Source organism: Pleurodeles waltl, chromosome 2_1 (genome assembly GCF_031143425.1).
Source record: "Pleurodeles waltl isolate 20211129_DDA chromosome 2_1, aPleWal1.hap1.20221129, whole genome shotgun sequence".
Taxonomy (NCBI): Eukaryota; Metazoa; Chordata; class Amphibia; order Caudata; family Salamandridae; genus Pleurodeles; species Pleurodeles waltl.
Genome location: NC_090438.1, coordinates 124568196 through 124712374, shown reverse-complemented (window position 1 = coordinate 124712374; position 144179 = coordinate 124568196).

Here is a 144179-nt window from a genome sequence, read left to right as displayed (position 1 = left end):
CATTCTTTTCCCTTTGTATTTGATTGGTCAGGCCAAGCGTGAAACCAGAGCCAGTGCTCGTGCCTGAGAAGAGGTTGCAAATGCCTCAGTTATCTCAGTTAGTCTAGTGACTAACCAGCTGGTCTCTCAACAAACTGTAATTGCAAAAAAGAATAGCCCTAGATTTAATCCTCCCTGCCAAGGGGGGGTTTGTGCTATAGTGGGTAAGAATGTTGTATTTAGTACTTACTTATATAACATTTCACTCAGCATTCATGAAAAATTAAGCCACACCAAGAGTAGTGTTTGGGAACTACATGAGATTCAACGTGCCTTTGAAATGAACTGTAGTACCATCAGGTCTGGGCTATCAGAGATATTCAGAAATTGGGGAATGAAGATTTGTTTTTAAATAATACAAGCAATAATTATTGTTGTGATAATAATATATGTCTTTGTTCAACTGTACCTATGCAAATTCAACACATTGTTAGAAATGACAGTTTTCCTTACATATCTACTTGCTATAGCATATGAAGTTGTGTAGAGAAAAAAGCAATGATGTTGATTTTCAAATGTTCATGTTGAAATGATTAGCCTGGACACTGGTGATTTTTTTGTCGGTTTTCCCCTCATGGTGAAAAAGAAGTGAATTGTGAAATCATTTTCATACCTTCTTACAGTACTACCAAATCTTTTGTATTACTTTACATTAACATACATTTGCCATCTTGTATTTCAAAGTTGTACATTACAAATGTTCAAGTAAAGATACCCTTGTTTTGAGGTTGGAAAAACAAGTGAGGTGAGGACTACGGATTTAGGGCCATATGTACGAACACATTTTCTCATTGACAGAGAATGGGAAAAACCCTTTGCTACATCTGGCCCTTAGACCCTTATCTGAAGTTTAGTGGGATACTCCAGTACAAATGGCTGTTCTGTCCTCCAGGTGTATTATAGCTTATGGCACTTGTGATGGGATATCTGTCATGTTTTGACAGAATAACCCATCCACTAAATTCTAAATAAAGTCCTTCATAAAGTCAGCAATCTACCATACCCTACTGTATCAAGTATTCAAGGTCTTTTCACATTTTTCCCACAAGAAGAGCTAAGCACCTGCTCCTTAGGTGCTTTCTGGAGTTTCGTACATAATCACATGTCCTATCCTCCACTTGCTACATTATAGAAAATACATAAAAGAAATGAAGTGAATTTAGAATTGCATGCTCCGATTGCTCAGACATGAAGGTCTGGTCCATTTCTTTGCATATTCACACTTGGAATATTTTTGCTGCATGCTGAAATTTTCCCATTAACTATATATTAGAATTCAGTGGATCTCTCAGGGTGCATTATAGCCCACAGCACTTGTAATATTGTTGATGGGATGTCTGCCACATCTGTCTGTCAAACTCTAATTAAGGCCCCTAGTCTTTATTATTTAGTTAAAGGGAGGTCAGATGCCAAGGATAAAACTCTAAGTAGATGCCAACGTTTTGTCTAACACACTTGACATAAAAGAAAGAAAAGAATGCATGGAAAAGAGCAGGAATAATGCCAGTGTGAATTTGACAAAAAGATTGGGTATTAAAGTGTGAATGATGATGATAAATGACAGCGGGAGAGGGCATTTCCGAATTTTCAAAACCCATGAACGTTGTGAAAGTGGGTAACCGCAAAGGATGGTTCAACATACAACATTTGCAAGTTCAGGAAAGCAGTTTAAACTTGGCTATTTGACTAAATATTGAAAAATTAAGCCTTTATGAATGGACACCATTGTGTCTGTCATTATACCTATAATAAAGCTGTGAACCCTTTAGGCATGTTTTGCACATCGTAAACACCCAGAAATAGGAATAGAACCAAGCAATAGTTGTGGTGAATGAGAATTCAGGTATTTAAGAAAGGCATTATGGAGAAAAAGAAAAGAGGTTTTGATTTGTTTAAAGACAAGAGACAACTGACTACATTTATGAAAAATTGCTAACTCAGAAATGGAAATCTTTAGGAGTTTGTTTTAAGTTCCTTTAATTGCTCCAGGAATTTCGCAAATATAGTCTGTAGCTTCCTTCTAAAAAGAGATCTGTAGGTATTGTTTAATTTGAAACCAAGTTTGGAAATTCTCTGCCAGGTGTCCGTTATTCAACCAAAAAGGTACAGCATGGTATTAAACCCAGAGTTCAGGATTGCAAATGTACCATTGAAAATGTATTTTATGTGTGCAGAAGTTAAACCCAGATGCATTACATGCTTTAAAAGTTGGACACTAGCGGCCTCCTTATGAATGCCCCATAACTTCTCCGGGTAACACTGTCTCAACCCTTTGAGTTAGCGATACTGGGGACATTGGTAACTCGGGGGCAGAGTTATTGTGCAGGGCACAAGTCGGGGGTACACATGGGTGGACGGGGTTCACCCACTTTTTTCACAGGGTGGACGCAGTCCACTCTACCAAAAAATTGGGCCACATTATAAAATATTTTGAACTCGTCTCGGGACACATTCAGCAGCACTTATTGCACATTGTTTCCTGGTTAGGAGCTGTCTGGAGCCTCACACCTAGATGCAATTGCAATAAAGGGGAAACAAAGGCACACAGCCTGTTAGCACTTTACATGTACTTAAGAGGCATATTTTGACATTGTGCAGTCCCTATATGATACATGCCCACATTTTAGAAGATGGAAGTGGGAGATTTTTTAAAAAGTAATTAGGAGAATGTATTTCCCCTATTGACTTCTATTGAAGCAAAGGCAAATTCAGGTGGGAGACTGCCAAATTAAAACATGTCTCCCGCCTGAATCTGGTCTACTGGCATGGATGCTGTGTATAAGAGATATGGGTGCCCTTTAAGGATGTCAAATGTGGTGGCCTGTCCCACTATTTAGAAAAAATACCAATTTCAATACCTCTATTTTATATTTATATTACAGCACTAAGCGTCCCAATGCAGGGTGTCAGGACGATTTACTTCACACACACACACACATTACATTGACAATAAATCATACAAGTTTGTAAATCAATGTACAAGATATGCTTCATAAGACAGTGAGGGTTACAAGACATTGGAGTCACATATCATCCTTCATAACTCACTCTGTTATATTAGAAGGATTACAATGCAACTGCAGGTGACAAAAGGATCTGTGTTAAAAGCTTTAACCCACTTACCTATCTACATAAAATGAAAACCTGTCACCTGCATTTTACATGATGTGCTTTACAGGAGACACATTCACCCTCTGCACAAGCTACTTTGACTCAAAACTAAGGCCAGACCAAACACACATCTTTCCAGCAAATGCGTTAACCACCAGAGCAGCTGGCTTCTTCCATTGGTTCTGGAGGGGACATTGTGCCCTGTGATGCAGCACTTTGGGAGTGCAAGGTCACAGTCTCTCACCTGGGTGTCACACCTACAGGATTTGCAGGCTCCAGGACACACTACAGCCCATGGAGGCAGGACTACACACTGCCCGCCAGCGGTGAAGGCTGCTCAGTGGTGGCAGTGGTGGTCCTGGTGTCGGGCCAGGCAGTGGTGGGAGGAGGCTCCAGCCCTTCCCCCGTAGCCTCAGACGGCTGCCCACTAGGGCTGCTGCTGCTGGCAGTGGTGCTAGTGGCGGTGCTGCCAGTGGTGGGGGGAGACTCCAGCCCTTCCCCAGCAGCCTCTGAGGGCTGCCCACTGGGGCTGCTGCTGCTGGCAGTGGTGCTGGTAGCGGTGCTGCCAGTGGTGGGGGGAGGCTCCAGCCCTTCCCCTGCTGCCAGTGGTGGGGGGAGGCTCCAGCCCTTCCACTGCAGCCTCGGATGGCTGCCCACTGGGGCTGCTGCTGCTGGCAGTGGAGCTGGTGTCTGTGCTAGCAGTGGTGGGGGGAGACTCCAGCCCATCCCCTGCAGCCTCAGACGGCTGAACCGCCTTGGTTGGTGGTGGGGGCTTAGAATCAGTCCCAGCACCAGGCCTCCTGTCCTTCCTGCCTGCAGGTGCAGGCTGTTTGCCCTTCCCCTTGGCAGCGGGTGGTGCCTCCTGGCCCTTCCCCTTGGCAGCTGTTGGTGCCTCGTTGCCTTTCCCCTTTGCAGCTGGTGGTGCCCCCTTGCCCTTCCCCTTGGCAGCTGGTGCAGGCACACTATCAGTGCTGATGGTTGGTTCCCTGGAGCCTCTCCCACCTGCAGTAGCTGCCAACACTACTGTGGCTGTGGACTGGGTGGCTGAGGTGCTAGCCTGGGTTCTGACCACCCTGGCCCAACGTGAAGGATGGGGGGAGGGGTAGGGAAGAGGTCAATGGCGGAGACAAATAGCTTCTTAGGGACACTGGGGCGGGAAGAGGGTGAAGGTTTGGGAGTGGAGGAAGAGGGAGTGGTTGTTAGAGGTGTCTGTCTGCTTTGTTTGAGTGCAGATGCATGGGCTGGATGCTGTTGTGAGGTGGATGGCTGTTGGGTGTCTGTGTGCTTGCGTTTGTGTACTTTTACTAGGAGGGGGCACAGACACAGTGGGAGAGGAGACAGGACGTGTGCATGGATGTGGGGGTGGTGACTGCCAGTGAGGGGTGTGTAGTGATAGGTGTGATGGTGATGGGGGTAGTGGATGAGGATGTAGTACATGCAGGTGTGAGTGGAGACGCTACTGCGAGGGTGGTGGACGAGGAGGAGGAGGGGGACACAGTGGAGGCAGTGGATGTTGTTAAGTGTGCATCTGGATGGTGTTTGTGTGAGTGCCTGGTGGATGATGTGTGGTGCTTGTGTTTGCCTGAGCCACTCCTGTGTGTTGTCTTGGGTGCATGCTGGTCTGAATGTGTGCTTGGGATAGGTTGGGGTTGAGGGGAATGGGACTGGGTAGAGGAATTTGGAGGGGGTAGGCTAGAGACACGGACAATGGCTGCCATCAGGGAGAAGGCCAGAGCCTGGATTGATCTCTGTTGGGCTTCCATGCAGAGTGAATGCCCCCCAGTAATGCATGTGTTTGTTGCAAATGGCCTGCCAGCCCCTGGATGGCATTCACTATGGTTGACTGCCCAACAGAGATCGATCGCAGGAGGTGAATAGCCTCCTCACTCAGGGCTGCAGGGCTAACTGTGGGCAGGGCCTGAGGTGCCTGAGGTGGAGCTTCCATCAGAGGAGGTATCACTGTCAGAACTGTCCCCTCCTGTCTCTGCTGTGGTGCTACCCTCGCCCTCCGTCCCACTGGTGCCCTCACCGTCAGTGGATTCGGCCTCATGGGCCCCTTGGGATGCAGCTCCCTCCATCATTGGTGCCTCTGCTCCTCCACCAGATGATGCTAATGCACATAAGGACATGGTGACAAAACAAAAAAGGGGGGAAGAGACAAAGGATACACTAAGTCAGTGACAGCAACAACACCACCGCTGGTGTACACGACACACACACACGGAACAACCCTACGCACTAGGCAATGCACTACCAGTCACAATGCTATTCACCAGCCCATGGACAGGAATACCTAACGCCAATAGCAGCATGCCTGACACTCACAGACCCCTGCCCAGTAGTGGATGCCTACTAGCTTGTTAGGAGGTGGTGTTCATCAGCCCCTGCCCAACATGGAACCTACCCTGCAATTAGGGCCACCCACAGGCCCACATCCCCCACCGGAGACCACCCCACCACACGCAAGTAATATATATTGAAATTATACTCACACCCTTGTGGCTGCTGTGATGCCCTAGGGGGTCATGGTTCGAGGAGCACCCCTTCCTCATTGGGAGGCCATTCCCAGCTGGGCCTCCGCCGTCTTCCTTGCCCAGCGTCTCAGGCCCTCCCACCGTTAGCGACAGTGGGCGCTCCGCCTGCCCTAGATCCCCAGGGTCAATCAATCAATCAATAAATCAGTCATTTGTAGAGCGCGCTACTCACCCGCTAGGGTGTCAAGGTGCTGAGGAGGGGGGCGGGGGAGGTGCTACTGCTCGAACAACCAGGTCTTGAGGCATTTCCTGAAGGTCAGCAGGTCCTGGGTCTGTCGTAGGTGGACGGGGAGGGAGTTCCAGGTCTTGGCAGTGAGGTGGGAGAACAATCTGCCGCCGGCTGTAGTTCGGTGGAGGCGAGTAACGGTAACGAGGGCGAGGTTGGCAGAGCGGAGTTGACGGTTGGGAGTGTAGAAGGTGAGTTGCTCGTTGAGGTAAGCAGGGCCGGTGTTGTGGAGGGCTTTGTTAGCGTGGGTGGGGAGCTTGAAGATGATCCTCTTGTTAACGGGGAACAAGTGTAGATCTCTCAGGTGGGCTGAGATGTGGTTGCAGCGTGGGATGTTGAGGATGAGGCGTGTGGAGGCGTTCTGTATGCGTTGCAGTTTTTTCTGGAGCTTGGCCGTAATTCCCGCTAAGAGAACGTTGCCGTTGTCCAGTCTGCTGCTGACGAGTGCCTGGGTGACCATGTTTCTGGTTTCGGTGGGAGACCACCTGAAGATCTTGTGGAGCATGCAGAGGGTGTTGAAGCAGGAAGATGAGACGCCATGACTTGCTGGGTCATGGTGAGCGATGAGTCTAGGATGAATCCTAAGTTGCGTGCGTGGTTGGTGGGTGTTGGTGCGGTTCCTAGGGTGGCTGGCCACCTGGAGTTGTCCCATGCGGAGAGGTTGGAGCCGAGGATGAGGATCTTTGTCTTCTCTGAGTTCAGTTTCAGGCGGCTGCTCTCCATCCAGTTGGCGATGGCCTTTATTCCGTCGTGCAGATTGGTTTTGGTGGTGGCAGGGTCCTTGGTGAGTGAGAGAGGATCAGCTGGGTGTCATCGGCGTAGGAGATGATGTTGAGGTTGTGGGATCGGACGATGTTGGCGAGCAGTGCCATGTAGATGTTAAAAAGGGTCGGGCTGAGTGAGGATCCTTGGGGAATGCCGCAGATGGTCTTGGTGGCTTCAGAAAGGAAGGGAGGGAGGTGGACTCTTTGGGTTCTGCCTGAGAGGAAGGATGTGATCCAGTCCAGGGCTTTGTGGCGGATCCCTTCGTCGTGGATGCGTGTGCGAAGGGTGTGGTGGCAGATGGTGTCGAAGGCAGCCAAGAGGTCTAGGAAGATAAGGGCTGCAGTTTCGCCTTTGTCGAGCATGGTCCTGATGTCGTCATTTGCGGTGATGAGGGCTGGATCGGTGCTGTGGTTCCTACGGAAACCAGATTGAGAAGTGTCCAGCATGTTGTTGTCTTCAAGGAAGCGGGTCAGTTGCCCGTTGACGATCTTCTCAATGACCTTCGCCGGTAAGGGGAGGAGGGAGATGGGCTGGTAGTTGTTGAGGTCTCTTGGGTCTGCTTTGGGTTTCTTTAGCAGGGCGTTGACATCGGCGTGCTTCCAGCTTTCCGGGAAGGTGGCGGTCTTGAAGGAGCTGTTGATGATCATACAGAGCTGGGGGCGATGATGGTGCTTGCTTTGTTGAAGAGATGGTGGGGGTAGGGGTTGGAGGGTGAGCCGGAGTGGATGGTGCTCATGGTTTTGATGGTATCCTCGTCGTTGATGTGGGTCCAGGAGAGTAAGAGGTTGGTGTGGCTGGGGTCCGGTGCGTCAGGGTTTGTGGTGACAGTTGTGGTCGTGGGGGTTGAGGTTTTGAAGCTGTTGTGAATGTCCGTGATCTTGCAGTGAAAGAAGGTGGAGAGGGAGTCGCAGGGGTCTTGTGAAGGTGGGGTGTCATTGGAGCAGGACCTGGGGTTGGTGAGTTCCTTAACGATGTTGAAGAGCTCTTTGCTGTTGTGAGAGTTGTTGTCGATGCGTTCCTTGTAGAAGGATCTCTTGGTGGTCCGGATGAGCTGGTGGTGCTTGCGGATGGCGGTCTTGAGGGCGATGTGGTTGCTCTCTATTTGTTCGTGGCGCCACTTCTTCTCGATTTTTCGGCACTCCCCCTTGGAGGCCTGACGGTCGGCGGTGAACCTGATGGCCTTAGTGTTGGTGCGGCTGTTGGAGGGTTTCCTGATCGGGGCGATGGTGTTGGCGCAGTAGTCTATCCATTGTCTGAGGTTGAGGGCGGCTATGTTGGGGTCGGTGGCGATGGGTGGCGGGGCTTGGGCGAGGGTGGATATCAGTTTGTCTTCAGAGATCTTGTTCCAGCTGCAACGGGGGATCTGTTGTGGGTGGTGGTGCACGGCGGGCTTCTGGAAGGTGATTTGGATGCAACGGTGGTCGGTCCAGTGGATTTCGGTGGTGTGGCTGAAGGTGACGTGGCTGCTGGCGGAGAACACGGGGTCAAGCATGAGGCCGGCGGAGTGGGTGGGCCTCGTGACAATTTGTTTGAGACCGAGGTTGGTGAGGTTGTCGACCAGGGCGGTGGAGTTGCTGTCGCTGGCGTTCTTGAGGTGAAAGTTCAGGTGGCTGAGGAGGATGTAGTCTGTAGAGGCAAAGGCGTGGGTGCTGATGTAAGTGTTCAGCGGCATCAAGGCGTCCTCGGTGTTGGTCCAGATTCTGATGGTGTTCTTGTGGACTATGGCGATCCCTCCTCCTGGTCTGTTGGTGCGGTCTCTGAGGGTGATCTTATAGCCTTCTGGGATGGCTATGGCGATGTCGGGTTCCGAGGAGGGGTTCATCCAGGTCAAGGAGAGGAAGGCAACATCTGGGGATGATGAGGTGAGTAGGTCCCAGAGTTCGACGGCGTGCTTGTGGACGGAGCAGGTGTTGAGGAGGATGCAGTGGAGGTGGTTGTGTTTGGTTCTTGCAGGATGCTTGGCGGCTTGGGGACAGGTGAAGCTGCAGTTCCGGCAGAAGAAGGGTCTCTGGGTGAGCTTCGGGGTGGCTTGGAAGCATGTTGCAGAGCGGCCTGTGTTGAGAGCTTGGAGGTCGTTGGCACTGTAGCAGCGTTGGGCGGCATGGGGAACGCAGGGGCCAGGGGGTCTGATGCTAGGCACGGTCCAGACGCAGACGGGCTTGCACACACGTCCTTGGCGACAGCACACATATACCCTTTTTCTGATGGGCGCTGACCTGCAGAAAAAGGTACATAGTAAAAGGTATCAGTCATACCGTCCGGCCTGTTGCACTCATGGTCCACCATAGCCCTCACATCCCCTTACGCACAGACATTGCCCACCATAGATGCAGCACGCTGCCCAGAACCGTTCCACCCCCCCCCACATGAGGCCCTCACACACAGCACTCTATGCATCCATGCCCCTTGCATCGTGCTCACAGTGTACTCACCTGTTGGTCTGGAGGCCCATACAGCATTCGGTACTGGGGTAGGACCTCATCCACCAGCCTCTCCAACTCCACAGTGGTGAAGGCAGGGGCCCTTTCCCCAGTGACATGAGCCATGGTCGATTCCAGACACAGGTCACAGCAGCACTTGCAGTGTAGGTCCTCTCCTGTTGAAGGTCAGGTAGCAAGTGAGTTACCAGATAGGCAATGGCGGTCACATCCGTGGCGGTGCGTACCGTCACTGCCGGCATACATCACCAATGCCCACTGTAACCCATAGGGCCCAATGATAACCAATGAGGGGTTGCACGGCAGTACTGGACCGCCTCCTGCAACGGCGCACAACAGCGCACTACGTCAGCAGAATTACCTCATTTCCACCTGTCCCTCCAAACAGGACAGGCAGATGCCATTTCGGGGGGAGGGGGGGCAGGCCATGGCTCCTAACTGCATCACAGTATGCATATGCAACATTTGGGCCTATCCAACAACATACTGTTACAGTCACAACATGCAATGCAGTGTAGTGTTTGGAAATGTGAAATACTGACCAGGTGCTCCCCGTTTTGTCCCCTAGATTACAACCGCTGCAGATGAATAGGAGATGGAGACATCCCCCCCGTGTACAGACCGCTTGTGGACTTGGCAACAATGGAGGACAGGCACATTATCATCACCTATAGACTTGACAGGGCCACAATCACAGAGCTGTGTGCTCAATTGGAGCCTGACCTGATATCTGCTATCCGCTACACCACCCGGATCCCCCCTCTTGTGCAAGTCCTATCTGTGCTCCATTTCTTGGCAACTGGCTCCTTCCAAGTGACAGTGGGCTTGGCAGCAGGAATGTCACAGCCAATGTTCTCAATAGTGCTGACCAGAGTGTTGTCTGCACTGATAAAACACATGCACAGCTACATTGTTTTCCCCCAGGTAGAGGATTTGGCCACAGTGAAAACTGAATTCCATGCAATGGGACATATCCCCAACATAATTGGGGCTATTGATGGTACACATATTGCACTCCCCCCCTGGAGAAATGACTAGGTGTTCAGAAATCGATAGAGCTTTCACTCCATGAATGTACAGATAGTGTGCCTGGTGGACCAGTACATCTCCTATGTCGATGGAAAGTATCCTGGCTCTGTGCATGATCCCTATATCCTGAGGAATAGCAGCATCACATATGTGATGGCTCAACTCCAGAAGCACCAGGTGTGGCTAATAGGTGAGCCCTGGTTCCCACCCACTGGATGTTGGTGTATGGGTATGGTGTGGGCCCTAAGGGTTAGTGTGTGTGTCTAACAGTTGTCCCTCTACATTTGCAGGTGAGTGTGGTTACCCCAACCTCTCATGGCTACTGAACCCTGTGAGGAATCCCAGGACAAGGGCAGAGGAACGTTACAATGTGGCACATGGGCTGACAAGGAGAATAATAGAGGGGACATTTGGCCTCCTGAAAGCCAGGTTTCGGTGCCTCCATCTAACAGGTGGATCCCTGTGCTACTCACCCAAGAAGATGTGCCAGATAATCGTGGCATGCTGCATGTTGCATAACCTTGCCTTGAGACGCTAGTGGCCTTTTCTGCAGGAGGATGAGGCTGGAGATAGGCGTGCGGCAGTAGTGGACAGTGAAGATGAGTAGGCAGAGGATGAGGATGAGGACAACAGAACAGGAATAATACGACAGTACTTCCAGTGACACACAAGTAAGACACTGTAACTTCACTTTGCATTGACAGTTTTGTATTTGACATTGTACATGGCAGGCAGATTCTCCCAATTCTATGGCCACTTACTGCACCCTTTGGCATCTCTATTTCCAGATATCTGTGCCCCACTCTGGCACCTGGGTTGGCTGCAGCTAACTACTGGTCATTCCCATGTATACATTACTGTACAGTTGTATTGCAGTGTTTAAACCTTGTTAAACAAATACATAGTTAAATCATTTGACATACTTCATACTTGTATTTTTTCAAAGGGTGTTTATTTAAATGCTAAGAGGTAGAAGGGGATGAGCAATGGGCCACGGGAATGAAGGAGGAAAGTCCAGGATAGAGTCCAGTCTATTTATCTCACAGGTGCATTGTCCAGTGGGGCATAGGAAGGGGAGCAAATGGCAGTTCAAGGTGGACAGGGTGACAGAGTGGAACACAAGGGTGACAATCAGGAGAGTCTTATTTACTGGAAGAGGTCTTGACAATGTTCTCTGGCTTCTGCCTGGATCGCAGGGACCGTTTGCAGGGTGGTTCTCCTTCTGCAGGGGGAGGGGTGCTGGTGGCCTGTTGTTCCTGTGGCGGGGCCTCCTGTCCACTAGCGGCAGTAGAAGTGGAGGGCTGTTCATTGGTGTGGCTAATGTCAGGGGTCCAGTGGTGTGCCACTGACACCCTCATGGTGTTGGCCATGTCTGCCAGCATCCCCTGCAATGGTGACTAGGTTGGTGTGGATGTCCTTCAGGTCCTCCCTGATCCCCAGGTATTGTCCCTCCTGCAGCCGCTGGGTCTCCTGCAACTTTTACATTATCTGGCCCATCGTTTCCTGGGAATGGTGGTATGCTCCCAGGATGTTGGTGAGTGCCTTGTGGAGAGTCGGTTCCCTGGGCCTGTCCTTCCCCTGTCACACAGCAATCCTCCCGGCTTCCATGTTGTCCTGTGCCTCTGTCCCCTGAACCGTGTGCCCACTGCCACTGACCGCAGGTCCCTGATTGTCCTGTGTTTGTGGGGTTGCCTAGGGTCCCTGAAGTGGTGGACACACTGCTGATTGACGTGACCTGGTCCCGCTGGGTGGTGTTTACTGAGGGGGAGGCTCTGTGGTAGTATGGGACTGTGCCTGGGTAACCGACTGTCCGGAGATCCCTGATGGGCCAGGTTGGTCATCCAGATCCAGGCGACCAGAGGTGCTGTCATCACTGTGGGCCTCCTCTGTGGGGGGACTGGATGTTGCTGGCACCTCCTCTCCGGTGACGTTGGGTTGGGGACCTGTGGGAATATAAATGCAGTGTTATTGTTTCTGCGTGAGACATCTTGTGCATGGGTGTGTTGCCCTGTATGGTTGTGATTGCCCTGTCAGCTTTGCCTGTGTGAGTAGTGATTTTGTGGGCTAGGTAATTCTCTGTAATATGCATGCTTTTGTGATGGGTGTCCATGCAGGTCTGTGATGGGGGTCCATGCATTGGTGGTGCATGCAGGGCTTGGTATTGGGATGGGTGGGGTATGATGGTGGGGTGTATGTGAGGTGGTGGGGTGATGGGGTGAGGGTAGGGGTGGGGTTATGTGATGGCATGCAGGTGGGGGTGATAGTAATAGAGATTTGACTTAACAGAGTCCAGTCCTCCTGCTACTCCTGCCAGGCCCTCTGGATGCAATATTGCCAAGACTTGCTCCTCCCATGTTGTTAGTTGTTGGGGAGGAGGTGGGGGTCTACCGCCAGTCCTCTGTACAGCTATCTGGTGTCTTGCAACCACGGAAAGTACCTTCCCCGTAGGTCGTTCCACCTCTGCCTGATGTCATCCCTTGTTCTGGGGTGCTGTCCCACGGCGTTGACCCTGTCCACGATTCTCCACCAAAGCTCCATCTTCCTTGCAATGGATGTCAGCTGCACCTGTGACCTGAATAGCTGTGGCTCTACCCGGATGATTTCCTCCACCATAACCCTAAGCTCCTCCTCTGAGAACCTGGGGTGTCTTTGTGGTGCCACGGGTGTAGTGTATGTGTTGTGTGTGAGGGTGTGTGGGGGGATGTGTTGGGGTGTGTGCTGTAAGGTGCGTGGATGGTGTATTTGTGATGGTGTTATGTGGCTCTAGTTCTGTGGGTGCTCTTGGTGTCTCTCTCTCTCTCTGTTGTCAAATTTCTTTGATTCGTAAAGGGTTGTGGGTAGTGTGTGTGTTTTATAGTGGTGTGGGTGTGTGGGTGTGGTGTGTGTATGGGTGTCAGGTATGTGTAGTTTGAATTGTGCAATGTGGTGTTGTTTTGTACGTGTGTGTGTATTTTGAGCGCAGCGGTATGTACCGCCAATGGTTTACTGCGGTTGAATGTCTGCTGTGGTTATTCGTGGGTCATAATGCTGTGGGCGTAGTTCTGTTGGCGTAACGGTGTGGGTTTGGATACTGCCCGTTTATCGCTGACCTTTGGGCTGGCGGACTTGTGTGTGTGTCTGTATTGTGACGGATTGCTGTGTGTGGGTCATAATATGGGTAGCGGTTAACCGATGTATCGGCTGTAAGTAGGCGGCAGTCGGCATGGTGGTAAGCGGGACTTACTGCCAATGTCAAAACGAGGGCCATAGTCTTCTTAAGGCGGGCACACTAGCTTTCCCTGGGTCAGCTCGCAAGTCTCACTTCCCTGACAAAGGATTGTCGTTATTCCCCGTTTACGTGAGGCACCATTCCAGCTAAGACCCGGTAGTGAGTTCAGGTCTTAGAAGTTCCACAATGGCTTTGAGAAAGTTAAAGTGCCTCTACACCCTACTGTGTCAGTCAGCGCAAGAGCCCCTCTAGGCGAGGTGGCCCAGTATTCAGTCTTATCAGCTCTTGCTGGAGTGGAGGTTCAGAGAGCCCGGGCATGAGTCTGTGACCCGACAGTGAACTAAGGTAGAGATGCGAGGCGTCCACACTCCCCTCTGCCTACACATTAAGCCTCCATGAATCCGGTGGCAGGTTAGGTCCTCATGGATTGTTGGGTATTTGATTTTTTGCTCTTCCTCTGCGGGTATTGGCTTGCTTCTTCATCATAGTTGCACACTGCTCCAGGACAACAGCTGTCATCCTAGAATACAGGGTTCATAATAGCGCACACAGGAAGATGGCCCCTTCAGGTCACAGCATTGCACAGGGTGACAGCCCTCTTCTCGATAGAGCAATGCACAGGGCGACAGCCCTCAATCATTGCTATGGCCCCCACCTATCATACAGAGATCGTGGGCAGCAAACAGGTTTTCTGCACTCACTTTGTGCAATGCAGCCACTAAATGGACATATCTTTATTTCTCCAGTTTCACATCAAAGATTTATGTTTTGTCTTTCATTCTTGATGTATGATGTTAGAGTGGGGCTGGCAGGCAGACGGCACATAAAAGTCAAGTGTCAAGTGCATCCTATATGAGGCCTAGATTCTTATTATACATTGTGCCGACTTACAGCTTATTAAACCAAACACAAAATAGAGATTTGCCTAGGATCACACAATGTGATCAAGCTGGGATTGATCCAGGTTTTCTGTTTTTCCATTGTTAATTTCAGCAATTAGATGGACATTTCTTTATTTCTTCAACGGCTCCTGTTTTACATCAAAGGTTAATGCTTTGTCTTTAATTCTTGGAACATGCGATTTGATCATGGGTGGCGGACAGATGCCGCAACGGTGCATATTTTACTCCAAATAAGAACTACCTTGCATAATCCTGCTTGCTCCTCCATGACCCAGATGTTTTATTTTTGTGCAGAATTATCTACATTTATCACACCACAGCAAAAAATGATTTCCAAACATTTGAAATTATGTGCTTTTTACCTGTTCCAATCACTAAATGTTAAGGAGCTGTTTTCCTTCAAAGGAAGACAAGCTGCTTTTTTGGTAGCTCTTGAAATTTGAGAGCTCTGTATTTTACTGTGTTATAATTTGCTCAATTGTCATTCTGCTATAGTATGGGTGGTCTTGTTTTTTGCCCTTGTCACTCCTACCTACTGCAGCGATGCTTCAAAGTTTGTGATGTACTATATCAGCTATGCTATGTAAGAAATGAAAGATCATCTGTGCTTACCTACGGCTGGCTCCTTAGGATTAGGTTACAGTGAAAAGGCAAGCCCACAGGTCAATATTACTGTAAAAAATAGGTCAAGTAGGCTATCACCAGTGCACCATGTTCACAGTGTAACATGTCTACGATATGCAAAGTTCTTATTAGCGAGCATAGTCTAGTGTAGATTCTCATTACTGGCCATAGTTTGTGGTTTTTCTCGCTGTTCTGACATTTCCCAACTTGGGTAGTTTTTCTATGCAAACTAGCAAGATTTCCTTCTGAAAGCCCATATTTTCTTGAAAGTGCTAGTTGTGACTGGTATTGCATGTGCTTTTTTTCTTGTAGGTACCTTTCTCAACATTTCCTTCTCACCCCTGGAATATGGATTGATTACACTTATTTTTATGTGGAGCTGATACCTCTTACTTTGAAACTCATGGTTCATTCTTTGTGTGGGTATTCTGGTGGCATTGATTGCAGGGTGAGCAGTCAGGTTGTGCTTGTGCATGTGAGGGTGGTTCCCATATAGTTAAGCCAACAAAAAGGACATGAGAGATGCCTGCTGCTAAATGTGGAGGTGACATTTTGAGGGGCAGTGTGTGATTTGTAAACGCAGAGCCCCAAACTTTTTCTTACAGTCCTATTGAATGCCAGGGTTGCCATAACTGTTTTCTTTCACTACTCTACACTTGCTTATTCCTGTAGGTTCTTTTCTGCCCTCATCATTGTTTTCCTATCTTTCTTTCTTCCCTTTCTGTCTTTCTATCTTATTTTGGGTCATGGTTTTTGGTGACAAATGAGCCCTAATTTTCTAAAATCAGTGCAGATACCCAGAGACAACTTTAGCACTGGTCACACCCTATGCGACAGTCTTTTTTGGCACCCCACCCCATGACCACCTCCTTGGATTCACTCACTACCACCCGGCAAATGTGCCCCTCATCTCTCCATAGCCCCTCTCTCACATACATTCATTTGTTTTAAAGCACTTGTAAAGGCCTGCTTTACTAATCCACTCGGCTATCCACATAAAATAAAGTACAGTTCTTTGCAGCAGGCATATTAACCCTCTACGCTACTTTATGGCAAGTCAAAACTGCTGCTACTCAAAACTCACGTCTCTCTCCCTAGCAGGAACCTTAATTATGCGAGGTATCTTGACATTTTAATTGCTTCCTGAAGACTGGACGGACGTACAAGGAATTTTTCAGCAGGTGCATAGTGCCCCCCTGAGGTCAGCGCCCCCAATCCAGGTCAGCAACCGCTGCGAAAGCACCGCTCGCTCCACCCTAAAGCCGGCTCTGCAGGTACCCATCACAGACACATTAAGTGGTGGGTTGGGCTAAGTAAGCATACTTTGCATAGGAAAGTGCCTCACCTCTAGAGAGCGCAGGAAGCTAAAGCAATCACATTTACATGGAAATGTGCTGTATATGGAATATGATGCCTCTTGGAGTAGGCTAGCAGTGCAGTTAGTTTTTCAATCATTGGGTAAAGGAAGCTTTACTCTGACAAAAGTCACATTATTTTATATGTAACTTACAAAAGCATGCATCTTGTGCCTTAATCAGGAGTGTTTGTATGTCTACTCGTAATACACTCAAATGTACGCATAATAGCCTTGCTAACCATAGTGTGAGGTCTTACGATCTGATGCCACTTTTTGTGATGTAATTTCCTTTAAATATATGGATTGTGATGCCACTTTCTGTGATTTAATATCTTGCAATGCCACGTGCAATGTCAGGTACCGCAATGTTGTGTGCCATGATAGTCCCTACCCCTCCACTTCTTTTTTTAGGACTTGTGCTGTGTTACTGGGTGTTACATGTGGCAACCATGAGGGTCCCTTGAGAGGTTATAAATAGCCAGGGGAATGAGTAATGATGGTTCAGATTCTGAATCTCCTTGTTATTCCTGAGTTCACCCCCTTTATTTCACCCTAAGATTCCACCTGATATTAGGTGAAAGATAATAAAGTGCAGAGTTACTTCATGATTTGTAACAAGTGTTACCAAGTCCCACTGTTATTAGAAAAGCACTCATTTTGAAGGCCTATGCCCGTTAATGTTCTGTTCCTAATTTTAATTCTGATGACTACCATCTGTTCATAATTTTAAAAGGTTTAGTTTCTCCATATTGATTTGATGAAAGAGCATGCCATCTTGTACACGGAGGTTATTGAAACAATTGCCCCTCCTATCCAAAATCTTGTGTAGCTGCCCAGAAAGATGTTGGGTCACAAAATGGTAACACATCCTGGTCTTTAGGAAACAGGGGTTTGGGAGATGATCCTTTTGCTATCTTAGTTAATTGCAATGGTTTCAAACCTATCTCATAAAATCATATTTTGCTGTTTATGAGGATAATTTAGAGCTTAGCAGAAAGGGGAAGGAGTACAAAAGTGAAGAGGTACCCTCTCTGCCAAACTGAAGGTCCACTTGCCTGATTTACAGATGGACAGAACTTAATTATGTCAGTTACAGGGACCATTCCTTCTCAGCCGCTGACATATTTCTTACTTTGTTGGGCCATCAGAGGTTTGGCAATTCAACTGCCCGCCTGGTTTAAAGTCTGCAAAAGTCAGCAGCTGAATGGCCCGTTTTCATTGTCCATCACACCCAGGTAAAACCTGGTGGAAGGTACAGTGAAAACTACAAAATAACCCCCACAGCATAGGAGGCCATTAGTTTTATATATTTCCAAAAACAAAATTCCACTTTGGGATTTTGTTTTTGAAAATACAAAAATATGTTAAATGTTTGACAGATGGTACTGTCATGTTAAGCAATCCGTCAAACTTTAAATACATTGTCAGGAATCTCTGTGATGGCAATTCCTCTCACTGCTAAGAGATGTCCACTGGGCTAGTGGAAATCTCTAAATCTGGCAGGCAAGATTAAAGTATTCCACCATACCACCGGATTTACCGCTGTCCTCCAAATTAGGCCCTTAGATCATTGAAAGGTTTCAAACTCTTATCAAGACAGAGGGCCTAATTTAGAGGTTGGCAGACGGGTTACTCCCTCACAAATGTGACAGATATCTCGTCCGCCGTATTACGATCTCCGTAGGCTATTATAGGATTGTACTATGATGGACAGAATATCTGTCACATTAGTGACAGAGTAACCCCCTCCGCCAAACTCTAAATCAGACCCATAGATTGCTTAAAGATTAGAAAACACTGAAACATAGTTTTCTGCACATTTACTGCAATAAATATTTAGGTAACAATTTCAAAGTCCCATGATTTTCAGAAAAATAATTCTTAGATAAAAGAGAGGACTCAGTCCTCACTCCAGAAATCTTTCTTTAACCTTCATTGTGTCCACCTCAGAAGGACAAACGCCTGAGTCACTCCCACTTGAATTTTAATCTGTGGCTGAAAGTTCCTCACATATGTCTGCAGGAAGCATAAAGAATATGGGAGCAACACTCAACATATGCAATTGTCCATTTTTAATCAGTATATGCACTGCAGCTCCTCATCTGTTTCAGACAAAGTCGTGGGACAAAACTTGTCAATATAGAAAGACTGTAAAAATAATAATAAACTTATGGTCCAAGGCATGAATATCTGCAAAACCATTGTGTCCTTGTTTTCCATAATTAGTAGATTAAAAAGTGATTTAATACTGCATACAACACTGTTTTTTTTCTAAATATAGCTGACACTTGTTCACCTTCCCCAATATGAACTCTTAACGAACAGCCAAACATTTTTTTAAATGAGTAGAAGGAAAGTGAGTTTTTTTTTTTCTCCTATTTTTTGGAGTTTTACTTAACATCCACGTGTCACCTTTGGCTACATCTCAGCAGTCCACCATTAACTTCCAATCAGCTCATCATTGATTTCATTTGAAAGCTGACCTAAACTGCAGTTTATGGCATTTATTGTTCTTTGCTTATGGGATTATGGCTTTACCTGCTTTGCACAAATTCACCGATGTTCTTGTTGAAAAGAAGGGAAGATCTACCAATCATGCAAATTCTGTCAGAGCTGTTTAATGGAGAAGTTATTCTGGCTTAAGGTGTATGGATTTACTGAAGCAGGCTGAAGAAGCGGGGTAGAGAAGGGTTCATCATGTAAATTCTATTTCCAAAATACTAATCTCATCCGTGTTCTACATGCTAACTTCAGTTGCAGCTCATAAGGTGACAAATTGGGAGGGTTGCACAAAATAACTGCACATAAAAAATAAATTTAAAAAAATCGTATTTGCATCACCTCATTGCCGTATCCACTGCAGGCACAGGCTCCCAGTCTGCCATGTGGCCAATCCTAGCAATGCTCTCATGCTGCTGGCAGCATGACAGCCGCGTTAGGATTGGCCGAAGCGCCCTGACTTTGCGCTCACAGGCAGACTGGGAGCCTGTGCCTGCGGTATTCAACCTGGCAACACAGCTAAGGTTGGAGAGAGTTCAGTGTGTATGTGTGTTCTGCTGTCCTGAGACAGCCGACTAAACACACATGCACACTAAGGGGATGGCACACCACTCCCCCTCCATGGCTGTCATTCCTCATGGCCCCACCCTCTTGAAAAATAAAACAATAATAAACAGTTTATTATCATTTTATTTTTCAAGTTTTGCAGCTGCTGCTGGCGGGGAGGAGATGCTCCTCTGCCATAGCTGTGGGTCCGCCGCTGGCTAACAAGTGCCAACTCTTAAGAACAGAGGCTGGGCTGGAGTAAGAGCTGCTAGAAACAGAGGCCATCATGTAGTGCTTATCGGGTGGTGGTAAGCCCTCAAGGTCAGCAATGCTCTGCTTTCAGTTTACTTGGTGGAGGATTGCCTGCCACATTCAGAGATTCTACCTGACAGGGATCCTTATGACAAAAGTGAAAGCCAGGGCCAGCTTCAGTGCTGGTGGCTTCAAGTGCCACAATCATTTTTTTGCCCCACCATGACCTTCTCCTCAGTTTCCCTCAGTACCACCAGGAACAATTGTCCATTATCTCTCCATAGCCCCCCTGTCACATACATTTCATTTGTTTAAAGGAGTGGTAAAGTCTGGCTTTACTAATATGAATGTATATCTATCCAAGAGAACCTTATTTTTAGCAACATTAGGAATAGATAATGAAAGACTAAGGGAAAGAAAAATAGGCCCTCATTATGACATTGGCGGAAAATCCCACTTACCGCCATGCTGACGTCCGCCACCTTACCACCGTGGTGGCGGATATCTGTTCACCATATTATGACACACACACACCAGTCCGTCAGTATTCAGCCACATACACAAATCCGCCAGATTAAAGGTCAGTGATAAACTGGCGTTCCCAAAATCCAAATCGTTACGCCAATAGAATTACGCCCACCACATTATGACCCATGAATCACCACAGCAGACATTCACCAGCGGTAAACCATTGGCGGTACATGCCGCTGTGCTCACAATGGACACCCACATACAAAACAACACCACATTGGACAATTCAAACAGCACACACCTAACAACCATACACACACCACACTCATGCCACTATAAAACACACACCTACAGTACCCACAACCTTTTATGAATACAATCCATTGCAGCAGAGAGATACCAGGACCACTGACACAACTAGAGCCACACACTACTCACACCTATACACTACTCATACACTCCACATCACACACCCCAACACATTACCCAACACACCCTCACCAACACACATCACTCAACACCCAAGGCACCACAAAGACACCCCCGTTTCACAGAGGAGGAGCTAAGGGTCATGGTGGAGGAAATTGTCAGGGTAGAGCCACAGCTATTTGGAGCACAGGTGCAGCAGATATCTATAGCTAGGAAGATGGAGCTATAGCGGAGAATCGTGGACAGGGTCAACGCCCTGGGACAGCACCCAAGAACTAGAGATGACATCAGGAAGAGGTGGAACGACCTACGGGGAAAGGTATGTTCCATTGCAGCAGTACACCAGCTAACTATCCAGAGGACTGGCGGTGGACCCCCACCTCCTCCCCCACAACTCACAGCATGGGAGGAGCAAGTCTTGGCAATACTGCATCCTGAGGGGCTGGCAGGAGTCAGAGGAGGACTGGACTCTGGGAAGTCAACTCTCTAGCACTATCACTCCCATACCTGCATGCCATCACATACCCTCACCCTCACTCTCACTCCCATCACTCCACCACTTCCCACACACCCCACCATCACATCCCACTCATCCCAATGCCAAGCACTGCATGCTCTACCAATGCATGGATACCACTCACAGCCCTGCATGGGCACTCATCACTAACGCATGCACACTATAGAGAATTAACTATTCCATCATAGTAACATACACAAGTGAAAGCCGGCAGGGAAAATTTAACCAAAGAAGGGAAGCCACTGATGTACAATATGTCAGACACAGAAACCATAACACATCATTTACATCCCCACAGGCACCCCAGCCAATGTCAGTGGAGAGGAGGTGCCAGCACTATCCAGTCATCCAACTGAAGAGGTCCACAGTGATGACAGCAACTCTGGTCTTCAGGATCTGGATGACCCACCTGGCCCATGAAGGACCACTGGACACCGGGTACCCAGGCCCAGTCACACACCACCACAGAGCTTCCCCCATCAGGAAACACCACCAAAGTACCCACCCAGAGTACCCATACCTCTGTCCCCAGGACACGTCAGTCAGCAGGGTGTCCACCTCTACAGGGACCCCAGGGTACACCTCGCCCCCAAGACAATCAGGGGCCTGGGGTCAGTGGCAGTGGGCACACGGTTCAGGGGACAGAGGCACAGGCCATAAGGGACACTGGGAGGACTGCTGTGCGCCAGGGGGAGACAAGCCCAGGGAACCGACTCTCCAGGAGGCTCTCCCTGAGATCCTTGGAGCATATAAACATTCCCAGGACACGGTGGGCCAGATCCTGGATAATGTGCAGGAGAACAGGCGGCTGCAGGAGGGACAGTACCAGGGGATCAGGGAGGACTTGCAGGCCATTACCAACATCCTGATCTCCATTGCAGGGGTGCTGGCAGACATGGTCAACATTATGAGGGAGGCAGTTTCACACCAGCGGGCCCCTGCCACTAGCCAGACATCTGAACAGCCTTCCACCTCTGCTGCCGCTAGTGTCCAGGAGGCCCCACCACAGGACTCACAGGCCACCAGTATCCCTCCCCCTGCAGAAGGTGAAACACCTCACAAACGTTCCCTGCAATCAAGACAGAAGCCAGAGATGCTTGCCAAGACCCCCACCATGAAATAAGACTCTCCTGATTGTCACCCTTGTGTCCCACTCTGTCACCCAGTCCACCTTGAACTGCCATTGCTCCGGTTCCTATGTCCCCTTGGACAATGCACCTGTGCTATAAACAGACTGGAACAATATCCTGGACTTTCCTCCATCATCACCCCATCCCATTGCACTTACCCCTCCATATTTTAGCACTTAAATAAACACCCTTGGAAAAAACATTTTGGAGTATGTCATGTATATCAAATATGTATTCATTGTAACAGTACACACATTGCAAATCAACTGTACAGAGAATGAGCATAGATTAATTACCTGTAGCTGGCTGTGGTAATCACACCAGGAGTATATGTCAGGTCACCAACATCTGCAAAATGAAACAGTAAGTGGGCCTAGAAGTTGAAAATGTCAGCATGCCATTGCCACACAAATTAAAACAAAAGTCATTGAAATGTGAAGTAACACTGTCCTACCTGTGTGTCATTGGAAGTATTGTCGGATCACATATGTTCTGTTGTCCTCATCCTCATCCTCTGCCTCCTCATCCTCACTGTCCACAGGGTCTACTGCTGCCACATGGGCATCTACAGCCTCTTCCTCCTGCAGGAATGGGACATGGCATCTGTGGGCCAGATTATGCAACATGCAGCATCCCACCACCATCTGTCAGACCTTCTTTGGTGAGTATCACAGGGATCCACCTGTTAGATGGTGGCACCGGAACCTTTCAATGATCCTTCTGGTTCACCCATGTGCCTCATTATAACATTCTTCTGCCCTTTTCCTGGCATTCCTCACAGGGGTCAGCAGCCATTATAGGTTTGGGTAACCAGAGTCACCTGCGCATATTGCGGGACAACATTTAGCCACACACTATCCTACATGGCCCACATCATACCCATACACCAACATATACTGGGTGGGAACCAGGGCTCACCTATTAGCCACACCCTGTGCCTCTGTAGTTGGCCCATCACATTTCGGATGCTGCTATTCCTTCAGACAAAAGCATCATGCACCGACCCTGGATACTTAGCTTTGACGTGGCAGATGTACTGGTCCACTAAGCACACCATCTTAACATTCATGGAGTGAAAACTCTTACGATTCCTGAACACCTGTTCATTCTGCCGTGGGGAAACAAATGCAATATGTGTTCATCAATCGCCCCAATTATGTTGGGGATATGTCCCATTGCATAAAACTCTGCCTTCACTGTAGCCAAATCTTCAACCTGGGGGAAAGCAATGTAACTGCACATGTGTTTTATCAGGGCAGGTCAGACAACACTCTTGTCAGCACTATTGAGAACATTGGCTGTGACATTCCTGCTGCCAAGCCCACTGTCACTTGGAGAGAACCAGTTGCCAGGAAATGTAGTACAGATAGCACTTGCACAAGAATGGGGATCCCAGTGGGGTGACAGACAGCAGATATCAGGTCAGGCTCCAACTGGGCACACAGCTCTGTGATTGTGGCCCTTTCAAGTCTATAGGTGAGGATAATGTGCCTGTACTCCAGTGTTGCCAAGTCCACCAGGGATCTGTACACGGGGGTATATCTCCACCTCCTATTCATCCGCATCGGTAGGAATTGAAAGGGACAAAAGGGTGAGGAGCCGGTCACAAACTGAACAATGGAGCTACAACAGTACTTTGCAGCCTGTAAACATGTAATGGGTAATTGTGATTTGTCCAGTATGTCCAATATCTCCTGTGATGCAGCATTATTCCAGGGCCTGCCCCCCATCCCCCTGAATTGGCGTCTGCCTGTCTTGTGTGGAGGGACAGGTGGAAGTGAGGTAAATACATCGATGTGCGTCATTGCGGGAGGCGGTCGGGAACAGCCGTGAAACTCCTCATTGGCTAACATTGGGCCCTATGGGGTACAGTGGCCAATGGTGATCTACGCCGGCGGTGACAGTATGCACCGCCACCGACGTGACCGCCATTTTCTATCTGATTCCTCACTTGCTACGTGACCTTCCATAGGGGAGGACCTACAGTGTATGTGCTGCTGTGACCTGTGTCTGGAACCTACCATGGTCCAGCCTTCACTTCGGAGGAGTTGGAGAGACTGGTGGATGGGGTCCTACCCCAGTACAGACTGCTGTATGGGCCTCCAGACCAACAGGTGAGTACACTGTGAGCACGATGCATGTGGCATGAATGCATGGAGTTGTGTGTGTGAAGGGCTCGTGTGAGGGGGGAGGGTGGATGTCCTCTTGGCAGCATACAGGTTGTGTGCTGGGCCATGTGTGTGTAAATGGTGATGGGAAGGGGTATGGTGGGCCATATGTGTAACAGGCAGGACTGTTTGTCTAATTCTTTTTTCCTGTGTGTATTGCCTCTGCAGGTCAGCGCCCATCAAAAGAATGATATATGGTGTGCCATCGCCAAGGAGGTGCGGACCCTGGGGGTCTATGGCAGGTGGAGCACCCACTGTCACAAACGGTGGGAGGACCTGAGACACTGAAGACGGCAGAGGCCCAGCTTGGGATGGCCTCCCAACGTGGAAGGGGTGCCCATCGAACCCTGACCCCCCTGATGGCCTGCATGCTGGCAGTGGCCTATCCAGAGCTGGATGGGTGCTTGAGGGCATCAGCAGCACAAGGTGGTGAGTACAGTGCCAATCATTACAACTTACGCATGGTAGGGTGGTAAACAAGTGGGGGATGTGTGTCATTGGGTGCCCCTAGGCCAAGCCTGACATTGCAGCTAGGTGGCTAGGATTCTGAAGGGATAATCTCATAGGCATCAACTACTGGTCAGGGCTGCGTGGGTCCCAGGTGTGCTACATTTGACAGTGTGTGTCCCTCCCCATGCCTTGGTGGCAAGGTATTTCTGTGATAGTGCAATGCATATTGCGTAGGCCTGTTCCCTGTGTGTGAGGGTGCTGTGTACACCAACGGTTGTGTTGGTGCAGCCATCAACCCAGTGTATCCTTTGGCTCTTCCCCCTTTTTTGTTTTGTCAACCTGTCCTTATGTGCATTAGCATCATCTGGTGAAAGAGCAGAGGTACCGGCATCGGAGGGAGCTGCAACCCACAGGACCCAGGAGGCAGAGTCCACCGACGGTGAGGGCACCAGTAGGATGGAGGACAAGGGGAGCACCACGGCAGGGACTGGAAGGGACAGTTCAGACACAGATACCTCCTCCGATGGAAGCTCCCTGGTGGTGGTGGACACTTCTGTGACCACACTAGCTACAGGTACAGCTGCAAATCCCCGTACCAGCTATACCCTCGCAGCAGCCCCTCATCGAGTTGCCCGTGCCCGCTCACCCAGAAGAGTGAGCATCTTCTTCACCCCAGGCACCTCAAGCCCTGCCCTAGTGAGCCCTGCTGCCCTGAGTGAGGAGGCTATTGACCTCCTGTGATCCATCTCTTCAGGGCAGTCAACCATTGTGAATGCTATCCAGGGACTGGCAGCCCCGATGCAACAATCTAATGCATTCCTGGAGGGCATTCACACTGGATTGGCGGCCCAACAGAGATCGATTCAGGCTCTGGCCTCCTCTCTGATGGCAGCCATTGCCCCTGTTTCTACCGTTCCCCCCTCCAACTTCCACCGCCCAGTCCCATTCCCCTCAACCCCAACTTATCCCAGGCACACATACAGATGAGCATGCACACAAGAAAACACCCAAAAGTGTCACAGGCAAACACAAGCACTACACTTCATCCCACAGGCACTCACAAACACCATCCAGTAGCAGACACAAAAACATCCACTATTTCCACTGTCTCACCCTCATCCCCCTCCACCACCTCCCTCCCAGCCATCTACACTCACACCTGAATGCACTACATCATCATCCACTACCTGCATCATCACCACACCAAGCAGAACACACACCTCACTGGCAAACACCCCCACAACAGCCATGCACACGTCTCCTGTGTCCTCTCCCACGGTGTCTGTACTCCCCTCCTAAAGTACACAAACGCAAGCACTCAGACACCCAACAGTCATCAACCTCACAACAGCACACAACCCATGCACCTGCACCCAAAAGCAGCAGACAGACACCTCCAACAACCACTCCCTCATCCGCCACTCCCATTCCTTCTCCCTCTTCCCGCCCCAATGTCCCTAAAAAAGTGTTCCTATCAACCATTGACCTCTTCCCTACCCACCGCCGTCCTGCACATATAGCCAGGGTATCACGAACCCAGCCAAGCACCTCAGCCGCACAGTTCACAGGCCCAGTCCTAACTGCACCCACTCGTGGTGGAAAGACCCAGGTATTACCACACTTTATCATCGACTGCCAGGGTCATAATGAGGGCCATAATGTCCTAACCCATTTTATGCAGTTTGCATTCAGCTCTTTGATGACAGTTCATAGCAGTGACTGTTTTATAAAAGGGTTGTATCATATGAAATGCAGTAATAAAGGGATCTCTGTGACAAAAGCAGCAATCCACTCAGCTTTCCATATAAAATACAGATCTGTGATCTTCCCTTGGGCGTTCTTTGCAGCAGGCATATTAACCCTCTGCGCTACATTATAACAAGTCAAAACTGCCACTAGACAAAACTCCGATCTCTTTCTAGCAGGAATATTTATCACAAGAGTTAGCTTGATATTTTTATTGCTGCCTGAAAGCTAAACACAAGGAACTCTGCAGCAGGTGTTTTAAATCATGTTATTGCTAAACACAGCGCCTCCCCCCTTCCCGAGGTCAGTGTCCCCATCCTGAGGTCAACTCCCAGTGTGGCCACACCACTCACACTGCCCTAAAGCCGGCCCTGGTGCATCCACTAAAAAGGTGGATGCTCTTTCATCACCGCTAATGCCAAATGGGCCACATTGCTTTTTTCACCCCACCTGGTATTTGATTTTCTTTTCCAGAAACAAAACCTAAAGTGGGAGTATTAAATCCTATTATATTTTGGAATGTATGATGTAATTCCCCAGAGCTTAGATGTCTCCTAGCAACTCGACTCGGCTTGTGGATGCGATGAGCGGGGACAGAGTTGGGTCGGTTGGAGAGGACGTTTGGACCAGGGGTCGTTGCATATGACCAATAAACTACTTTCCAAGATATAAGTGTCATGTTATAAAAGTGGTTACGAGCGGGAGCAACATTATGTACAAAGAAATGACACGGTAAGAAGGAACAAGAAGTGAAGAAAATGAAGTGGCCCCTGGTTCAAATCAAAAAGTTGTATTGGGCGCGGCATATTTTTGAATTAACTGTGAGTATCACGAGTATTCAGCTGCACAGGACACAACAGTGATAAATATAATCTATTAGACATACGGTGTGGTATTCATTTAAACTGTTGCTGCGCGCACACCAAGGCCATTGATTCTGACACTGATGGAGACCCACATGTGTGCGTGCATTGTCACGTTCACGAGCGACAGCAACATGGGACTGTGGACAACGCTGATGCGCACAGCTTTAAAGAAAATTAAGAGCGCTCAGTGTCATCGCAACACGATCACTGACATGCCCAGCTATTAAAGTAAAGCGCATAGCAAGTTAGCAGTACGCTGATGTGCACAGCCACCAGCAGTAAAGGAGCATTTTGGCAAAGGAGCATTTCTGCAAATGTTTTAAAATTTTAAAGGGAATAAATAAACATATATTCAAAACAACAAAATATGTATGTAACAACACATTTTTGAACATTCATTTCAACGTGCACAGCCAAAGAACTTAATTGTTAATAAAATAAAGTACAGTACACATATAGGCCCTCATTACAACCCTGGCGGTCGGTGTTACTGCGGCGGTAATACTGCCAACAGGCTGGCGGTAAAAAGAATGGGATCACAACCACGGCGGAAACCACCAACACATACAGCCACTTTAACACTCCAACCGCGAAGTCAGCGTACTGCCCACCCCATCACAACCCGCCCATCCTCCAGCTTTTCTGGGGCAGTACCAACACCATCAAAAGCACGGCGGAAACAGTACCCAGAAGGGGAACCTCTCACCTCTCGACACTCAACGAAGAACCAGGATACCATGCAGCCCGAGCTACACGTGCTGGTCTACCTCCTCATCTGCCAGGAGTACGAACGGAGGTGGCGACGACCACGGTGAGTACTGCACCTAGTACACGGGGGTGGGGAGGAATAAGAGAGTGACACACACACGCAACACGCAACATCCCCACCCTCACTCACAACACCATATACACAAACACATGCATCAACATTACATTTACACCCCGTAGCCCCCTGGAAGAACGCAAGGACAAAAGGAATAGAGTCAAATCAGTGATATTTTAGAAATAGTCAGATATAGGTAATAGTTTTAAAAACAGTATTTACAAAAATATACAATATGTACATGAGGCGGTACATTGTCCACTCAAAATGTTCGTGGGCCACTGGGCCAAAACTCATTGGGCAAGCCCACACTTGACTCCTGCCTCAATATGGAGAGACCACTGCAGGGGTATCAGGTCGAAAACACACAGGCACCTCAAGGGGACAGGGAAAGGGGGGGCACCTCAGGCGGAAGATGGAATAAACCACTGCTCCTGGAGGGGGCTCCATGCCCACAGAGATGTCCTGGGGAGTGCAAAGCCACAGTCTCTCAAGCGGGTGGTTTGCCCACTGCTTGGTCCTGGGGAGTGCAAGGCCACAGTCTCTCAAGTGGGTGGTTTGCCCACTGCTTGGTCCTGGGGAGTGCAAGGCCACAGTCTCTCAAGTGGATGGCTTCTTCCACTGGTCCTGGAGGGGGCTTTGTGCCCAGTGTGCTTCATCCTGCCAAGGTTAGGGTGAGTGGATGCATATCTCCACTGGTTCTGGAGGGGGCTTTGTGTCCAGTGTGCTTCATCCTGCCAAGGATAGAGTGCGTGGATGCCTTTCTCTACTGTATCTAGAGGGGGCTTTGTGCTCAGTGTGCTTCATCCTGGCAAGGATAGGGTGAGTGGATGCATATCTCCACTGGTTCTGGAAGGGGCTTTGTGCCCAGTGATGCAACACTTGGGGTGTGGCAGTTCACAGTACCTCTCCTGGGTGTCTGACGCCCGAGATTTGCAAGGACCAGGTTGCATGATAGTCCGTGGAGGCAGGGCTAGACTCCATCCGGTGGCGGCTATGGCTGCAAACTGGTGGTAGTGCTGGTGCTGGTGGGGGTGCTGCCAGTGGTAAAGGGAGGCTCCAGCCATTCTCCTGCAACCTCGGACGGCTGCCCACTGGGGCTGATGCTGCTGGTAGTAGTGCTACTGTCAGCGGTGCAGGTGGTGGTGCTTGCAGCTGTGCCTGTGGCAGTACTAGCGGTGGTGCAGGTAGCGGTGCTGGTCGTGGTGCTGGTGCCGGTGCTGCCAGTGGTGGAGGGAGGCTCTAGCCCTTCTCCTGCAACCTCGGACGGCTGCCTACCGGGGCTGATGCTGCTGGTAGTCGTGCTACTGTCAGCGGTGCAGGTGGCAGTGCTTGCGGCGGTGCTAGCGGCAGTGCAGGTGGTGGTGTTGGCCGTGGTGCAGGTGCCGGTGCTGCCAGTGGTGGAGGGAGGCTCCAGCCCTTCTCCTGCAGCCTCGGATGGCTGCCCACTGGGGCTGCTGCTCCTGACAGTAGTGGTGCTTGCAGCGGTGCAGGTGGCAGTGCTTGCAGTGGTGCTAGCGGCGGGGCTGATGGCGGTGCTGGCCGCAGTGCAGGTGGCAGTGCTGGCGGTTGTGCTGGTAACCACCAGGCCTTCACCTGCAGCCTCGGATGGCTGAAGTGCCTTGCCTGGTGTTTTCTGCCCCTTCCTCACCTTGGCAGATGGTGGTGTGACCTTGGGTCTGGCAGCTGGAGTCTTTGAGGTGGCCTTGCTGGGTGGTTGTGGCTCCTTCCCCTTGCTGGATGCTGTTCCCCACTTCACCTTGCCAGGTGGCGGAATGGCTTTGGCCTTGGCAGGGGTTGGTGGGACACTGGCTGGGCTGACGGGTGCCCCCTTTGAGCCTTTGATAGCTGCAGGAACCACAGCGGACGTCGATTTGGTGGCTGAGGTGCTGGCCTGGGTTCTGGGCACCTTGGCTCGAGGGGAGGGACTGGGGGGGAGGGGTAGGGAAGAGGTCAATGTTTGCCAGGAAAATCCTCTTAGGTATACACGGACGGAAAGAGGGAGAGGGTTTGGTAGTGGAGGAAGAGGGAGTGGTTGTAGGAGGTGTCTGCTGAATTTGGGTGCAGGTGCATGGTCTACATGCCGTTGTGAGGTGGATGGCTGTTGGTGGGTGGGTGCTTGTGTTTGTGTACTTTGGGAGGAGGGGTCACAGGCACACAGGGAGAGGACACAGGGGACGTGTGCATGGATGTGGGGGTGGTGACTGCCAGTGAGGGGTGTGTTGTGATGGGCGTGCTGGTGATGGAGGTAGTGGATGAGGATGTAGTGCATGCAGGTGTGAGTGGAGACGCTACTGGGAGGGAGGTGGATGACGAGGAGGAGGGGGACACAGTGGAGGCAGTGGATGTTGGTGTGTCTGCATGGGGATGGTGCTTGTGTGAGTGCCTGTGAGATGAAGTGTGGTGCTTGTGTTTGCCTGAGCCACTTTTGTGTGTTGATTTGGGTGAGTGCTTGTCTGAAGGTGTGCTTGGGATAGGCTGGGGTTGAGGGGATTGGGACTGGGTAGAGGAAGTTGGAGGGGGGAGGCTGGACACAGGGACAATGGCTGCCATCAGTGTGGAGGCAAGAGCCTGAAATGCTCTCTGTTGGGCCACCACACCAAAGTGAATGCCCTCCAGGTATGCATTTGTTTGTTGCAAATGCCTCTCGACACCCTAGATGGCATTCAGAATGGCTGACTGCCCAACAGTGAGGGATCCCAAGAGGTCAATAGCCTCCTCACTGAGGGCAGCAGGGCTGACTGGGGCAGGGCCTGAAGTCCCTGGGGTGAAGGAGATGCCCACCCTCCTGGGTGAGCGGGCACAGGAAACATGCTGAGGGGCTGCTGGGGGGGGCGGTGCTGGTAGGGGGGGTGGCGGCTGTACCTGTTGTTGGGGTGGGCACAGAAGGGAGCTTCCATCGGTGGAGGAGTTGCTGTCAGTGGATTCGGCCTTCAGGCCCATGTGGGATGCAGCTCCCTCCGTTGCCGGTGCTTCTGCTCCTCTGCCAGATGATGCTAATGCACACAAGGAAAGGGTGACAAAAGAAAAAGGGGGGAGAGACAGAGGATGCACTTGGTCAATGCCAGCAACACCACTACTGTTGGCGTACACAACACACAGGGAGCAGCTCTATGCACTAGGCCATGCACTACAAGTTACTAAGATAGCCACCAGCCCGTGGGGTACAATGCCTAATGCCATTAGCTGCACACCTGAAACCCACAGGACCCTGCCCAGTAGTAGATGCCCACTAACACTATTGGGGTTCGAGTGCTTCAGAGCCTTCCCAACAAGGGACCTACCCTGCTATGTTCGCCCTGTCCTAGGGGCACCCACAGCCCACATCCCCCAACCAGGTAAACCTTAACATGCGCACAGTCATGATTCAGAATCTGTACTCACCCCCTTGTGGCTGCTGTGATGCCTTCAAGTGCCCATCCAACTCCGGATAGGCCACCGCCAGGATGTGGAACATCAGGGGGATCAGGGTACGACAGGCACCCCTTCCTCATTGGGAGGTCAGCCCCAGCTGGACCGCCGCCGTCTTCCTTGCCCAGCGGTGCAGGTCCTCCCACCGTTTGCGGCAGTGGGTGCTCTGCCTGTCAAAGACCCTCAGGGTCCACACCTCCTTGGCGATGGCATGCCAAATACCCTTTTTTTGATGGGTGCTGACCTGCATGGAAAAGACAGCAGAAAAGGGAATTAGTTAACCGTCCAGACCGTCACACTCATGGCCCACCAAATCCCTCCATCCCCTGATGCACATACATGACCACCATACATGCAGCACTCTGGCCAGGACGCCTCAGTCCCCCCCTACATGTGGCTTACACACACAGCAATCCATACATTCATGGCCCACGCATCATCCTCACAGTGTACTCACCTGTTTGTCTGGAGGATCGTAGAGTAACGTGTGCTGGGGTAGGACCCCAACCACCAGTTTCTCCAACTCCTCTGCAGTGAAGGCAGGGGCCCTTTCCCCAGACACATGAGCCATTGTTGCTTCCAGACACAGGTCACAGCAGCACTTGCAGTGTAGGTCCTCTCCTGTTGAAAGTCAGGTAGCACGTGAGTGAATAGATAGAAAATGGCGATCACGTCCTCTGCGGTGCGTACCGTCATTGCCAGCGTACATCGCCATTGGCTCCTGGAACCCATAGGGCTCAATGATAACCAATGCGAAGTTGTGCGGCAGTCGTCGCCCGCTACCGCAACTGCACACAACGCCAGCGGAATTACCTCATTTGCACTTGTCCCTCCTCACAGGTCAGGCAGCCGCCATTTCAGGGGGGGACAGGCCATTGCACCTAACTGCGTCACAGCAGACATTGGCACAGCAACTGACTCTCGGAATGATATACAGGTTCTGTAAAGGAAAATACCAGAGTCCAGTCCTCCTGCTACTCTGGCAAGGCCCTCAGGATGCATTATTGCCAAGACTTGCTCCTCCCATATTGTTAGTTATGGGGGAGGAGGTGGGGGTCCACTGCCAGTCCTTTGTACAGCTACCTGGTGTCTTGCAACTACGGAATGCACCTTCCCCCGTAGGTCGTTCCACCTCTTCCTGATGTCATCCCTTGTTCTTGGATGCTGTCCCACGGCGTTGACCCTGTCCACGACTCTCCGCCATTACTCCATCTTCCTATTAATGGACGTCTGCTGCACCTGTGATCCAAATAGCTGTGGCTCTACCCAGATGATTTCCTCCACCATGACCCTTAGCTCCTCCTCTGAAAACCTGGGGTGTCTTTGGGGTGCCATGGATGTGGTGTGAGTGATATGTGTGAGGATGTGTGGGGTTATGTGTGGGGTGATGTGTTGTGGTGTGTGCTGTGAGGTGCGTGGATGGTGTGTGGGTGATGGTATTCTCTGGCTCAGATTGAGTGGGTGCTCCTGGCTTGTGTGTCTCTCTGTTGGCAATCTTTTTTTTGTTAAAAGGGTTGTGGGTAATGTGGGTGAGTGTCTTATAGTGGTGTGAGTGTGTGGGTGTGGTGTGTGTATGTGTGTCAGGCGGTGTAGTTTTGTAAGCGTGTGTGTATTTTGAGCGCTTCGGTGTGTACCGCCAATGGTTTACCGCGGTTGAAAGATCGCTACGGTGATTTGTGGGTCCTGATACTGTGGGCGAATTCCTGTTGACGTAACGGTGTGGGTTTTGGTACCGCCAATTTATCTCTGACCTTTGGTCTGGTGGACTTGTGTGGGTTTTGGTACCGCCAATTTATCTCTGACTTTTGGTCTGGTGGACTTGTGTGGGTGTCTGTATTGTGGCGGATTTCCCATTGTGGGTCATAATACCCGTAGCAGAATACCGCTGCGGTCACGGTATGTTGGCGGCCGTCAGCACAACGGTAGGTGGCATTTACCGCCAAGGTTGTAATGAGGGCTATAATTTGTATAGAAAACACTACAATATTTATAAAAAATGGCTTCACAAATGATACCACCTCCTCCGATTTTTTTTCAAAGATCCAGGACAGCCATGTATGGTTTGGGAAGATTGGAAGGATGCTTTTGCAACTTATTTGGCTGCCATAGGAGGAGAAACGCATGTGGAAAAAAGGAAATTGGCCATACTCAAGAATTGCCTTAGTGTGAAAGGAAGAAAAGTTTTGAAAAGCCTACCAACTCATAATAGAAGGGAAGAGGGAGGAGATTCTGATCAAGAAGAGGAAGAAGTATATGAAGGTACTATAAGAGCTTTAGAGGAACACTATGGAAAAAAAATCAATATTGTGGTGGAGCGACATAAAGGTGGTCATTACAACCCTGGCCGACGGTGATAAAGCGGTGGTAAGACCGCCAAGAGGCCGGTGGAAAAAAATTTGCTATTACGACCGTGGCGGAAACCGCAAACAAAGACAGCCACTTTAACACTCCGGCCGCCACGGCAGTACAAACAAACAGCATGGTGGTCACCGCCAACAGACAGGCGGAGGACAATGTACCGCCCACACTATTATGACAGGCCAATCCGCCACCTTTTCCGGGGTGGATTCACCACGGATAAAAAAACAGTGGAAACAGGAATTCCGAAGGGAGAACGCTCACCTCTACACACCCCACGAGGAACGAGGACACCATGGAGCCGGAACTCCAAATTCTACCTGCAATAGTCTTCCTGCTCCTCTACCAGGAGCACGAACGCCGGCGGCGAAGACCACGGTGAGTGCTGCACCTACGACACAGGGGGGGGGAGGGAAAAGAGAGTGACACTCATACGCTGCACGCAACACCCCCACCTCCACCCACTACAACACACACACTAATGCATATCAATACATCACAGTTACACCCACCAAACCCCCCAGAAGAATGCAAAGACAATAGAAAATGTCTGTAACCATTGTAATATATTAAAAGCAAGTAGGCAGCAATATATATATACACCATATACAAAATATATACCAAGCAAGTAGTCCAGGTAGTGCTCCAATTAAGACCGTGGAACACCGGGACCACACGGAATGGGCGAGGCCCACACAAGATCCTCGACCATGACGGAGAGAACACTGCAGGGGCATCAGAGAGCAAGAAAACAGGCACCTCAGGGGGATGCAAAGGGGGGGCACCTCAGCCGGTTGAGTGCACGACACCAAATCCACGATGGGGCCACATGCCAACTGTTCCATCCTGGGGAGTGCAAAGCCACAGTCTCTCAAGTCTATACAGTGGGTGGTTTGCCCACTGTTCCATTCTGGGGAGTGCAAAGCCACAGTCTCTCAAGTCTCTACAGTGGGTGGTTTGCCCACTGCTTTATCCTGGGGAGTGCAAAGCCACAGTCTCTCAAGTCTAAACAGAGGGTGGTTTGCCCACTGTTCCATCCTGGGGAGTGCAAAGCCACAGTCTCTCAAGTCTATACAGTGGGTGGTTTGCCCACTGTTCCATCCTGGGGAGTGCAAAGCCACAGTCTCTCAAGTCTATACAATGGGTGGTTTGCCCACTGTTCAATCATGGGGAGTGCAAAGCCACAGTCTCTCAAGTCTATACAGTGGGTGGTTTGCCCACTGCTCCATCCTGGGGAGTGCAAAGCCACAGTCTCTCAAGTCTATACAGTGGGTGGTTTGCCCACTGTTCCATCCTGGGGAGTGCAAAGCCACAGTCTCTCAAGTCTATACAGTGGGTGGTTTTCCCACTGTTCAATCATGGGGAGTGCAAAGCCACAGTCTCTCAAGTCTATACAGTGGGTGGGTGGCCCACTGTTCCATCCTGGGGAGTGCAAAGCCACAGTCTCCCAAGTGGATGACAGTCTCCACTGGTTCTGGAGGGGGCACGGTGCCCAGAGTGCTTCATCCTGCTAAGGACAGAGGTAGTGGATGGATCTCTCCACTGGTTCTGGAGGGGGCATGGTGCCCGGAGTTGCTTCCGGAGTGCTTCATCCTGCTAAGGACAGAGGTAGTGGATGGATCTCTCCACTGGTTCTGGAGGGGGCAGGGTGCCCAGAGTGCTTCATTCACCCCGTGACGGACTCAGCTGCGTCAGTGCTCTTGCCGCTCATGGGCCAGAGGTGCTTGAGACGGCGGTGCCCTGTTAAGCGGTGCTTGAGACGGCGGTGCCTTTTTCAGAGGTGCTTGAGACGGTGGTCCCTGTTCAGCGGTGCTTGAGACGGCGGTGCCCTGTTCAGCGGTGCTTGAGGTAGCGGTCTCCATTGCAGGGACTCAGCTGCTGGCGGTCCTTCACGGCCCAGCTGGGCTTTTGCTGGCGGTCCTTCATGGCCCAGCGGGGCTTTTGCTGGTGGTCCTGTCCTGGGCAGCTGGGCTGGTGCTGGAGGTGGCCTCCTGGGCAGCGGGGATGATGGCGGTCTTCTCCGCCGTGCTGATCTTCCCAGACTTGCCGGGTTTCTTGTGGCCCTTGGAAGGTGTCACAGCTGACTCCACACTCCAACCGGGACCCCTGGGAGCGGCTTTGGTGGCTGGAGTCTTCCCCCTCTCCCGCCGGGCACTGGCCAACTTCTGATGCTTCACAGGTGGGGGACTGTCTGTGCTGTGGCTCTGTGCCACACTGGCTGCCCTGGTGGCCGGTGCACTCCAGATTCCGGTGACTACAGGCACCACTGGTCCCAGAAATGTTGTGGCTGAGGTGCTAGTTCGGGACCTAGGAGACGGACGAGGTGGGGGAGGTGTGGGAAAGAGGTCAAGGTTGGACAGGAAAAGTTTTTTGGACACACTGGGATGGGTAGCTGGAGGGGGTTTGGAAGTGGAGGAAGAGGTCGTGGTTGTAGGAGGTGTTAGTTTGCTGACTTTGGGTGAAGGTACATGCGCTGGCTGTCGTGAGGTGGATGGCTGTTGGGTGGGTGTGTGCCTGCGTTTGTGTATCTTCGGAGGGGGCGTCACAGACACACTGGGAGAGGACACAGGGGACGTGTGAATGGTAGTGGGGGTGGTGACTGCACGTGAGCGGGGTGTGGTGGTGGGTGTGCTGGAGAGGGACGTAGTGGCTGTAGAGGTAGTGCATGCAGGTGTGAGTGTAGACGAGACAGGGAGGGAGGAGGGGGACACAGTGGAGGCAGTGGATGTTGGTGTGTCTGCATGTGTGTGATGCTTGCGTGAGTGCCTGTGGGATGTGTGGTGCTTATGTTTGCCTGAGTTTCCCTTGTGTGTTGACGTGCGTGTATGCTGGTCTGTAGGTGGGCTTGGGATAAGCTGAGGTAGAGGGGATGTGGTCTGGGTGGAGGAAGTTGGAGGGGGTAGGCTAGACACAGGGACAATGGCTACCATCAGTGCTGAGGCCAGAGTCTAAAAAGCTTGCTGAAGGGCCGCCTGACCAGAATGAATGCCCTCCAGGAATGCATTGGTTTGTTGCAACTGCCTTTCTACACCCTGGATGGCATTCAAAATGGAAGACTGCCCAACAGTGAGGGACCTGAGGAGGTCAATGGCCTCCTCACTGAGGGAAGCAGGGGGGACTGGGGCAGGGCCTGAGGTTCCTGGGGTGAAGGTGATGCCCACTCTCCCGAGTGAGCGGGCACGGGGCGAAGGCTGAGGGGCTGCTGGGAGGGCGGTGCTGGAAGGGGGTGTGGCAGCTGTACCTGTAGATGGGGAGGGCACAGATGTTGCTGCCACCACAAGGGAGCTACAATCAGAGGACAAGTCCGTGTCACTGGTCTCAGCTCCTGTCCCCGCCGTGGAGCTCCCCTCACCCTCTGTCCCACTGGCGAAGTCCGATTCCGTAGTGTGGCCCTCCATGGCCATGTGGGATGCTGCCCCCTGGTGCTCCGGTGCCACTGCTCCTCCGCCTGATGATGCTAATGCACACAAGAACAGGGAGACCACAAAAAGGGGGGGGACGACAGAAGAAAGACATGTTGAGTGCATGCATTACAGCTACCGTTGGCGGACACAGAACCCCCCTGCACTATGCCGCGCTCTTGGGCTCCACTGTTCAATTCCTGGGAAATGGCTTACAAGGCAATGGACGACATCTTCACAAATAGATGACACAGGGGCATGACTAGGTGCACTTGGCACTCTACAGAGGTGGGGTGGGGTGCCACATGGCCTGCCTTATGGAGGGACCTTGCCTACGGAACTCGCCCTGGCCTAGGGAAACCCACAGCCCACCTCCCCCACCCAGACCCCTCCACTGCGCGCAAAGTCAGCAGAATGAGAGTGTACTCTAACCCCTTGTTGCTGCTGTGATGCCCTCAAGCGCCCATCCAACTCTGGGTAGGCCACTGCCAGGATCCTGAACATCAGGGGGGTCATGGTGCGACAGGCACCCCTCCCACATTGGGAAGCCATCCCCAGCTGAGCCTCCGCCGTCTTCTTGGTCCAGCGGCGAATGTCCTCCCATATTTTCCGGCAGTGGGTGCTCCGTCTGTGGTAGACCCCCAGGGTCCGGATGTCCTTGGCGATGGCACGCCAAATATCTTTTTTCTGGTGGTCGCTGTCCTACAAGAATTGTACAGGGGGACGAGAAAGTTATTACCAACTGCACCGTCAAAGTGATTGGCCCCCATCCCTACCCTTGCCATGTTGCACATGCATTCACTGTCTTTTCATGCACGCTGCACTCTCCCCCCTTCCTTCTTACATCCAGCCCTCTCCACACAGGCATAGCCCATACATCATGCTCCCAGTGTACTTACCTGTTTGTCTGGAGGACCGTAGAGTAGCGTGTACTGGGAGAGGACCCCATCCACGAGTTTCTCCAACTCCTCCGATGTGAAGGCAGGGGCCCTTTCCCCAGACACTCGAGCCATTGTCTCTTCCAGACCGAGGTCACAGCAACACTTGCAGTGTAGGTCCTCTCCTGTCGCAGATCAGGTATCGAGTGATTGAACAGATAGAAAATGGCGGTCACGTCCGCGGCGGTGCGTACCGTCACCGCCAGCGTACATCGTCATTGGCTCATGGGACCCATAGGGTCCAATGTTAACCAATGCAGCATTGCGCCGCGGTCTTCGACCGCCTACGGTGACGGTGTACAACGCCAGCGCAGTTACCTCACATCCCATTGTCCCACTTTAGAGGACAGGCAGCCACCATTTCAGGGGCCCACATGGCTTCATTTTCAACTGCATCACACATACCGAGGCCTAGACTCAACACACATACAGGACACTTTTTGTGTATGAATGGTGTTCTGTGTAAACTGTGGGTACGTACCTCTGAGTTGTTTGACTCTGTGCTCGCTGTTGTCCTTCATAGGCACCGTCCGCTGGGACATGTGAGGAGATGGCGGCATCCTCCGGTGTACCGACCGTTGGTGGACCTGTCGACAATGGAGGAAAGACATGCGATTATCATATATAGGCTTGACCGTGCCACAATCCAGGAACTCTGTACCCAGTTGGAGCCAGACCTGATGTCAGCTATCCGCCATCCCACAGGAATCCCCCCTCAAGTGCAGGTGCTGTCAGTGCTCCATTTCCTTGCAAGTGGGTCATTTCAAACTACAGTGGCCATAGCATCAGGGATGTCCCAGCCTATGTTTTCCAACGTGTTGTCCAGAGTGTTGTCTGCTCTTCTGAAACACATGCGGAGCTCCATCGTTTTCCCTCAGGTGGAGGATTTGCCTACAGTGAAAGGTGATTTCTATGCCCTGGGATATATTCCCAACATCATAGGTGCCATTGATGGGACCCATGTGGCTTTGGTCCCCCCCACAGGAGTGAACAGGTGTACAGAAACCGGAAGAGTTATCATTCGATGAATGTACAGATGGTATGTTTGGCAGACCAGTACATCTCCCATGTGAATGCCATGTTCCCTGGCTCAGTGCATGACGCCTACATTCTGCGGAATAGCAGCATCCCTTATGTGATGGGTCAACTTCAGAGGCACCGTGTGTGGCTATTAGGTGAGCACCTGGAAGCTAATCAGTGGGAATGGTTGTCTGGGTCTGGGGATATCCCTAAAGGTTAGTGCGTGTCGAACAGTTGTCCCTCGCCATTTGCAGGTGACTCTGGTTACCCCAACCTGTCATGGCTACTGACCCCAGTGAGGAATCCCAGGTCAGAGGAACACTACAATGAGGCCCATGGGCGAACTAGGAGGGTGATAGAGCGGACCTTTGGCCTCCTGAAGGCCAGGTTCCGGTGCCTCCATATGACAGGTGGATCCCTATTCTACTCACCAAAGAAAGTGTGCCAGATCATCGTGGCCTGCTGTATGCTTCACAACTTGGCTTTGCGACAACAGGTGCCTTTTCTGCAGGAGGATGGTCCAGATGGTGGTGTTGTTGCAGCTGTGGAGCCTGTGGACAGTGAAGACGAGGAAGCAGAGGAAGAAGACATGAACAACAGGGACTCAGTGATCCAGCAATATTTCCAGTGAGACACAGGTAAGAGTACAGACCTGCCTACTACATGTACTTAAACACTACTGCCTCTCTACTGTCTGTCGTTTTCACCCAGTGTATGGTCACTGAGTTGTCACTTTCTCTTACGATTTCACAGATGTGGGCCCACTGTGTGACATCTGCTTTGATTCCTCATGGACTAGAGCTGTGTGACATAGGTATGTTGACATTACATTTAAATGAACATTTTGCCACTGTAATTGCTAGCACACTATTTCGAAAGCACAGACAGACTCCAGATTGTTTTGTGCTTTAAGTGTGTTTATTTAAGTGCTCAATATTGGAGGGGGTAGTAAAATGGTGAGGGGTGATGGTGGAGGAATGTCTATGGCAGAGTCCAGTCTATTAATCTCACAGGTGCATTGTCCAAAGGGGCATAGGAAGTGGAGCTGGGGCAGTTTAAGTATGGACAGGGTGACAAAGTGGGACAGTAGGATGACAATCAGGGTGGTCTAATTTCTTGGCGGGGTTCTTACCATCGTGCTCTGTCTTGTTCCTGGATCTCAGGGACCGTTTGCGAGGTGGTTCTCTCTCTGCAGGGGGTGGGGTGCTGGTATGGTGGTCCTGTGGTGGGGGGGCGTCCTGTCCACTAGCGCCGGCGGAGGTGGTGGGCAGTTCATCGTCCATGCTAGTGTCAGGGGCCCTTTGTAGTGCCATAGTGTCCCTCCTGGTGTTGAGTACTTCCTTCAGCACCCCTACGATGGTGCCCAGGGTGGAGTTGATGGTTCTGAGTTCCTCCCTGAAGCCCATATACTGTTCCTCCTGCAGGCGCTGGGTCTCCTGAAACTTGGCCAGTACCGTTGCCATCATCTCCTGGGAGTGGTGGTAGGCTCCCATGATGGAGGAGAGGGCCTCGTGGAGAGTGGGTTCCCTTGGCCTGTCCGCCCCCTGTCGCACAGCAGCCCTCCCAGTTCCCCTGTGTTCCTGGGCCTCCGTCCCCTGGACCGTGTGCTCACTGCCACTGCCCCCAGCTCCCTGTTGTTGTTGGGGTGGTGGGTTAGCCTGGGTTCCCTATAGTGGTGGACACACAGCTGATTGACATGTCCTGGGGACGGAGGTATGGGCCCGCTGGGTGGGTGCTGTGCTGGTGTATCCAGAGGGGGGAAGCTCTGTAGTGGCCTGTGACTGTGTCAGGGGAACCGACTGTCCAGAGGTCCCCGATGGGCCGGGCTGGTCATCTAGATCCAGTTGGACAGAGGTGCTGTCATCACTGTGGGCCTCTTCTGTTGATGGTGTGGACATGTGTGGACCCTCCTGTCCGGTAACGTTGGGTAGGGGTCCTGCAGGGGTATAAAAGGATGTTTATTACATCTGTGTGTGTAATGGTGTGCAATGGGTGGGTGACAGTGTACCCCAGTGCTTGCATTCCTGTGTGGGACATTGTGTGATGATGGTTTAGGGGGTGTATGGGTATGTGTAGTGGGCATGCTTTAGTGATGGGTGTCCATGCTTTGTTGTTGCATGCAGGGTTTAGTGTTGGGATGTATGGTTTGTGATGTTGGGACATTTGTGAGGAGTTGGAGTGCTGGGGGTGAGGGTGAGGTTGGGGTATGTGCTGGCATGCAGGTAGGGTGGGGGATGTAATAGTTAAGATTTGTCTTACCAGAGTCCATTCCTCCACCTACTCCTGAGAGGCCCTCAGGATGCAGAATCGCCAAGACCTGCTCCTCCCATGTTGTTAGTTGTGGGGGAGGAGGTAGGGGTCCGCCGCCAGTCCGCTGAACCGCCAGGTGGTGTCTTGAGACCACGGAACGCACCTTCCCCCGTAGGTCGTTCCACCTCTTCCTGATGTCCTCCCGATTTCTTGGGTGCTGTCCCACTGCGTTGACCCTATCCACTATTCTTCACCATAGCTCCATCTTCCTTGCAATGGAGGTGTGCTGTACCTGTGATCCGAATAGCTGTGGCTCTACCCGGACGATTTCCTCCACCATGACCCTGAGCTCCTCCTCCGAGAACCTGGGGTGTCTTTGCCGTGCCATGGGGTGGTGCAGGTGATGTGTGGGGTGGAGTGTGGGGTGATAAGTGTTCTGATATGTAGTGGGGTGTTGTGTGAGGTGCGTGGAAGTTCTGTGGGTGATGGTGTTGTGTGCCTGTGGATGCTGTTGTTCTTGCTGGTGGTGTCTCTCTCTGGCTTTCGTTCGTGAATTGGTGTCGTAAGGGTTTATGGGTGATCTGGGTGTGTGTTTTATATTGTATTGGGTGTGTGGGAGTGGTGTGTGTATGTGTATCAGGTGTGTGTATTTTGAATAGTTGTAGGAAGTTGGCTCTGTATGCACTATTTCAAAGTAAGGAATAGTATGCACAGAGTCCAAGGGTTCCCCTTAGAGGTAAGATAGTGGCAAAAAGAGATAATACTAATGCTCTATTTTGTGGTAGTGTGGTCGAGCAGTAGGCTTATCAAAGCAGTAGTGTTAAGCATTTGTTGTACATACACACAGGCAATAAATGAGGAATACACACTCAGAGACAATTCCAGGCCAATAGGTTTTTGGATAGAAAAATATATTTTCTTAGTTTATTTTAATAACCATAGGTTCAAATTCTACATGTAATACTTTGCATGAAAGGTATTGCAGGTAAGTACTTTAGGAACTTTGAATAATCACAATAGCATATATACTTTTCAAATAAAACACATATAGCTATTTTAAAACTTGACAGTGCAATTTTTACAGTTCCTAGGGGAGGTAAGTAATTGTTAGTTCTTGCAGGTAAGTAAACCACCTACGGGGTTCAAGTTTGGGTCCAAGGTAGCCCACCGTTGGGGGTTCAGAGCAACCCCAAAGTTACCACACCAGCAGCTCAGGGCCGGTCAGGTGCAGAGTTCAAAGTGGTGCCCAAAACACATAGGCTTCAATGGAGAAGGGGGTGCCCCGGTTCCAGTCTGCCAGCAGGTAAGTACCCGCGTCTTCGGAGGGCAGACCAGGGGGGTTTTGTAGGGCACCAGGGGGACACAAGTTAGCACAGAAAGTACACCCTCAGCAGCACGGGGCGGCCGGGTGCAGTGTGCCAACACACGTCGGGTTTGTCGTTGAAATCAATGGGAGACCAAGGGGTCTCTTCAGCGATGCAGGCAGGCAAGGGGGGGGGGGCTCCTCGGGGTAGCCACCACCTGGGCAAGGGAGAGGGCCTCCTGGGGGTCACTCCTGCACTGGAGTTCCAATCTTTCAGGTCCTGGGGACTGCGGGTGCAGGGTCTTTGCCAGGCGTCGGGATCTGGGAATCAGGCAGTCACGGTCAGGGGGAGCCTCGGGATTCCCTCTGCAGGCGTCGCTCTGGGGGCTCAGGGGGGACAACTTTGGTTACTCACAGTCTCGGAGTTGCCGGGGAGTCCTCCCTGAAGTGTTGTTTCTCCACAAGTCGAGCCGGGGCGTCGGGTGCAGAGTTGCAAGTTTCACGCTTCTTGCGGGAAATGCAGTTGTCTTTAAGTTGCTTCTTTGGAAACAAAGTTACAGTCTTGGGTGAACAGGGCCGCTGTTCTCGGGAGTTTCTTGGTCCTTTAAAGCAGGGCAGTCCTCTGAGGATTCAGAGGTCGCTGGTCCTGGGGAAAGCGTCGCTGGAGCAGTTTCTTCAGAAGGGGGGGAGACAGGCCGGTAGAGCTGGGGCCAAAGCAGTTGGTGTCTCCGTCTTCTCTGCAGGGTTTTTCAGCTCAGCAGTCCTCTTCTTCTTAGGTTGCAGGAATCTGAGTTCCTAGGTTCAGGGGAGCCCCTAAATACAGAATGTAGGGGTGTGTTTAGGTCAGGGAGGGCAGTAGCCAATGGCTACTAGCCCTGAGGGTGGCTACACCCTCTTTGTGCCTCCTCCCAACGGGAGGGGGTCACATTCCTATCCCTATTGGGGGGATTCTCCATCTGCAAGATGGAGGATTCATAAAAGTCAGAGTCACTTCAGCTCAGGTTGCCTTAGGGGCTGTCCTGACTGGTCAGTGACTCCTCCTTGTTTTTCTCATTATCTCCTCCGGCCTTGCCGCCAAAAGTGGGGCCGTGGCCAGAGGGGGCGGGCAACTCCACTAGCTGGAATGCACTGTGGTGTTGGAACAAAGGGGGTGAGCCTTTGAGGCTCACCGCCAGGTGTTACAGCTCCTGCCTGGGGGAGGTGATAGCATCTCCACCCAGTGCAGGCTTTGTTACTAGCCACAGAGTGACAAAGGCACTCTCCCCATGTGGCCAGCAACATGTCTCGAGTGTGGCAGGCTGCTAAAACCAGTCAGCCTACACGGGTAGTTGGTTAAGGTTTCAGGGGGCACCTCTAAGATGCCCTCTGGGGTGTATTTTACAATAAAATGTACACTGGCATCAGTGTGCATTTATTGTGCTGAGAAGTTTGATACCAAACTTCCCAGTTTTCAGTGTAGCCACTATGGTGCTGTGGAGTTCGTGTTTGACAGACTCCCAGACCATATACTCTTATGGCTACCCTGCACTTACAATGTCTAAGGTTTGGCTTAGACACTGTAGAGGCACAGTGCTCATGCACTGGTGCCCTCACCTATGGTATAGTGCACCCTGCCTTAGGGCTGTAAGGCCTGCTAGAGGGGTGACTTATCTATACTGCATAGGCAGTGTGAGGTTGGCATGGCACCCTGAGGGGAGTGCCATGTCGACTTACTCGTTTTGTCCTCACCAACACACACAAGCTGGCAAACAGTGTGTCTGTGCTGAGTTAGGGGTCCCCAGGGTGGCATAAGGAGACCTTTCCTGGCATCAGGGCCCTTGGTACCAGGGGTACCAGTTACAAGGGACTTACCTGGATGCCAGGGTGTGCCAATTGTGAAAACAAAATCACAGGTTAGGGAAAGAACACTGGTGCTGGGGCCTGGTTAGCAGGCCTCAGCACACTTTCAAATCAAAACATAGCATCAGCAAACGCAAAAAGTCAGGGGGTAACCATGCCAAGGAGGCATTTCCTTACAATAGTCCAATGTGGTTGTGTTTTGTAAATGTGTGTGTATTTTGAGCGCTGCGGTGTGTACCGCCAATGGAATACCGCAGTTGGAAGACCGCCGCGTGGATTCGTGGGTTGTGATAGTGTGGGCGTGTTTCTGTTGGCGTGACGGTGGAGGTTTGGTTTTTGCCATTTTATCACTGACCTTTGGTGTGGCGGACTTGTGTGGGTGTCTATATTTTGGCGGATTCAGAACTGTGGGTCATAATTGCTGTGGTGGAATTCCTCTGCCGCGGCGGTGTGTTGGCGGTCTTCTGCACGGCGGTAAGCGGGATTTACCGCCAATGTTGTAATGAGGGCCAAAGTTTTTTTGTGTACAGAGAAGCAAGGTGAGACAATAGACCAAATCATTTCTGTGTTAAGACTTTTGGCCATAGCATGTAAATTCAGAGATCTGAATGATGAGATTATTAGAGATCAATTTATAAACAGAGTAAGAGATACGAAAATACATGAAGAATTGTTAAGCTTAAGAAACCCCACCTTGGACAAGACCATAGATGTAGCCAGGCACGTGGAGAATACAAGAGGCATGTGGGAATAAATCTCAGAATGTCAAAGAATTGAATAGCATGGAAATGGGAGGTAAGGAATGTGAAATTGTGAACAATGTGAAAGTTGCTAGAAGAAGTACAAACACATTTGGAGAAGAATATAAAAGAAAAACAGAGCTGAGAGAAGTTGGGGGGAAAAGAAAAGAATGTTTCAGATGTGGCAGTAATAGACGTTTAGCTGAAGAGAAGAATTGCCCTGTTGTGACTAGCAAATGTTTTAAATGTGATGTGGAAAAGTAGGACATTTTGCAAGGATTTTGTAGGATGTCAACTGGGAACATGTTCAGGAGGTACGTGAATGCCGTGGAAAGTTATGGCACCAAAGGTAAGGCAGGTGATGTAAGCACCAGTGAAGAGGATGAATTGGAAGTTTTACTGGTTGAAGCAGAAGAGACACTGGTATGCGCCCAACATGAAGTGGAAGGTGATGAGTACAAACAACTGAAGTGTGTCAATGATGTGAATGGAAGGCAAGTACCAATGTGGGCTGACTCATGTCCATGTTGATAAACAAGCAAGTGTGGGAGAATTGACTGAACCACACACTTATTCAAACAATTGTAGAGCTGAAAGGATTTTGTGGTGGTAAGCTTCCAATATTAGGATATTTTAAAGCAGACATTGAATTTAAAAACAGAAAAGCATGTGGAAAAATATATATTGTGCAACAAGGGAGGTCATTACTTGGTTGGAAAGAACAGCGTGCGTTGGGGATTGTGTTAAACCCAAATCATTCCAAACAAGTTTTATGATGCAATCGGGAACGAAAATGAGCGGGCCACCAGATTTCCGGAACTTTTCAGTGGGAAATTAGGCTGTCTTAAGGGTTGTGAACACCCTATTCTTTTAAAAGAAAATGTAATACCTGGGGTACACAAGGTACATAATGTGCCATTGGCCCTGAAGAGCAAGGTGAAGGAAGAACTACAAAGGTTATGTAAGAAAGGGGTTATTGAACCTATTGAAGCACCTGATTGGTTAAGCCCACTATTAATAGCAAGAAACCTGATGGAAAAAGTTGGATGTGCATAGATTTAAGAGATCTGAGTGGAAGTATTTCAGTTGATTGCCACCATTTACCACGGATTAATGAAATGCTTGCCAGCATTAGAGGAGGGACATGTTTCACCACATTGGATCCATTGAATGCCTATCACCAAATTCATTTGGCAAAAAACTCCTGTCATTTAACATCTTTCATCACAACTGAAGGTGCATTCCAATTTGTAAGAATGCCTTTTGGACTAGCTTCAGCAGCTGCTGTATTACAAAGAATGTTGCAAAAAGTGTTGGGTGACATGAGTAATACACTACTGTTTCAGGATAATGTATTATTATGGCAAGAAAACAAACAAATACATGATGAAGTGTTAAACTAAGTATCGAAGAAAATGGAAAAAGCGGGACTTACTGTAAGTAAAAGTAAATGTAACTTTTGTATAAAAGAAGTTGAGTATTTAGGGCATATGTTGAACCAGGAGGGAATAAGACCAAAGTTAAAGTTAATGGATGCAATAGAAAATGCTCCTTCTCCACAAAATAAGGAACAGTTGGGATTGTTTCTTGGTTTAGCTGAGTATTACACAAAATTCGTAGATCATTTTGCAGAAAAGGTGCATGTCCTAAGGGAGTTAATGAAAAAGGGTAACAAATTTGATTGGTCTGAGAATTGTCAAGAGGCGTTTAATTCAGTTAAACATGCTATAGTAAAAGCAATAACGCTGAAACTGTATGATCCATCAGATAAAACCATATTAGTTGCAGATGCAAGTAATTTTGGTTTGGGTGCAGCATTATTGCAGCATCATGAAGGCAGGGAAAGAGTCGTAGCTTTTGCTTCACAAACATTGAAGGGAGCTGAAAAGGAAGCGTTGGCATGTTGGTGGGGGGGGTGCAAAACTTTTGGATATTTGTTTGGGGAATCGAATTTGAGCTTCGTACAGATCATAAACCATTGATAGATATATTCACTACCAATGGGGCTAGCAAGGCTACACCGCGAATTGCCAAATGGCAGACTTCAGGAATATTCTTTTAAAATGAAATATGTGCCTGGGATAAAGAACATAAATGCGGATTGTATGTCTAGACTTCCATTAGATGAGGAGGATGTAGTTGAAGAGGAGGATTGGTTGGTTGCAGAAGTGTCTGATATGTGTGGAGCCATAAAGGAGGATGAGTGGAAAAGTGCAGTACAATCTGATCCATTGCTTGGAAATTTTATAAAGTTAATAATGGCATTACCAGAAGTGATAAAGCGAAATTTGGATGCTGAGCTAGAAGTTTTCAAAAATGTTTGGGTGGAATTATCGGTTGAGAATGGAGTGCGGAGAAGAGGTGACAGATTGATCGTACCATTGAGTCTAAGGGAAAGATTGTTGAATCTTTTACATGAAGGACATGGTGGCATGTCTGAAATGAATAGGAAGACTTGTGAGAATATTTGGTGGCCAAGCATGGACAAACATATAGAAAGAAATGTAAGGGAATGTGTTATATGCATGTGTAATGATAAGTCACATGTACTGCAAGAATCACTAATCAAACCATTGGTATTACCCAGAAAAGCATGAGAGAGTAGCCATTGATATTTCTGGTCCATTTGAATGTTTAGGTTTGATGGACAGATTTGCTATTGTCATGATGGACTATTATTCGAAATGGCCAAAAATAGCTTTTGTTAAAGAGGTGAAAGTGAGTAATGTGATAACATTCTGTGAGAATATTTTTAGAAGAGAGAGTTGTCCTGAGGTGATTTTGAGTAACAATGGTCCACAGTTTGTGTTGGTGTTTGAGGAATTTCTCAAAAAGTGGGGAATAAAACATTGTAACACACCTGTGTATCATCCAAGGGGTAATGGAATGATTGAATGCTTTAACTGTGTTTTAGGTGAAAGTATTCAATTAACTATATTCAATAATATTTCTTGGAGGGATCAAGTCAGAGACATGTTGTGGAGTTACAGAACAACTCCACATAGTGTGACTGGAGAAACACCATTTTTGCTTTTGAGAGGGAGAGTACCATATACTATAGCTGTGCCAGCTTGGATGTATAAAGAGGAAGACCATATCATAAAGGAAATAAAATGAATGAGGGTGTTAGAGTATCAGAAACTGTATGAATTTAGGTACAACAGTAGAATCAACAGGGAACATATATTGTATTAAAAAGGCAGGTGGGTGAGAGTGAGACTGGGAATTTGTATTAGAAAAGTAGAGTCTAAGCTGTCGGAACCTAGAAGAGTGACAGAGGTGCGAGGGAATAATGTAAAGTTATCTTATGGAAATTTGTGGAATGTGAGAAGGGTGACAAGGTGTACAGAGGTAGAGAAGGCAGAGAAGGCAGAGTGGATGAGGAGAATGGCAGGGAGTTGAGATCAGGCTGTTGAAGGAAGATTGAGTGGTAAGTAGTTGGATAATAAGCTTGGAAAAAGGGAACCTAGCATGCGTTTGAAGGAACGAACTAAGGCCTTCATTATGACAATGGCGTTAAATTCCACTTACCGCCATGCCGACTGCCGCCAACATACCGCGGCGGCGGCTGATATCCGCTAACCATATTATGACACACACACCCCAATCCGTCACTATTCAGACACACACACAAATCCGCCAGCCCAAAGCCCAGTGATAAAGTGGCGGCAGCAAAACCCACACCGTTACGCCAACAGAACAACGCCCATCACATTATGATCCGTGAATCACCACAGCAGACATTCAATAGCGGTAAACCATTGGCAGTACATACCGCCGCACTCAAAATACACAGACACTAAAAAACCGCACCACATTGGACAATTCAAACTACACACATCTGGCACCCATACACACACCACACCGACACACACACACACACACCACTATAAAACACACACCCACAGTACCCACAAACCTTTACGACTACAAGCCATTGCCAACAGACTGACATCACAACTACTGACAAGACCAGACCCTCACACCATCATCATCTATACACCACCCATGCACCTTACAACACACATCCAAACACATCACCCTACACACTCTCACACACACCAATCACACTACACTCATGGGACCACAACAACACCACAGATTCTCTGAGGAGGAGCTGAGGGTCATGGTGGAGGAAATCATCCAGGTAGAGCCACAGCTATTTGGATCACAAGTGCAGCAGATATCCATTGCTAGGAAGATGGAGCTATCGTGGAGAATCGTGGACAGGGTCAATGCCGTGGGACAGCACCCCAGAACAAGGGATGATATCAGGAAGAAGTGGAACCACCTTTGGGGTAAGGTACGTTCCATTGCAGCAAGACACCAACTCGCTGTACAGAGGACTGGCGGTGGACCCCCTCCTCCTCCCCCACAACTAACAACATGGGAGGAGCAAACCTTGACAATCATGCATCCTGAGGGCCTGGCAGGAGTAGCAGGAGGACTGGAATCTGGTAAGTCAACTCTATACTACTTCTACCCCCACCCTCACCCTCACTCCCATCACTCCACCACATCCCACACACCCCACCATCACATATCACTCATTCCAATGCCAAGCCCTGAGTGCTCTACCAATGCATGGACACCACTCACAGATCTGCATGAACACCTATCACCAAAGCATGAACTAGAGAGAATCAGCTAGCCCACCACATACCAACTTACACAAGGGAAATCTGCCTGGGCAAATACAACCAAAGAGGCCAACCCAGCGATGCACATTGTAATTCAACTGTACAGTAACATACACATACGAAAGACCTGTAGTTGGCTGCAGTGATCACACCAGGAGCGATAGTGGGGCACCAACATCTGCAAAATGAGTTGTAAAAGGGTACAGTGAGTGGGCATAGACGTGGGAAATAACAGCATGCCAGTGACAAAGATAAACCATAAAATGACAATGATATATGAAGTAACACTGTCTTACCTGTGTTTTATTGGAAGTATTGTCGAATGAGCCAGTTGCCAGGAAATGGAGCACTGATAGAGCTTGCACAAGAGGGGGGATCCCAGTGGGGTGACGGGTTGCAGATATTTGGTTAGGCTCCAATTGGTGGAGGTGGAATAGGTGAGGATAATGTGCCTGTCCTCCACTATTGCCAAGTCCACCCGGGGTCTGTACGCGGGGCTATGTCTCCATCTCCTATTCATCTGCAACGGTAGCAATCTATGGGGCAAAAGGGTGAGGAGCCGGTCACAAACTGTACATCATAGCCAAAACAGTACAATGCATGAAGTTATTTTATAATGTATAAGTGGCATTTGTCCTGTATGTCCAAGTTTGAACTGTGATGCAGTTATTATTCAGGGCCTGCCCCCCCCCTGAAATGGCATCCGCCTGTCCTGTGTGGCGGGACAGGTGGAAGTGAGGTAATTCCGCTGACATTGTGCGCAGTTGCTGTAGGTGCTGGGGAACCGCTGTGCAAATCCTCATCGGTTATTATTGGGCTCAATGGGTTACAGTGGCCAATAGTAATGTACGCAGGTGGACGTAACCACCATTTTCTATCTGATTTCTCACTTGTTACCTGACCTTCCACAGGAGAGGACCTACACTACATGTGCTGCTGTGACCTGTGTCTGGATCCTACCATGGCTTGTGTGACTGGGAAAAGGGCCCCTGCCTTCACCTCAGGGGAGTTGAAGCGACTGGTGGGTGGGGTACTGCTGTATGGGCCTCCAGACCAACAGGTGAGTACACTGTGAGCACGATGCATGGGGCATGAATGCATGGAGTGGTGTGTGTGAAGGCCTCGTGTAGGGGGGGTTGGTGAATGTCCCCTGGGCGGTGTGCAGCTTGTGTGCTGGGCCCTGTGTGTGGAAGTGGCAATGAGACGGGGTATGGTGGGCCATAAGTGTAACAGGCAGGACGGTCTGACTGATACCTTTTCCTGTGTGTATTTCTCTGCAGGTCAACGTCCATCAAAAGAAGGGTATATGGCGTGCCATCACCAAGGACGTGTGGACCCTGGGGGTCTACGGCAGGTTGAGCACCTACTGTCGGAAACGGTAGGAGGACCTGATATGCTGGGCACACAAGATGGCGGAGGCCCAGCTGGGGATGGCCTCCCAACGAGGAAGAGGTGCCCGTCGAACCCTGACCCCCGTGATGGCCCACATACTGGGGTGGCTTATCCGGAGCTGGATGGGCACTTGAGGGCATCACAGCAGTCACAAAGGAGTGAGTACAGTTCCCATCATTACAACTTATGCATGGTAGGGGGGTACTCGGGTGGGGGATGTGTGTCAGTGGGTGCCCCTAGGCCAGGCCTGACATTGCAGAGTAGGTCCCATATTGGGCAGGGTTCTGAAATGATCATCCTGCCACCTAGCTTGTAGGCATCCACTACTGGTCAGGACTGTGTGGGTCCCAGGTGTGCTGCAGTTGGTGGTATGTGCCCCTCCCCATGCCCTAGTGGCTAGCATTATTACTGGTAGTGCATTGCATAGTGCGTAGGGCTGTTTCCTGTGTATGACTGTGGTGTGTACGCCAACGGTGGTGTTGGTGCAGCCATTGATCCAGTGTATCCTTTGTCTCTCCCCCCCCCTTTTTGTTTTGTCATCCTGTCCTTATGTGCATTAGCATCACCTGGTGGAGGAGCAGAGGCACCGGCGACAGAGGGAGCTGCATCCCACAGGACCCAGAAGGCAGAGTTCACCAACAATTAGGGCACCAGTGGAATGGAGAGGAGCATCATGGCGGAGACTGGAGGGGACAGTTCTGACACAGATACATCCTCTGGTGGAAGCTCCCTGCTGGTGGCGGACACTTCAGTGACCACCCCAGCTACAGGTACAGCCGCCACCCCCGTACCAGCACTGCCTTCCCAGCAGCCCTTCAGCAAGTTGCCCGTTCCCACTCAACCAGGAGGGTGGGCAACTCCTTTGCTCCAGGCACCTCAGGCCATGCTCACCCAGGAGGGTGGGAATCACCTTCGCCCCAGGCATCTCAGACCCTGCTCCAGTTAGCCCTGCTGCCCTGAGTGAGGAGGTTATTATCTTCCTATGATCCATCTCTGTACGGCAGTCAACCATTGTGAATGCCATTGAGGGGCTGGCAGCCCAAATGCAACAGACAAATGCATTCATGGAGGGCATTCACACTGGCTTGGCGTCCCAACAGAGATCAATCCAGGCTCTGGCCTCCTCTCTGATGGCAGCCATTGTCCCTGTTTCCACCCTCACCCCTCCAACTTCCTCTTCTCAATCCCATTCCCCTCAACCCCAACCTATCCCAAGCACACAGGCAGACCAGCATGCACACAAGACAACACACAAGAGTGGCACAGGCAAACACAAGCACCACACATCATCCCACAGGCACTCACACAAACACTAACCAGATGCAGACATACCAACATCCACTGCCTCCACTGTGTCGCCCTCCTCTTCCCCCTCCACCTCCCTCCCAGTTGCGTCTACACTCATACCTGCATGCAGTATATCCTCATCCACTACCGCCATTACCACCACACCTAGCAGAACACACACCTCACTGGCAGACACCACCACAACAGCCATGCACCCGTCCCCTGTGTCCTCTCCCACTGTGTCTGTCCCCCCCATCCCAAGGTACACAAACGCAAGCACTCAAACACCCAACAGCCATCCACCTCACAACAGCTGTAGGAAGTTGGCTCTGTATGTGCTATTTCAAAGTAAGAAATAGCATGCACAGAGTCCAAGGGTTCCCCTTAGAGGTAAAATAGTGGTAAAAATAGATAATACTAATGCTCTATTTTGTGGTAGTGTGGTCGAGCAGTAGGCTTATCCAAGGAGTAGTGTTAAGCATTTGTTGTACATACACATAGACAATAAATGAGGTACACACACTCAGAGACAAATCCAGCCAATAGGTTTTTGTATAGAAAAATATCTTTTCTTAGTTTATTTTAAGAACCACAGGTTCAAATTCTACATGTAATATCTCATTCGAAAGGTATTGCAGGTAAGTACTTTAGGAACTTCAAATCATCAAAATTGCATGTATACTTTTCAAGTTATTCACAAATAGCTGTTTTAAAAGTGGACACAGTGCAATTTTCACAGTTCCTAGGGGAGGTAAGTATTTGTTAGGTTAACCAGGTAAGTAAGACACTTACAGGGCTTAGTTCTTGGTCCAAGGTAGCCCACCGTTGGGGGTTCAGAGCAACCCCAAAGTTACCACACCAGCAGCTCAGGGCCGGTCAGGTGCAGAGTTCAAAGTGGTGCCCAAAACACATAGGCTAGAATGGAGAGAAGGGGGTGCCCCGGTTCCGGTCTGCTTGCAGGTAAGTACCCGCGTCTTCGGAGGGCAGACCAGGGGGGTTTTGTAGGGCACCGGGGGGGACACAAGCCCACACAGAAATTTCACCCTCAGCAGCGCGGCGGCGGCCGGGTGCAGTGTAGAAACAAGCGTCGGGTTTGTAATGGAAGTCAATGGGAGATCTAGGGATCTCTTCAGCGCTGCAGGCAGGCAAGGGGGGGGTTCCTCAGGGAAACCTCCACTTGGGCAAGGGAGAGGGACTCCTGGGGGTCACTCCTCCAGTGAAAGTCCGGTCCTTCAGGTCCTGGGGGCTGCGGGTGCAGGGTCTCTCCCAGGTGTCGGGACTTAGGATTCAAAGAGTCGCGGTCAGGGGAAGCCTCGGGATTCCCTCTGCAGGCAGCGCTGTGGGGGCTCAGGGGGGACAGGTTTTTGTACTCACAGTCTTAGAGTAGTCCTGGGGTCCCTCCTGAGGTGTTGGATCGCCACCAGCCGAGTCGGGGTCGCCGGGTGCAGTGTTGCAAGTCTCACGCTTCTTGCGGGGAGCTTGCAGGGTTCTTTAAAGCTGCTGGAAACAAAGTTGCAGCTTTTCTTGGAGCAGGTCCGCTGTCCTCGGGAGTTTCTTGTCTTTTCGAAGCAGGGGCAGTCCTCAGAGGATGTCGAGGTCGCTGGTCCCTTTGGAAGGCGTCGCTGGAGCAGGATCTTTGGAAGGCAGGAGACAGGCCGGTGAGTTTCTGGAGCCAAGGCAGTTGTCGTCTTCTGGTCTTCCTCTGCAGGGGTTTTCAGCTAGGCAGTCCTTCTTCTTGTAGTTGCAGGAATCTAATTTTCTAGGGTTCAGGGTAGCCCTTAAATACTAAATTTAAGGGCGTGTTTGGGTCTGGGGGGTTAGTAGCCAATGGCTACTAGCCCTGAGGGTGGGTACACCCTCTTTGTGCCTCCTCCCAAGGGGAGGGGGTCACAATCCTAACCCTATTGGGGGAATCCTCCATCTGCAAGATGGAGGATTTCTAAAAGTTAGAGTCACTTCAGCTCAGGACACCTTAGGGGCCGTCCTGACTGGCCAGTGACTCCTCCTTGTTGCTTTCTTTGTTCCCTCCAGCCTTGCCGCCAAAAGTGGGGGCCGTGGCCGGAGGGGGCGGGCAACTCCACTAAGCTGGAGTGCCCTGCTGGGCTGTGACAAAGGGGTGAGCCTTTGAGGCTCACCGCCAGGTGTCACAGCTCCTGCCTGGGGGAGGTGTTAGCATCTCCACCCAGTGCAGGCTTTGTTACTGGCCTCAGAGTGACAAAGGCACTCTCCCCATGGGGCCAGCAACATGTCTCTGGTGTGGCAGGCTGCTGGAACTAGTCAGCCTACACAGACAGTCGGTTAAGTTACAGGGGGCACCTCTAAGGTGCCCTCTGTGGTGTATTTTACAATAAAAGGTACACTGGCATCAGTGTGCATTTATTGTGCTGAGAAGTTTGATACCAAACTTCCCAGTTTTCAGTGTAGCCATTATGGTGCTGTGGAGTTCGTGTTTGACAGACTCCCAGACCATATACTCTTATGGCTACCCTGCACTTACAATGTCTAAGGTTTTGTTTAGACACTGTAGGGGTGCCATGCTCATGCACTGGTACCCTCACCTATGGTATAGTGCACCCTGCCTTAGGGCTGTAAGGCCTGCTAGAGGGGTGTCTTACCTATACTGCATAGGCAGTGAGAGGCTGGCATGGCACCCTGAGGGGAGTGCCATGTCGACTTACTCGTTTTGTCCTCACTAGCACACACAAGCTGGCAAGCAGTGTGTCTGTGCTGAGTGAGAGGTCTCCAGGGTGGCATAAGACATGCTGCAGCCCTTAGAGACCTTCCTTGGCATCAGGGCCCTTGGTACTAGAAGTACCAGTTACAAGGGACTTATCTGGATGCCAGGGTCTGCCAATTGTGGATACAAAAGTACAGGTTAGGGAAAGAACACTGGTGCTGGGGCCTGGTTAGCAGGCCTCAGCACACTTTCAATTGTAAACATAGCATCAGCAAAGGCAAAAAGTCAGGGGGCAACCATGCCAAGGAGGCATTTCCTTACACAACCCCCCCCAAACGAAAGAGGATGAGACTAACCTTTCCCAAGAGAGTCTTCATTTTCTAAGTGGAAGAACCTGGAAAGGCCATCTGCATTGGCATGGGCAGTCCCAGGTCTGTGTTCCACTATAAAGTCCATTCCCTGTAGGGAGATGGACCACCTCAACAGTTTAGGATTTTCACCTTTCATTTGCATCAGCCATTTGAGAGGTCTGTGGTCAGTTTGAACTAGGAAGTGAGTCCCAAAGAGGTATGGTCTCAGCTTCTTCAGGGACCAAACCACAGCAAAGGCCTCCCTCTCAATGGCACTCCAACGCTGCTCCCTGGGGAGTAACCTCCTGCTAATGAAAGCAACAGGCTGGTCAAGGCCATCATCATTTGTTTGGGACAAAACTGCCCCTATCCCATGTTCAGAGGCATCAGTCTGCACAATGAACTGCTTAGAATAATCTGGAGCTTTTAGAACTGGTGCTGAGCACATTGCTTGTTTCAGGGTGTCAAAGGCCTGTTGGCATTCCACAGTCCAGTTCACTTTCTTGGGCATTTTCTTGGAGGTGAGTTCAGTGAGGGCTGTCACAATGGACCCATATCCCTTCACAAACCTCCTGTAATACCCAGTCAAGCCAAGGAATGCCCTGACTTGAGTCTGGGTTTTTGGAGCTACCCAGTCCAGAATAGTCTGGATCTTGGGTTGGAGTGGCTGAACTTGGCCTCCACCTACAAGGTGGCCCAAGTAAACCACAGTTCCCTGCCCTATCTGGCATTTGGATGCCTTGATAGAGAGGCCTGCAGATTGCAGAGCCTTCAAAACCTTCTTCAGGTGGACCAGGTGATCCTGCCAGGTGGAGCTAAAGACAGCAATATCATCAAGATAAGCTGTGCTAAAGGACTCCAAGCCAGCAAGGACTTGATTCACCAACCTTTGGAAGGTGGCAGGGGCATTCTTTAAACCAAAGGGCATAACAGTAAACTGATAATGCCCATCAGGTGTGGAGAATGCTGTTTTCTCTTTTGCTCCAGGTGCCATTTTTATTTGCCAGTACCCTGCTGTCAAGTCAAAGGTACTTAAGAATTTGGCAGCACCTAATTTGTCTATGAGCTCATCAGCTCTTGGAATTGGATGAGCATCTGTCTTGGTGACAGAATTGAGCCCTCTGTAGTCCACACAAAACCTCATCTCTTTCTTTCCATCTTTGGTGTGAGGTTTGGGGACTAAGACCACTGGGCTAGCCCAGGGGCTGTCAGAGCGCTCAATTACTCCCAATTCCAGCATCTTGTGGACTTCCACCTTGATGCTTTCCTTAACATGGTCAGACTGTCTAAAGATTTTGTTTTTGACAGGCATGCTGTCTCCTGTGTCCACATCATGGGTACACAGGTGTGTCTGACCAGGGGTTAAGGAGAAGAGTTCAGGAAACTGTTGTAGGACTCTCCTACAATCAGCTTGCTGTTGGCCAGAGAGGGTGTCTGAGTAGATCACTCCATCTACTGTGCCATCTTTTGGGTCTGATGACAGAAGATCAGGGAGAGGTTCACTCTCTGCCTCCTGATCCTCATCTGTTACCATCAACAGATTCACATCAGCCCTGTCATGGAAGAGCTTAAGGCGGTTCACATGGATCACCCTCTTGGGGCTCCTGCTTGTGCCCAGGTCCACCAGGTAGGTGACCTGACTCTTCCTTTCTAGCACTGGGTAAGGGCCACTCCATTTGTCCTGGAGTGCCCTGGGAGCCACAGGCTCCAGAACCCAGACTTTCTGCCCTGGTTGGAACTCAACCAGTGCAGCCTTTTGGTCATACCAAAACTTCTGGAGCTGTTGGCTGGCCTCAAGGTTTTTGGTTGCCTTTTCCATGTACTCTGCCATTCTAGAGCGAAGGCCAAGTACATAGTCCACTATGTCCTGTTTAGGCTCATGGAGAGGTCTCTCCCAGCCTTCTTTAACAAGGGCAAGTGGTCCCCTTACAGGATGACCAAACAGAAGTTCAAAGGGTGAGAATCCTACTCCCTTCTGTGGCACCTCTCTGTAAGCGAAAAGCAGACATGGCAAGAGGACATCCCATCTCCTTTTGAGTTTTTCTGGGAGCCCCATGATCATGCCTTTTAATGTCTTGTTGAATCTCTCAACCAAGCCATTAGTTTGTGGATGGTATGGTGTAGTGAATTTATAAGTCACTCCACACTCATTCCACATGTGCTTTAGGTATGCTGACATGAAGTTGGTACCTCTGTCAGACACCACCTCCTTAGGGAAACCCACTCTGGTAAAGATACCAATGAGGGCCTTGGCTACTCCAGGGGCAGTAGTCGACCTAAGGGGAATAGCTTCAGGATACCTGGTAGCATGATCCACTACTACCAGGATATACATATTTCCTGAGGCTGTGGGAGGTTCCAGTGGACCAACTATGTCCACACCCACTCTTTCAAAGGGGACCCCCACCACTGGAAGTGGAATGAGGGGGGCCTTTGGGTGCCCACCTGTCTTACCACTGGCTTGACAGGTGGGGCAGGAGAGGCAAAACTCCTTAACCATGTTGGACATATTGGGCCAGTAGAAGTGGTTGACTAACCTCTCCCACGTCTTGGTTTGTCCCAAATGTCCAGCAAGGGGAATGTCATGGGCCAATGTTAGGATGAACTCTCTGAACAGCTGAGGCACTACCACTCTCCTAGTGGCACCAGGTTTGGGGTCTCTGGCCTCAGTGTACAGGAGTCCATCTTCCCAATAGACCCTATGTGTTCCATTTTTCTTGCCTTTGGACTCTTCAGCAGCTTGCTGCCTAAGGCCTTCAAGAGAGGGACAGGTTTCTTGTCCCTTACACAGCTCCTCCCTTGAGGGTCCCCCTGGGCCTAAGAGCTCAACCTGATAAGGTTCAAGCTCCAAAGGCTCAGTTCCCTCAGAGGGCAGAACTTCTTCCTGAGAAGAGAGGTTCCCTTTCTTTTGCTGTGTTGCAGTTGGTTTCCCAACTGACTTTCCTGTTCTCTTGGTAGGCTGGGCCATTTTTCCAGACTCCAGCTCTACTTTTTCACCCTGTGCCTTGCATTGTGCTCTTGTTTTCACACACACCAGTTCAGGGATACCCAGCATTGCTGCATGGGTTTTTAGTTCTACCTCAGCCCATGCTGAGGACTCCAGGTCATTTCCAAGCAGACAGTCCACTGGGATATTTGAGGAGACCACCACCTGTTTCAGGCCATTGACCCCTCCCCATTCTAAAGTAACCATTGCCATGGGATGTACTTTTCTCTGATTGTCAGCGTTGGTGACTGTGTAAGTTTTTCCAGTCAGGTATTGGCCAGGGGAAACCAGTTTCTCTGTCACCATGGTGACACTGGCACCTGTATCCCTCAGGCCCTCTATTCTAGTCCCATTAATTAAGAGTTGCTGTCTGTATTTTTGCATGTTAGGCGGCCAGACAGCTAGTGTGGCTAAATCCACCCCACCCTCAGAAACTAGAGTAGCTTCAGTGTGGACCCTGATTTGCTCTGGGCACACTGTTGATCCCACTTGGAGACTAGCCATACCAGTGTTACCTGGATGGGAGTTTGGAGTGGAACCTTTCTTGGGACAGGCCTTGTCTCCAGTTTGGTGTCCATGCTGTTTACAGCTATGACACCAGGCCTTTTTGGGATCAAAGTTTTTACCCTTGTACCCATTGTTTTGTGAAGAGGCTCTGGGCCCACCCTCCTGTGCAGGTTTTTGGGGGCCTGTAGAAGACTCTTTACTATTTTTAGTTTTGGTTGTCTCATCACCCTTCCCCTGGGGAGTCTTTGTGACCCCTTTCTTTTGGTCACCCCCTGTTGAAGTCTTGGACACCCTTGTCTTGACCCAATGGTCCGCCTTCTTTCCCAATTCTTGGGGAGAAATTGGTCCTAGGTCTACCAGATGCTGATGCAGTTTATCATTGAAACAATTACTTAACAGGTGTTCTTTCACAAATAAATTGTACAGCCCATCATAATTACTTACACCACTGCCTTGAATCCAACCATCTAGTGTTTTCACTGAGTAGTCTACAAAGTCAACCCAGGTCTGGCTCGAGGATTTTTGAGCCCCCCTGAATCTAATCCTATACTCCTCAGTGGAGAATCCAAAGCCCTCAATCAGGGTACCCTTCATGAGGTCATAAGATTCTGCATCTTGTCCAGAGAGTGTGAGGAGTCTATCCCTACACTTTCCTGTGAACATTTCCCAAAGGAGAGCACCCCAGTGAGATCTGTTCACTTTTCTGGTTACACAAGCCCTCTCAAAAGCTGTGAACCATTTGGTGATGTCATCACCATCTTCATATTTAGTTACAATCCCTTTAGGGATTTTCAACATGTCAGGAGAATCTCTGACCCTATTTATGTTGCTGCCACCATTGATGGGTCCTAGGCCCATCTCTTGTCTTTCCCTTTCTATGGCTAGGAGCTGTCTCTCTAAAGCCAATCTTTTGGCCATCCTGGCTAACAGGAGGTCATCTTCACTGAGAGCATCCTCAGTGATTTCAGAAATGTGGGACCCTCCTGTGAGGGACTCACTATTTCTGACTAACACAGTTGGAGACAGGACTTGAGGGGTCCTGTTCTCCCTATTTAGGACTGGAGGAGGGACATTGGCCTCCAAGTCACTAATTTCTTCCTCTGTGATGTCATCATCAGAGGGGTTGGCTTTTTCAAACTCTGCCAACAGCTCCTGGAGCTGAATTTTGGTAGGTCTGGAGCCAATGGTTATTTTTTTGATATTACAGAGAGACCTTAGCTCCCTCATCTTAAGATGGAGGTAAGGTGTGGTGTCGAGTTCCACCACATTCATCTCTGTATCAGACATTATTTTGCTAAAAGTTGGAAGACTTTTTAAAGAATCTAAACTGTTTCTAGAATCTAATTTCAAACTTTTAACAAACTTTTTAAACTCTAAAAGACAATGCTAAACAGGGACTTAACACACAAGGCCCTAGCAGGACTTTTAAGAATTTAGAAAAATTTCAAATTGCAAAAATGAATTTCTAATGACAATTTTGGAATTTGTCGTGTGATCAGGTATTGGCTGAGTAGTCCAGCAAATGCAAAGTCTTGTATCCCACCGCTGCCACCAATGTAGGAAGTTGGCTCTGTATGTGCTATTTCAAAGTAAGAAATAGCATGCACAGAGTCCAAGGGTTCCCCTTAGAGGTAAAATAGTGGTAAAAATAGATAATACTAATGCTCTATTTTGTGGTAGTGTGGTCGAGCAGTAGGCTTATCCAAGGAGTAGTGTTAAGCATTTGTTGTACATACACATAGACAATAAATGAGGTACACACACTCAGAGACAAATCCAGCCAATAGGTTTTTGTATAGAAAAATATTTTTTCTTAGTTTATTTTAAGAACCACAGGTTCAAATTCTACATGTAATATCTCATTCGAAAGGTATTGCAGGTAAGTACTTTAGGAACTTCAAATCATCAAAATTGCATGTATACTTTTCAAGTTATTCACAAATAGCTGTTTTAAAAGTGGACACAGTGCAATCTTCACAGTTCCTAGGGGAGGTAAGTATTTGTTAGGTTAACCAGGTAAGTAAGACACTTACAGGGCTTAGTTCTTGGTCCAAGGTAGCCCACCGTTGGGGGTTCAGAGCAACCCCAAAGTTACCACACCAGCAGCTCAGGGCCGGTCAGGTGCAGAGTTCAAAGTGGTGCCCAAAACACATAGGCTAGAATGGAGAGAAGGGGGTGCCCCGGTTCCGGTCTGCTTGCAGGTAAGTACCCGCGTCTTCGGAGGGCAGACCAGGGGGGTTTTGTAGGGCACCGGGGGGGACACAAGCCCACACAGAAATTTCACCCTCAGCAGCGCGGGGGCGGCCGGGTGCAGTGTAGAAACAAGCGTCGGGTTTGTAATGGAAGTCAATGGGAGATCTAGGGATCTCTTCAGCGCTGCAGGCAGGCAAGGGGGGGGTTCCTCGGGGAAACCTCCACTTGGGCAAGGGAGAGGGACTCCTGGGGGTCACTCCTCCAGTGAAAGTCCGGTCCTTCAGGTCCTGGGGGCTGCGGGTGCAGGGTCTCTCCCAGGTGTCGGGACTTAGGATTCAAAGAGTCGCGGTCAGGGGAAGCCTCGGGATTCCCTCTGCAGGCGGCGCTGTGGGGGCTCAGGGGGGACAGGTTTTTGTACTCACAGTCTTAGAGTAGTCCTGGGGTCCCTCCTGAGGTGTTGGATCGCCACCAGCCGAGTCGGGGTCGCCGGGTGCAGTGTTGCAAGTCTCACGCTTCTTGCGGGGAGCTTGCAGGGTTCTTTAAAGCTGCTGGAAACAAAGTTGCAGCTTTTCTTGGAGCAGGTCCGCTGTCCTCGGGAGTTTCTTGTCTTTTCGAAGCAGGGGCAGTCCTCAGAGGATGTCGAGGTCGCTGGTCCCTTTGGAAGGCGTCGCTGGAGCAGGATCTTTGGAAGGCAGGAGACAGGCCGGTGAGTTTCTGGAGCCAAGGCAGTTGTCGTCTTCTGGTCTTCCTCTGCAGGGGTTTTCAGCTAGGCAGTCCTTCTTCTTGTAGTTGCAGGAATCTAATTTTCTAGGGTTCAGGGTAGCCCTTAAATACTAAATTTAAGGCCGTGTTTAGGTCTGGGGGGTTAGTAGCCAATGGCTACTAGCCCTGAGGGTGGGTACACCCTCTTTGTGCCTCCTCCCAAGGGGAGGGGGTCACAATCCTAACCCTATTGGGGGAATCCTCCATCTGCAAGATGGAGGATTTCTAAAAGTTAGAGTCACTTCAGCTCAGGACACCTTAGGGGCTGTCCTGACTGGCCAGTGACTCCTCCTTGTTGCTTTCTTTGTTCCCTCCAGCCTTGCCGCCAAAAGTGGGGGCCGTGGCCGGAGGGGGCGGGCAACTCCACTAAGCTGGAGTGCCCTGCTGGGCTGTGACAAAGGGGTGAGCCTTTGAGGCTCACCGCCAGGTGTCACAGCTCCTGCCTGGGGGAGGTGTTAGCATCTCCACCCAGTGCAGGCTTTGTTACTGGCCTCAGAGTGACAAAGGCACTCTCCCCATGGGGCCAGCAACATGTCTCTGGTGTGGCAGGCTGCTGGAACTAGTCAGCCTACACAGACAGTCGGTTAAGTTACAGGGGGCACCTCTAAGGTGCCCTCTGTGGTGTATTTTACAATAAAAGGTACACTGGCATCAGTGTGCATTTATTGTGCTGAGAAGTTTGATACCAAACTTCCCAGTTTTCAGTGTAGCCATTATGGTGCTGTGGAGTTCGTGTTTGACAGACTCCCAGACCATATACTCTTATGGCTACCCTGCACTTACAATGTCTAAGGTTTTGTTTAGACACTGTAGGGGTGCCATGCTCATGCACTGGTACCCTCACCTATGGTATAGTGCACCCTGCCTTAGGGCTGTAAGGCCTGCTAGAGGGATGTCTTACCTATACTGCATAGGCAGTGAGAGGCTGGCATGGCACCCTGAGGGGAGTGCCATGTCGACTTACTCGTTTTGTCCTCACTAGCACACACAAGCTGGCAAGCAGTGTGTCTGTGCTGAGTGAGAGGTCTCCAGGGTGGCATAAGACATGCTGCAGCCCTTAGAGACCTTCCTTGGCATCAGGGCCCTTGGTACTAGAAGTACCAGTTACAAGGGACTTATCTGGATGCCAGGGTCTGCCAATTGTGGATACAAAAGTACAGGTTAGGGAAAGAACACTGGTGCTGGGGCCTGGTTAGCAGGCCTCAGCACACTTTCAATTGTAAACATAGCATCAGCAAAGGCAAAAAGTCAGGGGGCAACCATGCCAAGGAGGCATTTCCTTACAACAGCCCATGCACCTGCACCCATACACAGCAGTCAGACACCTCCCACAACCACTCTCTCTTCCTCCACTCCCAAACCTTCTCCCTCTTCCTGCCCAAATGTCCCTAAGAAACTTTTCCTCTCAACCATTGACCTCTTCTCTACCCCTCCCCCCGTCCTTCACGTCTGGCCAGGGTGGCACAAATCCAGGCAAGCACCTCAGCCATCCAGGCCACGGCCCAGTAGTCTCCACACACACTTGTGGTGGGAAAGGATCCAGGGCACCAGGCAGCTTTAAGGAAAGGGTGCCTGCCCCAAGTGCTGCCCGAAGGTCAAGGAGCCATCCCCAGCTGCTGCCAGGAAGGGCAAGGAGCCATCCCTAGCTGCTGCCCGGAATGGCAAGGAGCCTGCCCCAAGTGCTACCAGAAAGGGCAAGGAGCCATCCCCAGCTGCTGCCAGGAAGGGCAAGGGGCCTGCACAAGCTGCTGCCAGGAGGTGTATTGAGCCAGCACTAGCAGGCAGGAAGGACAAGGGGCCTGGTGCAGGGACTCAGTTGGAGCCCCCAGCACCAACCATGGTTATGCAGCCGTTTGAGGCTGCAGGGGATGGGCTGGAGCCTCCCCCCCCCCCCCACCACCAGCAGCCGCACCACCACCACCAGCAGTGGGCAGCCATCCGAGGCTGCAGAGGATGGGCTGCAGCCTCCCACCACCACCAGCAGCAGCAGCACCACCACCACCAGTGGTGGGCAGCTCTCCGAGGCTGCAGGGGATGGTCTGGAGCCTCCCCCCCCACCACCACCACCAGCAACAGCACCACCACCACCAGCAGTGGGCAACTGTCCGAGGCTGCAGGGAATGGGCTGGAGCCTGCCCCCACCACCAGCAGCAGCACCACCACCACCAGCAGTGGGCAGCCGTCCTAGGCTTCAGGGGATGGACTGGAGCCTTTCCGCACCACCAGTAGCAGCAGCATCACCACCACCACTGAGCAGCCATCACCGCCGGCAGATGGTCTGTAGTCCTGCTCCATGGCCTGCCCCCTGCAAATCCTGTGGGAATGACACCCAGCTGAGAGACTGTGACCTTGCACTCCCCAGGATCAGAAGCACAGGGCACGATGCCCCCTCCAGAACCAGTGGGTATGACAACCACTCACCACATCCTCCCCAGGATCAGAAGCCCAGGGCACGATGCCCCCTCCAGAACCAGTGGGTATGACACCCACTCACCCCATCCTCCCCAGGATCTGAAGCACAGGGCACAATGACCCCTCCAGAACCAGTGGGCAAGTCACCCACTTGAGAGACTGTGGCCTTGCACTCCCCAGGACCAAACACAGGGCATTTTGCCCCCTCCAGAGTAAGTGGGCAAGTCACCCACTTGAGAGACTGTGGCCTTGCACTCCCCAGGACCAAGCACAGGGTATGCTGCCCCCTCCAGGACCAATGGTGTTGTTCCATCTGCCAGCTGAGGTGCCCCCCGTTCCCCATCCCCTTGAGGTGCCTGCCTATTTTCCAGCTGATGCCCCTGCTGTGTTCTCTCTGTGTTGCTACAGGTGACAAGTGGGGCCTTGGACTTTGACCTGTAGCCCACGCGCATTGAGGACTGGGCAGTGTCCCTTGAACTGTACATATGTGTATACCATTAGATTGAATTTTCATATTTCTACTGTATTTATATTATTACACTCACTTTCATCAATTCCTGTTGTCCTTGCATTATTCCTGAGGGGTACGGGGTCAATATATTTTATTACTGCATCTGATTGTGTGTATGGTGTTGGGGTGGAGGGGTTGTGCGTTTGTGTGTCACTCTCTTTTTCCTCCCTCCCTCCCCTGTGTGCTAGGCGGCTGTACTCACAGTCGTCGTCTTCACCGTTGTTGGTGTTCGTGGTGGAGCAGGACGTAGAAAATCATTGGGAAGATCTGAAGTTCAGGCTCCATAGCAGCGTGGTTGTTCCCTGTGTCTCGAAAAGTGAGTCCTTTCCATTCTGTGTTCTGTTTCTGCCAGGCTTTTGATGTAGTTGGTACCACCCCGGAAAAGGTGGCAGATTTGTGTCTCTTAATATGGTGGGCGGTATATTGACATTCACCTGGCTGTAGGCGGCTACCGACATTGTGCCTGTTGTTTGCACCCTGGCGGTCGGTGTGGTAAAGTCGCTGTCGATCTGAGTTCGCACTGCCATGGTCATAATTTGGCGGTAGTTACTGCCAGCCTGTTGGCAGTATTACCGCCACTTTATCACCGACTGCCAGGGTTGTAATGAGAGCCTATGTATGCTATTAGTACATTAAATTGAAACTGATAGATAAGCAAGTATTTGTATTAATATAGAGTGAGTAATGATAGTCAATATACAAGTGTGGGTGTTATATAATAGAACATTTAGCAGATGCTAAGTTTAGCCATGACAAATTGTGTTTTATATTGTAATGAAAGGGGATGTGTGAAATTCTAGTATCTTTTGGAATGTATTATGTAATTCCCCGGAACATAGACGTCTCCTAGCAACTAGACTCGCCTTATGGATGCGATGAGGGGGGACAGAGTCGGGTCGGTTGGAGAGGACGTCTGTACCAGGGGTCGTTGCATATGACCAATAAACTACTTTCCAAGATATAAGCGTCATGTTCTAAAAGGGAGTTTGTTTCCATTAAAGAAAGTAACATTAGCCCCGACACGCAGGAAGTCAAGTGCACATGGCGACCACCATCAACTGTTTTCCCTTCCATGCAGTGTAGGGAAAGCCAGCGACCCTTCTTTCAATGAGGCAGAAAGGTCATCGCTGTGACCTAGCATCCCAGTGGTCGACGCGCTATCGGTCAAGGGTTTCCATCACAAGTCTGGCGGGCAGGTTATCTGAGGGTTTTGGCAAGTGACCCACATCCACCAAACTCTAAACACCTCTTAGACGCCTTCCTCTTATAGACTGGAGAGATATGATATTCTTGATAGTAGATCTTCAGGCAGAGCATCTGCCAAGTATACTTAGAAGTGGATGTCACAACAGGGAGCCGCTTAATCATGATATCAGTTTCAGGGTGAAATAATGTAACAGAGACAAGGACAGAGCTCTTGAGGGACATAGAACAGAGATCTGCAGCATAGTACTTCCAGCTCTGCATTTTTGGTGGCAATGGTCACAGGAGAAGATCCCTTCACAGGATATTCACACCTATAGTGAGTACATTAGCACAAGTGTCAAAGTATCCAGACTCCTTCAGCCTGCCCTTATCCTTTAGACAACAGAACATTGGATGCTGGCACTTTTGAGTCCTACGTGAGAAGGGAATATTACAAGTCTCAGGATATAGCTTGCTGTTGGCTAAAAAACACAGGAAAAGCTGAAACAGAAAACATTTAAAGGGGGTAAGTTTGCAACCTACAAAACTAATATTTCATCAGAGCACTCACATTATCTCTGGTTTTAGCCTAACATCACCTTTGTGCTTTGTCACTTGTAGTTTTGAATTTATAATGTATGCATAAACTATAAGCAGCGCCAGGCAAAATAATGTGGATGAGTAAACATGACTGAAAAAACATTGCTTGACAGGTCAGCAAGCGGCAGTAACTTGTTTAATCTGCTAGCATCGCTGTATTTAGACACAATTCTCTGATTCACCATATACCAGGGACTGTGTCGAGCCAGGTTTCCTTGTGCTGGTAGTTATGGTGGGGTTTCAGGTGTCTGAGTGACAGAAAGGTCAGTTCCAGTACTAATCAGCGCTCAAGGGACGCAGTCTACAAAAAATGTTTTTGTGATTTGTTAATGATGTTGTCCTAAAGGTTCATGTACTGCAATAATGATTCGTAATCGTAAAATACAGAATCGCAATTAACAAACAGTGAAAAGTTGCAATTTGGAAAGGTCGACCTGGCAGTTGCGGGCGGGGGGCGGGGGCGGCAATTAGAATTAGAATTCTAAAGTGAACGTTAATCGATGCCAAGTTAGACATTGTGGTCAAGGAGTGTGCTGAGGAACACGATAAACTTAGTAGCAAATCCTCCTTGAATGCTCCTGAAGCATGAAAAAACGAATTTGGGAGTAACCAACTGTACCAACGAAGAAATTCTGAAGTGGTGGTCAGTTCTGTGGTCAAGAACGAAGGAAAAGTTGGCTGTGTGAAGAGAAGAGGTTAGTGGGCCAGGAGCTGCCCCCAAGACAGGTAATGTGTGACACCACTTTACAACCCGATGCAGTCACTGCTGTTAGTAATATCAAAACCTCAGTCCAAGTGGCCTCTTTTACAGGTAGGGGTAAAATCTTGTTTTTAACTTTAAAAAGAAGTGCATGGAAATTAATAATACAGTATAAATACAACCCCTCGTGCATTTCTCTTACAACAAATATAAATATAAAAGTTCGTGCGTGTCCATAATGCAATCGATTTATGTCACATCACACAAAAACAATGTATTACGGAAGTAGTAGTTTTAATATGTAAAATATGTGAAAAATATGTGAATAAAAAAACTAAAGGATTAGGTAATATACCCTAAGCTCTTAAGTATACCATGTTGAACAACATCCGCGAATGGTACCAAGAGCCAATTTCCTCATTACAAAATTGGTGCTCTCAAGGGGGAGGAATCAACACAAGAATATTATTTGCAAACGTAAAGCTATTGAAACCACTGCCCCTAGATAAATGTACGGTTCTATGAATGTGAAGTTCTAACAGTCACAAAGTTTTAATGTTCATGAGAGTTAATGATTGAAAATATCATAAGATAGGTAAATAAACTTACGAGAAGAAAAGCGTCAACGACAATGACGATCGGATACAGTAGCTAAACTTTGCTAATGTCTATTCTTCAGAAGCTCTACTGATATGGGTACAGTTACCCAAAATGAAGGCCTGTTAAACTTTCCCAGCAAAACATGAACACACAAGGAACTGATAAGAGAATCCTAAAGAATCATATAGAGAATCATAAAGAGTAGATTTGAGGCCCTGGGTTAACCTTTTGATGCACATATCATTGTGGCTGACATGCAGGTGTGAACTTCGGGTCACTCCTGTGGCCTGTGTTGTAAGGCTATCAGATTTGGAGTACTCCTGCTGTGACAGACTGCTTTTTGGAGGAAGGGCAGGGCAGAGGCGAGGGCACTTCAAAAGGAAGCAGACCCACAATACAAACTTCAAAAACTTAGACCCTAAATCACATTTGGTGCCTGGAAAAAGACTATAAGAGGGGGGGCTCGAGCCCCCTAAGTGGTTAACCATCAAGCAGCCAGTCTGGTTGTGCAAGTAGGAGAAGCTCTGGAAGAACTCTGCCTTTGACCAGGACTGGTGATTACACCTATTAGTCTCCCAGTTGGGTGAGAGGATATCACCCATAAAAATTCAAGTCAACCTGCCCCTGGAGCACCAGTGTCCGCCTCCTTGCCAAGACCAGCGTGCACTTTGAGGAAGAGGAGAACACTGGAGACAACGAGGTCAAGTGGGGGAATTCTGGCCAGTGGATTCCTGTAGTGACATGTGAGGAGACGGCTGCTGCACTGAAAAGGCCGTTGGATGTATAGGTTCAAGTCAGTGACTTCGTAGGCCAGATGAGGCCTCAGTGAAGTTTCAGTGTGCTGATCGGGTCATAGCTCATGTGTGGAGCAAGGTTGGTGACCCTGTATGCCAGGTGGGGCACTGGAAAGGACAGGGATCTTAGCCTGGTTGCTGCTGTCACCATTAGGAAAGGCCACCATGATGACCCCTGGGGTTCTGACTCCTGACTGAGAATCAGAATCAGAAGCTGTTGAATTCCCCCCCCCCCACCTGTGGGAAGGAATCAAAGGGAACTTACTAATGCACCAGAGGAGCGCTGACAAAACCTAGCCACTGCCCCTGCAGAGATACGAGTGATACGAGTGATACTCACCAAAGGCAGCCACTGTATCCACACCTGTCTCTCATAGACTCTGGTTGAATAATCTCTACCGGTGTGGGTACAACTGATCAGAGGGCCAGAAAGCCCTGGGGGTTTTGTCTTCCACATAGCACTTTGGTGCTGGAACACTTTTGGATTTTCTAAAATAATGAGAGTGGGACTACTGGGGCTCGGACTGCTAGTAGGGCCTAACCTGAATGTCGCCTATAGTGAATGGGGAATAACCAGTGTGGTAAAGCAAAACAGGGCCCGCTTGTACCTCCATTTTAAATGCACATTGTAAGTTAGTATTTCTTCTTGATGGTGACTTTTAACATTACTTTTCACTCACACAATAATATACTGAGAAATCACTGTACATGCAGCTTGTTTCTTGCAAGCATTGCAGCATCCTGTTTGTAGACTCCGTCCAAGGTTAGGAACACAGAATGCACTTCCCTAGGTTTGTGATTGTCCATCAGTACACTTCATTTTCAGACATATCAGTGCATCTGGTTTGCACCTCTGGCACAGAGCAACACAAATGGTGCTTATACTATGAAACTGCCTCTGTGCCATATTTAGCAGAGGAGCACTTCCATGAGGAATATCCTGGAAGGTGGTGTGCTATGCCAGAGATGCAGCTCTGCTGACTACACTGCAAGGGTTGATAGCCTGCACTACACCAGACCAGCTTCCTGGCTTCCCTGTACATCTTACTCTTTAGGTATGGGAGGTCAGGTTATCCCAATTGATCTGGCAGTGGTTACTCCCACTATGCTCTCGATAGTGTAGGTAGTAACAGATAGAAGTGTACGAACACATTAACATTATCATGGTTGAACTGTTTATCTTTTTCACCATTTTCGTAATGCTGATTACCATATTTTCCCTCATGTGTTTTGTTTGTATATGCCACACTTCACTTCCTGTACTTATATAAATATTAATTTGTCATAAAAGACAGTGTTTGACTGGACAAACATTTATTGATGCTATTGAACGTAGTTTGAGTTGTGAGCTTGTGTGCACCCCTCTGTATCTACCTTCCTCCCAAGAAGCCTTGGAGTGCTCGACTTGCACCAATACTGAGAGTCATGTGCTGAAGAGATACTTGGCCCAGTTGTTCAGAATCCCTAGTAGGTTTGCTCCAGGCCATCAGGAGTAAAAGGTCTTAACCCCGCACTTGGGCCCAATAGCTGCTCCTTGCCTCATGGCCCTCTGAAAGGGGATCTTACATTTGTGAATTAAAATGTCTGAAATATGGGGTTTAAAAAAAATAAAGTTGCAGTAGCAGCAAACTAAACATGAACTGGTCTAAATAGAAAAGGTAAATGAAAGCACTCACTGTGTCTATCTTAAGAAACATGCAGCATTTCAGCAGGTTGCACATGAAAAGAGCAAGGATCCAGCAGCAGTGGGAAGACTTAAGACAACTCCCTCCTGTGTTCCGACCAGTCTGGAATAACACTTCAATACTGAATGCCTACTGGCCATGTATACCCATGTTTGGGGTTGTCTGGAGCCTGGAAGGCCCTAATGGTGTGATTCAAGGTGACTCCTGGGCTGATCAGGCCACACTGTTGTATGTTGCAAAGTTACAGTCTCAGCCGACCACTGCCACAAGCAGCTGCTGTTTTCTACTCTCCAGGAGCATTTTGCACAGCTATTTGTCCTTTTTCATATATGCCAGCTTCTACTTACGATCATCTGACGCTAAGGCTTTCAAAGGCAGTGTAAGCTGGCCACTACAGCACTTGCTACGCCTGGTGACCTCCAAATTACATCCATGCTTACATGTTCTTTGGGGCTAATCAGAAATTTTGGTGCGGCCTCAATCAGTTCAGAATCCAAGAAGCAACTTATAATATGGAAGATGTTCATTAGGGCAACGTTTTTCCAAAGTATTAAGAACCACAACCCAGTTTTCAGAATGTCAAACTTTGGCAACCCACCTAGCTTTAACAGACACGAGGTGGAACCACTTTTTAATGTAATAGTAGACGTGCTTTCAAATTGCTGTGAATTCCCAAAATAGCATACTCTTTACAAATTGTGTGCTTCTCTCTAACTGTAATGTTTTGTAAATGTCACAACCTTGACCATGTCATTCAATTTTCTTTATTGGACTGTGGCCCAGATATTGATCTGCCATAAAAGTGGCATTTATACTTGTGATTTTAGCAGATTTGAAAACCCCCTACTGCAGCAATAGGGAGGGGTCAGGGCCATGCAAATGGACAAAAGACAGCAGAGGTCAAAGAGGCAAAGGCAGCAAGCTGGCCATACCTGACTGAGAGGAGGGACAGTTGCAGGACCATGAAGGGCAGGAGGGAAGGGGCAGTGGCAGCACATCGGACCATGCAAGGCAGGAAGGAGGGGGCTGGTGCATGGACTCAGGCAGCAGAGAGTAGGGAGGAAGTGGATGGGGCAGCAACCTATCTGCTCAGGTCTGGTTGGAAGGGCAACGGCCATGCAGGGTTGCACTGAGGGAGCACTGGCATGAACCTGGACAATGATGGCAGGGAGGAGGGGGGCAGGAGCAGAAAGCTTAACTATAACTCGTGACCTTGCCATGCACTGCTAATTACCTAAATTATTACATCACTCATGACATCTTTGACAATGTCTTTGTAACATTTGCAGTAGAATTATTGATGAGAAAACTGTGGGTGGCGAGGGCGCGAGTTATAGTTACCTTAGAGCATGAGTTATTGTCATTGTCAATTGATTGATCAGTTAATTAAAACCATTACAAATACAGGTGAGAAAAACTCTTTGATTCAAATTCATATTAAAACAAATACAATTAAACAGTAAAAATAGTCTCATTTACAGCAAGGGGATGCTTACACGTGGTAAGAACCCTCGTATGCTCTGCTGTCTATTCGGCTGCCTGGGCTAGCAGCCTCCTGAGAGCTGTCACATACTTTGCACATCTTGCCAGAGCCCAGGGCACAGATTGTGAAAAGCAAAGGTTAGATACCTCCATACAGGACCGTGCTCCCTGAGCCAGGCCAGTGGTTTTATTAGTTGTCTTCTTTCAGCTACTAGTTTGGGACAGCAGCACAGAAGGTGTAGCCAGGATTCTTGGTGGTAAGAGCAGAGCCTACAGGCGCTTATTTGCTTATGTGTGATCCAAGAAGGATTGAAGTCTTTAATTGGGAGAACTAAGGTTCGCATGTAAAGGATTTGATGCTGATTGCCTGTGTTTATTGCTGCTAGGAGGTATGGTTGAGGGGCTTCGACCAAATAAGAATCATTTAGCGCAGGCACTGTTGTGGGCGATTTGGTTAGCGATAAATCGGACTCATGTGAGAGTTCCTTTGCTTTTTTGTTAATCAATGTTTTACAAACACTGTAAGACACTGTGGGCCTCATTCTAAGTCTGGCGGGCGGCGGAGGCCGCCCGCCAGACTTCCTCCCTCCAGAATACCGCACCGCGGTCGGAAGACCGCTGCGGCTATTCTTTGTTTTACACTGGGCTGGCGGGCGACCGCCAAAAGGCCGCCCGCCAGCCCAGTGTAAAACTCCCTTCCCACGAGGACGCCGGCTCAGAATTGAGCCGGCGGAGTGGAAAGGTGCAACGGGTGCAGTTGCACCCGTCGCGAATTTCACTGTCTGCAATGCAGACAGTGAAATTATTTGTGGGGCCCTCTTACGGGGGCCCCTGCAGTGCCCATGCTATTGGCATGGGCACTGCAGGGGCCCCAAGGGGCCCCACGACAACCCATACCGCCATCCTGTTCCTGGCGGGAGAACCGCCAGGAACAGGATGGCGGCATGGGCTGTCAGAATCCCCATGGCGGCGCAGCGAGCTGCGCCGCCATGGAGGGTTCTAATGGGCAGCGGAAAACCGGCGGGAGACCGCCGGTTTTCCACTTCTGACCGCGGCAAAACCGCCGCGGTCAGAATGCCCTGCGGGGCACCGCCAGCCTGTTGGCGGTGCTCCCGCCGACCCTGGCCCCGGTGGTTCCTTACCGCCGGGGTCAGAATCAGGCCCTGTGTCTGATGGCTGGATGGAATCGCCCATTTCAAAAGCCTTCAGCGCCTTACTTAATTGCGTGTGCCACAGATTGCCAGGGTTCTCGAATATCGTTTTCAGGTGATGTTTTAACGGAAGCGAGTTGGCCTTCCAGAGACTGATGTAATATTTCCAGATTGCAGCTTGGCAATCTATCTGTTGTGACTTTAGTCCCATTTCCAATCTGAGCCTGGTGTGATGTGTATACTTTGGTTGTTGTAGAATTTTTAAATATGCTCTGCAGTGGGCCCGTTCTATAGTGGATTCCAAGGACCCCGGAATGCCAGGTAACCATATTGCAGAGCAGGGAGTAATGACGCCTTTGTTACTCTCAGTATTGGTGCAGCCGAGGCGCTTCTGAGTTGGTTGTCCAGTTTGGCAAGCTTGTATACGATAACAGCAGCCTTGTGTCTAATTGCATTTTTCTGTGCCCCTACTGTGTTGTTTTCTGTGAACCCCCCCCCCCAAATATTTGTATCTCCTCGTTGTGTGGATGATCTGAGTTCCCAATTGGCAGGTTGTGATTTTTTTGTTCTTGATCTTTCCAAATATGAGGACTTTTGTCTTTTCTTGATTGACCTGTAAATGATTGGCCTTGTTAAAAATATTCAGGGCATTTAAAGCACTCTGTAGTCCAGTTTTCGTACAGTCCATTATCACAATATAATTCGCGTACTGAATAATTTGGAGTCTTGTGGGGCCCAACTTCGTTAAAACCAAACTACTAGCTTTCAAGTATTTCTCTGAATCTGCAGTGTAGAAGTTAAACAGTAGCGGGGCCAAAACACATCCCTGCTTTAGGCCTCTGTTTGTTTCAATTTTCCATGTTAGCGACCCAGGCCCGGTGCTGACCTGAACCTAGGTACTGGAGTAGAGTGAAACAATGGCTTTTAAGAGGTGTGTAGGAATGCCTCATAATGAGAGCTTCTTCCACAGGGTTTCACGATCAACCCTGTCGAAGGCCGCTCTATAGTCAACACAAAACAGCAAAATAGTGTCTGGCGACTGAAGTTAACTGCCTGGTGCTGCAAGTATGCTAGTGCCACAATATTATCCACTGAAGAGGCCCCCGCTCTGAAGCCAGATTGAAAGAATGGCTGGATTTGGCACTCTTCTACCCATGCTTCCAGTTGATCCAACAGCAGTCGGGCATACATTTTTGCCTCCACATCCAGGAGGGCGAATAATCAACAGTTTGCAGCTAGTGAGCGGTCCCCCTTTTTGGAAATTGGGCACAGTATGGAACCTCTCCAGGACTCTGCAACTGTGGTCAGGTGGTACACGTCATTAGAAAGGTGTGTCAGCATCTCTGCCCAGTCTGATGGGGCACATTTGAACAGTGTAGCTGGTAGACCGTTGGGTCCTGGCGCTCTGTCCTTTCTAGTCCTTTTTATGACGTTCTCTGTCATACTCATAGAAAAGGTCATCAAAACCATGGAAGAGAGATTATCACTTTGAGGGGTCAAAAGGCGCTGAACGATATCCCGGCTGTTGCAGGCAAAACTTGATGCTGGGTTGTTGATTGTATACAAAGTTACTACATGCAAGACCCATGCAGACTCTGGTGCACAATTCTCTCTTGACTTATGGCCATTCTTTAGCTTATTTACATAGTCCCAGAAGCGGGCATGATTTGGATCTCTTAGGAGCTGGAATAAGATGGCCATTCCTTCCTATCTTGTTCCCCCTTGAGCTCCCATATCAGTTTCTTAAGGGATCACCTGCTATTTGATACATGCGCCGCTGTATCCAGTGTGGGGTTTTGGCTGTGTCTATGTAGGGCTCTGCGGAGTGCCCGCCTTGTTTTGAGCACATTTTTGTCCAGGTGTGTTGTTATGCTTCTGTGGGCTGAGTGAGTTACATGTGCATGACAAGAGTTACCCAGCAACATAGTGTGTACATCACCCACCGACTTCGTCCACCATTCTAGGATCGCGTTTGGTACCCGGGACAAGGCTCTTAGCCATCAGATTATTTTAGAAGAATCTTCTGATCTCCATTTGATTCTTCTTACCGGGTGTATTTGCTCTGTGCCCGTTGAAGCCCCTACCACTACCTGCTACTTGGCTGCTTGAACTTGTAGCTCGATTATGTATTTCAGGGGATTGTGATCACTCACCACCCTGTCAGTGATTTCAAAGTGGTTAAGACTGTGCTTAAGCTTTCCGATAGGTACATGTAAGCAATGGTTGAGCCTCCCTTAAATGACGGAGGAAGGAGGCTCCCATTCCGATTCTCCCATTGCTCCTGTCGGGCTGACAATAGGCTAAAAGTTGGAAAGAAGTTTTGGAATAGTTGACAGCCTCTCTCCGAGGAGAGGTCTTCTGTGTTTACATCAAGCCTGTGTATGTTGAAATAACCCATCATAATTATTTTGTGGCCGGGATGACTGGAGATGACTGTTTCCAAGTTTTTCAGGAGTTCAAGGATTGATACTACTTTGGATTTCCTTAGGGCATTTATGTAGCAGTTGATTAGTATGAGATCCACATTTTGTTGGTCAATTTTTACACCGCTAATTGTTATTACTTGGGCCATTTTACTATTAATGGTAAGCTCAGTGGTTACCAGACGAACCAAATGTTTAATGAAGATGGATAATCCACCAGACGGCCGACCAAAAATGCTGGGACGCGTGGCTGTCTGGAAGATTTCATAATAGCCTGGCAGTAGAGAAGGGACACATTGCCAGGTTTCTTGCATGCAAATGATGCCACTGGCGTTTAGATAGGACGTGGCCTCACCGGATCTGCTGACAGTCCTGGGCCTGCCACATTCCATGACAAAAAATTACAGAGTTTGCCGTGGTTGTGAAAGGTGGTGCTCTGTGGACCCCTTAGTGCTAGGGCCGATACCTTGGATCTTCCTTATTCCTCCGCTTGCTTTGCGGGTGTGCTTGTGTGACTGTATGGACCTCTCTTTTAGTTTGTACTCAGACTATGGTTATGGTCTGCGGAGCCACAGTTGTATTGATCCCATGATTCTGCCCGCCACCTGAGCCTCTTAGAACAGATTTCCGCTTTCGAGAGGGAGCAGTGTTTAAGAGGATGGACGGATATTTATCGAGCAGTGGGATTTATTGTTTGATGCCCCAGTCTGCGAACGACTCCCTTGCATCCCGGACTGCGGCCCTCTGCGCTACAGTTTTCCAGGATGTTTTTGTGATCTTGTTTGTTGCATTCCAGGCAGGGGGCTCAAACCTTACCCATTACATGTCTTCCGAGGTGATGTGCCTAAGAGAAGGAATTTGAGTAAATAGACACATAAGTTCCCTCTGTTTAGAATATATATGTGCCCTTTTGAGGTATAGCGAGGGATGCACATCAGCTCCAGAGAATCCTGCTCTACTGGATCAGGTGTAGCTTCGCCCACTGGCGGTTCTTCCGTACTAGCCCAGTGAGTGGGATCTCTGCCAGAGGAAACGTGATGAATTGCCTTTACCACTGAACAGAGGGCCTGCTCTCTGTCGTCCACAAAGGCAGTGGTATAAGCTGACCCTCTGAGCTGGATTGGTGGGGCCCTCCTTGGGGCCATTTGCCAATCTTGGTAGTTATTCTGTGTGCTGTGTGGCGTAAGATTATTCCCTTGCCCCTTCCGTTTGGGTGTGATCTATTGAGTGCCTTGCATGTTGAATCCTAAGGTCCTTGGCGGGGTACTGAGCCCCTGGGCTAATTGATGAAGCGATAGGGTAGTTTTTCCTACTAGCTGAAGTCACGCATGGCCCGATGGTTTCTCCTGCATCGTGGTCCCTAGAGGTCAGCGTTATTGGTACTACTATTTGATCTTGTGAAATGCAGCCCGGACCAGCTGGCCCACGATGAGTGAAGTGGGCCGTGGAGGGGCACAAGCATGCCACCTGGAGACAAGGCGGGTAGGTAGCGGGGAGCTGCAGAGCTACTCCTTGCCGCCCTGCTCCCTACCTCACCACCTCTGACACCTCGGGCGCCTCCCCCCTACTGCCCGACCCCGGGCTGCTCCCAATTTCGCTATTGGCTGGGCTGGGCTGTGTCAGGGGGCCAGGGGGCAAGGAGCACTGCTTACCGGTGTGCTGTGTGCAGGCCGAGCTCTGGTCCTCCCAGCTTCCAGCAGTGGCGTAGGCGTGGGCAGGAATGCCCGGAGGGGAGGCTGGTTCTTCCCAGCCAGACATTAGTGGCAATAGTCTATTCACACGACGATAAGATAACAGGGGCTGGGTCACCCTCGCCCCCCCCCCCATAAGCTGCACCTGGTCGGGCCCCTTCCCCAGGGGTCCATGGGAGGAGCCGTGGGAGGAGCCGCACTCTGGCAGATGGAATGTGCCGGAGAGCTCAGGAGCCGCTGCTGCTGCTGCTGTGAGGCGCTCCGGCTGGAGGAGTGCGCCAGTTGGGTCGCTTTTCAGCCGGGTTTCAGATGGCTCCGGAACCCCCAGTGAGTACAGTGCCGCACACAGTTAGGCTCCTCTGACTCTCCTGGCGCGCTGCGTGATGTGTTTTTTTCGGTAGCCCGGACACATTGGCAAAGTAGGGCACGAGTTATTGTTACTTGAAATAACTCTAACTATAACAGCTGAATTTCTATGGTTTTGTACATGTAAAATCTGAACCTAACCATAACGTCCGTGTAACCTTAGCTTTTTTAGTGCACACACACATACATATATATGTATGATGAAGTCCTTTACAAATGGTGATTTACGTATAATGAACTCCTTTACAATCCAAAAGAATGACAGGCACTCAGGGCACTTCCACAAGAATCACTTTACTGCAGCAGTGTCATACAGAAGTTGTTTTTTCAGTTTTTCGAATGTACGAAAAAATATCCATGAATAATGTCTTTAGTATCAGATTCCGAGGGGCCTGTCACTTCCCCATTGCCCACATTGTTTGACTTTGAGTCAAAAATCTCCACTGCTCACTGTTGCCTTGCAGAGTAAACCGCTGTTGCTAAATCTGCTGTATCCTTTTAGCAATGCTTTGGTACTACGTGCCCCCGCCGCATAACAAACTTTATGTCCGTTAGAATGTGGAGTCTGACTCCAATTATCAGCTTGTCTGAGACAAGTAGGGCTCACATCTGGGTACTCTTCTCCCACTGGCCGGGGTCGTCGAACTCCAACCATTGGTACTTCTCACCACAAGAGGTTCCGCTCCTCAGTGGTTGGACTATATTACAAATTGGCAGTCGCCAGTAGGTAATTATATTAAGAACCTAGTTTCCATAGGAAAGTATTTTTTGTTTTGCTAATAACTTTTGCGTTGTTTGACGACTCTTCATGAAATTTTCAAAACTAGTGTGCCAGTCAATTCAGCTGCTGTCAGAAAAGTTTCGGGGTGATTCCTCAAGCGGGGGCAGAGAAAAAGGGGGGTCCCAAAACACGTTTTCTCATTTTAGATACAACTGCAGCCCAAACTACTGAATTAAATTACACCAAATTTGGCAGAAAGCGCGATCTTGGCCCATAAAGATCTCTTTTTGTAATTTAGTGTAAGTCCACTTAGTAATTTTTAAGTAATTCAAAAAAACATTTGATGTATATCTAGCAACCCAAAGGGTTCACGGATCTGACAAATCTCATACTGAGATCTGATTCACAGCCACCAATTCAACCAGGAATTGGTGGCAGCCATCATGGAAGTCAGACGAGTCTGAGTCCCAAGAAAAAATGCATACAAAAACACAAGGGGGCAGGGTAGAAAACCCTGACAACCTAGGCCTGGTAGTGGGGCCCCACAGGGACCCCCCTGGGGCCAAGAACATTTAAAAAAACATTTTTAGTCTCCTGCACTTGTTTTTTATCTATGCTGCCTGATGGGCCAGGTCCCAGGGGGACCAATATACATATTTAAAGGGAAAGAGTTGCATAACCACCCTCACCAGGCTGATCTCAGCCTCAGGGCCCCATCCCTGGGTCCCGTCGTTTGAAATTTAGAGGGAGGGGTGCACACGGCCCTCCCCGGGTGGTTTCGACCCCTGGGACCCCATCCCCCCGGGCCGGCTGGATTTTTCAAAGGTAGGGGGGGTACACAGTCCCATTCTCAAGCCATTAAAAACTCTTGGGACCCCGTCGACCCAAGGTCATCTAAATTATAAATAAATATATATATATATATATATATATATACATATATATATATAATATATATATATATTTACACATATATATATACACAAAACCACAAACAAAGAATGAACTCGAGCACTCCTCCGATGTCATCAAATAAACCAGAGTTTGATCCCAGGGGAGTGCTCAAGTTCATTGTTTGTTTGTGGAGATTATTACAGGCTCCACAGCCCATTATGATGCACCAATCAATCAATCAATCACAACATTTGTAGAGCGCACTACGTACCCGTTAGGGTTTCAAGGCGCTGAAAGGGGGGGGGTGGTGCTGCTACTGGTCGAAGAGCCAGGTCTTAAGAAGTCTCCTGAAGGTGAGAAGGTCCTGGGTCTGCCGCAGGGAGGTCGGGAGGGTGTTCCAGGTCTTGTGGCAAGGTAGGAGAAGGATCTGCCACCGGAGGTCTTGCGCTGGATGCGGGGAACGATGGCGAGAGCGAGGTTGGCGGAGCGGAGTTGGCGGGAGGGGACGTAGAAGTTTAGTCTGTTGTTCATGTAGGCTGGTCCGGCGTTGTGGAGTGCTTTGTGGGCGTGGGTGAGGAGCTTGAAGGTGATCCTCTTGTCCACGGGGAGCCAGTGGAGGTCTTTCAGGTGGCGGGAGATGTGGCAGCGGTGGGGGACGTCGAGGACCAGTCGGGTGGAGGCGTTTTGGATGCGTTGGAGGCGTTGGATGTCTTTTGCTGGGATGAAGGTGTAGAGTGCGTTGCCGAGTCTAGTCTACTGCTGACGAGGGCCTGGGTCACTATTCTTCTGGTTTCCGTCGGGATCCATTTGTAGATTCTACGGAGCATGCAGAGGGTGTTGTAGCAGGAGGAGGAGACTGCGTTGACCTGCTTGGACATGGTGAGGGCAGAGTCAAGGACGAAACCCAGGTCGCGTGCATGGTTGGCTGGCGTTGGCGGGGGTCCCAGCGTGGTGGGCCACCAGGAGTCGGCCCAGGATGAGGGGGTGCGTTCGAGGATGAGGACCTCCGTCTTGTCAGAGTTCAACTTCAGGCGGCTATTTCTCATCCACTCGGCGATGGACTTCAATCCCTCGTGGAGGTTGGCTTTGGCGGTGTGTGGGTCTTTGGTGAGGGAGAGGATGAGCTGGGTGTCGTTGGCGTAAGAGAGAATGTTGAGGTTGTGCTGACGGGCCAGTTGTGCGAGGGGGGCCATGTAGATGTTGAACAGCGTTGGCTTAGTGAGGAGACTTGGGGTACGCCGCAGATGATGTTGGTGGCTTCGGAGCGGAAGGGTGGGAGTCAGACTCTGGGTTCTGCCGGAGAGGAATGAGGAGATCCAGTTGAGGGTTTTTTCTTGTATTCCGGCTTCGTGGAGGCATGTTAATAGGGTGCGGTGGCAAACCGTGTCGAAGGCTGTGGATAGGTCCAGGAGGATGAGGGATGATTTTTCGCTGTTGTCCCTTTGCTGTCTGATGTCATCTGTGGCGGCGAGGAGAGCATTCTCGGTGCTGTGGTTACGTCTGAAACCGGACTGGGAGGGGTCCAGGATGGAGTTGTCCTCGAGGTGGTGGGTAAGCTGAGCGTTGACGATCTTCTCGGTGACCTTCGCCGGGAAGGGGAGGAGGGAGATCGGACGGAAGTTTTTGAGGTCGTTGGGGTCTGCCTTGGGTTTCTTGAGGAGGGCGTGGATTTCGGCGTGCTTCCAGCTTTCCGGGAAAGTTGCAGTTTCGAAGGATAGGTTGATGATCTTTCGAAGTTGGGGGGCGATGGTGGAGTCGGCTTTGTTGTAAACGTGGTGGGGGCATGGGTCTGAAGGGGATCCTGAGTGGATGGAGTTCATGATCTTGCAAGTTTCAGTGTCGTCTACGTGGGTCCAGGCGGTCAGGTGGTTGGTGCAGGTGGAGTTGTCGGGGTTGGGGTCTGGCGTAGGCGTGGTGTTAAGGCTGTCATGGATGTCGGCGATCTTCTGATAGAAGAAGGTGGACAGGGCGTCGCAGAGTTCTTGGGATGGTGGGATGTCGTTGACGTTGGCGCTGGGGTTGGAGAGCTCTTTCACGATGCAGAAGAGCTCTTTGCTGTCGTGTGCGTTGTTGTTCAGGCATTCTGTGAAGTGGGATCGTTTGGAGAGTCTGATTAACTGGTGGTGCTTGCGGGTGGCCTCCTTGTGGGCTGCAAGGCTGTCGGGTGTGTGTTCGAGGAGCCATTTCTTCTTTAGTTTCTGGCAGACGCATTTGGAGGTGAGGAGTTCGTCAGTGAACCAGGCGGCTTTTTTCTTTTCTTGGTTGACGGTGGACCTCTTGAGTGGTGCGAGGGTGTTGGCGCAGTCGTTGAGCCACTGTTGTAGATTGAGTGTGGCGGTGTCTGGGTCGGTGGAGTCGGTGGGTGGGTTCTGGGCGAGGGTGCTGGTCAGCTGGTCTTCGGTGACTTTGCTCCAGCGGCGGTGTGTGGTAGTTGGGTGCCGTGGTGTTCGATGTGCTTTTTGAACGAGAAGTGGATGCAGTGGTGGTCGGTCCAGTGAAGTTCGGTGGTGTGGTTAAAGGTGACGTGGTTGCTTGCGGAGAAGATCGGATCAAGCGTGTGGCCGGCGATGTGGGTGGGTGTGTTAACCAGTTGTCTGAGGCCGAGGTTGGAGAGGTTGTCGATCAGAGATGTGGTGTTGGCGTCGTTGTTGTTCTCCAAGTGGAAATTGAGGTCTCCAAGGGGGATGTAGTCCATAGAGGTGAGCGCGTGGGTGCTCGTGAGGTCGGCAATGGAGTCGCTGAAGGGTGCTCGTGGTCCTGGGGGTCGGTAGATGAGCGTTCCCCTGAGGGTGGTGTTGGGGTCAGTGTGGATCCGGAAGTGTAGGTGTTCGGCGGTCTTGAGGGTGTCGTCCATGTGGGTGTGGATTTTGAGGGTGGATTTGTGGGCGATGGCTATTCCTCCTCCGATTCCGTTGGGGCGATCCCTTCTGGTGATCTTGTAGTCGTCCGGGATGGCTATGGCGATGTCAGGTGCTGAGGAGTCGTTCCACCAGGTTTCGTTCAGGAGGGCTACGTCTGGGGCGGTGGTGTCGAGCAGGTCCCAGAGCTCGATGGTGTGCTTGCGTGCGGAGCGTGTGTTGAGGAGTATGCAGTGGATGTGGTTTGTTGCGGTTGTAGCAGGTTTCCTTGTTCTGTCGCAGGTGAAGTTGCAGGCGAGGCAGGAGAATGGTCCCTTGGTGTTCTTTGGAGATGACTGGAAGCATGTTGTGGAGTGGCCGGGGTTGAGGGCGATGAGCTGGTTGGCCGAGTAGCGGTGTTTGGTGGTGCGGGGGTCATGGTGACCAGGTGGGGGGCGCTGGGCGCGGTCCAGGCGCAGACTTGCGCAGACGGGCTTGCCTCTGGCGCGCCAGCAGCGCGGACGCGCAACGCCAGCCATTAAGAAGGGAGGGGGGAGCAGCTGGGAGGCGGGAGGGAGCGGCAAATGGGGGCGTGAGGGGGGCGGGGCCGCAGGGAGGCAGCGGCAGGGAAAAGCGGCAAGGGGGAGCGCACAAGGGGCGAAAAGCGGATTACAACAGTCTAAAAAGGCACAAATGGAAGCAAAAAAGCACAAAAAAGCAAGGCACAGAATACAGAATACAGTCACAAATACGGTGAAAACCGCACAATGCACACGAGTCTAGCGACGCTTACCAGAAGCCCACTAGACACCAGGGATGAGGCGCAGGGGATGTCTGCGGGTGGAGGAGGGCCTCGAACACGCTAGCAGCAGCGTGGGCGGGAGTCAGGGACACGGGCACAGCAAGGTGGTGCTGCGGATGTGGGGGTGCGAGCTCTTGACCGAAATCAGGTCAGAGGCCGCTCACCCTCGACGCGCAGCGCCAGCCATTAATAAGGGAGGGGGGAGCAGCTGGGAGGCGGGAGGGAGCGGCGAATTGGGGCGTGAGCCGCAGGGAGGCAGCGGCAGGGAAAAGCGGCAAGGGGGAGCGCACAAGGGGCGAAAAGCGGATTACAACAGTCTAAAAAGGCACAAATGGAAGCAAAAAAGCAAAAAAAGCAAGGCACAGAATACAGAATACAGTCACAAATACGGTGAAAATGGCACAATGCACACAAGTCTAGCGACGCTTACCAGAAGCCCACTAGCCCACCAGGGATGAGGCGCAGGGGATGCCTGCGGGTGGAGGAGGGCCTCGAACACGCTAGCAGCAGCGTGGGTGGGGTTCAGGGATACGGGCACAGCAAGGTGGTGCTGCGGACGTGGGGGTGCGAGCTCTTGACCGAAATCACCAGCGCCAGTGGATGTGGCCGGTACCTGGTGGAACGTGTCTGCGTGCAATTATACATATATATATATATATATATATAGATATATCCATGCACCTATGCACCTGTGATGGGCGTATTTACATGTAATTACACAGTGGTGCTGGTCCTTGGAGGGCCAAGCCGTTGCACATCCCAAATCTCACAATCCCAGTGTCCAGGAAAGAAAAGGACTGCACTCAAAGCTGCTGATGGTAACAAATGTATTCCAAAAATAAAAAGTCAATACAAACGCCCAACCAGGACCTTGATCACGGACTAACAATACATAGTCCATCTTTTGTATTTATATACCCAACCTCCTTGAACTGATAACAAAACAGAAATTAATTCAACGCCTTCCATGCTACACATCATTTGTGCATTACTCCACATGAATGTCCCTCACAGATTAACCAATGCGATATTTACGACACGAACCCTTAATATTGTGAAAGCGCTGTGAACAATAAACATACCTTTACAATGTATGATGGTACTTGCAGTCTGTAAAAAACCCGTTCCTAAACGAAAACTGCTATTAGCAATTCATAAATGATAATTAGGCTTCAGTGCCCTTTAACCATGTATCCTTTGTATCTACTGCAGGATCGTCTGTAATCACCAAGTACTCCAAAGCCAGTTGTGCTTTATATTACTCCAATTCTTTATACCCTTTATTCCAGCAGAGAACCGAGCCAAGCAAGGGGCGCGAAGAGCGCCGTCTGCCATCCACATTCGTGTCTTGAGGCAGAGCCCAGTTTTCCATCCTGGATAGGGCGGGTCGGGATCGGGACAGGGAAGGAGTAAGAGGTAAGGTGAGGGGGCTGAGGGGTGATGCGAGGCGCTGGCACGGAGAAGAGGAGGTCGCAGCGACGTGCAGTGTGAGGCGCTGTGCTAGGGGGATGGTGAGGTGTCAGGGTCGGGCTGGTTTGAACCCGGCGGAGTGGTGCCTGAGGTCTGTGGTTGCAGGGCGTGCAGGACCGGCAAGGCGGAGGCTTCATCCACTCGCCTAATTCCCTGGCTTGCTGTCCTGCTGTAATCGGCATCTGCACAATCTCTCCCTCCTCTCCCCATCCTGCTCCCCCCCTCTCCTGCCCCCCGGTTCCTCCCACTCGGTTCTGACCCCCCCTATCTCCTTGTCCTTGCTCTCCCGCCCTCCTTTGTCCCTGCCTTGTTGGGGCCTCACTCTCGCCCCTGCCTTGCTTCTTGCCCTCTGTGCCCCCCCCGGGCTCCCCAGACTAGCTCCTGAGCACCTGATCCTCCTGATCCCCCTGAGTCCCCCCTGCCTGGTGGTGCCGACGAGCAGGCTGGGGCAGGAAGAGGGGAGAGGGCGGCTAGAGGGGTCGGTGCTGGTCGGACTGCTCGGCCTTGCCCTTGAACATCCCTTCATTTGTCCTGCCCCCCTAGGGCTCTCGCAGCCAAACAGTCCAAACAGGCCTCCTGGTCCCCTGCATTTGGACCCTTTGACCCCCGGCTAGATGCCGCAATCCCGAAGCAAACCCAAACCAACTAGCCTGGGGGACAACACCTGGATCAACTAGACCTACATTTCAGTGTGCAGGCATCAGGCGACAGGCGAGTGCGGTGACTGTACTTAGTCACCCCAAAGGGAGTGCCCCAGTATCCGCGGAAGTGGGTGCGACGGGCGGATGGCTGGTGAGCCCCACATGCCAAGCCAGCAGCATCAGTAGCACCAGCTCCCTACATATACTCATCATCTGGCATTTGACTATCTCAGCGGAGCCCAGTATCCTCACGAGCGGCAGTTCAACTCCTCCACGCAACCTCTTCCTCTACCACTATTACCTCATCAGATGAAAACCCATGGGTACTGCAGGAGGCAAAGAAAGGGAAGGAAGAGAAGGAAAGGGGACCTTATGACCATGTGGTCAGGCAAAACAAAAAAGACGCCCCCTAACAAAACCGCAATGGGAAAAAGGAAGAGAAGACCTCAAGCTCCGGATAGCCAGCATGAGGCACAGAATGCCCTTCCCCTCATTGAGATCGAGTCAGAGCCAGACCAGGAAGGAGAAGGAGAGCAACCCATCTCCAGACCTTATGTTGGGCACAGTCTGTAACCACAAAACAGCCTGGAACAATCCAAAAATTGCCTCATCATTAACTGGCAACCGAAAATCTGCACCAAGTTCTCTTTTCTAAAAAACGGCGGACCTGTTCTCCTTTCCAATAGCAATGACACACAGGGGTTACAGCCACCATTAATCCCGCTGATCCTTACAAACGCAGCAGAAAGCTCTCCATCACAAAATGTCTCTTCCACAACGGGGGCTTCATCAAGCCCAAGCTCTGCTCAGCCTCCCACAACTAGCACAACCTTGATGCCCCTGGGGCAACCTGCAAAATTCTTCAGAGCCGAGGTGCATGAGGAGCCAAGGGGGACTCCAGAGAATTCATGGTGGACTTCCCCCCAATGGAGCGCTGTGCACCAAATCCATCTAGCGTTCCGTGGACTGAAAGCGGCACAACTCGGCTTTATCAACAAGGTGCCCACAGATGCCCTGGCCATACCCTTGATGGCTCCAGATGTTGCTCGCCAGGGAACCGCAACAAATGAAGGATCGCAGGCCACCTCTCCCCTATCTCTTCCAGCAAATACAAAAACAGAGGGCCTCAGCTCAGAGGCAGACGGAGAAACTCTCTCCTACTTAAACACTCAAGAGTGGGAAGATATGCTCGTTGCCTACTCCCAAGACTCCCCTTCTGCCACTCAACTTGCTTTAGAACCCAGCCAGCAGCCTCCAGATGACGAAGCAAGGACCAACGTGACAATTCCACCACTTAGTCAACTGTCTCCCAATGTCGGCGCAATGACTAGAGTAAGCATAGACACAAGCACTGCATCAACAACTGCTCAGGACCCTGCTACAAACCACCACAATCCGCAGAAGGATGATGCCTCGCCCTCCCTGCTTAACACCATGCAGCTTCTAGTTGAAGCACTCCACTATCAATCGGACAAAATGGACGCCCAGTTAACCCTGCTCAACACCTTGGCAGTATTCGTAGCAGGCATTGATGAGAAATTAGGCGTCCTCAAATCCCTCTTAACCCATTCACAAAATAACCCCTGAGCTCTTCCACGAGCTGCTCATGTGGGCCAATAATAGACAAACTAGCCCATTACCTATGATGCTAACCAACCTCTGTGCATCTCTAAAAATGGGAGCCTCCAGTCAGCACCCACACTCGCATCCATCTTTCATCTGACCTTTCCACACGTGTCCTGGGAAAAATTCACTTGGATCCACTCAAGACTGCAACCATCGGCCTGGGACCAAAAAGCGATGACAGGGCAAACAGTCTCATCCAGGAGACTCCTGCAACAGCAACCTCTTGCAACTTGATCCCAACAGTAATCGCACCCGAAACTTCAAGGGATAGACTCTCAATTGGCAGTCCCGTGGGTGGCAATGCTATGGTGAAACCCGATGCCATGCAGAGACATACTCAGCGGAGGAAAGGCCGCAAGAAGGGAACCGCAGGGAACGGAGCGATCCCAGAAGCCACCCCAAAACTAACAATATCTGATATCGGGGCCTCCAAAAAAGCTATGTCTCCCAGGCCATCTGCTCCAGCAACAACATCTGAGGTTCCACCCTTGAATTCTGCAATCATGCAGAAGAACGCAGCCAATAGTGAGTAACCCTGGCCTGCAGAAGGTGGGGGGAGTATCGCCGGGGAACTCCAATGCCAGCTGCCCCAGCATCCTGCTGTGGATTCATCCTCTAGAAGTTGCAGTCAACTTACACAAGCAACTTCCCCCATTTCCTCCCCAGTCCAGCCAATGGCCTCTCCTCCACGGCACCTGGGAGCAACTATTATACCTTCTAGCCCCCTACATCATGCACAAGTGGGGAACACCACCACAAACAGGTTAAACAACTGCTGGAATCTAGGAGAAACTCCCCAGCAGGGAACCCTCTGCATCTGCCTCAGAAACTCAAAACTCGACCAGATCCCTTAACCATCAACTAATTAATTTTTCATTCTTACTACAAATCTAAGGGAACTGGCAATATCTTGAACAGGGGAAATATTCTTTGGCTACTTTCACACATTCCTTCCACAAGCGGCCTCATTTTAACTGATCTCCTAGTAGTTGAATTTCTCCACCCAACTAACTGTACTGCGCCTGAATCCACCAAGGCCACATGGAAGACAAGCCTAATCACCCAAACAACCTTGGGAGAAAGTTTAACCTTCGAATGCTGGGGTATCAGTATTATCACACACCGTGAAATTGGCTACCCAACTCCTCTGCTAACAATGTGTCCTGTCCTTGAATCAGGCCCCCAGTGCCGGGAGACACGATCCATATCTAGGAGCGCCCGGGGCTGCCCTCCTGTGTCCTCAAGTAGCTCCACTACTGCTAGGGGTGTCTCTCAGCCCCAAAACTCCTCACCTGAGTAAATTCCTCTCTAAAAAATAATGATCTAAGGTGGTTTTCAAAAACAATTAACAACTGCAATAGGCGAGGGTGACAAACCTCATACAAAAAGCTGGTCTCTACATCTTCAAAGGAGATCCTCTCCATGTGTTCTTGGAAGGTAAACGGCCTCCTTTCTAAAAATTTGGACCCTGACTTCATCCAATACATCAGCACTTTTGACATTATATTAATGTAGGAAACTTGGCTGGATGAACCATTCTACTTGCAGGGCTACATGTGCTTCATCTCCCCAGCAACTAGGAAAGCGAAGTATGGATACCCACAAGGTGGCCTGGCCACTTATGTCTCTTTAGCACTATCGGTCAGTCCCACCCCATTTCACTCCACCTGCTCCTCTACCAATATTGTGTCAATTGCCGCCACGAAGAGTGTTCCCACAGCAGAGATAATTCTCGTAAATACCTATCTTCATCCCAAACTTAAACTCAGTGACGCTAACAACCTAATGGCTCTGCTCGAGAACTATATAAGTAGCGGTGTCATAGCTGACACGGTTGACATCATCGTCTCAGGCGATTTCAATTTGCACCTACTAAGATCCTCAACAGATGAAACCTCAATAGCCCTTTCCAGCGCTTGGGACCTTCCTACACAAGGGGCCACAAATACGGCCATCCCACAAATACGAGCAGGAACTTGCTGAATGGCTTAGAATTGTTACAGCTAAGAGCCCTGAATGGCACATTTACTGAGGACTCGCCTCCAGCAGCATCATATTTTTCTACCGCAATTGACTACACGTTTTTCACCCTTCCACTATTCAAACAAGCAGCCTCCTACCATCTAGGCAACAGGAGGGAGAGCGACCATTGCCCACAGGAATTATCCATCATCTTGGGGATAACCAAAATGGAGAAAATTAATATTGCACATATCACCACTTTCACCACAAACTGCAAACGTGTCAAATGTGGGCAATCAAACCTTGATCATGTCACCAAAGCAGCAATGGATCCCACACTTGAACTAGAAACAAATAACGACAGCAAAGTGCAGAAATGGAAAAAACTTACAACAAGACTTAGTGCAACTTTTGCGGAGTCACTAACAGGCGACTCTTACCTCCTTAAGCCGTAACTCATTTGTCACAGGCCCCTAGGACAGCACAACGAGACCCAAAGAGAAAAATAAACTCCAGTATAAGGCGTCTCCGTGGCAGCCCGGGCAATCCAGATCTTCAGACAATCCTAAGGCACCATAAACAGTCACTGAATAAGCTAAAATAGGCAATCAATAGTAATGGCAGTGAAGACTTGTGGGCCAGGCTACACTCGGATGCATGGAGCAACGACAGCGCATGCTTCTGCAGTACAATATGCAACCTCATACGTCCATACCATGGTGACACTACATCGCATATACCAGAAGCTGTCTGGGCCGAACATCTTGGAGTCCATTTCAACGCTTGACATCACTTAGCATGGCCACACAAAGCATGACTTCACCAGGAACTCTTCTTCCACAGAAGCCCTTATTAAAGAACCCGCTCACGTTACTCACTGACTCGGTTACTATGAGAAATCATATAGCCAAGGGCAGGAGAGAAGGCTCCCCGGGATGGAATGGACTTCCACCTGCAGTCTTTAAGCACACCAGCCCCTTCTGGGAAAACCTCCCTTGTGACCCACAGCATGGGCAGACTTCGATCCATCACCACAACATCGACATCCATAGCCCAAGCACCTGTGGCCTCAACTGATACCATACCTGACACCCGACTGGAAGGTCCCACCCCATTAGCATCACAGTTGGATAAATTGGACCTAGTGCCTGCAGCCATAGAGCACTCCAGAGTCTCAATGGAGATGCGCTTGAGCGCTGTGGCTACAGATATAAGTTTTCTCAGAGATGACCACCGTAAACTCACTAATAAAGTGGTTGAAGGTGAACAACAGATGTCAAACCTCCAGTCCATAGTAAAAGTCTATCAGTGCACCATACAGGAGCTTCAGGATTGGGTCAGTCTCCTGGAGGATAGGGCTGATGACATCGAGGGCTGTTTCTGCAGGAGTAACATCCACATATTTGGCTTACTGAAGGAGGCCGAAGGCTTAAATCCCCTCCAATATCTTGAGAACTGGTTTAAATCCTTCACCCCAGCCTTTGAACTCATACCTTTCTTCACATTTGAGAGAGTACAACATGTACCTACCCACTGACCCTTGCCCGGGGCCCCTTCCTGACCCATGCTGGCAAAAGTCTTCACTTTAAGGATCAAGACACAATCCTTCGGGCTGCTTACCAGTCAGACCCCCTTAGAGTTGAAGACAAAACTGTTATGCTCCTCCCTGACTACATTAAAACAGTGCAACAATGAATATCCTCTTTTCTAGAGGATAAGGGCTGACTACGTGAACACGGAAACCAATATTTGCTTTTATTCCCATCAATGATAATTGCCAATGATACCACCCTGTTTTTCAACTATACTAAGGAATCCTGGCACTGGACAGAGCAATGCTATGGGGCGACGCCACCAGACTGTGACAGACCTCGCCAGCCCAAGCCAAAACCCAAAAGTAAGAAGCGGAGCCGCTCCCAAACAGGAAGAACACAATGGACGACTGCAGTCGTGTCCCCAAACCTAGAACAAATCATAGAGGACAGGCGACACTCCCTGCAGGCGGCAGCAGACCTCACTCCCCATAATAACAACACCGATGACGACAAGGATCCTCATCTTTTCAACTGAGGCAAAGTCACAATCATGTTGGAACTCCCAACGAGGATCCCAATCCTGCCCTGATACCCCGCTGCTGAAAACAGACACTCTGATATGATCGTAATGTATCACTGTCAGTTATGTTATGTTACCTGTTGGAGCTCCCCTCTGTGCCCATCCCCACAACACTGTTTTATTTGTCCTTTTTTCACCTCTCGGTGCCACCCATGGACCCCATACGTCTTTACATTATTATCAGTAGGGCGTTCCTAATGTTTTTTCAAACACCACCACGAGCTAGTGCCCACCCCCAAAGTTATTTAAAGTTTTGAGCAGAATGGATCTCTTTGGTTGTATTGCTGTTGCAGTAGGCCCTCCCTGTTTCACCTACCCAATTTTTCTCCACATTATCCCTCCAAAATTGCAGCAAACCTACGACACCGGACATATACCCATGGGCTGGGCCAGGCCGGGCTCCTACACAGTGAATTTGAGCCACCCGCATCTCCATAGTCCTTAATACCAAACACTCCACATGCAGACATCTCATAATTCATTACGTCTCCTCACTCTAAATGTCTGAGGTATGCACACTGCCCACAAACTGTATGCCGTAGACTCCTAGGTCAAAAGGCAAAAAACACGTTGTTCTCCTGCAGGAGACACATATCACAACCACTGAGATAGACCGACTGAGCAGGCGCTGGAGAGGACAAATATATGCAACTATCTACTCTGCCTATGCCCGGGAAGCCCTGATTTGGTTCCACCCAGGTGTCCCCTATGTGGTGTTAAATACTACCATAGACACTGAAGGCCAATATGTACTCCTAGAGGGCCACCTTGATGGTCGTCCTGTACTGATTGGCAGTATATACTCTCCCAACGCTAATCAAGGGAACTTTTGGGACTCCGTCTCCTCTTCTCTTGCCCACAAAACCGCTAACCCCTTGATTCTAGGAGGTGATTACAAATGAACACTGGATCTCGAATTAGAAAGGTCTCATCGGCCCCTCCCAGACTCCCCTCCACATACCCAGTAGGGCCACGTGGCATCTCCCGGTGCCCCAAATTAAGTCACCTAGCAGCGAATCTAGTTTTTCGAAGAAGGAACAGGGGCATATGTGGAGGATAGTAAAGTAGTGAAGTAGATGGGGCAATATGATCATTTTTGCAAGTGCTATCTTGCCTATAACGGCCAGGGGGAGTGAGTGCTGGAAGTGCATTTGTGCTTTGATGCACTCTAGCGCGAGCCACAAGTTACTTTCAAACATGTCTGCCAGGGTATGATCTACCCGGACACCCAGGTAGCGGGTAGCCAGTCCCTGCCATCGGAGAGGAACGGCGTCTAGGTGCACAAAGAGGGGCAGTTGATTATAGTGTAGTGGATAGATTGTGGATTTATCCCAGTTCACCAGGAGCCCAGTATCCCTGGTAAAGTCATCCATGGTCTTGCGGATCAGAGCAAGATCTAGGGTTAAGTCTAGCACGTAGATGAGAAGATCATCCGCATATTAGAACACCTCATGGGTCCTATCCTCTAGAGGTATCCCCCAGACCGCGCCCTTGTGCCGAAGATGGAGTACCAATGGCTCCATTGTGAGCACAGAGTAGGGGGGGAGAGAAGGCATGCCTGTCGGGTCCCTCTACTCACCGGTAATCAGGCTGAGATACAATTTCCCAAGCAAACTCGGGATGTGGGATTAGTATAAAGCATGTCATGTATATGTGAGTAAGCACTGCCCTATTCTGAACCTAGACAGGACCTGAAAGAGATAATGCCATAATAAAGAATAAAAAGCTTTCTTTAGAATCAGGCAGGTTGCATGTGGGAGGCGTCCCTGGACTTGGTCTTGGATATGAACTAACCATTGAATATTTTGAGATGTACTACGGCCAGGTATGAAGCCATTTTGGCCACTGTGGCTGGAGTATTCTCAAGTAGTGGTCCGCTAGTGTCTTACCCAGAATTTTATAGTCCGATTCTAGGATAGCAGTTGGTCGGTACGAGGACTGTCGAGTCAGGTTTTTGCCTGGTTTGAGGATTGATACTAAAAGAGGATCCTAGAGTGATGAAGGCAGTTCACATAGATCTAAGGCTGCTTTGTACATGGTGCACAGTCTAGGAGCAAGTTTGGTGCGAAAAATGTCATAAGATTCAAGCAGGAGCCCACCAAGGCCAGGGGTCTTATTGCGGGCCAAGTCTTAGATTGCTTGTACAACATCTTCTGTGGTTATCTGAGTGTCAAGAACATGTTGCGTAGCTGTCATAATAAGGTATTGTGAGTTCCGTGAGAAACGCCTGGGAGTGGACAGACGTCAGGCATGGTGGGGAGACCTGCAGCACCAATGGCATAAAGTCCTCCTCCATGATCAATCACTTACTATTTCCGAAATTACAAGCCCCCCTCACCGCCCATACAGGTGACTGTGGCGCACGCATGCATATCTAGAATCCACCGTATTGCTCCAGATGCACTTGTGTACTTGCCTGCACTCCCACTCGAAGGTCTCCCTCGGTTTCCAGGCTACTATACCCACCGTGAATTGATTACTTGGGTGACCCAACTGATCACCACGGTTGGTAACCTTTTCCAAAACAGTCAACTCCTCTCCTTATCCACGCTGACATTAGAATATAATATTCCCCCAGACAATTTATCATCCACTGGCAACTCATTCAAACATTCCAAACTCTTTGGAATGTGACAACAACGGAGACCACGCCTCATTCCATGCTACAGACAATTCTAATGATGGGCCCTGGCTTCCACCTTATCACCCAGCTTCATAAAGCCATCCACACACTAGCAGCGCCATTCTTGGACCCGCTTTGGAGGATGAATTTGGGCATCCATTACATGATAAAGAGTGGGCCATTTCCCTAGAATTACCGCAACAGGTGTCACGCAACTCCTGCTTCAAAAACCTTCAATTTTACAGGCTACACCGAGCATACCCCACGCCAGCCCAGATCAATCGCATCGTCCCTCTAGCGGGAGCACAGTGTCAGCGCTGCCGACTCCCTAAGCACAGATTTTCAGCACATGATCTGGTCCTGCCCAGATTTCCACACTTACTGGCAGGTGGTCTACAAAACACTACAACATGTCACAGAACTCCTGGACTTACACACATGGAAGGCGCGCTCACTGGTCATCTTCAAACATTGCCAGCACTACAAAATACACACTCGGTTTGCCTCCCTTGCACTTCTTGCAAAACGGGCACTCAGTATGCACTGGCGCTCCTCATCACCCCCCTCACTGCCTGCCTAGCGTTCATCCGTTGGGAAGTGGGGAGCAGTGGAGGAAGACACCCTACGCTTTGAGAAAGTATGAGGCTTTTGTAAAGGCCCCATCTCCCCGCAGTGGGCCACACTCCTGCCACAGTTCCTATAACACGCCAACGGCGCACCCTCCCCTGGCATAGAACACACTCAACCCCATGGGCTCATGTACAGTACATTCAATTTGTCCCCCCCTTTCTTTACCTGGTTCCTCAATCATGGCATACTCGATCCACCTGTGCATTCATTGCACCCATTAAACCAATGCATAGGACGTGCTGTACCGAGCCGCAAGCCCACACCCAAGTTCTTCCCACAGTATCCTCCCTTGTTTCCTATCCCAGCTCATGACAAGATATCTGACTGCCTATCTGCACTGCCTCTATCTCCTCTGAGCAGGCAAGACACACAAGCGGTCACCCTGTAAATGTATTACTCCATAACTCCATACGTATGCATCTCTCTACTATATTATATACTCTGTCTTAATGTTCGTGAGTACATCTTTTGCAAAAATCTTGTTGTAACTGCTTTAACTCTGTTAAGTAAACCCAATAAAAAAGATTTTAAAAAATCTAATAGAGAATAAGAAGAATGCATGACTGTGTTCCTTGAAATGTAAAGTACTTAAAACATAACTGCTAACCACCTCAATTTGCTAACATTGATCTTGTTATCTTTTTTTGTTGTGCACACCTGCCACTAAAGAGTCATGTTTGAAATGGCAGAGAATGGTCTACTTTTCCTGACCGTGGGCAAATAAAGAAGAGAATATACCAAAAGAAAAACTGGTTGCACATTAATAATGGGAACTTCAACAATTCAGAAGCATCCTTGTGGGCCTGTACCCAACCAATCTCAGAGCAAACATATAAAACACCATGCAGGTAGTCATATGAACATGTTAACAGCCCCAGTTAACAGTGCCTTCTCAACGTCCAATGATCCAACTAATATTTTGAGAGGACTAAAACATGCTTAATATGTCCACTAATGTCTGTATACCAGTAAATCATGACCTGCTCATTTACAAATTACAGGTGGACATGCAATTCTTCATCCAAGTTCAAGCCTCTGGGGGCAACAGAATGTAATTCTATAATATGTCTGGGCTCTCTTTGGCGGATAATTTTTCCCTGTTGCCACCTCGCTCCAATTTGGGTACATGGTCTATGGTGTAATACTTCAGTTTCTGCCAATCACTGTTGTGTGCCACTTGCATGTGTTTTGCCACTGCACAACTCCTGTCATTATTAACAGTGTGTTCCAATATCCTTTTCTTTGTCTCACACACCATACTGACAACATATTTCGTGCCACGAGGGCATTCAATTATATAAATAGTGAAGCAACTCCTGCATTTAATGTGTTGGTTGATCTCTTTATATTGGCCATTGCCCTAGTTGATATTCCAGTTTATTGATCCAAATGTTACAGGTCTTAAAACTTGCACACTTCCAAAACTCTGTTTTTTGTCACCAAGCTTCCTTTTGATTGTTATAGTGACTTCTCATCAGTCTGTCTCATAAACTGGGTGCTCTCCTAAACATTACTTATTGGATCCCTTTTCAATACTATCCAATGTTTTGTCAATATTCTGAAAATCTGTGCAGATTCCCTTGATTATTGTAAGGAAATGGTTCCTTGTTGCAATTACCCCCCACTTTTTGCCTGATACTGATGCTGACTTTACTGAGAAGTGTGCTGGGACCCTGCTAACCAGGCCCCAGCACCAGTGTTCTTTCACCTAAAATGTACCATTGTCTCCACAATTGGCACAACCCTGGCATCCAGGTAAGTCCCTTGTAACTGGTACCCCTGGTACCAAGGGCCCTGATGCCAGGGAAGGTCTCTAAGGGCTGCAGCATGTCTTATGCCACCCTAGGGACCCCTCACTCAGCACATTGTTTACAATGAGCATACCTGCTTGTTAAATACAAAATATTGAATTTCAGAGATAACACTGAAAGCGGAAATTGTCTGTTTGTAATGGCTCCAAGCTTGCCAGCTTGTGTGTGCTGGTGGGGAGAAAATGACTAAGTCGACATGGCACTCCCCTCAGGGTGCCATGCCAACCTCACACTGCCTGTGGCATAGGTAAGTCACCCCTCTAGCAGGCCTGACAGCCCTAAGGGAGGGTGCACTATACCACAGGTGAGGGCATATGTGCCTGAGCACTATACCCCTACAGTTTCTAAGCAAAACCTTAGACATTGTAAGTGCAGGGTAGCCGTAAGAGTATATGGTCTGGGAGTCTGTCAAAAACGAACTCCACAGCTCCATAATGGCTACACTGAATACTGGGAAGTTTGGTATCAAACTTCTCAGAATAATAAACCCACACTGATGCCAGTGTTGGATTTATTAACAGATGCACACAGAGGGCATCTTAGAGATGCCCCCTATATTTTACCCAATTGTTCAGTGCAGGACTGACTGGTCTGTGCCAGCCTGCTGCTGAGAGACGAGTTTCTGACCCCATGTGGTGAGGGCCTTTGTGCTCTCTGAGGACAGAAACAAAAGCCTGCTCTGGGTGGAGGTGCTTCACACCTCCCCCCTGCAGGAACTGTAACACCTAGCAGTGAGCCTCAGGCTTCATGTTACAATGCCCCAGGGCACTCCAGCTAATGGAGATGCCCGCCCCCTGGATACAGCCCCCACTTTTGGCGGCAAGTCCAGGGGAGATAATGAGAAAAACAAGGAGGAGTCACCCACCAGTCAGAACAGCCCCTAAGGTGCCCTGAGCTGAGGTGACCCCTGCCTTTAGAAATCCTCAATCTTGGTTTTGGAGGATTCCCCCAATAGGAATAGGGATGTGCCCCCCTCCCCTCAGGGAGGAGGCACAAAGAGGGTGTAGCCACCCTCAAGGACAGTAGCCATTGGCTACTGCCCTCCCAGACCTAAACACACCCCTAAATTCAGTATTTAGGGGCTCCCCAGAACCTAGGAAAATAGATTCCTGCAACCTAAGACAAAGAAGGACTGCTGAGCTGAAAAACCTGCAGAGAAGACGGAGACACCAACTGCTTTGGGCCAGCTCTACCGGCCTGTCTCCCCACTTCAAAAGAACTGCTCCAGCAAGGCGTTCCACAGGGTCCAGCGACCTCTGAAGCCTCAGAGGACTACCCTGCATCTAAAAGGACCAAGAACTCCCGAGGACAGCGGCTCTGCTCCAAGAAAGAAGCATCTTTGCAACAAAGTAGCAACTTTGAAAGAACACACGTTTCCCGCCGGATGCGTGAGAATTTGCACTCTGCACCCGATGCCCCCGGCTCGACTTGTGGAGAACAAACACTACAGGGAGGACTCCCCGGTGACTGCGAGCCTATGAGTAGCCAGAGTTGACCCCCCTGAGCCCTCACAGCGACGCCTGCAGAGGGAATCCAGAGGCTCCCCCTGACTGCGACTGCCTGCTTCAAAGACCCGACGCCTGGTAAGGACACTGCACCCGCAGCCCCCACGACCTGAAGGATCCGACCACCAGTGCAGGAGCGACCCCCAGGAGGCTCTCTCCCTTGCCCAGGTGGTGGCTACCCCGAGGAGCCCCTCCCTTGCCTGCCTGCTTCGCTGAAGAGACCCCTGGGTCTCCCCCTGAACTACATTCAATCAATCAATCAATCATGGTATTTATAAAGCGCGCTATGTACCCGTCAGGGTTTCGAGGCGCTGAGGGGGGGGGGGGGGGAGCGCTGCTGGATTAGCGGTCGAAGAGCCAGGTCTTGAGGAGCCTTCTGAATGTGAGGAGGTCCTGGGTCTGGCGAAGAGATGTGGGGAGAGAGTTCCAGGTCTTGGCGGCGAGGAAGGAGAAGGATCTGCCGCCGGATGTCTTGCGCTGGATTCGGGGTACGATGGCGAGGGCGAGGTTGGCGGATCGGAGTTGACGTGTTGGAGTGTAGAAGTTGAGTCTGGTGTTGAGGTAGGAGGGTCCGGTGTTGTGAATTGCCTTGTGAGCGTGGGTCAGGAGTTTGAAGGTTATCCTCTTGTCTACCGGGAGCCAGTGGAGTTCCTTTAGGTGAGGGGAGATGTGACTTCGGCGAGGTATGTTGAGGATCAGTCGGGCGGAGGCATTTTGGATACGTTGGAGGCGTTTGATGTCTTTGGTTGGTATGCCTGTGTAGAGTGCGTTGCCGTAGTCAAGTCTGCTGCTGACGAGGGCCTGGGTCACCGTCTTTCTGGTTTCTGTTGGAATCCACTTGAAGATTCTGCGGAGCATTCGAAGGGTGTTGAAACAGGAGGAGGAGACGGCGCTGACCTGTTTGGACATGGTGAGGGCGGAGTCCAGGATGAAGCCGAGGTTTCTTGCGTGGCTGGCAGGGGTGGGTGGGAGTCCGAGGACGGAGGGCCACCATGAGTCGTTCCAGGCCGAGGGGGTGCGTCCGAGGATGAGGACTTCCGTCTTGTCGGAGTTGAGTTTCAGGCGACTGTTGTTCATCCAATCGGCGATGGATTTTAGTCCCTCGTGGAGGTTTGTTTTGGCGGTGAGCGGGTCTTTGGTCAGGGAGAGGACGAGCTGGGTATCGTCGGCGTAGGAGATGATGCTGAGGTGGTGTTGGCGGGCCAGTTGAGCGAGGGGGGCCATGTAGAAGTTGAACAACGTGGGACTGAGGGAGGATCCTTGGGGGACGCCGCAGATGAGGTTGGTGGCTTTGGAGCGGAAAGGGGAGAGACGGACTCTCTGCGTTCTGTCGGAGAGGAAGGATGAGATCCAGTGGAGGGCTTTATCTTGGATGCCGGCATCTTGGAGGCGGGTCAGTAGGGTGCGGTGGCAGACGGTGTCAAAAGCGGCTGATAGGTCGAGGAGGATGAGGGCTGAGGTTTCACCGTTGTCCATTTGATGTCTGATGTCATCTGTGGCGGCGAGGAGGGCAGTCTCAGTGCTGTGGTTTCGTCTGAATCCGGATTGTGAGGGGTCCAGGATGGAATTGTCTTCGAGGAAGTGGGTGAGCTGAGTGTTGACGATCTTCTCGATGACTTTCGCTGGAAAAGGGAGGAGAGAGATCGGACGGAAGTTTTTGAGGTCGTTGGGGTCAGCCTTGGGTTTTTTGAGGAGGGGTTGGATTTCTGCGTGTTTCCAGCTGTCCGGGAAGGTGGCAGAAGTGAAGGATAGGTTGATGATCTTGCGGAGTTCGGGGGCGATGGTGGCGTTGGCTGAGTTGAAAACATGGTGGGGGCAGGGGTCCGTGGGGGAGCCTGAGTGGATGGTGTTCATGGTTGCTATGGTTTCTGCCTCGTCCACGTGGCTCCAGGCGGTGAGGCGGCAGTCGCGGGAGGAGACGTCAGGGGTGAGGTCTGGCGGTGAACCGGTGATGAAGCTGTCGTGGATGGTGGTGATTTTCTGGTGGAAGAAGGTGGAGAGATCGTCGCAGAGTTTCTGGGAGGGCGGGCATTGCAAACCCGACGCCTGTTTGTACACTGCACCCGGCCGCCCCCGTGCCGCTGAGGGTGTACTTTTTTGTGCTGACTTGTGTCCCCCCCGGTGCCCTACAAAACCCCCCTTGTCTTCCCTCCGAAGACGCGGGTACTTACCTGCTGGCAGACTGGAACCGGGGCACCCCCTTCTCCATTGAAGCCTATGTGTTTTGGACACCTCTTTGACCTCTGCAACTGACCGGCCCTGAGCTGCTGGTGTGGTAACTTTGGGGTTGCTCTGAACCCCCAACGGTGGGCTACCTTGGACCCAACTTTGAACCCTGTAGGGTGTTTATTTACCTGCAAAACTAACAAACACTTACCTCCATGCTATTTCTTACTTTGAAATAGTGCATACAGAGTCAACTTCCTACAAGTATGTTGTGATGAATCAAATTGTTTGATCTGTTTCTGTCTTTTGTTGTGGCTTGAAATGTGTTGGAAGTATGATGTGCGAGAAAAAGAAAAGATATTGGAACACATCCGCCCCCCTCTGACTAATGCAGGAGTTATGCAGTGGTGAAACACATGAAATTGGCACACAACAGTGACTGGCAGAATCCAGCCTCCTTCATGAGTTTATTCCCCGCAAGGCAATCTCACTCACCTATCAAAAATGGCTTAATAATTCCCCCGATACCCTTACCAAGCTCCGTGCGCAGTGGGAGGGAGACCATGAGGGTATGGAGGATGATAAACGGCCTGAGGCCCTAGCGTCCTCCAGGGAAGTGGCAATCAGATCTAGGATACAATTACTTCAGCTAAAAACCTTATAGGGGAGATATTATTCATGCACTACCATGGTCAGGATGGGTAAGGCGTTGTCTGCACTCTGTCACACGAAACGTGGTCAGGAGGGATTGCTTTTTTATGTGATTTGGAGCTGCGCTATCTTTCAGCGTTATTGGGGAGCAGTAACGTCTTGCATTAACAGGATCTGGGGTTGCAATATAGACACCTCTACATAACTATGTGTTTTGAATATTTGGGACCCCACTGATCTGAGCTGCATGGATTGATTCTGGGTGACATTTGTGGAGGGCACATCGGGTGCCACAGTTTAAAGAATGGGAGCACGATATGGATTGGTGCATGTTGGCAGAGAAAGTTATCTATGAGGGGAGAGGCTGGCCGGCTAAATGGATCAAAATGGGGGAAATGAAATGAACACCAAGGTGGCATATGTGCCTCTACTGGTACTGTTGATCGATATGCAATGAGAAGGACTGGTAATGGTTTCAATGGTTTTGGGGGTGCAAGGGAGGGATAGTGGGCATCCTAATGGTTGTAGAGATTCTGTTACTTCGAGTTGTGATTTACTGCTGTATTGTGCTATGCCATCTATCATGATGTTCTCATTTGTATTAACTGCAATAAAAAGATTTTTGCTGGGAACAGCTGATGTGCAATTCTCACACAAAACGTAATTGTATGGGTCAGAACTAGGAGCTGAGTAATATGGGTTCCTATTGCCACTGTTTTCGCCATATGTTACTGCAACACTTTTTAAACGTGCTTGATGGCACATCCTTTTGAAGATACATATGATGTATTACAAAATGGCTCAGTGACGAGTAGCTGCTTCGAACACTGTGGATCATCACGTCCTGTCCACCAGTCTCAAGGAGGCATTAAAGCAGCTGTTGCTGTTTGGTATGTGTCCTTTCTAAAGTCGGTCTCAATTTCCCCTATTTTGGTCAAATAGCTTACTCTTGCAGTGCGGCATCACACATCACTGGTCCCTGTCGTCAGTGTTGTTCAATATCTACATCAGGCCACTGTCCAAACTCAATAGATCTTTTGGATGCTTTGTGGTAACCTAAACTGATGACACGGAGTTCACCTACACCCACAAGGGCACCAGGTATCAGAAATTGCTTGCTGGATGTCTAAAAGTGAATGTTCTGCTAGTTTTTTTTTGTTAAACCTTAATGCCAATAAAACCAATGTACTCCTGGTTAGAAAGCAGATAAGGAAACGAAATGGCATGCTGTGGTCTTTAGACTTATACAATCCCTAATACCGGAACTTTAGGTAAAATCTTTGGGAGAAAAATAAGATTTTACATTTGAAGCTTAAACCATTGCTGTCTATCCTATTAGTTTCTATGCACTGAAAAGGCTAGTAGAGGTTCCCCAATTTCTGCCCGCAGATCATCACTAAGGGTTGTTACTACTTTCATATATCACACATTGCCTACTTCAGTGGTATCTACTTGGGCCTACCTGGCATTGCACTGCCTAAGTGATCCAAGGACCCTATTACCTGTTGTCCAGGAAGTATCAAGTTTGACAAAATGTGATCATATTTCAATTGGATGCAGGAACTTAAATTTGCTGCTGGTAAACCAACGGATCACCTTCCATGGTCTTTGTTTAATGCATAATGGGCCTGATTACGACCTTGATGGTGGGGATAACTGTCCCAAATGCAACGCATATCCCGTCTGCTGTTTTACAAGTTCCATAGGATGTAATGGAACTTGCAATACCGCGGGCAGGATATCCGTCACATTTGGGACGAACTAATCCCCTCCGCCAAGGTCGTAATCAGGCCCAATGTTTCCTATTGTCATAATTTCTCTTGCCAGAAGCAATGCTTGTCCTTTTACAGGACGTTGAGATATCACTCCAGCCAGTCTTCCTTCTACTTCAATACCACAGATAAATCTTTATGTACAGGACGTCTTTCCGTAGGGTTCTTAGGCTACAAAAACTTTGCAAAAAATTCTCTTTCCAGATCTGTTGCCTTGAAAGTCACTTAGGGGTTACTTAGAGTTTAGAAGATGCAGGACATCTTCCAACAATTGCTGGATGTCCCAGCTGCTTTTAATGTGCATCACAAGGTATGGACTCTCAAAAAAAGTCAATTTTTGGAAGATACCATGCATCCAGTGCCCTCTCTACCTCCTTCCCTCTACACACCCGCACCCCAATTTAAGAGAGCCATTCAGGAGAGCATGCGTTTTTTTTTCTGATTTGCTTAACTTATTGAAGGTATCTTCATTTCAGTGTGCTACTGGTGAGCCCTACAACTGTTTTTGTCCTCCTTATTCAGTGATATGATATTCTTAGGGGTGTATGCTATGCTCGACAAATATTAAATCAATTTAAACTCACAAGCGTTTTAACATCTGAATCCCTGGGAATCCAAATAAATAAACGCATGAACCACACTTAAAATAGGGGCCCCTCCTGCCCAAAATACATACAATGTAGGTTTTGCTTGAACAATGTAAAAAAGGATAGTCTTCTTAGAAAAATTTAAGAATTGTGGTACAAAGTAACTTTGGTTGTGCTTTTATTTATTCACTTTTAAGTACAAAGTACAAAATAAACTGTTTATACTCAATGCCTAACTATTCTCTTCAAAATAAACCGCAAGAACACAAAACAATAAAAGTATCCAGCAGGTATAAAAAGAAATATTTACAAATAAGGAATTAAAAACCTCAACTACCCAATTATTTAAAATCGTAATTGAATCATAGCACTTGAACAATATTGAATTCCTATATTCCATACTCAATATTCAGCTATCGAAGTACATTATTCTCTAAAGTTTAATGAGTAAATTAACCTTCTGTGTAAAAACTTCATAGAATTTATTAGAATAGCAATTTATACCCTCAACAAATAAACAAGTGGAGCAGCCTGCCAAAAGAGAAAAACACTGAAAGTCATCCAAATTTAGATTATTTTTTCCGAAAACTCAATACCATAGGGCTTGGTGAAGGATAAGAGGGTGTGTGATCCCTAATTTGGGTGCAAGGTTGGACAAATGTCTGCCACCTCATCCTCCAAAATGAATGTAGGGACTAATTCATTTATTTTCATTTTATGAGAGCTGTTTCCTGGCACTGTAATATTTAGAAATATATTTCTCAGTATGTTTAGCAAGAATATGATTTAAGGTTTTCAGAACAGGGCTATAAAATTTAAATGACATAGGCACTTTCAAGTGCGATCAATGTAACCATTTTTAAAGAGACTGAGACTGTCTGGTTTCAGGATTAATGCTATGAAAGGTCTGATGGCAACTCTCTCCCCTCCTCAGAACATGGTTCTGCTGGTGTGCAGACAAGTTCTAAAAGCAGAACAAAATACTGGAGGAAAGGGGAATTGGGAACGAAAGGGGAAAGGGTCAGGCAGGACTTCTCAGCCTCGTCTCTGAAGGTTCTCTCAAACTTCTGCTCTTTGGTAGTTTAAATATAGCAGGCTTGGGCTCTCAAATAGTTAAGGGTACACAATAATAAAAATTACATACAAATACATATTAGCTAAATAAACATGGATTGTAACATATTATTTTATGAGATGAAAATATTATTTGCTTACTGATTTAATGGCAGGTCTCTGGGAGCCTAAACCTAAGTCATAGAGAAACTAGAGAGAGAAGCCAGTGCAATGTTTGGTTAGTACATTCTCTGAGAGATAACAACTCTAGTACCAAAGTCCAAAACAAAGCCAAAATACTATTTCAAATCGTGGTCCAGAGTACAGACCAAATATTCAGGAAACTGATAAAGAAGAAAACAAGAAAGGTGAAGGATGAAGAAACAATGAATGAACTAGAATGACAAGCAGTTACACCAATGCAACTCGGAAAATGGACAGGCGCCCTCCCAAAGAAAACTTGGGTCCTAAGTAGCACTGCTGCCGACAATGCCCTGGAAGTTCCACCAATTGACTTCAACTCTGCCTAGTTTTATTTAGCGTCACAGCCACCACAGTCTTGTCCGCCATCTCCTTGTAGGAATATCGCTGGCTCATAATTCCCTTTTATCACATTCCAGGACCAAACCAAGATCTCAAGCTATGCTATACGCTATATGCATTTCTAAAACGCATGGCTAACTGCAGGCTTCCCAATGCTGGCTAAGACATAGCATTGCTTTGGGACAAGTGGAGAAACACAAGGGGCGATTAATATTGATATAGCCATGCTTTTAGCCTTTTTCTGATCTGTGCTTTGTTGTTTAGGCATTTTAATTCTATGGGGAGTGTGTTCTAAAGTTTGGGGATGAGATATTAAACTTCTGAATTCTAGGTGCCTTCAAGAATCGACCCATAGAGAATCTTAAAACCCTACTGGGGGAGCAGAGGGTCAAAAGTGCCTTTATCATAGTGGGTCCTTTGCTGTAAAGCCCTCTATGTGCCAGACACAGTGATTTAAATGTTATCCTTGCCTCAATGGTGAGCCAGGGCAGAGAAGCTAGAGCACTGTTTGCTGAGGCAAATTTTGGGACCTTTTATAGGATCTATGCAGCCACATTTTGGACAACCTGGAGACTGCTTCTGACATACTTGGGGAAGCCTACGTAGAGAGAATTTCCATAGTCCAACCAGGAAAGAACAAGGGATTGGACCACAATTCTTCTGGATACACTTAGGATAATGTCTAGGATTTTACAAAGTTGTCTGAGGGTGCCAAAACAAGTTGACGCAAGTTTTCTGGCCTGTGTATCCATGGAAAGGGGCTTGTCCAACCACATCCCAAGGCTTTTGATAGGGTATCAGGGGATGGGTGGATTGCTCAAACATACTGGCCAGTTGATAGTTGTTTGGGGGTCAAGTCTGTTCCACAGAATCATCAGATCAGTTTTTTTCCCCATTCAGTTTTAAGCAGCTGTTCGCCATCCACTTGGACACTTTTTCCAAGCAGGGAGACAGCTGACCGTGAGCCTTTCCCAGGGGTGAGGGAGGCAACCAATTGTGTGTCGTCAGTATATGATACTATTGACAGCCCAAACTCCTGAACAAAATCTGCCAATGGGAGCATGTACAGATTAAAAAGTATGGGGCTGAGAGTCGAACCCTGAAAACCCCACATTTCAAAGGAAGGACATCAGAATAGCATGAATTCTTGCAAATTTGGAATGATCTCTCCTTCAAAAAGGAGGTGAGCCAATTAAGAGCAGAGCTCTTTACTCTGGTTTACCCATTCTGTACGTAAGTGTATCATGGTTAACCATGTTGAGCACTGCACTTAGGTCCAGGAGGATGAAGCAGCTGTTCCTCCCTGCTCCAGCAGCATTTTTCATTCCTCTGTTACTTCGATGAGGGCTGTTTCTGTACTGTGTTGTGTATGGAATTCCACCTTGGAATTGTGCAGTAGATGATTTCTTCAAGGAATTTAATGTTTGGTTCACGCTTCTCTAGCACCTTTCTTATGACTGGGAGCAAGGAAATTGGCCTTAAATTCCCAGGACATGTCAGGTCAAGATTATGGCCCTCATTATGACATTGGTGGCAAATTCCGCCTACCGCCACGGCGATGGCCGCCAACATACCGTTGCTGTGGCTACCAGCCGCCAACCGCATTATGACCGTAGGCAGAATTCCGCCAGAAGGCTGGCAGAATTCCGTCGACGGTCATGGTGGCGGACGGCCGTAAGGTGGCTGTGATGGGTTCTTTGGGGTTTATTCATGGAAGACACAGAAATGACTATAACCCGGGTTATTTTCCTGGATTAATTTATTTGAAGTGCTGTATCATACAGAAAATCTTAGTTCATTGTCTTTATTTTATAATCTCTCTCTGGTTGTTTTTATCCTTTTGTCTTTTTGGTCATTGGGTTTCCTCTGTTTGTTGTTTCTGTTAATCCCCTGTTTTCTTCTCTTCTTTTAGGTATATTTCATCCGGAGTTGGCGGGACCATGCGGAAAGAGAGAATCATGGAAAGAAAAGGTAAGTGAATCCAGTTTGTTTTCCTTGTCTTTATGTAAAAATAATAGAGTGGGGAGGAGCGGTCAAAGCAGTGTGAGGGGGGAAGAAAAAGGAAAAAAAAAATCCTGGGTGGATATGGAAGAGACCCCGTATAGTCACTGTATAGTGTGCGCGTAGGAATCAAGGGCCAGATGTAGCAAGATATGAATTTGCGAATCGGAAATTGCGAGTTGGTGCGACTCGCAATTTCTGATTCGCAAATTCGTATTCAGAATGGTGTCTCAGACACCTTCTGCGAATCGCAAGGGGGTCGCAATGACCCACCTCATTAATATTAATGAGGTGGGTTGCAATTTGCGACCCCCTTGCGATTCCCTGCACTCACAGGGATGGTGGCCTGCTGGAGACAGCAGACCTCCATGTCTGTGACTGCTTTTTCAATAAAGCAGTTTTTTTTTGTATTGCAGCCCGTTTTCCTTAAAGGAAAACAAGTTGCAATACAAAATAAAACATGAAACCATTTGGTTTCGTTTTTTCAGAGTAGGCAGTGGTCCATTGGACCACTGCCTGCTCTGAAAAAACATTTTGTGCGACATTCACAAAGGGGAAGGGGTCCCATGGGGACCCCATCCCTTTTGCGAATGAGTTAGCACCCACTTCAAGTGGGTGCTAACTGCGAATTGTTTTGCGACCGCTTTCACGGTCACAAAGCAATTCTGCATCGCAGTGCGAGTCGCAAATAGGAAGGGAACACCCCTTCCTATTTGCGAGTTTCATTCCCATTTTGCGAGTCGGTACCGACTCGCAAAATGGGAATGTGCATCGCGATGGCCGTTTTGCATGGGGCAAACTGCGATTTTCGCAGTTTGCGCCATGCAAAACGGTTCGTACATCTGGCCCCAAATTTCTTAAAGCATGGCAGTGCTTTTTTTCTTGTGGAAACCCAGGTGTACAGGATCTCTTCCCCTTCTACTGCTCCCCTTCTCACAAATTATTCCTCCCGCCTCCCCACTTCCACCAGAATCCTGTGGTGCTGGGAATACAGGCACTTACCTGCATGAGCCACTCCCTCCAGGCTGGGTTCTTCATTTTGTTCTGCGCTGCTATCACCACAACGTGTACCGGGTTCCTCACTCTGCACAGCGTTCTCTGTTCTCCTTCCCTCCTCCGGCCTTCTGGCGTCTTCCTTCGTGTCTCCTGGTGTGTCTGCCCTCTCCTCCTGCTCTGTTGCGGACCTTTCAGTCTCCGAGGTCTTACCTTCCGTTGCCCTTTTCCTCACTGTCATCTCCTCCTTATCTCCCTCGTCCCTCGCGCCTTCTTCTGCCGCTATATCGTCGGTATCCCGGATATCCGGGATACCCAGAAAGGTCCGGCATTCTTTTCCCTCACTGGGACCCCCGGGGTATGATAACATTGGCCCTGTTTCACTATTCTGTGACATCGATACCGCAACCCTCTTACAGTGGCGCTGTTCCATGATACGGCCTGGCGGTGTTTTGCTAGCGGACGCTGCAGCTGGCAGCAGCGCCGCATCCCGTCTCCTACCGGAAGACCCCCTGCAAGCAGGTAAGTTGGGTTCTCCGACAGGAGAGAGGGGTGGGGTGCTGTGTGCGTGTGTGGGGGTGTTGTGTGTGTGTGTGTGTGGGTGTGTGTCTGTTTTTGTATGTGTGCATGCGGGTGTGAGTCGCGTGGAATGCATGCATGAATGACTGATGACAGGTCATTCATCCTACCCCCACAGAGGAGTGCAAATCCTTAACCATTTGGCAAAACTTTGACCCCATCTCTGACGATGCTCTCCTTAAATGCATCCTCGATACAAAGCCCTCTAACCATTCTCTTGACCCCATCCCTAGTGCCATTGCCATTGACTTCTATACTAATTCTCTTTCCTACTGGACCACTCTGGTCAACCTCTCCCTCAGTCAAGGCTCCCTTCCTGTGTCCTTCAAAACTGGGCAGGTCACCCCTCTGCTAAAAAAAACCACTGCTGATGCGAACGACCTCAACAACTACCGTCCCATCACTAACCTACCCTTTCTTGCGAAAATCACAGAAAAATGTGTAGCGAAACAACTCTCTCGCCATATCAAGGAAAATGATCTTCTTGACAATTTCCAGTCTGGCTTCATTCAAAACCGCAGCACTGAAACAGCCCTGCTGCTAGTGATTGACGACGCGCTGCGGATACTCGATTCAGGGGAGTCTTGTCTTCTAATTCTTCTTGACCTCTCTGCAGCCTTTGACACTGTCAATCACAACACTCTCCTTAACACCCTTCAACAGAGAATGGGCATGGAGGGCACTGTGCTCAAATGGTTTGCCTCCTTCCTCTCTGATAGATCCCAAATGGTCAAAATAGCTAACAGTCTTTCAGCTCCTGTAGCAGTCAGTCAAGGTGTTCCTCAAGGCTCCATACTTGCACCCACACTGTTCAATCTCTATTTAGAACCGTTGGGAAATCTGCTGAGTAAATCCGGGATCCACTATCATCTATATGCGGATGACACTCAGATTTACCTTAAGGTGGCCTCCAATCACGATCTCTCCTTCCTTAGCTCTACCCTCGACTCCATTCAAAACTGGATGGTAACTCATCAACTGATCCTGAATCCCTCCAAAACAGAATTCCTCCTCCTTTCCTCCTCCCTTTCTCATCCCCCAGTGCAAACATGGATGGATCAGATCAATCTAATGAACAATAAGCCCATCATTGTCGAGAGCGCAAAATCCCTGGGTGTCATTCTCGACAAAAAACTTAATCTACTCTCCCACATTAACTCCATAGCAAAGTCTGCTCGACACCAACTGCGCCTTCTTTGGGGGATTCGTCGCTTCTTCCCGGAGTACGACCTTAAAACCCTGGTCCAAGCGCTGGTTCTCTCCAGATTGGACTACTGCAACTCTCTTCTTACTGGCCTTCCCAAATCCCACCTTTCCCCCCTGAAGTCTATTCTCCATTCAGCAGCGCGTTTCATATATGGGGCCAAAAGAAGCGACCACATCACACCCATTTTATCCACCCTCCGTTGGCTTCCCATAGAGGCAAGATCTATCTACAAAACTGCATGTATCACCCACAAAGCCTTGCACTCCTCTTCCCCTCGCTACCTGGTGAATAAACTGAAACTCTCTGGGGGCTCCAGACCTTCACGTAATGCAGAAAAGTTATTGCTTGAACCTCCCATTTTCAAGAAGGAAAGATTGATGGCCCAATCCTTTTCAGGCAACGCGGTGAGAATCTGGAACTCACTTCCGCCTCAGCTTCGGACCACCACCTCTTCCCAGGCCTTCAAAACTGACCTCAAAGCTCTCCTCCTTCAAAGACACCTCCTAAGTTAATTCAAGCCCTCTGTTTTCAGAAGGAAGTCCTTCCATTATAGGATATTCTGTTCTCCATGCCTATAGAAGTGCCTTCCCAGGGTGTTTTTGTGTTTTGAGTGTCTGCCATTTAGTGCAGTATTTTACCTCTACCTGTATCTTGTACTCGTTTGTAACATGCACACGGCACCTTTCCTTTTCAACGTATCATTTGCTACCTCTTATATCTTGTTTGCTTTTGATACATGCACAACGGCCACCACTGCCTCATGTAACGTAACTATTGTTTTAGTGTTTTGAGTGTCTACCATTGATTGCAACTTTTTTACCTCTATTCGTACTTTATTTTCTCTTGTATCCTGCACACGTCACTTTTTCCTCTCATAACGTATCGTTTGCTACCTCGTTTATTTTTTGCTCTTGATACGTGCACAATTATCACGATTGCCTCTTGTAATTTAACGCTTGTTTTTGTAACAGGCTCACTTGTAATTTGTCTCCTCTTGTATCTTTACTTTGCCTATTGTGAAGCGCTCTGACACCTTCGGGTAAAAGTCTGCGCTATATAAAAACGCATTAAATAAATAAATAAATAAAACTGAATGTGAGCATACGTGTCTATTGTGCGTTGTGAATGCCTGTGTGCCACAATGTATGTCAGTGTGTTGCGGTGTGTGGGTATGTATGTGTGCATGCGTGGGTGGATGTGGGTATGCATGTGTGTATGAGTGTGTATGTGTGCGCGTGTGGGTGTGTGGATGTCGGGGGTCAGGAGGGGGAGGCCTCTGGGGAAGGGGGTAGGGAAGACCCCTATAAGTGCCAGGAAGGAATTCCCTGGCACTGATAGTGCCTACCGCCATGGTTTCAGTGGCGGTACCGAAACCACTGAAACCATGGTGGTGGGCGGGGTCATAATGTCTTGGGCGGCCTTGTGACGGCCTCCCGGCTGGAGACTGAAGTCTCCAGCACGGCGGTCATCACCGCTGTGGCAGTCAGTGTGGTACATTGCTGGTTTGGCTTCGGCCAAACCGCCAGTGTCATAGTAGTGGAGGTAGGTACCACCAGCCTGATGGCGGTAATACCTCCACTATTCCACCGACCGCCAGGGTTGTAATGAGGGCCTATGTGTTTTTTAGCAAGGGTTTGACCTCTTCATGTTTCCACTTAGATGGCACTATTCCAGTGGATAGGGACAAGTTCCAATAAAATGGAGAAGGTAGCTGGAGTTTCATATGACAGTATGTATGGGGATGTGGGGTCAAGCGAGGATCCTGATTTGACATTGCTGAGAAGAGCGGGAAGGTCCTCCTCGGTGATGGGTGGGAGAGAGGCAGGCCAATGTGGGATGTGTTGAACATACACTTCTCTGAGGTGAGGGCATTTAAAATTCTGCTCTTTTGTAGAGACAGATAAATAATGGCTATTTTGATTTGAAAGAACACTTCCAATTTGCTGCAGCATGCTATCGAGGGGGTGAAGAGAGTGTTTCCGGTTTTTGGAGTGGTCAGAGATTTCACAATTTTAAAAAGTTCCCGAGGGGAATGTGATGCCTGGCTTATTAGTTCCTAATTGCAGCTCAATGGGCCATTTTATGGTGATCCTCATAGTGTTTTCTAAAGCCCCCTTACAGCACCCTTGCTTTTACCTGACAGAAACTTACAGTGGGTAGATTTAATGTGTTTATGTCTGAACCGTTTACCGCAAGCAAAAGACACATGCGAAACGGAGGAAGCGAAAAACGAAAAGGCATCACAAAGGGAGAAAGCTGCAAGAGTGAACTGTGGGGGCAAGAAGTGGCTCTAAATGGATTAAAGAGGGGGCGTGGCCAAGATGGCGGCGTGAGCGGATGTGTCTGTCCGTGCTCCGCCACCCGGGCCCCAGAAAACAGCCTTACGACCCTGACGAGTGCGGCTACGGAGAGCCCCGAGGAAGATTCACTCCGGAGCGATATACAGGAACTCCTCAGGGACATCTCTCAGGAGGTGAAGGAGCTGCAAGAGGAGGTTACGTCCCTGGGAGAGCGGGTTGCACAGATGGAGGATGGTGAGATATCCTGCGGCGAGGAAGTGGCGGGCCTGAAACAAGAGTTTGTCCGACTTAGGGAGCAGCAGGACCTTCTACAAATAGCGGTGAGGACTTGGAGAATCGCTCAAGAAGGCATAATATCCGCATTAGAGGAGTGCCGGCTGGGGCGGAGAAGGAGGATATTGGTGACTTTGTGGTTGCACTGTTCCGCCCGATACTTGGACTGGAGGAGACCAGGGAGATCACGCTAGATAGAGTTCATCGAGTGGGCCGTGCTGGCGGTGCCGGTGATCGCCCGCCAGACATACTAGCCTGTGTACACAATTATGGACTTAAAGAGAGCATATTGCAAAGGGCTCGCAATCTCCCGCAGGTACACTTCAGGGGGCATGCACTCCAACTGTTCCAGGACCTCTCGGTTCAGACTCTGCAACGGAGGCGAGAATTTAAGCCCATCACGGAGCATCTGAGAGCACATGATGTGTCTTATTCTTGGGGCCATCCGTTCCGCCTTGTCTTCCGATGGGAGGATCAGCTCAGACAGGTGAAATCACTATCAGAGGCATATCGGATCCTGCACCTGGAGGGTGATAGTCAAGAGCTGGGAGGAGATCGCGACCTGGCTGACAAACACCGCCCGCGTTGGCGGCAGAGGGAGAGACGGAGGAAGCAGCACCGACCTACGGCTGTTGAACAGATGTCGGAACGGCAGTCGGCGTTGAGCACCGTGGCCGCTGGGACCAGTGCGTAACAGAGTAGTAGCCGAGGAGAGCTGAACAGATACGGGTTGTGTTGCATTGGGCTCTGTGGCAGTCTAAGAGGGGCCCGGGCGGCGGAGGCGATGGACTTGGCTTAACGAACTTGGGAGGTTCTGCGGCCCTGTTGAGACTTTGCCTCTATGGAGATGTGTGTGAGAGGACTGGTTTGCTGTATGCACCCGTTGTGCGTAATAGTTTTTTGTTGGTGTGCTTCCCTGGGATCCTGGTCATTGAGTGGAGTAGCGAATCAGCCCTGTTGTTCGGAGGGGTTATGGTGCTGTCTTGGGCTATGGCTCCCCAGCTCGGCTCCTACTTTGCTGAGCGTTTTTCCCCTCCGGTTGCATGTCTATTAAGTGCATAAGCTTAAATGTCCGTGGGCTCAATAGTCCGGCTAAGAGGCTGGCAATCTTATCAGGCCTTGAGAGGTCTGGGAGCCATATCTGCTTGCTACAGGAGACACACTTATTGCATAAGGATATCTATTGCATGCGCTCACAGTGGTTCCCTAGACAGTTTTGGTCTTCAGCTCCCACAAAGCATGCTGGGGTGGCGATATTGCTTTCTAGGTCTTTTCATGGGGAAGTAGTGGCCAAGATACACGAGGTACAGAGGAGGCTTCTGGCTATCAGAATAAGGCTCGGGCCTTTATCTTCATGGTTGCTTCTTGGTATGCTTCTAATACCCAGCAGGAAGCCTTCCTGAGGCAGGCTGTCTCCCCAATTCTACACTCGCCGGATGGAGCCATCTTGGTGGGGGGAGATTTTAACATGGTGATGGATAATGAGCTAGATCGCTCCGGCCACCGTTTTGGGCAGACCGGGGCGTTGACAGTGGCTGACTGAGTGTGGTTTGGGGGATGTGTGGAGAAAGGGGCACCCTGCGCTGAGGGACTACTCCTTTTACTCAGCCGCGACTAAGACATATGCTCGGCTAGACCTTTTTCTGGCGACGCAGGAGATTATCTCACGAATTTGAGAGGCTACGATTGAGCCTCGGGCTCTGTCGGACCATGCTCCTATTACGGTAGAGCTCACTGTGGAGGTGGCCCGGGTGGGGACTCCGGGCTGGTGCTTTAGAGACTCGCTGCTTCAGAGTGAGGCAACGGTAGAGTCGCTCTGGTGTGCAATCATGGACTACTTGAGTCTTAATGACGACGGGAACACCCGTTTGGCGACGCTCTGGGAGGCTCTGAAGGCGGTGGTGAGGGGGCAGGTCATTGTGCTGTTGGCTAGAGACAATAAGGTAAGGAGGGAGAAGAGGGCAGAGCTGGAGCAGAGAGTGGCTGCACTGGAGCGCTCCCACAAGTCCACTGGAGCACCCAGAATCTGGAGGGAGCTGGAGAAGGTGCAGCAACAACTGAAACGCCTAGATTGGGACAGGGCGGAGTACGCGATAGCACGTCTTAAACATAAAAACTATATTGGGAGCAACAGGTGTGGGAAGCTTTTGGCGCATCGATTGCGTGCGCAGCGAGAGGCGTCGGCGATAAAGGCGGTCCGTTCCCCATCTGGAATGGAAGCAAGAACAAGTGACCAGATTGCAGAGGCGTTTGCGGAGTTTTACCGAGGGCTTTATACGGAGGACGACGGGGTGGTGTGGCTCTAGACCCATTTCTGGATGGCATAGCAATTACCCCTCTTGGGGAGCGAGAGGCGTCTTTATTGGACCAGCCGATAAGGGCGGAAGAGGTCATTTCGGCAATCTCGCGCCTAAAGGTGGGGAAATCCCCGGGCCCCAACGGTTTTACTGCACTTTTTTACAAGACCTTCTGTGTGGAAATTGTGCCACTCTTAGTGCGGCTCTTTAATTCCTTCCGGGAGTCGGGAACCCTGGCGCCCAGCATGCTCAATGCTACCATTGCAGTTATACATAAGCCAGGAAAGGACCCAGAAGAGTGCTCTTCCTATAGGCCGATATTGCTCCTGAATGTAGATGCTAAACTGTTTACAGGTATACTCGCCCAGCGCCTTAATCTCTACATGTTGGGTTTGTGGACCCAGATCAGGCGGGTTTCATTCCGCATCGCCAGTGCAGTGACAATACGAAGCGGCTGCTGCATTTGCTAGATAAAACGGATCGTTGTCGCCGGGAGGCACTCTTCCTTTCTATTGACGCGGAGAAGGGGTTCAATAGGGTTCATTGGCCGTATCTTTTTAAAGTGTTGGAGTGGTTCGGACTCGGTCCCAGCTTTATGGCGTGGATTTGTTGTATCTACCAGTCCCCCAGAGTCGCGGTCCAAGTCAATGGAACGCTTTCCCTGCCGTTCCCAATCAGGCGAGGGACGAGACAGGGGTGCCCGCTTTCTCCTCTCTTGTTTGCGCTATACATGGAGCCCCTGGACCAGCACCTGCGGGATAGCTCTTCAGTCTCTGACATAAAGTTTGGTGGCGACCATCACCTCATCACTTTATATGCAGATGATGTGATCCTTACCCTGGCAGAGCCCGCGACATCACTGCCGGCGCTTATGGGGATACTTAATGAGTTCGGCCGAGTCTCAGGGTTCCGGGTGAATATGCAGAAGTCCCAGGTCCTTGGTCGATTCTTAACCCTGGAGAAAGAGGAGGTGTTGAGGGCCCGTTACCCCTTTCTTTGGTCATCCTCGCAGCTTTCTTACTTGGGGATTGACCTAGCGCCTACTGCTGTAAAGACGGCGAGCTTGAACTACATGAAGTTAGTTCGGGAAGTAAAGCGGGACCTAGAGGCCAGGGGGAGACTAAAACTGTCCTGGCTGGGCAGAGTGGCGGCGGTAAAGATGACAGTTCTGCCACGCATCCTGTATGTGTTTCAGGCGCTTCCGCTGACCCCACCTCCCCGGACGATAGCGACTCTTCAAGCAGCGATTATGAGATTTATTTGGGAGGGTCGTCCGGCGCGGCTCCCGCGGCGAGTCCTGTGTCGCTCCAAGGGGGAGGGGGGCTTGCGGTTCCCTGCCTCCTGCGATATTATCAGGCGACACAGCTGCGTTTCCTTCTAGAGTGGAGTCGCCCACTTACTGAGAAACACTGGTGGTTTATGGACCAGGCGGTGGCGGGCTCTCATATATGGAAGGAGCCCTGGCTCGGGCGTCGGCACAGGGCGGGGGGACTCTACTCTTCCCCGATTACGGGAGCGACGTTGCGCATATGGGATGCGGTGGCGGGCCGATTGGGGTTAACGACGTTTCCATCTCCAATGATCCCCATAGGTGCGAATCCAGACTTTGAACCGGGGTTACGAGGGGAGGGATTGCGGCGCTGGTATGAGGGAGGCTGTAAAAGGGTGGGGAGCATTTTTGATGAGCAAGGGGTGATTCCCTCTGATCAGATGAGAGAGGCCTACGGCTTGACAGAGGCGGATAGGATGATGTACTATCAGATTCGGCACTGGGCCCTGTTGCCGGCTAATAGGGCATTAATAGACAGACCGTTGACGCTGTTTGAGAAGTGGCTCCTGATGAAGAAGGATGATAAACGAGTTATCTCAGAGCTCTACAGGCTTTTACAGGGAGAGGGGCGCCCGCCTAAAACTAAGGGACAGTTGAGATGGGAAAAGGAGCCGGAAAGGGAGCTTTCTGATGAAGAGTGGGATAGTATCTTTTATAGAATACACCACACGGCCTATAATGCGGCTGGGACTGAGACAGCATATAAGGTGACCTCTTACTGGTACTACACCCCAGCAAGGATGCATGCATGGGACCCCCACTAGATCTAACCTCTGTTGGAGGGGCTGTGGGGGGAGGGGTTCACTGGTGCATTTGCTGTGGCATTGCCCCAAGCTCCATAGATTCTGGGAGAGTGTGGTAGACGGGGTTGATGCAGCATTCAACACTACGATTCCCAGATTTCCTTCGTATATTCTGCTGGGTCTGCCTAACCCCCTCACATTCCCTCTGCGATCGCTGAAGGGGTGTCAGATGGCCTTGGCCCTTAATGCGGCGCTGCAGCTGATCCTAGCCTTGTGGGGCACAGATAGAGTACCGACATATGTATCTTGGCTGCAGAAACTGTGGTTCATTCTGGCGATGGAGAAGCTTACCCTAGCCTCTCAGCAGCGAACGGGCGACCTGCCCATGCTGTGGAGGCCGTTTCTCCAGATCCTATCCACTGAATTTATTGTGCTCACATGCCCCGCGTATTTGCGAGTATTAGGGCTGACCTGAACTATTGGGTGCATGCCTGACTGATGGGATCCTGTGGAGAATGAGAGTAATGAGGTGAGGATGGGGTGGGGGACCGGAGAGATGAAGGGCCGGGGTCTCTCAGGGGAAGCACTGTTAATGTTTTATGTTTTATTTGTTAATGATATGTCATGCATTACAAGTAGGAGACTTGACTCGCAACGCTGCGGACCTTCTGTAGGGCCCAATTTTTCTTCGAGTAGCAAGGATGAGACTGATAAAGGGGCCTCCTGATATGGTCACAAGATGGATGATCTCATGGGGGCCGAGGGAGAGTTTCTCAGTAAGGGGTCCTGCAGAGTGTTTATCATATTGTGATGTGTTTTGTCTATATGTTGATGTGATTAAAACAATAAACAGATTTGATCCATAAATGGATTAAAGAGACCCAAGATGGCTTCAGCATTATGCTGCCTCGGTGTTCCATGCTCACACATTTAAATGAAGGAGCCACGTGTTTCAGAGGAGAGCTTTGGGCACCGGCATGTTTTTATTTACAAATTAACCACAATTAGACGAAACCTGCAGTTGCTACTGCCCACTGAACCACAGAGAACACATTACCCCGTTGTTCCCGACTCAAAGGTAAGCATTCCAGATTATTCATTTTTTGGTCACTTAACATTAGCTTGGAACCAGTGCAGAAATGTACATGTCACAGTCATATTTATTAAAACAACTTGTGACATGCATATGTCTGCAAAACATCTGTGTCAGACATTATTGTAGACATACCTGTTTTTTCAAATATCGCTGACATACACACTTTTTATTCTCGTGTAAGAATTCATTACCAAATGAATGCTTCCACCAAAAAAAACAGAACACAGTACTCAACTATGTCCATGTGTGTACCTTGAAATGGGACCTGGAAGTGAAATATAGTGCTTCCAGTTGTGAATCTGATTGAGTACATGTATATCACTTGAACGCGCTGTCACTGTGCGAAAGTTGGACTTGAGTCATCATACATGTACTCCTTCTGATATTGCCAATGTATCTCATATGTGACAGTTGAAAAATGTTGGGTTGGTACAATTTACCCTGTCTAATTTGCCTTTCACATGTCTCCTGTCTATAGTACAGGTGTGTCCTCTAAATGTTTGGGCATCTATTGGGCACGTATCTGGCACCTCACAGCTGTTACTTGGGAGGGGTGTGAGTGGATTGGCTAGTTGAGGCAGAGCGAGCTGGAGTGGGTGATGTGGTTGTGTCTGTATGGGTGCAATTTGCATGGGTGTCTGATGTTTTTGTGTATGTTTGGTTGTGTGTTGTGTTGCTGTGTGCTACATTCAGGTGAGTATTGTGTTGTAGTCGTTGTGATGTGTGTAGTTGTGCTTTTGTGTGAGTGAATTTGTGTAGATGAGTGTGCCATTGTGTTGGTAGTTATGGTTCTGTTGTATATGGGTGTAATTTCAATTGTGTGTATGTTGTGTTTGCGATGTGTGGCATGGTGTGTTTTCTGCATGTACGTATTGTGTTGTGATGCCAATGGATCACAGTGTGCATGTAGTGTCTTCTATAGTGTATTATGCAGGTGTACACAGAACAGGGGGGATGTCTTAGGTGCATGATTTCCATGTACACTGCTGTTGTACAATGTACATTGGCTCCCGCACTGGTCTCCCTCCATCAGCAATCCGTCGCCAGTACAATGCCTGTAGAACTATGACAACTAAATATGGTTGGCGGGAACCCACCAGTCTGACGGCCCAGGAGTATATGCCGTCGAGGCGGTCGGCAGCTCAGCTGCAATACATCTAAATACGGCAATCGGAACTCCGTCCTCTTGATGGATTACTTTGGTCCGTCGCCACCGCGGAATGGCAATAATACCGCTGAGATCTAAATCAGGCCCTTACTTTGGTACCCAGCACATCACTAAGTAGCCAAGTGGACTGGAGCAAAACAGTAAATACGCACCTCGTGTAAATTAATGTTTGTCCCAGGTAGTGATAGATGTGTGGATTATCTGACTTGTGATGGGGGAACAAATGACTGACTTGTTCAGGTTTCCGTTCCCCTCTCCTCCAGTCCTTCGGCCCTCAGAAGTAAGGCTAGTCACCTCTGATCAGATGAGAGAGGCCTACGGCTTGACAGAGGCGGATAGGATGATGTACTATCAGATTCGGCACTGGGCCCTGTTGCCGGCTAATAGGGCATTAATAGACAGACCGTTGACGCCGTTATATAGGTTGTTGTATATATTTACGTATGTATTGGTTGGCTGTATAGTGCAAACATAGCTTTGGCGTGACGTAGTGCTGAACAGCATGCACGAGCCCTAGGATAAGATGCACGTGCGTTTACAAGAGATATAGTGGCTGATGCACAATAAAGCACACACATCGTCACTTGTACACGTCTCCATATGCAATAGTGTAGACTTGGGGCCAGATGTATCATTCTTCACAACAGCGGTTACCTAATTGCGATTTTAGCAAATCACAATTAAGTAATCGCAATTGGAATGTATGAAACTCCAGGAGTTCATTCTGCGATACGCAAGGGCTCGCAAATTGATCTACCTCATTAATATTCATGAGGTAGGTGGCAATCTGTGAGCCATTGTGAATGGCTACAATCAAAGGGATGGTGTCCTGCTGGGCTCAGCAGACCACCATGTCTGTGATTGCTTTTCAATAAAGCAATCTTTTTTTATTTTTTATTGCAGCCTGTTTTTCTTAAAGGAAAACGGGATGCATTTAAAAATGAAAAATGTTTTCGCATGCATTCACAAAGGGGAAGAAGTCCCTTGGGGACCCCTCCCTCTTTGGGGACCGCATTCACGTCACAAAACAATCATACATACCTCTGCGATTCGGTATTAGGAAGGGACACCCTTGACACGCCCCTTCCTAATACCGAATCAGTATGTAGTCGCAAATCCAATTTGCGATTCGGTAACAAGTTACCGAATCGCAAATTGGACTTGTTACATACCAAAATGCATTTTTTCGATCGCGATCGCAAAAATGTTTGATACATCTGGCCCTTAAAGTTTTTGGAATTCAAATACATTGGCAATAGTAGACCTGGAGTGCTGTGCGAGCTGCCAGTTTCCAGGCACACTAATGTCTTGTGGGATTTTTTTCCGGAGTTGATATTTGTCCAATGCGGAATTACATGCACAGTACAGATCCATACTGAGGAAAGGCATCCACTGCGCAAATGCACGTTTTCTCCCTCTCCCCCATGGGGGAACATTTTTCTGTGGATAAATCCCTTCCCCAACACCTCCCCAAAGGTGGGGATTTTCAGATCACCTTCCCACCCTGGAAATTGACTTTATGCCAACTTTCAGCTGGAGCAAATCTCTGACCATCTGTCGGGGGAGAAGGGTCGGATCGGCATCCCTTGTGTGGGGGGGTTATTACTGCGTAATTATAAGCTGGCGTACAATTACGCAGCAGTAAAAATATTTGCGCCCTTTAGGTGTGTTTGGTGGATGTTGACAGGCATAAAGTAAGTCATTTTCAGCTGTATTTGCCTTTGTAAATTGGGCCCATAGGGGCTGCAAGGCGGCCTCAGGTGATCCCTATATGATGTCCCTGCACAGCAGGCTCCCACCATGGATCATGTCTGAGGTCTAAGTGACGTCAAGAGTTTCTGAATCTCCCCAAACACGAACAGAAAACTCTTCATCTGGGCGCAAACATATTTAAAATACTTCCCTTTTTTAATAATTTCCCCACAATGCTGCAAAACAAGTGTTCTATGGAGCATCGTTAAACAAAGTGGTTTTGATGGTGGACACTCACGGAGCGGGACCCTGGAGGGCGTGGGATGGAAAGTTCACGAAAACTGATAGTGTTCCCTTTAGTGGTATCAGATACTGCATGCCGCGTCTGTTACTCGTGAGCTGCATTGTGGACGTGTCAATGGTAATGACCCACCTCCAGGGAGAGTGGAGTTGTGTTACCGCAAGCGGCTCTATTGAGTTACCTTACCTCTCTGCTCTCTTAGTCTGAGAACTGTCAGGACTGGCTTGTAAGACTGCCCGTGGGAGGCACAAGGTGCCCAAGGACTCATGAAAATATACACATAAATTCATTTAAATAGATATTATTTTGGGCAATTAAAGTATAATGTGGACCAGACAGGCAAGCATTTTGAAACAGCACATCTTTGGTGTGGTCCTCCCTAGGGAGGGATTGCTTCTGCTATTTAAACAACTTGGGACAGCTTGACCTGGAACAAGACATGCTGCTTACTTCTCCTAGGATGTGCTGTGCATGTCAGTGTAGCACGTAATACTTCTTAGGGGTCTACAGTTATGTGCTGTATAGTGATCAAAGGCACCGTAAATCCCACACATCATATGTAAACCTCTGTGCCCTTGAGCAAAGAACAATCTAAGATCAAAGTAGGATAAAAATGACTGTCAGACATGAGTACAAGGAATTAGAGGAAGAGCAAATAATGTGATGTTATTTGTAGTTCAGGCCTTCAGGTTCACTATGAGCTGAAGAAATTAAGAAGTAAAATGTTTTTGATGAGAATAAAATGCTGCCTCTTATTTAACTGGCCATAGAAGTGGATACATCAGCAATATTGGGTGTATTCCAGTAGGTCTCCTAAGCTTCACAGCAGCATCCCTCCTGTCATCACATCAACACGCTGTTTGATGACAGTTCTACCAACCAGACAGACCTTTTCTTCCACTAAGTTATTTCTTTCTTCTGGCATTTAATAACAATAACTTGTTTTTATATGCAACAGTACCTTAGTTTTAGGTCTCAGTGCCGGTGAGATATAGTGTTAGCTTACAAGGGGCTTAGAGCATGCCCATTGCTTACCACTGATTAACTTCATTTTCACTCTCATTTCCTTGCTTCTGTTTGGTCATCTTATGCCGGCTTTACTTCCTCTTTGTGTATTTCCCACCTCTGGAGCATGGCCCAAGTACTGCTTCCTTTTAGGATCCTGCGTACTTCCACTGCTAGTGATCTTTCAAAGGTACGTTTTAAATTTTTTATTTGTAGTTCATGTGTTTTCAGGCTGTCTGCCCCTCCATTCCCCTCACCTCGACTCTTACTTCACATTTTTGTTGCTCCACTGCTGCTGCTTGCCCTGTTGTTGTTGCCCCATCATAGCTTGAACCACTGTTGTTCCCCATTGTAATTGCTAGCTTCATTGTTGTTATCCCGTTGTATCTTGCTGCACTCTGTTGTTGTGACTTGCCCCCTTCTTTTTGCCCATTTGTTGCCCTTACCTGTTTGTTACCGCTTGTGCTTTCCATTTGTTGTTGCCTCGTTGTTGCTTGCCCCGTTTTTGTTTGCCCATCCCCCTTCTCCCATGTTGCTGCTTGCACTGTAACACTTGACCTTCTCCTAGATTGCTTTCCCCACCCCCTTCCGATCTTTTGATTGGCCCTACCCCTTCCACAAAGAAAAACAAGCACTGGAAAAGCCAAAAGGTCTCATCTGGTCGAGAGCTATTGGCTTTGTCAGTGTTTTATGGCAACATTGTAGAGCAGCAGTCAACTTTAATTGTGTTGTAGCGTTGTTTTTTTCCACTTTCAGCCATGCTGCACAGCAGCTGTGCTGCTGTACGGCATAGCTAAAAACATTGACAAAGCCAATAGATCTGACATAGGCAAAACCTACTGGCTTTAATAGTGTATATTTTATAGAGATTTATTCTGCACTTTTGAAGTTACTATCACCTAATTTAATGATACTCAATTTACCGACTTTGTAAGGATGAACTGCTGTGTCAGCTTTATTTATGTTCAAACACATGACTTGCAGATCACTGCATGTTTTAGTTTCAGGTGTTCAACACACTTAACCATCCTCAAATGGAATACCCCTGTTGTCAAGGTCAACTGAACTTCACACTAGCCGCACAAAGTTTGATTTATCTGTAATAACTTCTAACTTTTAAATTATCTGATTCTATTTTAATGGACTATTCCCTTGTACCTCAGTGTGAGGTTTGAGAGTCTTTTTTCTAATGAAAAGCCCTTCATAATTCTAAAGTCATCTTATTACAGGGTTTATACAATACATCCTGGGAGTAATCTGATGATCCCCTACACCCCGATATCAGGAGAAGGGGTAGATGTATCTCTGTCCCACGTATCACATAAGGGGCATAAGTACTTCAGGCACAATATCTTTAAAAACTTCGCATAATCAACTGTTAGAGAAAAAATATAATTCTTATATAGAGCTGCTTCGACTTCATACATAGATGAGAAATATGGTCACATTCAATCCCAAAACACGGGGATGGATTTAACGTGAGCAGACCAAAATGAAATCTGATCTTGGTTTTCCATGAACCTCCATCAGCCAAGGAATTATTTAGCTCTTTCCAACATATTCACGTAGTTGTTGTGGCCCATATAAAATTGTGAATCCTACTTTGCTCTTTTCAGAATGTTTGACTTTTTCACTGTATGAATAGTAGTTGTATCATGAAAAAACATACGTGCTCACTAGGTCTGCCTTTTCAATACACCTCTTGTTTTTTCTTTTCAGAAGGATAAGTGGATGCTTGGCCAAGCTCATCAATAATTTTCGAATTTAAGAAGCTAACCTCTAGCAGTGTTCAAATAATGTATTACCTTTGTTACATGTTTGGTTTCTTAATTATTATTCCCAAAAAGAGTTATTGCCGTTTTGTGCTTGAAAGTTACCGTAACAATTTGCTGATGTAATCACTAGTCTGATCCAGGAATGCGACGGACTCTTCCAGTTTTGACAAATAGAACATGATTCTTTCTCTCCATAGTCAAAGTTGCAATTTATTTGTCAAATATTTGCAGGGAGAGTGAACACCACTGCCGTTTGCCTCTTCCAAGCTTCACAGTTCTTGATACATGGAGGAACACCCCCATGCCTTTGAGCCTGTGTACAGGGCCTTAACAGCCCTCAAATAAACCTACTGAACTTCACAGACCTACAGAATTCTTATGGAAAAGCCTACCCAAGCCTATTTGAGGTTTTTGCCATTGGTGAGTCCAAATAGATGGAAATTGCCGGCCGTGCAATTGGTTGTGACACATATAGTCTGCACCAGGACAGTTGGTTGTCACCCACAAAGAGACCTCTTTGTTACAGATGAAGGATATTATATGGAAAGATATAGATGCACCAGGAATCTATCCACAGAGAGACAATCCACAGAATCCCATAACAGTTGACACAGGAACGGGTAAAAGTTATGTATTTAGAAACCAAAAGTACAGGGCTCTTGACCAACACCTCAAGCAGCCATCATGTTTCATACAAACATATTGCGACCTACACTTGTCTTGTCACAACAACACCTGATAAGAGGTTGTTCATGATCTTCAATAAAAAAATATGGGCCGAGGCCGGTTCTTTTGTCTTTCTCCTCGCCTCCCAGTTTCACATTATGGGGCATATTTAATAGAAGCGGCGCAGCATGGCTGCTTCACCAAAACCGGCAGCACTGTGCTGCATCACTTCTAAAACTCAGGGATGTGCTGTTTTTAAAAGAATACGGCACGTCTTTGTGTTTCTCCATGCCCCGGTGCTAAATTAGCTGCCGAGCGCCGACAATGCGCCACCGTTACACTATGGTGCAAGGATGGCTGCATTTCAGGGAGATTGTTTTTGTGCAGGTAGGGACACCTTTAATGGCAATTTGCTCCTATGTGTGCTGCATTCTGCAGTACATATAGAAAGAGCAAAAAACGAGGGGAAATAACAGTATTTTTCCTCATTGCTCCATGCTAACTCTGTTTATTATGTTTTTATTAAACAAAATTGGGTGGGCCCACAGGCATGACGGGGACAGAGGGGGAGTGCACAGCACTCCCCCTCAATGCTTATGTATGTTTGGCCGGCTGTTTCAGGCCGCCCAAACATACATTTGCAGTAGGGTCTTTTCAACCTGGCACTGCGTTGCTGGGTTGGAGAGACCAGGCAGAGGCTCCCAGTCTGCCTGGGAGCAACCTGGCTGGGCGCTCCCACACAATCCTAGCGCTGCTTTGAGTAGCATCTGGATTGGCCGCAGGGCAGGCTGGGAGCCTCTGCCTGCAATGACGGAGGAGAGCAGAGCGGATAGAGTGGCTCAGCGTGAAAAAAAGGTACGTTTTACTTTTATATTTTATTCTTTTTTTTCCACCAGAACATTTTCCAACGTGCTAAGGATACCACTGTGGAAGAAATTCCGAAAGTGGATTCTCTGAATTTACCATTTTCATCAGCAATCGAAAGTTTTTCCATTATCGCCCAGTTCTAAATCAGGCGGGAAGAGATTTGTCCAGAATCACACATTTGTTTGGTCAACTGCCAAAGCAGCCAGGACTCCAGGACCAGAAAACACACCATTTGGTTCCAATGTCAGCAGTTCAGAAACTAGACCAGATCTAAGTTATGACGAAGGCTTTAGGTAAAGATTTAGGGGCGTTCAGCCCTCCTCAGACGCAGCAGGATGGAGGTTCTCAGAAGGCTGGAAAGCAGCCTGCTGCAAAGAACAGAGCACCCCGGCTTCCTGACACAAAACCCTACCTCTGAGCCTTGTTTATTCGAGGAGCTCGGTGATTATCTCACAGATCACGTGGAGAGAGACAGTGAGATCTTTTACAGGACCAGCACAAGAAATACTCAAAGGTCAGGCACGACGCCATCTTTTGAAATCACACAGATGCCCGCTTCCAACATTTACAGGAACACTGTGTTAGGAAATTGTGAGAGTCAACCATGGAAGTAGAACAAAGAATAACAGTGATAAATAACATTAATGCGTCCCTCGAAGTCAGAAAATTCGCATGTACCTTCGAGGATGGTCTTACATCTTTGAGGCTTCTTATGCAATGGTGCATAGCCAGCATTTGTACGGCGCACATCTGACACTGCTGTGACTTTGTAGCGCTCTGGGTGATCTAGTACTTTAAAAACCATCTTCACCCCCAGTTTTGTATTTATAGGGCCTGAATAACTAAAAGTAATTTAATTATATTTCATTAGAAACTAATGTTATATTGATGTTTAAATTAAAAAAGGTTGTTAAATATTTTATAATTAAATAATGAAGCTTTTTTTTTCTATATATTATGTAACATTAAATTATATTTATATATATTTGTAACTTTTTTTATATATTTTAACATTATTTCCTACGGACTTTTATTTAAGTCTCGGTCTCCATTATGTTCTACAGGAGAGCGCTGCTGTCTCCGTGGTTGGCCATGTGCGGTGCTGGACGTACTCCTGTTTCTTTGTGGCAGCCGTAACTTACACTTGTAAATTTGGCGAGACATGTAAGTCTACAACTGTGAGAAACTTTACACTTGGATTTTGTGAACAGTCAAAAGTGGTAAAGTTACTCAACAGTGTAGGAGTAAATAACACATGTAAATTACTCACAAGTGTAAGTTATCTTTGTGAATAGCACTGTAGGTTGTTGTTCCTGACTTCAGGTTGAAAGAAAATTCATTTGTTTACCTTCAAGCAAGAACAGGCACTGCCTATTAAACTATTAAAGCCCGAAAATGGTGCAGACCTAGAGACTCTAGTGATCCACTCTTAACCCGACAACGCACGCAGGTTTTCATAGTTAGTCAGGTGATGTGATCCTTGTAACACAAGGGAGCATGCCCCGATGGCCTCCCACCAAAACAATAGCTTGCCTTTATGGAGATCTTCAAATCAAACTTCTGTCACTTTTAAGTCCTGGAAGTAGAGGCATTGCTGTTATCTAAGTAACAGTTTGCTGCACTCGGAACGACTGGGGCTGAGTTAGTACTGGTGGTCTTCAAACCTGTGACCTAGACATCACTTCAGGTATCAGAGGTGAGAATCAATTTACAAATCCAACCTGCTGAGTTAGAACTTTTGAAGACAGAGAAAGGTATTATTTTAGCCACAAAGAGTACTGAGACTAGAAAGTGGGAGAAGGACTGGAGGAGTATGAGGTCAGAGATCCAGCTAAGAGTTAAGGGTTGAGGCAGAACAGCACTGATCCTCATGCTTTGGTGACGTTGCACTATCCTGTTCCTAAAGGCATGCGAACACAAAGATAGTCAGTAGGTGTTTGGAATAACCTTGCAAACCCTGATGGAAGTCATGAGACATCCTTTTCTTTATGGAGAGTAACCACACAGATCAGCCACCAGCAGAAGAAAATTCTGAAAGCCCTGGAATTCCTAAAACACCCTCTAAGTATATCTTTAAAGGCCACCTAGTGTAAATGTCCCATTGCCAATGCTAAATTCATCCAAATATCTTCCTGGAAGAACCCTCTAGCAAAATCTCATCCATATAAAATTGCTTTTAAATCCTATTCTTTTCTCTGTTATGCATCCTTGGGGAAAATCTCCAACCCCCTCTGTCAAACTGTCTTTAATGACTGTACAGTTTTGACACATGTAAGTGACTCAGTATGCAATAAAATGCATCACTTGCCTCACCTTGACTTGAAATGCCCCTGCTGAAGAACCCCTCAGCCCTTCTATATTTTCTTTTATTTCAGTCAGTTGTGACCTTAGTACCTACCTCAGAAACCTCTAAATTAGTGCTATAACTCACATTTTCTTGCAGTTGTCATGGGGAGAACCATCAAATCATTTGGTGAAATATCTTTTATTTGCATCCAGTTTTGACCTGTGTAACCAGCGCAATGTGATGGAAAATGTACCATTCGTCTCGCCTTTTCTTTAAAAAGTACCTTTAATTTCTAACTCATTTTGCCTTATGGTACCAGCTCAAAGTGCTTTACCATACACAATTTTCCTCAACGTTTCTTAACATTTCCTTTGAGAACCCCCAAATCCCCTGTGTGACCAGTGTTTCAGATCCTGTGTGCTTTAAGGTGAACCTTTTATCGCAGTTTTGAACCAAGTTGCTGAACAAAGGTGCATTATAAGGTACCATTGGAAACAACATCTCCTAATATGCGTTTGGGTATATTGCCCAATACTTTAAATCATATGCAATTTTAACCAATAGTACTGGCACAGTGTGCTCTAAAATGTCATAATGTCCTACACAAAATCTAGGTGAGAAAATCTAGCTTGTCTTGTGAAATTGCCTGACAGTCCAACCACTTTCAAATCATTTGAAAAATCTTACCTACACCACTGCATCTGCCTCACATATCTCTTGTGTAAAAATGTTCCCTGGAATTGCTGGAAGGGTGCCATTTTGAAAGCAATTTATCTTAAGGGAGAAATGACAAATCCTTTACCTTGTTGACTACTTGTTGGCCATTCTATTGTGCATTTACAGGCCTTGCTCTGGCATTTGATAAGATTGAATTGACATGCCTTTGGATTAAATAATAAAAGTAGGGTATTACCTTTTCCCTTCTCTCATTAAATATTTACTATAGTGAATCCTAGCCAGTAATGTGATGTGAAGATGCCACGATTTCTTAGAGGAAGTTAAATGTTAGGTAGGAGTAAACAAGCATTTGCAATGCAATGGGTCTCGCGTTTGCTAGAGTTAGAGCTATTAGCGTTATAAATTTCTAACTGGACTTTTCTTGCCAGATAAATTGAATATGCAAAGTAAAACAGTTGAAATAAGTGAGCCGATTCAAAGAGCCACGGCCGCTATGAGTGTGAGCGCAAGGCCATGAACGAGTGAAAGTGATGGGCATGAGGTGGGCGTGATTCAAAGCCCACATAGATACCAACACGTCAGAAAAGCAGCGCTTGTGGGCTGCTATGCTCGACCTAAAAAGGGATGTGCCTAGGCCTCTACGTGGTTTAATTTCTATATTTAGCAACTACTTTCAATCTAGTAAAATGTAATTGTCCAAAACGGGAAAGAGACACAGCCATTCAATGCAGTGACACCAGCAGACCTCTAGATACTGGCCTACTGGCTTAGGGTTTCTAATTCCAAAGCCTCTGCAGACACTTCTCTAAAGGAAATGATGGAAGAGCGCAGTTCAAGGGACAGAGCATCCACCAGCTTACGGCTGATCTCCCACAACCACTAAACTCAAATTGACTTAGTCTCTTTTCCAGAGCAAACACCTCACCAGCAGAATGTACCTAAAGCTTTATCACTGAAGGTTCCATGAGGTGGGAAACATTGTCAGGTCCTCATAATGAAGAAGAAACCAATGTCCAAAAGCTCCAGGTGATTTGGTGCTCAATGGGAGGTCACAGGTGTTTTTTTTGTGCTTTTTATGTTTGTTTCTTATATTGTGCATACTTGATCTGAACCAGGGGTAAAACTGCCTCATGGAAATTGTGTGGGAAGATAGTTAATTATACATTGATGTGAATTGGAGCAGAGAATACACAGGGCTCTATTCACAAAGGTAAATTTGTCTGTAAATGTAAGTTTGTGACTAAATTTACCTCATTTATGCCTGTCAGGGATTCACAAAGAGATACCTGGCAGGTGTAGGGCTTTTAATTGGTTTGGAGATCTCTGCCACAAGTGTAGAGATCTCTGCCCCCCTAAATCCCTCTAAAGTGGTGAGACTGAGAGTCTTCCTGGGCATTCCCAGGCATGGTTAGCTTTCGACGATTTTGGATGCCCACAAACAAGGTCATTTGTGGGCAGTCACAAATTGCTTTTGTTTCCCTATTTTTACTTCAAGCATGTGCCGGCATAAATCCCTTTCGGGTATAAGAAGGGCAAAGGGGTTTTTACATGGTGAAAAATATTTTCCCTGCAAAGAAAAAAAATGCATTTCCACAGGCGATACGATTCCCCTTGTATGGAGTTCTCCACAACAAAGATCTCCATACAGACGGAAAGGTATCCTGATTTGGAGATCACATAACTTCCCACGGAATCTGCATTTACACTTGTGCCAGGTTTAGCTTATCACGCGGCTTGCAAGAAGAATTCCTGAATTGCCACAAGTAATGCATCTACACTTGGACATCAATTTAAGAAGTTGATTTACTATTTTTTGTGTAAAGGCCCCATAATCCAGAGTACTTTTTTGTGGTTACCAAGACAGGTAAATATTATGACGTTTATGATCATGATTTTGATCCGAATAAAGAGCAGATATGTGTCAGTTATGAAAGTGGGCATGGTTTGAGAGTAGCAAGCGAGTATTAGGTGACTGTTATACCTTGTTTAGAATTCTGCAAAGGAAGCAGCCAGCAACACATTAGTTGGCAGTGAGTTCTGCATCTTGGGGACATTAATAGACAATAAGCATTTTATGATTAATCTTTGTTTTTTGTAATTAGGGATTTTATGTCACAGGGAAGAGTTTCCTTCCACAGTTCTATTTACTACTGAGATGGGAAGTGTGTGTGCAAGGTAATTAGAGGTCCCCTTACGTAGTGCTTTATATATGATACAGGCAGTCTTATAGGTGGTTCATGTCTCAAGGTGTAACCAACTAAATAAGGGCAAGACCTGCCTGTTGTGGTTGAATTTCTTTGACCTGAGACGAGCCCTGAAATACAGTTCAAGACTGCTTTCAAGGGAGCAAATTGAGACACAGGGTAATTAATGCATTACCATAATTGATTCTCAAAATGACCAATGCTTGAAGAAGATGCAGCAGGTCCTTGGACAATTTTTTGTATGTTTCTTTTAGATTTCTGCAGGTACCTCTATATATCTCAACAACCTATTAAAACTCTACCTATGACTATCCGAATTGGCATGTACATGATGCCGTGTTTGTAAAATAGAAGAGGGAGTCACATTCTCAGCTAGCCTAAAGGTTACTCAACCTGCGCGCTTACCACATGGGTAAATGTAAAGTTTGGGTAAGTGCCTATATGCCTCCAATGTAGTGTTCCAGTTAACATTATGCACTTATGCAAGCAGTATGGGAATACTTAAATATGCAACCCATATCTATCCAACTTCTGAAAAGCCAAACTTTAAACACATATTATGGTAAGGATAAATTCCACAACTCTAAAAAATATTTGTATTTAGAGTAAAGCATTTAATGAATATGTATGTGAATGTTACTGTACCCCGTTGTTCGGAACAACATTGTCCAATAGGGAATCATATAGAACTATGTTCATAATTTTTCACAATACCTCACTAATGTATTTTCTGTGGCCACAAGGATCAGAAAGGAACAGACAAAGCATGATCAAATTAACCACTCATACACAGAAGAAATATTTAAAATATTAATAATCAGGTGCAACATAAATACTCATAGAACCAATGAAATAGGTGCTCAGTGTGGTATAAATACATTTAGTACTAGGAACAAATAATGCAAAATGGTGCATAAGACAAAAAATGATCACACTAAAAAAATGAAGTGGTGGAAATACCCAATTGCAGGATGTAGACTCCAAAATAAAGTATATACAGGCCTATTTTTTTTACAAACACATTTCTGTGCCACAAGAGTCAATCAATGATAGTGTCTCTCAACCAGAAATATGCCAATGGTGTTTCGGCCCCTTTACCAATTAAGGGTCTTCATCATCAGGACAACGGCATTAAGAAAGGAGCACACTTAAATCAAATTGCGCCACCAACAGAAAGAAGGGGATGAGAGCAGAATCTGGTGCCAGTATAACTATCTCTCACATCATCACAGCAAGAAAGATTTAATTTGGCAAGTTACAGAAAAGATACAACTACCTAAAAGTGGGGCCGGATGCTCACACTGCTCACTAAAATTAAATGTTGTTGGGTTTCCAGTTGTGACTCTGTGAGTAATGGACTTAATTCGATGGATGAGTGGAACAGTATGGTCTCAGTTGAATACATCTTTAACCCACATTATAAGTATGCATATATGTCAGATTGTACATCCTATGTGGGATAGTTCTCCCATTTCATATTGTGTTCTTTGAAGGGCAGTTTGGTTGGAATAATAAGTGATGCTTTGGCCAAATGTCTAATTCTGTGATTAAATCCATTTTCAATCTGTTTCACCTTTTAGACATTCCTCTCCCTTGTCCACCTATCCCCTGCCATATATTTTGCATTGCAGGAATAGGAACTTTGAAAGTTTTAATGGTTTCCCTATTTTCAGTGTGAGCAGCCTGGTCTCGGTGTGAACTGGCCTGTTCACAGTCACTAAGGGCCCAAAAGCTTGATTTCAGCACCTGTGAGCCACACAAAGGGTCTAGGACTTGAAAGACATCACTTGGGAGTCGGGAACTCGCTGCAGCAGGGCTCAGGAGCTGTTCTGAGAGGTGTTTATGCCCCTGAGGCTCAGATTAGGAGACCAGCATAGTAGCCCTTGGAGTCAATCTGGGATCCAGGGTTCAAGATGAAGTTGCAGGCCCAGTCCTTCTTCCCCAAGCAAGAGAGCAGCAGGTCACCACAGCAGGGCAGTAATTTCTTTAGAGCAGCAGTCCTTGTAGCAGCACAGCAGTCCTTCTTCCTGCCAGAGTATCCACAGATCCAGAATTGTGTACTGAAGAGTTGATATCTGAGGGCCAGTATTTATACCCAGTTTCTGCCTTTGAAGTGGGGGGAGAAGTTTCTAGAGGTTTCCCTTTAACCACTCGGGTGCCCAGGATATAACGTTTACGTCTTTCTTTGCACCGCTCAGGTGCCGAGGACGTAACCGTGAGTCCTGCTATGAGAGTGAGAGAGGCATCAAAGGAAAGGAAATGCCTTTCCTTTCCTTTGATGTCTCTCTCAGCATTTCTGCTGCCCGATCGTGAAGCGATCGGGCAACAGAAATGCCCACTAGACACCAGGGAGTTTTTTTTTATGTGTATGCATAAGGTGAGCGGCCCCTTGGGCAAGGGCAGCTACCCAAGGGGGCAAATAATTTTATGGCCATTTCTGCCCCCCTGGGGGCAGATCAGCCTATTTAAATTAGGCCGATCTACCCCGGGGGGGGGGGGGGGGCAGAAACCTCTAGACACCAGGGATCATTTAAAAAAAATATTTTTTTAAATATTTTACATGTGGGGAGCGACCCCTTAGGCAAGGGTCGCTCCCCTGGGAGGACAAATTTATTTTAGGCCATTTCTTCCCTCCTTGGGGGCAGATCGGCATATTTCTATTAGGCCCATCTACCCCCAGGGGGGCAGAAGCCACTTAGGCACCAGGGATTGGTGCGTGTGTGTTTTGTTTTGCGGGGCCAGCCGCTTGGGCAAGGGTCGTTCCCCATGGGGCACATTACTGCTGGCCATTTCTGACACCTTTCGGGGCAGATTGGCCTATTTTTGTAAGGCACATCTGCCCCCAAGGGGGGCAGAAAACCCACCAGAGACCAGGGAAGATTATTTTTTTAAAAACAGAGGTGGGGGTATGGCCATACCCTCCCTCCCCCAAATAAATGGGGACAAAGTTGTTCTGCCCACCAGTGGGCAGATTGGGCAATTAGCCCCAATTCACTCCCCGAGGGTGGGGGGGGGGGCAGAAAGTGTACTAGATGCCAGGGAATTAAAAAAAACAGTGGGGTGGTGGCTGCCAACCAGTATGAAGATTTCATTGAGGGATGCAAACAGGCCTGCGGGGTTGATACCAGGTCAGTTACTTCTTTTCTCATCCTTTGGTGTCTTTTGTCTTCTTAGGTCATCAGGATCTGCTTCTCTAGTGCAAGGGGCTACCCTAAATACTGACTACCCTCAATACTGAATTTAAGGGTGTTAGGGGTGTGTAGGGTAGTTGCCAATGGGCTACTGACCATTGGGGTCATTACGCCCCCTATATGACTACTTCCTGTGGGAAATGGGCATAACCCTGTCCCAGATTTCCTACGTTTGACATCACCAAGATGGTATTCCTGAAAAATTATGTCCACATCGCAGTAGCCTGTCTTAGGGGTGGTACTAGCCTGTGGGTGGCACGCCTACCTGACTAGCTTTTTTTCCCGTCTGCCCTGGTGCCAAGTGGGCTCTATACAGGGGGGTTGGCTTCCTCTCCTGTGAAGGAAACCAGGTTTGCATTTCAAAGGCGGCAGCATGTCATCCTGTGGGAGGAGGTGTCCCACGCTCTTCCAAGACAGGCTTTTGTTCTGGAACTCCTGAGAGCAGAAGGCTCTCACCCTAAGGATCCTGCATGGTGTCTCAGGTGGCAGGCTGGCAGAAACTGGTCAACGAGCACACCAGAGGCTGGTTAGGTTTCAGGGGGGCACCTATAAGGTGCCCTCTGGATGCATGTAATGGTAAAACCAACACTGGCATCAGTGTTGGTTCACCAATATGAGATGTTTGATACCAAACATCCCTACCTTCTTTGAAGCCATAATGTTGCTGGGGAACTCGTATTGTCCAGCACATTGAACCAATGTCCAGCACGTTTATTTATAATGGCTTCTCTGGTCACTTACTATGCCTGAGAATCGGCAAAGAAATAGCAGGGGCATATCTTCTTGTGCAGATATGCCCTCACATGTAATATAATTCAACTTGCCTTAGGGATGTAAGGCCCGCTAGAGGGGTGACACATATATTGTATGCAGCGTTAGGGGACATGGCACACAGGCTGTGTGCCATGTTGTGTTTTCACTTTTGTCTGCACCGAGACATGCAGCCTGCAATGGCAGCCTTCCATGTGCCCCTTAGGGTGCCACAATTTGTGCTGCAAGGACTATCTTTAATATCTTTAATAGCTCAGGCCCTAGGTACCCAGGGTACTATTTACTAGGGACTTACAGAGGGTGCCAAGGGATTTGCCAATTAGAGAGCTTTGGGGTAAAGAGCACTGGCACTGGGGAGCTGGTTAGCAGGCACCCAGTGCACTTCAGTCAAAGTTGCATCAAATACCAGGAAAAAAGTGGGGTGTACTGCAACAAAAACCCAGTTCCCTACACCTGTGATAATTGGAGGGCACTACTGATCTGCAGATGAAATGTTGCTAATATGCTAACAGTTAGTATATGTACCACTCGTGTAGCAGAGATCTAACTTCCACCAGCCCTGGGCAGTCCACCCACCACATCTATAATTAACCACCAGTTTATTGGGGCTTTTTATGTATGGTTTAACAGCACAGCTGGTGCAGATCTTACATGAGCAACCCCAAAAAAGCTTTCAGGAGTGTTACAGAGGGGGTCCTTGGCTACGTCCGCATGTTGATGGACAAGGGTACATGTTTTGTTTGAGTAGAAGTTGTGTGGTTATCCTCCAAGAGTTGTAATCATTTGTTTAGCGAGTTGCCTGAGTCAGAGCTCTTCATCAAGTCTAGCTATAGTGTTACAACAGGGCTTGACCTTCACTGAAAAGCTATAAAAGTCTCCTAGATAATTAGATAATTATGGTGTTTGTTAATCTCTGGCAATAGCACAGATCAGAATGAGAGGTTGACAGTCAGGAGGAATGTATCACAGTCCCAGCGACCTCGCCCTTTCGCTTTCCATCATCAACTTCAGAGATACCTTAGCATGGCATGCCTTGAGAAAACTTTTGATTTTTCTTAGTAATTTTCTTGTAGTAAGAAGTATTGTTTGGAAAGACTTTATTTAAGCTTCTTGGCTCCCAAACCTTAATTTAATGATTATTTTAATGCATTATTTGATTGTTAAAATACATTACTAATAGTGTATATTTAAGTTACTTCAAATACAATATGTTTATACATCTAATTAAATGAATCTACCTATTTGATATGCTGTAACTTTAAATTGCACTGAAAACCCTAAAAACCTTGTTCTACCACTCAATGCTACCCTGTCTGAAACCTCAAAATCTCTTTATGTCCCCTTACCTCTAACTATACCTGAACCCTAAAAACAGCTTACTACTCCTTAATGCTACCCATCCCTGAATCCTAAAACCCTCTACTACACCTTAACAGTACCACCACTGAACCCTAAAAACCCTTACTCCTTTACCTGAACCCTTAAAACCTCTTACTATCTTGTTATACTACCTTTAGCTGAATCCTAAAAACGCATTACTACCCATTAATGCTACCTATCTCTGAACTCTTACCATCCTTACAGCTACCTAGCCATCAACCCTAAAAAATAGGCCTGGGCAAAATGTTAATTATGCTAAAGTTATCAGAGTAATTTCAGTAATGGTGCATTACTCTTGTGATGCAAAATTACCAAAATTATGCTATTACACCAGCTTGAATAATTAAGAATAATTTGGGGCAAAAATCCTACTGCAGGAGCACAGGAACAATGAAGTAAGTGAAAGCGAGAGGCTGCTGGCTTCTGTTGTTCGCATCCTGTAGCAATTAGTGCTATTCTCTTAGCGCAAAATGCATTGTTGGGACAATTCTGGGTGCGTGGGTGCATTTTGCAGTAAGAAAATAGCTATAAATACTGGATTACTCTTTTCACATAATTATGCATAATTACGAGCAATTTTGCAGTAATTATGAGTAATTACACTAGAGAGAATTACAGAGAGAATTACAGAGAGAATTACAGTTCCACCCTAAAAACCCTAAAACTCCTACTACCCCTTCATGCTGCTCATCCATAAACCGCCAAACCTTTACCACCCCTTACAGCTACCATTCACTGAACCCTAAAAACACATAATATCCCTCACCGCTATCATTGACTATACCAGAAAACTTTGCAACTTCTTATCACTAGCTATCCCCTGACCCGACAAACCCCCTACTCCTCTTTACCGCTACCCGGCCTCAAACTCTACAGACCCCTTATTATTCCTTAAAGCTACTTATTCTTGAACCATGACAACCAGGACTACCCCTTAATGCCGCCTTCCTTGAACCCTAAAAACCCTTACTATCCCTTAATGCTACCCTTTCCTTAACCCTAAAAACCCTTTGCTACCATTAGACTCTACTCCTCCCTGAACACTAAAACAATAATACCCTTTAATGCTGAAAATTCTTTACTATCCCTCACGTCTGCCCATCTCTGAACCGTAAAATGCTGTACCACCACTTACAGCTACCTATCGTTGAAACCTAAAAAACACTTACTACCCCTTACCACTACCCTTCTGTGAGTTCTATAAACTCTTACTACCCTTTAATGCTACCCATGCGTGACCCCTTAAGACCCTTACTACCCCTTGAACCTACAAATCCCTTAATGTTACCAAGATACCATTGGTAAACGCTAAACAACCCTTATTGCTGTATAATACTACCCTTCCCGACTCCTAAAACCCTTTTCTACTCTTTATTGCTAACCATCCCTGAATCCTAAAAAGACCTTACTACTCCTTAATTCTAACTTTCACCTTTACTGCTTCTCAATGCTACCATTCCCGAACCCTAACAACCCCTTGCTGACAATTATTGCTATCCTTCCCTGAACCGTTTAAAAAAAAACTTACTACCCATTGAAACTCTTGCCTGAACCCTACAAACCCTTTAACACCATCCTTAACTGAACCCTACAAACCCCTTACTATCCAGTAAAGCTATCCATTTCTAAAACCTAAAAAGCCTAGCTACCCCGTAGCACTATTCTCGTTTGAACCCAAAAAACACATTTCTATGTCTTAATAGTACTCTTCCCTCAACTCGTAAATACCCTTGCTGCCTCTTAATGCTATCCTTTCTTGAACTCTAAAAAGCTCTTACTACCCTTTAATACCACCCTTCCCTGAACCCACAAAAAACTCTGTACTGCCTTTCCCTGAACCCTAAAAATCCCTTACCACCCCTTAATGCTACTCATTCGTGAACCCTACAAACTGCTTACTACCCCTTACCACTAAGTCAGGGAGTCTGTCTGCTGATAGCCGGAGGAGTGTATGGGTGAAATACTGGGAAGAACTGGGAATCAAATTACTGATACCCAAGTAATTCCTCTTTTCTAAGGTTATCCTCGGGGTCCCACTTGTGATCTCTGTTTTTCTGTCAACACCTCCCTCACAGATGTTATCAAGCAGGCCCTTAGTGGCATTGAGCAACAAGGGAAAGCTTAGCCCTTTGAAGAGTTAGAAGATCGTTTTAAGGGCATCAGTGTAAGCTCTTTCAGGACTACATTCTTGTGTTTACTTACAGTGGAACTGTGCTCCATGGCTATTTGGGCGAAATAAGCACCACCCACTAATAGAATCATTGTCAAAGGTTGCTGAGTTCCTTGGTAGCAGTAGTGTCAAAAGCACACCTTCAGGCAACACCGGCACTGCAATTGTATTCTCAGAGTTTCGGACTGGCTAGATGAGGGGAAGGAATTTAGGGATGGCCCCGTGGGAGAGAGATCTAGAACGCAATGGTAACGGGTGGGTGGAATCGGCAGAGTTTCATTCTGCGGAATTCCATTAAAATTTTGTGGAATTCCACCAAGGGGCAGAGTGGGTACCACAATGTACTGTGCATACCCATCGATGCCCTTACATAAGTAATTACAACAGCCAAATTAATTAGTAACTCAGAACTGTGTAACGCAGAATTACTACATTGCACCAATTCTGCCGGCAGAATTCAAAATTCTGCCCACCCATGAATGGTACTTCACATTAGCAAATGTTCTTTTGCTAGAATTCTTTGAGTTTCATAACATTCACAAACAAATATATACATATCTGTAATACGTGTGGAAGGAAAATGTTATCTTCTTCAGCCTTTGATTGTGTAAATTGTGCATCCTTTGTTCGTGTTCAACAACACGTCTTCAGAGTTTTCCCAGCAATATATAAATAATAAGCAGTTTAAAGATAATGGCCTTCATTACAACCCTGGTGGTCGGTGATAAAGTGGCGGTAATACCGCCAACAGGCTGGCGGTAATTACCGCTAAATCATGACCATGGCGGTGAGAACTCAGATAGACAGCCACTTTACCACACCGACCGCCAGGGTGGAAACAAAAGCCACCACTGCGGTAGCCGCCTACTGCCAGGCGGAAGTCAATGTCCCACCCACTGTATGAAGACCCTGCAATCCGCTACTTTTTTTCTAGGGAGGTACCAACGACATCAAAAGCCTGGCGGAAAGCGAAAGGACTCACAATTGGAGACACAGGGAAGAACCACGCCGCCATGGAGCCCGAACTGCATGTCTTCACCATGGTCTTCTACGTGCTGCTCCACCACGAACACCAATGCCGGCAAAGACAACGACGGTGAGTACAGACGCCTAGCACACAAGGGAGGGAGAAAAAAGAGAGTGACACACACACGCACAACACCAACCCCCAACACCATACACACAACCAGATGCAGTATTAAAACATATATACCCTGTACCTCGGATGAATAATGCAAAGACTATAGGAATATATTAAAGTTAGTGTAATAAGATCAACACAGTATAAATAAGAAATATGCAATGTAACTGGTATATACAAATGTACAGTTCAAGGGACACTGCCCAGTCCTCAGTGTGCGTGGGCCACAGGCCAAAATCCAAAGCCCCACTTGTCACCTGCATCAACACGGAGAGATCACTGCAGGGGCATCAGTTAGAATATAGGCAGGGACCTCAGGGGGACAGGGGAGGGGGGCACCTCAGCCCCCAAATGGAACAACACCACAGGTTCTGGAGGGGGCATCGTGCCCTGTGCTCTCGATCCTGGGGAGGCTGGGGTTTGTGGGTGTCTTACCCACTGGTTCTGGAGGGGTCATCGTGCCCTGTGCTCTTGATCCTGGGGAGGCTGGGATTGGTGGGTGTCTTACCCACTGGTTCTGGAGGGGGCATTGTGCCCCGTGCTCTTGATCCTGAGGAGTGCAAGGTCACAGTCTCTCAGGTGGGTGTCATAAATACTGGATTTGCAGGGGGCAGGCCGCACAGCAGACCATGGACACAGGATTACATACTGTCCGCCGGCGGTGACGGCTGCCCAGTGGTGGTAGTGGTGCTGCTGCTGCTGGTGGGAGGGAGGCTCCAGCCCATCCCCTGCAGCCTCGGATGGCTGCCCAGTGGTGGTGGTGGTGCTGCTGCTGATGCTTGTGGGGGGAGGCTCCAGTCCATCCCCTGCAGCCACGGATGGCTGCCCAGTGGTGGTAGTGGTGCTGCTGATGCTTGAGGGGGGAGGCTCCAGCCCATCCCCTGCAGCCTCGGACAGCTGCCAACTGATAGTTGGTGGTGGGGGCTCTATCTGAGTCCGTGCACCAGGCCCCTTGTCCTGCCTGCTGGTGCTGGCTCCTTACCCTTCATGGCAGCAGCTTGGGCTGGCTCCTTGCCCTTCCTGGCAGCAGCTGGGGCTGGCTTCTTGCCCTTCCTGGCAGCAGCTGGGGCTGGCTCCTTGGTCTTTAGGCCCACAGCTGGGGCAGGCACCCTTTCCTTGAGGCTGCCTGGTGCAGGCTCCTTCACCCTCTGGACATGTGCTCTGGATTCTTTCCCCCCATGAGTGGGTGTGGAGACTACTGGGCCCGTGGACTGGTTGGCTCAATCAATCAATCAATCAATCAGGATTTTGTAAAGCGCACTACTCACCTGTGAGGGTCTCAAGGCGCTGAGGTGCTTGCCTGGGTTTTCGCCACCCTGGCCAGACGTGAAGAACGGGGGGATAGGGGTAGGGAAGAAGTCAATGGTGGAGAGGAAAAGCTGCTTAGGGACATTGGGGCAGGAGGAGGGAGAAGGTTTGGGAGTGGAGGAAGGAGGGAGTGGTTGTAGGAGGTGTCTGCTGAGTTTGGGTGCAGGTGCACGGGCTGGATGGTGTTGTGAGGTGGGTGGATGTTGGCTGTCTGAGTGCTTGCATTTGTGTACTTTGAGGGGGGGGGACAGACACAGTGGGAGAGGACACAGGAGGCATGTGCATGGCTGTTGTGGAGGTGTTTGCCAGTAAGGTATGTGTTCTGCTAGGGGTGGTGGTGATGCTGGTAGTGGATGAGGATGTAGTGCATGCAGGTGTGAGTGTAGGGGGAACTGGGAGGGAGGTGGAGGAAGAGGGTGACAGTGGAAATTGGGGTTGTTGGTATGTCTGCATCTGGATGGTGTTTGTGTGAGTGCCTGTCGGATGATGTGTGGTGCTTGTGTTTGCCTGTGCCACTCTTGTGTGTTGTCTTGTGTGCCTCTCATCTACGGGTGTGCTTGGGATAGGTTGGGGTTGAGGGGAATGGGATTGGGAAGAGGAAGTTGGAGGGTGGAGGGTGGAAACAGGGACAATGGCTGCCATCAGAGAGGAGGCCAGAGCCTGGATTGATCTCTGTTGGGCCGCCAAGCAAGTGTGAATGCCCTCCAAGAATGCATTAGTCTGTTGCAATTGGGCTGCTGGCCCCTGGATGGCATTCACACTGGTTGACTGGCCTACAGAGATGGATCTCAGGAGGTCAATAGCCTCCTCACTCAGGGCAGCAGGGCTCATTGGGGCAGGGCCTGAGGTGCCTGGGGCGAAGGAGATGCCCACCCTCCTGGGTGAACGGGCACAGGCAACTCGATGAGGGGCTGCTGGGAGAGCAGTGCTGGTACGGGGGTGGTGGCTGTACCTGTAGCTGCGGTGGTCACAGAGGTGTCCGCCACCACCAGGAAGCTTCCATCGGAGGAGGTATCTGTGTCCGAACTGTCCCCTCCAGTCTCCGCCGTGGTGCTCCCCTCTCCCTCCGTCCCACTGGGGCCCTCACCGTCGGTGGACTCTGCCTCCTGGGTCCTGTGGGATGCAGTTCCCTCCGTCGCCGGTGCCTCTGCTCCTCCGCCAGATGATGCTAATGCACATAAGGACAGGGTGACAAAACAAAAAAGGGGAGGGAAGAGACAAAGGATACACTTGGTCAATGGCTGCAACAACACCACCATTGGCGTACACACCACTCTCACACACAGGGAACAGCCCTACACACTATGCATTGCACTGCCAGTTATATTGCTAGCCACCAAGGCATGGGGAGGGGCACACACTGCCAAATGCAGCTCACCTGGGACCCACGCAGCCCTGACCAGTAGTGGGTTCCTACGAGCTAGGTAGCAGGATTATCACTTCAGAACCCCGGCCACCATGGACCTACTCTGCAATGTCAGGCCTAGGCTAGGGGCACTCACTGACACACATCCCCCAACCGGATACCACCCTACAATGCGTAAGTTGTAATGATGGGAACTGTACTCACCCCCTTGTGGCTGCTGTGATGCCCTCATGCACCCATCCAGCTCAGGATAGGCCACCACCAGTATGCGGGCCATCAGGGGGGGTCAGGGTTCGACGGGCACCCCTTCCTCGTTTGGAGGCCATTCCCAGCTGGGCCTGGGCCGTCTTCTGTGCCCAGCGTCTCAGGTCTTCCCACCATTTCTGACAGTGGGTGCTCCGCCTGCCATAGACCCCCAGGGTCCGCACGTCCTTAGCGAGGGCACGCCATATACCCTTCTTTTGATGGGTGTTGACCTGCAGAGGAAATACACACAGGAAAATGGTATCAGTCAGACAGTCCTGCCTGTTGCACTTATGGCCCACCATACCCCTTCACATCACCATTTGCACACACATGGCCCAGCCCATGACCAATACGCCGCCCAGAGGACATCCACCCACCCCTCTTACACGAGGCCCTTCACACACACCCCATGCATTCATGCCACATGCATTGTGCCCACAGTGTACACACCTGTTGGTCTGGAGGCGCATACAGCAGTCCGTACTGGGGTAGGACCCCATCCACCAGTCGCTCCAACTCCGCTGAGGTGAAGGCAGGGGCCCTTTCCCCAGTCACACAAGCCATGGTAGGTTCCACACACAGGTGACAGCAGCACATGCAGTGTAGGTCCTCTTCTGTTGAAGGTCAGGTAGCAAGTGCGGGATGAGATAGAAAATGGCGGTCACGTCCGTGGCGGTGCATGCCGTCACCACCGGCGTACAGCACCATTGGTCACTGTAACCCATAGGGCCCAATGTTAACCAATGAGGAGTTGCACAGCGGTTCACGACCGCCTCCCGCAACGGCACACAACGTCAGCGGAATTACCTCACTTCCACCTGTCCTTCCACACAGGACAGACGGATGCCATTTCAGGGGGTGGTCAGGCCCTGGAAAATAACTGCGTCACAGTTTGAATTTGGACATACAGGACAAATCCCACTTACCCATTACAAATTGACAACATGCATTTTACTGTTGTGGCTCTAATGGTCACTTTGTGACCGGCCCATCACTCTTTTGTCCCTTAGACTGCTACCGCTGTGGATGAATAGGAGATGGAGACATGCCCTGTGTACAGACCCCTGGTGGACTTGGCAACAATGGAGGACAGGCACATCATCCTCACCTATAGACTTGACAGGGCCACAATCACAGAGTTGTGTGCCCAATTGGAGCCTGACCTGATATCTGCTATCCCTCACCCCACTGGGATCCCCCCTCTTGTGCAAGTTCTATCTGTGCTTCATTTCCTGGCAACTGGTTCTTTCCAAGTGACAGTGGGCTTGGCAACTGGAATGTCACAACCAATGTTCTCAATAGTGCTGACCAGAGTGTTGTCTGCCCTGATTAAACATATGTGAGGTACATTGTTTTCTCCCAAGTGGAGGATTTGGTCACAGTGAAGACTGACTTCTATGCAATAGGGCATATCCCCAACACAATTGGGGCGATTGATGGAACTCATATTGCATTTGTCCACCCACCGCAAGAATGAACAGGTGTTCAGTAATCGTAAGAGTTTCCACTCCATGAATGTACAGATGGTGTGCTTGGCTGGCCAGTACATCTCCCATGTCAATGCAAAGTATCCTGGGTCGGTGCATGATGCCTTTATCCTGAGAAATAGTATCATCTCAAATGTGATGGCCCAACTACAGGGGCACAGGGTGTGGCTAATAGGTGAGCCCTGGTTCCCACCCAGTAGCTGCTGGTGTATAGGTATGGTGGGGGCCATATGGGATAGTGTGTGGCCTAATGTTGTCCCTCGATATTTGCAGGTGACTTAAGTTTACCCCAACCTATCATGGCTACTGACCCCTGTGAGGAATGCCAGGACAAGGGCAGACGAACATTACAATGAGGCACATGGGCAAACAAGAAGGATAATCGCAAGAACCTTTGGCCTCCTGAAGGCCAGGTTCAGGTCCCTCCATCAAACTGGTGGATCCCTGTGCTACTCACCCAAGAAGGTCTGCCAGATAATCGTGGCATGCTGCATGTTGCACAATCTTGCCTTGAGACGCCATGTGCCTTTTCTGCAGAAGGAGGAGGCTGGAGATGCCGTGTGGCAGCAGTGGACCCTGTGGACAGGGAGGATGAGGAGGCAGAGGATGAGGACAACAGAACAAGAGTGATACAACAATACTTCCAATGACACACAGGTAAGACAGTGTAACTTCACATTTCATTGTCATTATTTAGGATAACTTTGGCACTGGCATGCTGTTATTTCCCACTTCTATGCCCACTTACTGTACCCTTTGGCAATTCATTTTGCAGATGTTGGTGCCCCACTATTGCTCCTGGTGTGATCACTGCAGGAAACTACAGGAGGTCTTTCCTATGTGAACAATTACTGTACAGTTGAATTGCAATGTTTGAACCTGGTTAAGCGAATACATACTTTAAAAATGTAACATACTCCATACTTGTATTTTTACAAAGTGTGTTTATTGAAGTGCTAAGAAGAAGAGGGGCTAGTGGGATGGGGTGTTGATGGAGGAAAGTCCAGGGTATTGTTCCAGTCTATTTGTAGCACAGGTGCATTGTCCAAGGGGACATAGGAAGGGGAGCAATGGCACTTCAAGGTGGACAGGGTGACAGAGTGGGACACAAGGGAGACATTCAGAAGAGTCTCATTTCCTGGCGGGGTCTTGGCAATAGTCTCTGGCTTCTGCCTGGATCGCAGGGAACGTTTGCGGGGTGTTTCACCTTCTGCAGGGGGAGGGGTGCTGGTGGCCTGTTGGTCCTGTGGCGGGACCTTCTGTCCACTAGCGACAGCAGAGGTGGAAGGCAGTTCTGATGTCTGCCTAGTGGCAGGGGCCCGCTATTGTGAGACTGCCTCCCTCATAATGTTGGCCATGTCAGCCAGCACCCCTGCTATGGAGACCAGAGTGTTGTTGATGGCCTGCAAATCCTCCCTGATCCCCTGGTACTGTCCCTCCTGCAGCCACCTGTTCTCCTGCACA